The sequence below is a fragment of the Lygodium microphyllum genome, chromosome 28 (genome assembly GCF_053477565.2).
Source record: "Lygodium microphyllum isolate KBCC chromosome 28, Lygodium_microphyllum_v1.1.10, whole genome shotgun sequence".
Taxonomy (NCBI): domain Eukaryota; kingdom Viridiplantae; phylum Streptophyta; class Polypodiopsida; order Schizaeales; family Lygodiaceae; genus Lygodium; species Lygodium microphyllum.
Genome location: NC_141162.1, coordinates 109593928 through 109738106, shown reverse-complemented (window position 1 = coordinate 109738106; position 144179 = coordinate 109593928). Strand labels below are relative to the sequence as shown.

Genomic DNA, 144179 nt, shown 5'->3' with positions numbered 1-144179 from the left:
ACTGAAGGATTGGCAGTCTTCGTATTCCTCGTTAGAATCCTTTTTGTCAGACTGCTCGTCGTCTCCTAGGGCTTGGCATATCTCTTGTCGTTGGTCAAGAACTAGGGCCTAGTTATACATGAGGTTTAAGTCATGCACTCTGGTCCATTGCCACTTGGGTTCATCTAGGAGATCTTGGAGTGGTTTGAAGTTGGCAGCTGGATTGCCAGCTAGCTTATCCGTTAAGTATTCCAGTATCTCCTGGAGTTCCCTTTTGTTCGTTGGGACTTGGAAGTTGACAGGTTTAGGTTTCCCCCGAAGGGTTCCTGCCATCATGCAGACTGGTGCGGAGGGTGTGTCGTTAGACTTTCCGATTTTTTTGATGGCTTGCTCATATGCCTCGTGATCAGAGAATGGCAGATCGATTGTAGTGAGAACGTGCATCCAATCCCGCTCATCCTCTGGGCATGGGATATACTTGGTCAGGGGCCCATAAGACTTCTTAACCTGGGTGTTACCCTTAAGCATAGCAGAGATGGCATCTAAGTCGACCGGTGAGGTCTCCCAAGTGTCCATCTCTATTCTCACGGCATCCATTCTATTGCCAAGGAAGATCAAGCCATTACCCCAATCTTCGATGACTCTAGCATTGCGCATCCAGGGTCGGCTTAATAGGATATCATAGTCCACTCCCTTCATGACTATAAAGTCCACAGAGAATTGGACACCTGCGATCTTCATTGGCCAATTCTTAAGCACCTCGAATGGCTTGACTCTCATACCGTTTGCTAATGTGACATTAAACCTAGCACTTTCGACAAGCGGGTTTCCCCAAGTTTGAAGCATCGTGTGGCTAAGCACACTAACCCCAGCTCCCGTGTCCACGATTCCCTTTCTCGTTGTATCGCCTAGGGCTAAAACTGGTAAGACTGCATGCATCTCGGAACCTTCCCAGAAGGCATTGACGTGTAAGGATTTAGGCATAGAGTGCAGCGTCAAACTCGGTATTTGTGTCTCTGCATCATGGTCATGAGGGTCTGCCGTGACCTGCTGTCGTGACCCTTCAACCCACTGCTTAAGATCTTGCCATAGGGTGGGGTGCTGCCTAAGCAGATCTCCCAGGCTAAGTGTTACAAGGGTAGTTACCAACGTGGTCAGGAGATCGTTGGGTGCTCATCTCTCTCCTAACCTGGATCGTCCTGACTAGTGGCCGTGACTGAAACGCGGCCCTGTAGCATCAAGGCTTGGCATTAGCGGCACTGCTTGTGGTGCAGTTGCTTCTTCCAACTTTGGTTGAGGAGGTGAGGTTGGCGTGCTTATGCTGGAGAGGTCATCGATTTCGTCCTCTATGATGGGCTCAACGTCTTTTAGATGCTCTTGAGCCTCCTTCACCCATTCCTTCACTTTTTCTATGGCCTCTAACTGTCGCTTTGGATGCGGGTATTCCCCTACCTTAGCGCTTCCCTTTTCGGTCGTCTTAGGGGCTAAAGTTTTTGCCTCTACATCAGAGACCTTTCTAGCAGGTAGAGTGGTAGCACTCTCCATTTTTAGTGAGATTTTAGCTTCCGACCTCTTCTTCTTCCGCTTGCGACTTTTCTTCCCTATTGAAGTTGCGTCAAGATTGCTAGGTCCTAGCAGTGACATGCTAGCCTGCTTTGTCTAGGCACGTGTCATGACCCGTAACAGAATAGGTGTCGCCTCCCCATCGAGGTTCTCGACTCCAAACAACCCCAATGGGACAGATGGTATGTTGGCTGAGCTAGAAGATGGCTTTCGCTTTGGGCAATCGACGAAGAGATGAGTGATTCCGCACTTAGCACACCTTTGGTCAACCTTGTCTCTGTTTTGTTGCTCCCTTTCAGGGCAGCGTGATGAGATATGACCTGGGTGACCACAAGTCCAACAGGTGATTGGATCCTGCGTTTTCCCTCCTAGGCCTCTACCTCATCCTCTTCCTAACACCATCATCGGCACAGGGAAATAATCCATGAGGACAGCATTGCCCTCATCGTCCTACAAGATGTAAGGGCATATGTAAGCTTCTTCCTCATTTGGTTCTTCCACATAGTGGACTGGAGCATCACTCGGTGGATGGGTCACGTAAGGACCAGGTGGTCTGGGTATGGCAGTAGGGTTTATGTCCATCCTAGGAACAGCTGGCTTAATGTCGTTAGGTGTAAGAAGGGCTAATGGGGCTCCCCTTCCGAAGAATGGCTGCCGCATGTTCACTAGGTAAGGCTGGCCGTAGGGTTGCGAATACGAAAGTCTTCTTGGTAATCTACAATGCGCGATGTCATGACAGACCGAACCTACTGCAGTTAGCACAAGGTCTTGTCCTAGGGTCTTGACACTCAGCTGGTAAGTGGTTTCCACCAGAGTACACGCATTGGACGTGTGGACGCGTTGGTCATCTCAACATGTCTTGCAACCTGGCTAACTCCATCTTTACATCAGCCAAGTCTTGGTTCCGTCTCGGTGGCCTTCCCCTTATCTTGGGATGATGGGACCGATCGCTCACTAGAGGCTGACACTCTCTCTGAGCTTCGTGAGTTGGTCTCTTCTAGGTTCGCACTCTTGGAGCTCCGCTCCTTCAGCTCATCATCGACTCTAATGGCTTCCTCAAACACTCTAGCTAGCACGTCTCGCTGCAAGCTCAAATTGCCTGCCAAAGCCTTATATAACTCCTCATCTCGAATTCCGCTGATGAATACAGTCGAAACTGTTCTTTCAGTCAGTCACTCACCCATAGGGATTCTCTTGAAGAGACTCCTCACGTGGATTATGTAGTCGCAAATGCCCTCCTTCTCTTGCTGCTTGACGTTCATCAAGCGTACTAGCAGATTGTCGGAGTATCTAGGCTTGGAAAATCTCTTAATGAAGAGATCCTTGAGGCCACTGAAGTTGGTTTGTTCTGTGGCATCTATGCTTGTATACCAAGTCCTTCCCTTGTCACCTAAGCAGAGCCCGAACACTTGAGAGCGTTGAGTCAGGTCGTTGAGGCCATTGGCTTCATTGACTTATTCAAACTGCTCTACAAAGCTGTATGGATCGTCGTGGGGTTGGTATTTGTCAAGTTGCTTGGCAACGATAGGAATCTTAGACTGGCTCTTTGAGCCTTGGTTCGCTCCTAATCCTATACGCAGAGATGTTGCTAGTGCCGCAGCACTTTGCTCTGCTGTCGTGTTATCTAGCAGCCGCTTCATGAGAAGCTCACTCAATGTCAAGTCTCCTTCTAGGCCTCTCTCATGATCTATTAGGTTTCGTGCTACTAAGTTCAGTACTCGTTGTACCTCATGCAACTCCGTGCTTTGCCTTTGGCTCCTAGCCTGCTGGTCCCTATTGTATTCGACTATGCTTTGCAAAGCCTTGCGAGCTAATTTCCTCTCTTCTTCTAGGTCTGTGATGATAGCGTCTGCCGTCCTGCCGCGGTGCTCGTACTGGGCGAGTGCATTGTAGCCGTTGACCAGCTATACTGAATAGCCTCTGGGAAGACGTTTAAGTCGAGTTCCTTATTGGACCTATGGTCTGAGCCTTCTTCTGCCATAGTCGTGTTGTCGTGCTCCACCAAGCTGTCAATCAGGTTGAGTGGATTTGTCAGATCTGCGTCGTTGATGCCACCTGCTTGGTCCTACTTTGCGCATTGATGGTTTGTCTATGTCATGGGTCCTCTCCTACTGGTGGGTTCCTTGAGTGGTTTATCTGAGTGAGTTTCTTCAGTTATTGAATACAATCCTCAATTTATGGTCACTCAGCGTGCGTGTCGCTCCTAGTGCACTTGTGCTCAACCAGGCTTTCAATTTCTTTAAGTGCATTCAAGTGCGGAAATTCAAGGTGAGTGCAGCAAACAAACTCGAAGCGTCTTATGTACTCCTGCTTTGTTTCGGGCCTGATAGGCTTGCTGGCCAATTTTCTGGCCGCCTTGACAGGGTTCAGGGTCTTTCTAGTATGTTGCCTCGTTTGTTCTTGGCCAATCAAGTTTTAAGTGCTCAACGCTTTGCGTCTAGGTCTCTGGGTCTCGCTGCTGCCTACTTCAAGCTGCCAAGCGGCTGCTCCCTACGATTCTGTCTATTCCAAGTGCCAGAATTGACTTCTGAGCATCAGAAGGACTTTAGACAGCTTGCGCTGCTGAGCTCCAGTTGGTTCAGGTCAAATTTTTGAGAATTTGATAAAAATTTTCACTCGGCCCAGCTAGTCCAAATTGCAGGGTCTGAGGGGGTCACTCAGATGGGCCGAGGTGTATGGGCCGAGGGCTGAATTCGGGACTCGGACAAGGTAGACTCGAATGGGCCGAGGCGCGGACTTGGACGAAGTCACTCAGACAGGTTGGCTCGGACGGGCCGAGGGCCAAGAATGACACGTGGCTGAGGGCCAAATTGGTCGATGGTCGGAATGGTCGAGTCGGACAGGCCGAGTAGGTCTGGGCCGAGGGCCGATTAGGGTAGGTCTGGGCCGAGGGTCAATTAGGGTTTCGGGCCGAGTGGGCTAAGTGAAAAAGGGCCGAGGGCCGATTTTGGGACTCGGCCCATAAGTGACCATTCGGACAGGCCGAACGCGGTGCAACATCGACAGTAGCGAGAGTTTGATTTCGGTCGTTTCTTGCGATTTACTCAATCGTATCAAGCACAAACCTCCAGATCCTATCTAGGGGGTAGGGGAAGGGATTCATATACCTGAATAGAGTGGTAGGCTCGTCGATGGTGCGATCGGATTGAATCGGGGCGATAGCTCTCTCTCTCTCTCTCTCTCACTGAAATGGTCACAAATGAGCTCTACCTTGGCCTCTTGGCTCTTATACGCCTTTCCGGGTATGGTGTTGATGCCCCCCAATCACTCACTTGCCGATCTTAGGCATCACAAGCGAGCTTTTTGCCAAGTTTTGCATGATTTTTGCCATGTTTTGCCCTGCTTTGCAATAGTAAACCCTATCCTTTTCCGGTGCAATTTCCTAATCCTAACCTACTCTAAATGCAACAAGAATCGAAAGCAAAAAACTGAAATAATTTCTCCATGTTTCCCAATCATCAAACAAACAAAATATACCAAAATACTTATTTGTTTTGAAGATCAAAAACACCCAAACTTCCTGCCTATCTCAAGCTTCATTTCGGGGACGAATCCCTTACTTTGATGCTCGATATGAGGCGTGCAAGTGCTCAAGCTTAAATCCGTTGGTCTTGGCAAACGGAACCAAAATGTGGGAGCCTTCGCTCAACCGCCAAGACCCACCGACCACTTATTGTTTCAAGCATTCCAAGTGAGCTCTAATGGCTATCTCTCACCTAGCCGATGCGCCGTCGATCCTATGAGTGTAGTGAGCTTACCTTGATGCCGATACGAGTTGCCTCCTCTCTCACACACCCCGGTAGCTCCACGATCCTAGATGCGAGCTCAAGCATCCTCAAGCCTCCTCCATCTTCAAGCTCCATCCTCCATAGCCGCGCGTGCAAGAAAAGAGAAGAGAAGAGAAGAAGAGAAGAGGAGATGGTGAAGAGCTTCACCCTCTTGATCCCTCACTCTCACACACTCACTCCCTCACACTCTCACACTCCCTCTCTCAAGAGCACACACAAACAAGAAGAAGATGAGGAGAAGAGAAGAAGAAGAAGACTCTTGTTAGCCACACACCAAAGAATGAGCTCTCATTCACTTTTTGAACTTTATATATACAAACCCTAAAATCCCATGGACACCCATCCCTTTTTTACAAGACCGGCCCTTGTGGCAAGGTCTTTTTTCCATTTCCCTCTTCTAGCCTTATGCCTCTAGCCTACACCCATCTAGTATTTTACAATTGGCACAAGAGGGAGCCTGGCGCTCCTTTGCAAGAGTTTTTTGAGTTTTTTAAGGCGCCCTTCATTTAAAATTGCGCTTTTTGCCCCAGCTTAGTTTTGGAGGTCGCCTGCGTGTCTTTGCTCTTTTTCCTCTTTTTTTTTTGCTTTTTCCTTCCTTTTTCCGCCATCTCGACTTGGGGTTAACAGAGCAAGTAGTTCAAATTTTGGCTATAAACAATCTTTTAAATCATGTACGGCATTTACCGTAACAGCCCTGCGGTGGGCGAGAGGGACTGCTCCCCTAAACCCCTGCAAAGGAGGCTCTGCACCCTTCGCACCTCCCCCAAGTAGATTGGAGAGAAAACACGCACCGTGACAGGTCCTCCAAATTGGACCCTAGTGTGGTAATGGCTCTACACAAGCATGGATTCTCACTTGCAAAAGGGCAACCAAAAGCCCATACCCGAAGAGAGACAAGCAGAGACCCTAGAACCTCAATGGGCCAATCTAGCCAACAAGGGCAAAAAGGCCACACTACAAAAACACGTACATGTTGCATTCAGACTACATCTGGTCAAAGCGGAAAGCAACAACATCAAGCTATAATAGCGAGGATGACTAGATATAACAGTCCTAGCGATAGATGCACCTTGAATAGCATTGTACAGGCGATGCAAGACATCAGTGGAGAATCCACATCTGGTCGTGCAATTGGGGACTCAAGGTCATTTGTTAGAAGGCTTAAATTTATAAGCCAATACCCAGAAGATGAAGACATGGTACTGCCTACTTATCTTAGGGTCAAACTCACCGCGAAAAGAGAGCACACTATCAATGCTCTGATTGATGAAGGAGCATATTTTAATATCTTGACCTATGAAGCATGGACCCTACTAGGCCACACCAACTAATGCAACTCTTAGCCCTTATAGGGGACACCCACAAGCACTCATAGGGAAGTGAAAAATCCTTGCGACAATTGAAACTGAAAGCTTGCCTATCCTATTTCATGTTCCTCCAAATAGTGCTAATTGCGGGAAGGAAACCCTCCTGGGAAGACCCTTCAAAAGGATAACCAAGTGTGAGGCCGACTATGTAGCATAGAGGATACACTTGACACTACCGAGTGTGAGGATAGTCACAACCTTTAGCAAGGGTGACCTCATCGAACCTCAAGGGAAAGGCAAGGAAGGTACTGACATAACAATCAAGCCTGCTACGAGAGCAAGGACTTGTTGGAAGAGTTGATACAAGCATAGGTCCAACAACGAGAACTAGTGAGTGAGGCCATGCGTGAAAAAAGAAGGTCAGGAGACAATGCCAAGGATAGCCTTTGGACTTACAAATATTTTAGAAGACCCCAAAAGAAGCCCAAGCCTTATAGACCAAGGCATCGATGGAGGGTTAGCACAACACCGCGATGGATATCCAAAGCATTGCTATGTGCTCAAGGGTATTACACAAGTAACCGATGGATTTGGGTGCCAAAACCCCCTACTAAACCTCATCTGTTGATTGAAGGCCAGATCGTATCAAGAGCAAAGAAGCATAGGAGGAGATCTAAACGAAAGACCAAGTCTCGAGTCAAAAACATTGGAGTGACCGAGCCCCACACGGTCGAAATCAAGAAACCAAATGAGACTAATCGAAGGGTAGATCCTCAGCCTAGCGTGCTTGACAAGTAGATATCAGATGTAATCGTTGAGGATACTCAAAAGCCACTAGTGTCCAAGGAGCCTTTGATTCCTTAAGAGGATAACAAGCATCATAGGCACAACATTGCTCATGGCAAGGTTAAATGCTCAACAAAGCAAATGGTAAAATCATCTAACAGCCATTAATAATTCTTCCAGCCAATGTCGGAGCCACTTAGGAGTCCCAAGTTTTCTACACCCTCTTTCCCTAAAGGGACACAGGAAGCACAACAACAGTCATTAAGTATAGCTGCTCAATCCCAATCTCTATCTCCATCTAAACTTCCAAATGTCCAAGAGGTGGGACACAACACTATCCGTAGCTCTCGGCCCAAGGATATGCATGTGCAACCTAATGTGACTAGATCAACTCATGATCTACACAAGTGAATGCTCAAAGGGCAACAAAAGACATGACCACTTCCGATCACCCTAGGGACTTGACACTGCAATCTACTAATAGTAGTCAGCCCACTGAAAAAGCTGCTACTACTTCCAATCAGGGATCACATCAGTCACAACCCCTGGCCGTGACAACACCACTTGTGGAATGTGTCCTTAGCAGTTCACCTGTGGAGGAGGTACTGCAACCAGCATCCTTGACAACTCCAGCACTTCCAAAGTGCTTAAAGCCTAGGCTGGAGGAGTTAAACAGAGGGGAATTGGCTAAAGAGCTAGACTCTCCAAAAAGAGAGGCAATCGTACCCTCACAACCTAGCGAGGCTATTTAGTAGGCCACGGCTATGCCCCATGAGGACACATTAGAGCAAGAGAATGTTAAGGCCCAGCCAAGCACATCAACGATTGAGCTAGTTCAAGGTCCCGAGTCTTCAAGGGATACATCTCAATTGCCTAAGAAAAAGAAGAAAAAAGAAAGAAAACAACAATGGCAGTTGCAAGTGGCTGTAGACCCCAAGAAGATTGAAACCAAGAGTGCCGAAGAGCTGAGGAATAAAGCATCGAGACCATCCACCAATGAACCCATTGATGTCTCTCCTAATACCAGTGAAACCTCAGACACATCCATGTATTCTGAAAAATCAAAGCAGCCGTTACTATCAACGGTTTCTTGCAACACTCAATCCACCGACAACAGAACTCGCATTGACCAATCAAGAGTGGATACAACACTGTCACAATAGGGTGACAAATTTATACCAATCACATCTAAGGAGAATCATGACGCAATAACAAAGCCTAAGGGGAAACATGGAAACCCTGAGAGCATAAGCAACCCTAGCATTGACCAATCTTGCTCATCTAGGCCTGAGCCCCCAGCTATGCTAAAGCCTAGGGAAACTCCTAGAACCTTGCATAAGATAGCAGCAGAGCAAGACCTCGTTGAACATAGAAGTGTCACAGAATGCTTAACTAAGTTGGATGCTAAGCTCAAAGTATTCGCACGTGTCTGTGTCCTGGCAAACATGGGCTTATTCCCTAAGGAGCAACTTGAAGAATACTTGCCATTTTCCTGTCCTGGGAAGAGCAAGAACATATTGACGAGCACTATGACAAGCTCTTGCATGAAGGCATGTGACTCGCCTCTGACGAGGAAGCCGACGAACTACGCTTAACTGTAACATTCAATGATGCGCTCTGCCAACCAAATCTCTTAGGGATAGAGCAACTAAAGCAACAATCGGAGGGTTAAAGTCAATTTGAGAAACATTGGTTTGAAACCCGTGTTGCAATGGCCGAACTAGGAGTCCAAATCATGACAGTCTCAGAAGAGCGATTGGCCAAAAAGAGACCCAACCTATGTGGTGCCAACTTCCTTTCGAGTGCTAACTGCCATTCGGGATACGGACTTAGCTGGAACTAGCCAAGAGAACTCTTTGGCTGATAAGGTTCTCACTGAGGAGGAGCTACATGTTGCAAGTAGACTCAGACAAAGTACCATGATACTTGACGTTGCAAAATACCTGATGTTATTAAGAAGGCTTCCACAAGTACTGGATGCGTGTGCCACACTCCAGTACAATCATGAGTTCTACAATTGGTTTTTACCCTCGTGAAGTGACATGGATTCGCAAATATGTATATAAATAAACAATGAATTGGGTGACCCTGTATAGACAATATCAACACACACAAGCAATGATAGTCAAGCGCAGGGAGAAGAGTTGGGTTTGGCAAGCTAAGCTCCTTAGGTCCTCCTCTCACCACACATTTAGAAGTCGTGTGACCATTCCCACCTCCTAGGTGGAGGGCATGCAACCCTCATTACTGCCATAGGAAGCCCTGGCCAACATCTCTAATGGTGTAGACGGGGTACCATCCCTTTCTATACACCTTTCTCCCTTTGCGGTCTATCCTTCCGAGGATGAGCCTTGCTCCACTCCATGACAACCAGTCCACACAACTTAGCATAAGTGAAGATCTGCTAATGGATAGAGGAAAAACGAACATCATCATGGGGGCCATCCCTCTACAACAAACACTGCATGCCTCACCTCTCCCCTCCTCATCATATGTGCTTGATAACCCACTGTATAATCCCTTCCATGCGAATAGTTTTATCCTGCCTCAGGGCCTAATCCTTGGTTTACATTTTGCAGGTCCCCCTACGGTAGCAGTCATAGACCATATAGTGCAGCTGGCATGTAAGGAAGTTCTCTGCCATCGAAAAGAGCATAAGGCACTAGTGCCCCCACCAGAACGTTACGTGCCTACTCTAAAGAGGTACGCGCCAAAAAGAGGCCCCAAACGACACCGCCCAAGATGTAGGCCAAAAACCCCCAAGCCAAGAGGACAAGGGCTGAAGGGAGCACATGAGGTGTGGCAACACCAGCCATGCAGGCTCCCACCAAACACTCGGGCATTAGGTGCTCGAAAGAGGAGACGGCAGCTTGAGACAAGAAGGAATTTGATGCATTGTTTAAAAGCATTTTGGAAACAGTTGCAGCCAAGGACTACACCATCAGGGTCCCATACGACATCTTCCCCACCCAGCCTCATAGGAGCCACTCACCAGCAGAGCCTCAGTCACTCGACCACCCGGACTCGCGCCACCTCGTGTAAATAGAGTAGCCCCTATGATATATAAGAAACTTAACAAAGGCCATCCTGCCATAACTTTTTGTCTTTAAAAGGTTAAAGGGGCAGGCTCCCCACCTGTATACACTTTTCTTACCTATTGGTAATATATGCCAGGTCTTTAACAAGCACCGGAATATGCATCGCAATCAGCATCATAGGATTTTGATAAAGTAATATCTTGACATGATTGCATCTGTTCGTTGTACTTGATGCATGCGACTTACATATACTCTCATGAAGTGACAAGTGAATGCAGGACGACGCAGGTCTTCGTGCAAACATGTTCAATGCCCAAGTCACCACAAGACCACCAACCTCACAAAGAACCGTGACAAAGCCATGCTGCCAAAAGCAAAGATCACCCTTGTGAGTGCCCACGTCGCATGGCCCAAAGCATGATCTTAACCACTTCCTCTTTCTGGGTTACACTCTACGTTGGGCACTCACGGCAGCTATTACCCCAATTGTACCAACATCGCACGTTCCAAAGAGGGTGCAATATCTCAAGTGTATCTCCCCATCTCAACAACTGCTTCTCTAACAACAAGGCTAGGGCACAATCATGACTGTAATATCCATTTCCTGAACCTTCAAAGCTTGACATTTCCCAACCCATTGAAAGGCTCATAGCCTCAACATATTGCAATGGTTGTACTCGGGCAAGTCCAAAAAAAAAAGAGAAAGAAAGAAAGAAAGAAAAAAGAACAAGAAAAAGAAACGAAAAAGGAAAAAAGAAAAGAAAAGAAAAGAAAAGAACGAAAAGATACGAAGCACCCACGATCACAACACAGCACCTAGGGGTCCTCAAATTAGGTACGTGCAGTGACCTTGGTCGGCTGGCTCCGTCCCTAGCCCCCTAGCCCTTTAGCATCACCCACAATTGTTCAGGGCACATCAAGGGCAGGATATACCTAGGGAGCTTGTCTCACCTATGGTTAAACTTGTCACCCTGACCCATTCACACTATTCCCTCTTGTACTCTGCCTTAATACCATTGCAATCAATTGTGGTAAGCATCGCACGAATGGCCATGAAAAGTACATCGTCATCATCAAGCAAGTCCAATAGCTCCCAACTATTGAAAGTGCAGTGTCCCTGTGTTCAATTATGCTACGTCGTGCAGTCACAATGCAAAGGATGTCTCATACACCTTCACGTGTACTTCTTCTCAACATGGACAACTTTGCTTCATCCACACATTGTTACGAGAAACCAGCCCGTGGTCTTCTAACTACATAATATCTAAGTATGCACGAGCACTCTCATAATATCTGCACCGAAATATATACACAGTTTGGGTCCTCAAGTGCAGGACAATACTCTCATCTTGCTTAGAGTTCGACCTGTCTCCCAAACTAATTGAACCATGTCTTGTGCACGATAGAGAAGACTAGCACTACCCCTAGGGAGAGACCACCTATGAGAGGTTTTCAATTGCAGGTATTGAAGACTCCAACGAAAGTGTCATTCGCTCTTCATCGACACCCAACTCTGAATTCTTATCCTTTATCATCCTGCAAGCCCACCAAGAATCGTCATGTGCAGAATCCCCAACAAACCAACACTTGTGCTGGCCATCATTGCAATCCCCAACAAAGAACAAACCTATCACCAGCCACCTAGGCCACCAACGTGCCCCCAATGACCTTCCTCCACACAACTACCAATAGTCCTCTACGGCAACCACCAATGTCCCTTCCACCCACGTCTTCAGTGCAGGCCAAAGCCTACTATCTACGACGATGAGTGCCATGGGACTGGCACTCGTTGAGGGGGATAATGTTAACCGTTAGACAAACAAGGTGGAAAATCTGGAAAAGCTGAAGCAGAAGATAAAGGCCAAGGCAAAGTGAAATGGAAGACGAAGGCATGCCAAGAAAAATCTAGAAACACAAGAAGCGCAGAAAAGTCCTAAATAAGGGAAAAAGGCGCACAAGGAAAAGCGCAAGTCAATACTTTTGTAAAAGAGTGCAAGCGCATCATGATTTAATTTAAGGATCGACAGGCTCTCACCCGTGCAATTTGTAAATGTAGACGGGCGGTGGAAAGGAAGCTAGGAAGATAGAAGGACAATGGGAAAAAGGGCCTAGGCCACGGTCGGCCATATAAAAAAGGGGATAAGGGGATGACTGCCCAAAATGGATTTATGGTTTTGTATATAAAGTTGAAAAGTGAATGAGAAGCTCATTCTTGTGTGTGGCCAAAAGTGGGTCTTCTCTTCTTCTTCTTCTTCTTTTTCTTCTTCGTGCTTGCTTGAGCTTGTGCTTGAGAGAGGGAGTGTGAGAGTGTGAGGGAGTGAGTGTGTGAGGGTGAGGGACCGAGGAGGAGAAGCTCTCTATCTTCCCCTCTTCTCTTCTCTTCTCTTCTCTTCTCTTCTCTTCTCTTGTCTTCTCTTCTCTTGCTCACGGAAATGGAGCTTGGAGCATGGAGCTTGAGGATAGAGCTTGCTTGAAGCTTACACTTGGATCGTGGAGCTACCAGAGTGTACGGAAGAGGAGGTAACTCGATCTCCATGGAGGTAAGCTCACTACACCCATAGATATGGATAGCACGTCGGCTATGTGAGAGGCAGCCATTAGTGCTTGGCTTGGAACGCTTGAAACAATAAGCGGTCCGTGGGTCTTGGCGGTTGAGTGAAAGCTCCCACAGACGTTAAGTTAAATAAAGGGAAGTATAGCACGAGTGTAAGGCTCGGTGTCTTCTCTCATCGCAGCAATTAGGCGTTAGTGTATGGAAACATGAAAAGAATGGATTTGCACAATGCACATCATTGTTTTCCGATTGTTTGAGCACTTAATCATACACACATTTGCATAAAGCATCGTTAAATTGTATCAATTACAAGCTTTTGGATGCATAGCACTTGGTTTCTTTAGGACTTGACCTACATAGAGAGAGCGAGCAACCCAGTTGTAGGCTTAGATGGTGGATCAAAAGGGGATGGATAAGTGAGGATAAGTGCATTCCTGGAATGTTAAATATATTGGCACTAAGAGGGGAGTTTGTTTCGAATATGTCTAAGTGTGGAAGCAGTGCATCGAGGGGCCAATCCCCAAGATGTTGGAGAGCTGCAGTAGGGTTGCGGCAATCAGCCGGTGGGGTGCCCTTGTGTCTGAAATGTGTGGCATTTAATACCGATATATGTATAATCTCCCTCTGAGGAGACGGGAAAGGGAACATCTATTGGATTACAGACTATAAACACATAATAATTAGTGTTTAGGATAGTGTATCCCTCGATAGACGCTCCTGGTCCGCGAGGCCGTGAGGTGGGGTTGTCTATTGAGGGCATGAGGTCGGCTAGTGCCTTAGCCAGTGCCGGCCCATTTTAGGTCCCATCAATGAGGGTAAACACTTCAAACCCTCAAATCCTCAAAGTATGTCGCATGATTGGTATAGATGCAACAAAATAACTATCATATTTAGCTACTCCATATTATTCTTTCAAATTTCTTTCGAATGCTCACAAAAGAGCATTGATAGAATAAGTATGTCGGTCAATTTCATTGGCCATATATCTATGATGATCCTACCCCTCCTTAACCTACTAGGTGGCATTGGCATACAGTAGTTGATTGATGGTATAAACCTTGATCTTGTTAGATTTATAATTCAAGAATGGGTGGCTATTAAAGTTCCAGCATGCACCAAGATAAAGGATGCCATTTAATTTTGTGCATGATCTATATTACATATTAATTTTTCAATGGGTCTCTTACTAGCTTCAATACTACAACCAACAAAGACGCAATTTACAACCTTCTTGTCCAACTTTTTGCATTGTTATATTAGTACAGATGAATAAGCCAAGCAACCAAAAACATTCAAGTGAGTAAGAGATGGCCATTTACCATGCCCAAGCCTCATATGGAGTGATAGACTATAACATCTTATTAGGAAATATTATAAGATTCGAGATACATGCTTGACCTTCTTATATACTTAAAAGAATATATGGTGAATATTATGCTGGTGCAGAGAGAGCACATGTGAGAGAAAAGAAAGATGTAGAGAGATAGAGAGAGAGATAGAGAGATTGACAACACACTAGGGACTGGAAGATGGGCCAGTCCCCCCCTTGTGGAGTTATATTATTGACAAGGAGCAAGCTCCTCCATTACACATAAACCAGTTCTTAACTTGTAGATTTTGGGAACAAGATCACGGTTCCTTGCACGGTATACAACTGGCTAACACTTGCATAACTTGGAAGCTGGCACCTTTTGATCCTTCTTGAGTCTCTCCTTCTCTCCTACACAATGTATGTAGGGAGCTCCTCTTGGATCTTGATTTCAACAGAGCTTCCATAGCACTTGCACAACTTGAGGGTTGGCGAGCTTGAACTTACACAGATCCTTGCATGGTATACAACCGACGAGCACTTGCACAACTCGGAACTTGGCTCCTTTGATCTTCTTGATTTCTCTTCTTCTCTCCTACACAATATGTGTAGGGCTCTCTTCTTGGTGCTTGATTTCAGCAAAGCTTTCGTAGCACTTTGTGAGACTCGAACTGCCTTCTCTCCTCCTCTTGCATGCATACAAAGTGATGCTTCCTTCACCTCCTCCACACCCAAGGAGAGCCTTCCTTTTATAGGCTCCAAGAGCTTCTCTTCTTGGAGAGAGACTTGAGTGCCAAGATTGGAAAGGTTGATCTTCATGCAAGATGTAGCTGTTCTAGGACCTACTCTGTAGCACCAATTTTGAAATATCTCTCTATGCGTTGCTCGAATGGAAAAATGTCCAACACAAAAGTTGTAGATCTCGTCATTTTTGATAACGTTGCATGGGTTGTTTTAAGAGATTGGCTTTCTATCACAATATACTTTAAAATGGATTCACCATGTCTGTTTTAAGACAAGCAACTTTTTTAACTCTATTCTTAACTTATGGTCCATGCAACCACCTTGAGCCATAGATAAGGAGAGTTCATTAGATTGCCTTGGGCCTCAATCTTAAGACTGACTTCCACACAAAAGCTTGTGTCATCTTAGACCTTAGAAAGATAAAATCACTTCTCTCCTCACTTCTAGAGGATCACGTCTCTTGTCTTTCTTAGTGAGAGAATTACTTCTCTCCTTAATTCATTAAGAGAGAAAATACCTTAAACCTTGACTTGTAAGGGTGAGGATAACCCCAAATGAACGCAATGCTCATTACACACAAGTAAATGTTCCTAGGTGTCCCTGAATGCACACATAAATACATATACACAATGCTAATGCACTTCCTCTTCTTAGAACTCAATCCATATTCATTTATGTGTAACTTCTTGGTTCTTGTGTACACTCTTACACTTGGCAGACACTTCCTTTCCCCTTCATAACTTGTACTGCATGTACTAGATGTCCCCATCACAGTGCTCTGATCACCCCATTAAGTGATACACTAAGAATACTGGTCTCTAAATGGTCTCATGGCCATGCTAGATCATCATTAACACTTAAAGAAAAGTGAGTCATTAATTTATTGACATAAATTTACTAATTAGAGAATTCGTAATAAGCAATCAATTTAGTAACAGGAAACCTATTAAGTACATAAGTTGTTGAAGTATCAAAAGTCAAATTCAACTAGCACATAAACTATTTCTACATGCTAGCATGTAAACTAGTTTTCTACATGTTATAATAATGTTAAAGGTGGTGGCAGTTAGCAACCTTTAAAGCTAAGGGCCACTAGTAGCAAATTAATAAGATAATAGGTGTAGGAGTAGTAAAGACCATCTGGCAAAGTACATGGACAGAGAAAATGTCGCAATAGGTAGCATGCTATATAAGGAAGAGAGTGAGGAGATCAAGGGTTGCATAGTCCATGAGATAGAGGGATCAAGTATCGAAGGAAAATTAGGAATTGAAGGTTCAAGGGCCCCATGCTCGACTATCAGATCTTTAGGTGTCCCTCACATCAATCCTTTAACTAGCATCCAGAGTGCTATCCAATAGTAGAGGCTATCACTTATATTGTCCTCAATCACAACATCTAGCAATAGCACTGCCATTTTTCTTTTTATTCATTAGTTGTCTTGAGTTTATGAAGGTTATATGATTCCTCGTGATTTCCCTAAGCAGTGTCTCGTCAGCATATTCACCTCTACTGAGACATTTCTATTGTTTCATCTATAATATATATTCAAGATTGTTCTATTGATTTCATTTTGGTATTTGATCTCATTATTGTGACTATGTCAAGCTCTGTATTTTGGACACTAACTATAGTGTAGAATGTTGATGTCTACCTATGTTAGCTCTGAGTATGACTGCACTCCACTTTGTGGCATTTGTGCTCAAACCCCATTACATATGGTGACCACGATCATCATTCCTTCATGCACTAAACTGAATGCATATGCATTTGCATGGTTTGGCCAGATGTACCAGCTCTAGGCTAAGTGTGGTTGTCCAAGTCTAAGAACCACCAAATGATATCATCCCTTGAGGCTTCTTTGATCCTCAATGATGATGTATCTCGAGTGTAAAAATCCTCTCTCTGTAGTTTTGAAGGCACCATTTGCATTCTACTCCCTCCATTAGTTGTGAATCAGGCCTTTCCCTATTTGCTCCCACTACTCTATTAAACCTAAGAAGTCATTTCTTGGATTCTATTAATCTGGTCCTTGTCCCCTCAATATCCCAAACCCCACCCTCGCTTGACTCCAATGGCCCACAGCCAATATCTCATTTTTGAAGTTCTTTGGATCTTCCAATGGGGATCCAGATGCCTTTATCCATTAGTTTGATGTGACACACACAATCAACTTCCCTTGTCATGTCAATCAACCTTGTAAGGTGGCTCTATTAGAATCTTCAATGTAGAAAAAGGTTGTGACCTAGCTAGTGGAAAAACATGGTTGGCCAACATGGAATGATGCACTTACTACATTTTGTATTTAGTTCCAACCCGACAAAATAGGTGTGCAAAAGCTTGAAAGATTCCACCACCTTAAGCAAGAAAACTAATCAATCCAAGCGTATGCCACCAAGTTCACTATTCTCAATAGTAGAATTGAACCCAATGCTCAACCAAAAGATGAGTATTGAATACACTCTCTGTTTAAGGTCTCAATAAAACCATCCAAAAAGCATTTGCTTTTGATGATTTGTTGGGGAAACAGCATAGATTCATTCTACAAGAAATCTCTTAGATTAGAGCAATTTCTATCCAAAGAAAAGTCCAAAAAAGAAAGAAAATCTGATAAGTCAACTCCAAAGAATCATAATGATGGTAGTAGTGATTCCACTTTTGATTCTGACCTGAAGGTAGAATCTAGTAATGAAGAATCAAACTTTGAGGAAGAGAAGGAGAAAAAGCCCACCAAGAACAAAAAGAAGGACAAGGGGAAGAAAACATAAAAAAACACTAAGAAAAATGAAGTCAAAAATCTTTGGTGTACATATAGTGCAACAATCCAAGAGGAATTCCTAAAGGCTAATGCAAATTTAATGTGTTGCAGATCAGTGAACAATATATACATCCTAACAAGTATGTAGCCTAAAATCTTGAAGAAGCAAGAGGATAGATTGTTCTAGAACCCAAAACCCAGGCAGTCAGTCAAATAATAATGATGTTGATCAAATTGCTAACATTAAAACAAAATAAATCCTAAGACGAGAGCATGAGTTTGAGGTGCAAATGTAGAAAGCCATAAGGGTGAAGGAAGATGAACTAGAAATATTGTTTCTTGGTTCACTAGAAATGACCAAACAAATCAAGATTAGTGCTAGCTAGAGAAAGACTTCCGATAGTAACTCATTAGTTTGTTGATTGAATTTGAAGATGTTTTCATCTTGGAATACTCAGAGATGAAAGGACTTGATCCCTACTTCAATCAACATCAAATTCCTTTGTAACTAGATGTTGTCCCAGTCTAGATGCAATGCTACAGGATGAACCTTCACATGACCAAACAGGTCAAAGAGGAATTAGATCAACTACTGCGAGTTGGATTCATCACTCTAATAGATTGAGTGGATTGGATTTCCTTGATTATTATTGTTCCTAAAAAGGACAAGAAGTTGTCAATATGGATGGACTACCAAAAACTCAATGCAACCACAGTCTCGGATCTCTTCCCCATCCCCTATATAGATACTATCTTGGATAAAGTGGCTGGCCACAAGATGTGCTCTTTTGTTGATGGTTTCGGTGGATACAACCAGGTTCAACTAGCCCCAAAATATTAATCTAAAATAGCTTTCATCATTGCATGGGGAGTGTATATCTATACGATGATGTGATTTGACATCATTGCTGGCCTCTTTTCAAAGAGATATGTAGGAGATCTTTGGGCCTTATTTGACTGGTTTGATGGGAGTCTTTTTAAATGATTTTAGTGTCTTTGGAAAATCCATGCTCCATTTAATGCGCTTTGGCTCTGCTTTACATGCTGCCATAAGGTAAGTATAAGTCTAAATCCCCTAAAATGCGTGTTTGCTGTTAGAGGAGGCATTCTACTAGGTCATATCATTTCTCAAGATGGCATTGCTATTGACCCCACCAAGGAGGTGGCAATCATGCAACCCACGGTACCATATTTACCATCCATGCTACTCAGATTCTTGGGCCAAATTCAGTGGCATGGCCACCACTTAAGGCCAAACCTATCTACAATGGAATGAACAGGCCAACTTAGCATTTTGTCGCATCATGCTATTACTTTCCAAAGCCCTAATCATGATCCTTCTAGATTCGGTGAAAATCTTTCATGTATTTGTTAATGCCTCTAGCATGGCTATTAGTAGTGTGCTTATGCAGCAAGATACCAATAGATGGTTCCATCTTATGTTTTGTTTAAGTATAAGATTTTCCAATGAAAAAAGAAACTATTCAGTCCTCACCAAAAGAGAATGTCTTGGCATGATCTACTCAATTAAGAAGTTTCGGCATCACTTGGTCAAGCACGCTTTTGTTTTTCATATGGATCATTCAGCTTTAGTTTACTTGGTCAAGTAGTAAAACATCACTAGTAGACTTTCCAAATTGATCCTTATGCTACAAGAATTTGAATACATTGTAATATATCACCTCAAAACCCAACATGCCATAGCCAACTTTCTATCCCCTATTGATTCGGGAAAACCTCCAACTAGTGTCAAAGATGACTTCTTGGATGCACAATTATTTGCAACACAAATGGATGCACCATGGCTTGAGCCTCCAAACCCTTAGTGGTCATGGTATGAAGAAATGATGGCCTTCCTAGAGACTCTAACATCCCTCCATCCCATCTTCAAAAGGACCAATGAAAATGGTTGGCTCTCTGAAGCTAGCTTTTTGAGATTATCATGGGCCACTTGTATTGTTGGACCCTCTCTGGAGTACTACAAAGAGTTGTTCTTCTAATGGAGTATTAAGGGATTTCCAGCAGCCACTTCACTGCTAAAGTAACAATCCACAAGTTCGAGCAAGTTATCTTGTGGTAGCCGACCATGCATGGTAATCCCCACAAAAGCGGGTCCAAAACTGTGCATCATACCAAAGGTTGGGTCAACTTGGTGCCAAAAATTGCTTGCTTCTCCAACCAATCCTACCTTTGGAACCACCCTTCCAAAAATTCTCATTGCAATTTATTATTGCACAAAATGGGTAGAAGCATGGGCTCTAATAGACAACACCACCAAATCAGTCACTATATGTTTATTTCAAGATATCTTCACTAGCTATGGAACTCCAATTTGAATTGGTCACAATCCAATGGCTTAACCAAATCAACCAACAAGGTCCTATGTAAAATGTTAACCAAGTTGACAAATTATAATAGAAAAGATTGGGATACCAAGCTCCTTGCAGAATTGTGGGCCTTCTGAAACTTCTTCAAGGCAGCTACTATTAACATGACTCCATACAAATTAGCATTCGACATGTGTAGTACCAACTTTACAACTCACCATATAAGATCACCTCATCCTAGAGGAATCTCTTCCATTTTGGATGGAAGCCATTGCATAACTAGAAGAAGACTAGATCTGTAGTACCTATATTTTATTCGAAGTCTGAGCTCAGCAAAAGCACCAAGTGGATAGATTTTCCAAGAAACCACTTTTTTGGAAGTGCCAACTCATCTTGGCTTTTAAGACTCAAATAAATGGGAAAGCTTCCAAGCAAGTTCAAATTCCAATGGAGCAGTCCTTTCTAGGTCACTCCTTTTATCTGACCGATTTACAGGGTAGAAGCTTGTCAATGGATTCGGGCTATGTCACTATCATGTGGAAGGCTTCTAGTGCCCCTTCCCTACAAAAGTAGATTCATGTACCTCTCATTCACATTCACATTTCGGATTGTGTCCCCCATTGGTTGCCTATTTGTAGATCAACTAGCTACCATAAGTAACTAGTCTTGCTAATGTGGCATTCATTAATGAGTCCCGCTCATTAGTTTATACTCTTGATAGCGGCATGGTATCTCGTAAAACCCACTCTAATCATGTCTTGTTATGGCCTATTTTGCTTATGTGGTACACATGCATTGGCCACCATCCTTTCACATTAAACACACAATCATTTAAGAAAGATTCTCCTATTCAATACCCTTAATTATCGCCCAACACTTGTGCTCAAACCTATTTCAACTCTTTGAGATTTCTTTGTGTGTCTTGCTCTCCTTTCATCTTGCTACAAGGGCATCCTTCCAACTCACCACTAAGGAGTTTTTGCCCCCAAACCTTGAGACCCTTATAGATGCCCATCAACTCCTTGCAACTCACAAACTTTGTTAACCTCTAATGGAGCACTACCCCAACCCATCCTAACACCCAAACCATCTTGGAGTAGCTTCTCACAAGCTCCACGTTCCACATTTATGGCCATAAATATACCATGTGTGCAAGAAGAATGTAGGAAAAGCTATGCCTGCCTAGCCGTGGTGAAGTCAACCCACCAGTGCTCTCCACTGTGGACATCGAAGAAGTCTTTGGCCCCATCCTCAACAAGGATTATTGACTGAGCAACCTCATCGAAGCCCACAAACCTAAGCTCGATAACCTTAGGTTCTTGCACGAGGCCCTCTACTGCAACAAGTGAAGGCATTTAGCATCTCCAAGAAGGTAGTCTCTCTTTTCTTCTCCCCTCTTGATATCCCCATTGCCTAGGCCCATGTACTTCATAAGTGCCTCTTTGTTGAGGCAAAATGCTTAGTCCACATGCTATCCTCCATCAAAAACATGAAGGTGATGTGTGGACAACACTTCACGATGCTCTTCCCCCCACTTGCCAACTTTCATCAACGGTAGTGAATAATGCCCAGTCTCATCCTGAGAGCATAACCACACTTGAGCCCACCACTAACCCTTCCTAGCACCTGATGGACTAGCGTGCTATAAAGACCAAGTGCTCAAAAAAGAGGACTATCCTGACATAAACACTACCTAGGAGCCCTCCAAGCAAGACCAACCACCCCAAGAGCACCAACCTCCCAAGTCCCCTAAAAAATACACATTTGCTACCATCCTCTCTACCAAAACTAACCCTCCTCAAGTCAAAGGGCCAAAAGCAAGAGCAAGAGGACACTCGAGAAGATAATGAGACCCCCAACCTCAGTTCTATTCTCACCAGTCAAGATGGAACCTCTTCTATTGCTTCCCACCACCTAATGTGAGCAACTGGTGTTGATTCCCCCCAAGTATAACTCACAAATCATTGAGCTTACCCATTGACTAGGCAGCAACACCAATAGGATAACCTCGTTGCCTAAGTGGACCATCTCAAGCATGCCCACACTACACTCTCCGAGCAACTCTGACAAAAGGACACCGCTCTCCAAGAACGCTGACAAAAGTTAGAGGCATGCCAACAAGCGTAGCTAGCAATTGCCGATGATATCGAGAGGAGAGTCCCAACAATTTGAGAGGGAGAATGTTTTTCTCCAAGTACATGCAGATGGTGTGACCCCACTCTCCTTGCCTCCATGACCGACTCCTCCCTGCCCTCTCCCGACAAACGGGATGAGCCAAACTTCGATGCCCACCCATCCCCCATCCACCACAACAAGGCAAAAGCACTCCTACCGCCTCCGCTCCCTTTCACTCCCGCTCCGCAGAGTCAAATTCAAACTTGTCCCCCTGCTTTAGACCAGATTGCCCACACTCCAATTGGTCGCAAACCGGCCCCCGCAGCCAAGTGACTCCTGCCCCCTAGTAAAGACAAGCACGTTGTTATGAAGGAGCCCATCATGAGCGAACAGGATGCCTCTCTACAACCCCCACCTCCAAACTTCTTCCACTTCTCTCTCGACACCAATTCTGTTGATCCAAAGTGGTAGCTCATGGTGGGGAGCACTACCAACAAGCGCTAGAGTAGTAGAATATCATAGAGGAGAGGATCTAGATACTTCAATAGGTAGTGCTGGAATTGAACTAGGAATGAAAGGCAAAATCTAACCTTCTTTGGTAGTACATTCCAAAGGAACAGCATGCCAAAGTAAACTGAGATATAAAGAAGGCTAGCATTTCCCCTCCACCCACACCCTACCCCGAAGCACCGTTGAAGTGCCTACCTCCAACCCAAGGCCAGAGTCAAGAAGGAACCATGCCCAAATTAGGGAGAGGAATCCCCAAATCCTCATGACCCAAGCAAGGATTAGGGAGGCAAAGATCCCTATCCTAACTATCCACTCTCTGAAGACCCCTCTGCTCCCACCTCCAATATCATGAAGTTAGCCAATATAAATTCACCAACTCTGGGCCTACTTGGAATCCCTTTCCCTCTAGTGATAGCACCACATCTATGTCCTCTTAAGTGCTAAGTCTACGCATAAACTCAAACTTGAAGGAGTCACATCCAAATTACCTTTGAGTGTGACCAGTTGCAATATCAAATCTGGCTCAGAGTCATCTACTTGGAGAAACTTGCAGCCAAGCTTATCTACCACAACACCCCACAACCTCCCCTCTAAACTCGCAATGATATTTGGTTGCAATAGCACCATCTCTAATATAACCCACTCCCCCCACTTTGACACCAACCTCTCAACCCCAACAACACCCTACCTTCTGACTCCACCAAACCCCAACCCTCCTCACCCCTTACTGCCTCCCATCCTCCTCCGGCCCTCATAGCCCCACCTCCACCCTCGGACCAGAACAAGCAAGACAATGTGCTCAACACAAAGGATGAAGGCAATCAACAAGTAGTTTTGTGGGTTTGAGTCCACCCTATGTGCCAATGTTAAAGGCAGCAGCAATTAGCAACCTTTAAAGCTAGGGGCCACCAGTGATGCATTAATAAGCTGACAAGTGCAAGAGAGTGATGAAGACATTTGGTATGGCACATGGGTGGAGAGAATGTCACAATAGACAATAGGCTATATAAGGAAGAGAGCAGGGAGATTAAGGGTTGTGTAGTCCATGAGATAGACGGATCAAGTATCCAAGGAAAATTAGGATTTCAAGGTTCAAGGGCTCCCATGATTGACTCTTAGATCGTTAGGTATCCCTCTCACCAATCCTTTGACTAGTATCGTGAGTGTTGTCCAATAATAGAGGCTAGCACTTGTATTGTCCTCAATCGCAACATCTGGCAATAGTACTACCATTTTTCTTTGTATTCATTGGTTGTCTTGAGTTTATGAAGGTTTTGTGATCTCTCACTGATTACTCGAGCACTGTGTCATCAACATATTCGTCTCTCCTGAGACAATTGTATTTTTTTATCTAGCAATATATATACAAGATTGTTTTGTTGAGCATATTTTGGTATCTAATCTCATTGTTGTGACTATGTCAAGCTCTATATTCTGAACACTAAGTGTAGTGTGGGATGTTGGTGTCCACATGTGTTGGGGCTCTGAGTATGACCACACTCCACTCTATGCAATAGTGCTCATACCCAATAATAAATAAATAGTTCAATTTTACCTAAACTATAATAACTTTTTCTAGCAACCTCTAAATCTTACAGTTATTATTTATTTGGAAAGTTTGATCCTTGTAGATAGATTTAGGCTACTAAAACCTATGGCTATACCAAATCAAGGTGTCTAGCTTGTGCAATATTGACTATTAGAGGTCATTGAAATTTAGGAGTAACATTAGATCTCATATGTCACAACTCAATCAACTTGTGGGATCTCTCGCTCAACCGCCAAGACCCACGGACCACTTATTGCTTCAAGAATTTCAAGCCAAGTGCAATGGCTACCTCTCACATAGCCGTACACGCTCTCTCACCTACGAGTGTAGTGAGCTTACCTTCACACTCAATCAAGTTGCCTCCTCTCCCAAGCTCTCTAGTAGCTCTCCACAATCTAAGGTGTGAGCTCAAGCAAGCTCGATCCTCACGCCCCAAGCTCCATGCTCCATTGCCGCGCGTGCAAGACAAGAGAAGAGAAGAGAAGAGAGAAGAAGAGGGGAGAAGAAGGAGAATTTCTCCACCACAATCCCTCACCCTCACACACACACTCCCTCGCACTCCCTCTCTCAAGCATAAGCTCAAGCAAGCAAGAACAAGAAGAAGAAGAGAAGAAGAGAGCTAGTTTTGGACACACACAAGAATGATCCTCTTCATTCACTTTTTCCCCTTTTATACACGCCCTCTACCCCCATTGAGGCACCATCCCTTTTTACATGACCAACAGTTTTGGCCTAGGCCCTCTTTCCTTATTCCTTCCCATTTTCACCATTCCTTCACCAATGCCCGTCTACATTTACAAATTGCACAAGAGGGAGCCTTGTGCTCTTTTACAAAATGATTACAATGCACCTAACGCTTTCCTTGCTAGAATATTTGGTGCAATTGTTTTTCTCTTCGGTTTTTTTTCTTGCCTTGGGTTGTCTTCCATTTTTTCCTTTTTGGGGCTTTTCTTTTCCATCTTAGACTTCCAAAGGTGTAACACAACTCCTAGATGATATACTAAAGAATAAGAGGATATTGGAGAAGAGAGTGGGTTCAATTTAGTTTATACTTCTTTATTATCATTACCCATTTGAGTATTTCCTTGTTTGATTCTTAGTTGTAATCATTCTTCTTCTACTAATCTAGTTTTTACTCACTATATTATCTTGAGTAATCTTATATTTCTTCTTCTTGCTTGCCTACAGGTACTTCAATTAAGTTAGTTCTTTAGGTTGGAAAGATTTCCTTAAGTACATTGTTAAGCACAAGCTTAGTATTAGTTCAATTGTATCACTAGTACTAAAAGTACTATTGTCTTTGTAATAGCACCTTTTCAAAGTATTATTGTCATTATATTGATACTGTTATCACTATTTTGTTGGTTGCAATTGAGACTCGTCTCTTCCTTCCCTTAATCACTGAATTTTTACACAAGTTGCACAAAAAATAGCCTCAAGCTATGTGGGAAAAGCTTAACTTTTAATCATGCATCATCCCATCTCCATAAGAGATCTATTCTTTCTCTCAATTACACCATGCTTTTGTACTATATAAAACATTATACATTGGTGTATTGTCCCAATTTAGCTAGAGATACAATAAACTCCTTAGGCATGTCCTGCTCCTCTTAACAAGAATAGAGATGCCCACTTTACATCTAGAAAAAATTCTAGCTATGTTTACAACTTTCTTGAAGCATAAAAACACCTCGAACTTATATTTAAAAGCATATATACATGCATGCCTACAATAATCAAAAATGAAAGTCATGAAGTATAGATAATTGCCAAAAGGCAATGCTTACATTAGACTACAAACATCACTATGTGGAAGTTGTAGTTTTCAAAGAGCTCTTATTGCGCCATCTTTTGGAAAGGAAACTTGCTACATTTTACCCAATATGCAATCCTTACAAATGTGTTCTATAAAGGCCTCAATATCGTATTTTGCAAGCGTAGCAAACTAGTACAATTCAGATAACCAAAAACGTACATGCCAAGGTTTTGCATCTAAAACAACTTGTAAATCTACAATTGAACTAAGAACTAAACACAGTATACCTTCCACATATTTAACATAATCATTGAGGTTATATAGCCCATGACATAGTGAGATGGATGCAATAATTGTATCATGACTTGAGAGATCATAAATTGTGCAAATTTGATAAGCAAACCTATCTTGGCAAGTGCAAAAACTAAGAACAAATCCTTGTTGATATTTGGTATATATAAAGCACTTATAAGTGTCAGAATACTACCATTAATAGTAGTCAACACAGTTTTTCTCACTCCTTTAACAACACAAGAGGAGTTACTAGCACATATCGATAGTATTACCCTTTAGCGCAAATTCAAGAGAAGTGAACAGACTACTTTGAGAAGTAATATGATTAGTGGTACCATTGGTAAAGTTACACACATCTTATTCCATAGCAAACATGAAAGAATCATGTAAAGATGGATTATAATTGCATTGTGCACTAAATGCCTATTCTATATCTTGTATAATATTTGCATATTTTGATCTAAGAGGAGAGACGTCAACAATAGTGATACTAGACTCATCTTTCTTGGCCTCTTTTGCTGCCAATTTAGGATAGTCCCTAATAACATGAACTTTTGCTTCACAATATCTACAATAGATTTTATTCTAGTTTTTCTTCTCGTCCTTATCAACCTTCCTTCTCTAAATAACATTTGTAAACTTTTGCTTACTAGAAGAAGAGATAGCTTCCTTTGCTTTTCTAATTGGCCACAAAAGCTTGATCTAAACTATACATAATGGACCAATTTTGCCAAGATTGTTCTTCTTTTAGTAGTAGGATAAAAATCAACCCATATGACGACCATTTCTAGTAATAAGTATGTATTTTGTATGTTAACTATTAATGTTTCTCTATTTCTAGCATACTGTTGTACTCCAAATATTGGCTATACATGCAACTTGTCCTCAATAGTCAACATATAAGACACATCATTATTGCTAGAAATGGCCATTGATTATATGTGATGCAAAAGTTTCCTGTGTAGAGAAAAATATGCACAACATAAAGTAGACAGTAAGGGTTCTTACTTGCAAAATTGACTATTGTCAAAAACTCTACAAAAAATGAAAAAATAGCTTGTGAAGTAGCAAAAGTAGTGCAAATGAAGGTTGAAAGGAACCTGAATCCAAATGATGATGATGATCATCCCAAGCGGATTCCATATTATATTTGCCACCTTGCATTTACTCATCAAATCTCATCCTCCCAAATCATTGGAAATCAAGTGAAGATTTATCACTAATGCTAAAAGGTCAAAGCCCACTCTAATACCAATTGTAATTTGTTAGATTTAGGGTTGCAAGGATGCACATATAGAGCTTGGGGAAGAAGAAGATTGAGAGGCACAACATAGTGTATTGAGTGGTTTCAATAGAGAAGATTTACCTGACTAAGTATGTCCTAAAGTGAATAGGCAAATATAAAAGTCCAAGGGCAAAAAACCTCCTAGAGAGGGAAAGAAGAGCCCCAACTATCCTAAGTGTGTTTGCACATTATTTTGAAATATGGTAACAAAGTTATGGGTTCCAAATAGCCTAGTTCTCAACTTTTTTTGTCAAATGAGTAAGCTTATAGCCTAGCTTTCTTAAGAAAATGAATAGATCACTTTGAATATGAAAGTTTTTTCACTTATAACATGGTTGGGTTGGATTATTGATTATCTTATGATGACTATAACATGTTTATTATTGATATTTGGAGCTTTTTTAATATATCAAATGAAACAAGTCATTTTTATTACATTGATACTCACTTAAGTAGCTTTTGGTAATATTATACATTTTCTCAATCTTAGAATACTAGATATTGTAATCTGAATTTACTCTGACAGGAGTTTTTGATTTACACAAGTAGGCCTGATATGTTTATTAATATCTTTAAACTTCATAACTAGATGCTCAAGCATGGGCCTTAAGCACTCCCATGCTATAAAGGGATCTAACATGGTATTGATAGATGATTTGTTGGTCTTTGCTCAATTCATGATGATAAGTTGGGGAATTATTTTATGAAATGTTGCCAAGTTCTCTTGGATAAGGAGTTTTTAAGTATCAATAAATGATGAGTTCTTTTTGGTTTTATAGAAAACCAAAACCTACCTATAACTTTTATTGATGAACTTATATAAAAATTTTGTTGAATAAATCATACTCAATAATTGGACAATTTAGATTTACATATCCATTAGGTTAGGTCTTTCTTATGTCTTAGTAGGTGGAACTAGGATAACTATGATATGTGTTAATGGATAGTCATGTCCTTATGGATGTCAATAAGGACTAGTCCCTTCACTTACATATGCCTAAAAGCCCCAATGACTACTATCAAGACTAAGAACCCACTTTTTTTTCCCTACTTTGTATATTTATTTTGATTTCAATGAAATTTTGGTCAATACCTATAGAAACTAGGAAGCATTTATGCACCTTCTTTCACTTGTTTTCAATGCATTTGCATTGCCACAAGAGGTTAAAAGGATCCTATTTGTCAACCTTGCACAAATGGAAATGTCCTAAAAGAGTCATCAACTTACTAAGTCTATCTATATGGGAAACTTCAACATAACTACCCTCCAAACACACATATTAAACTTACCAAATAGTTGTTCTTCCATGTTGTTAATATTAGACTATTGCATTCACTCACATATAAAAGTTTGCATGCTTACTTCAAAACACATGTGTCTTGAGAAACTAGCCCATCTACCTTCGGGATTTGATTTTTCTCACATTCTCTAATGGGATACCTTGATGTCCCAAATATATCCCTAAACATTGACATAATTTGGGTTAATCAATCTAGTTCCTATGATGTTAGGAAGCATTAATAATCAATTACTATAATCAATCGAGGTCTTATGATGTTAAGAAGTAATGATGATCAATTATATATCAACACACCCAATTAGTTCCTTATGGTCCCAAAAGTTTTCCCAACATTTGATTCTCTTTTGAAAAGTATGATTGGAGAATTTAGGATTTTTATTAACAATAAACATATCATCCTTGAAGGAGGCCAAAACAAGTAACAATGTAGACAATTCAAGTGATGAACTAGTCCTAACCAATGCTAAGTATTTCAAGCTATGGCTATTGATATTCATGTTTTCCATATATAAGATATGCTTCAAGGAGGAGCTTTCACAATGGGTCAAATACAAAATTGTTAGTAAGGGTTTTGCTCATGATCTATTGGATTTAGAAGGAGTTGTTGATCCATTATCTTCCCTAGTTAGTGAGCTTCACTCTTGCAAACTAGTTAGTGAGCTTCACTCTTGCAAAAAGAGAGTGTGTGCATTTACAATATCACAAGATCATGCACTTAGTTAGTAAGCTACCAAGAATGTTACAAAATTATATTTATCATGAAATTTTACCAGAATTTACTATGAAAAAAAGATAATTATTGTGGATTTTATTATTGTGGATCTGTGACTTATTGCATAAATGCATGCATGTGATGCTAGTCACATTATGCCTGATGGATAGATGGAAGGATACTTATGTCTTTTGTATTGTGGTGAGTAAATTATAAGATGGAGATATGTGAAATTATTATTTTGGAGTACACATTTTAGTGCATAAAAATTATATGCTTCATAGCATGGAAATATTATTGGAAAGTTGTATACTATTTAGCATGGAATCATTATATTTTCGTAGATGCTCATAAGCATAAGGAATTTGTGTGTACACATGCCCAATAGATTTACTTTTGATGTATTTATTAGAAAGGTTTAATTTTAATTTTTTGGATGTAAAGATGTAGGGTATGTTAGATTTATTTGCACAAAACTAAGTCCTACAAGAAAAAGAAAAGCAACACAAAAACATGCCTTCAATGTATCTTGAGTGTAAAAGCTTAATTCAATATTATGAATACGTACTTGGGGGAGATGCTCACCCATGCATGAGGGGAGGTTGCACCAATCTTGTGTCATGCAAGTTTTGTGGACTTATCTTCTCTCTTGCAGTTTGTTTTCTTTATATTTTCTCTCAATTTTGGATATTGTATGTTGAAGGCTAGCAACATTGGTATCAGAGCACAATGATTGATGGACATATCAACATCAAATAGAAGACATACAACCATCCTTTATGGTTGTATCAACACCATCATCAAGGCATGCTCTAAGATCCAGTGGTGGTCAAAGGCTTTATGCAATGGATTTGGCTACAAGGCTTGGAGTTGGTAAGGGGGGATGGTCCTTTCTCTTAACTTTTGACTAAAAGTGATTTTTTAAAACTCTCTATCTCCCCACCAAAACCATGATGATAGGATAAAACTTCTTTTTTAGTGGTTTTAGAAGCAAAGGTGCTTTGAGTTAGAGGGTGGTATATCTAAATCGAATGCCATAGATATGGTCGTGTTGGAGTTCTATCTCTTAATTTGCCCTTCGTACTACCAAACTCTACCATTGTAGTCATGCCCACAAATAGACAAACAGTTGATGTTGTGCTACTACGCACACATCATGTAAAAAAAATCTAGAGTGTGGCTTCCTTTTAGATTTAGAGAGCCAATGCCATTTTAGGCATTAGTGTTAGTGTCCATGGTTCAAAATATTAGAATTTTTCGGATAAGTTTTTAGTCAATTTTCGATATTCTAGATATTATCTCTTGTAAAAATCCATAAAACTATAGAAAACTTCTAGATTAGGATGATATGTAAAAGAAAGCATGTAGCTTTCAGTCAATTTGAGAGGATTTTATGTAAAAAGAGAGATTGATGAAATCGCGTGATGCGCGATCGCTGTTTTCAGGCAGTGAACAGCACTCCAAAGGGGGAGATGGAGTGATCTGGCAGAATTTTGGACAAGTGTGCTAGTATTTTACCCCCCTTTTGGAGTCAATGGAAGCATCAGATTGGTGATCTGAGCAGCATAGAGGAAGGTATTATTTTATACACGTTTTTGACTATTAGAGTTATATCTTCTCATAATGCTGAAAGAAACTAACTGGCTTCATCTCTGTTAGTATTATTCTACATTTTCTAATTATTTTTTTGATTATTCTTCTATGTCTTCAATTTCTTCGAAACCCTTCTCTTTTGTCTACTCCTCTCCCTAAATCTACCTTCACCCTACTGTCTCTTATCTTCAAGAACTTGGCTTGAAACCTTCAACCCTTCTCTTATCTCTACCATCTCCGGAGTCTAAGCTCTTGAACCCCCATACATTCTTCTCTTGCCAAACCCCTGTGGTGACCTTCAACCCTACGCAATGCGACATTGGTGAACCTGACGTGAAGGTCAGTGTAAGAGAACTCCAAGATGGGGGATTCTTCAGGAGATACTCTACAACAATTGGTGTGCATACTATAGCAGACTCAGCAACAACAAATCCAAATGTTACAACAACAACAACAAAGGCAAGACAAAGAAGAGATTGATTCCATAGCTATCAAGGCCCTAGAGGAAGTTGGGCGGAAATTAAAACAATTTAATGGTCAAAATGTCTCTGTTTTTATTCGCTTGTATGTTGAAAAAATGCTCTTCTTTGGTGTATCACAACATGCATGGAGTCGCTATTTTGCCAGGCTAGCCAAGCATGGTCTTCAAGAGAGAATCCATGGTCTTTTTCAGCAAGATGTGGATTGGATTGCATTCAAAAAAGCCCTACGCGAAGAATTCTTCTTAGAAGACTCTGGCCTAATGATGAAGAAAAGTTTCACTGATTGGGTTGAGAAACCCAACAAAGGTTTAACTATAACAGCTTTATACCATGAATTTGAAAGTAAATTTTGACAACTTGATGCTAAAGACCAACAAAGTATGGAAGGTCAGAAGATTAAATTATTCCTTAAGGCTACAGATTCCATTCTGCAAGAGAAGCTTACTGATCGCCTAGAAGATGCTACCTTCGAATCAGGAGTCAAGACTGCATGGACAAATGTTACTGATGCAGTTAACATGATTGCTCAAAGAGAGCGGATGCGACTAAGATTGGGCTCTACTTCAACTTCAACAACTCCATTGATGGAGCTTGTTCCACCTTCAAAATCCCCTATTCCTTTGACTAATCAACCAACTCTTTCTTCTTCTGGTCCTTCTAAAAATGATGTCATGAATGAACTCATTAAAAGCATGCATGATCTTCATCTAAATCTTACAGAAATTAGTTCCAAGGTGGAGAAGCTGGATGTCAAAGTTAAAGAACGAGGACGATCATCAACTCAAAGACCCATGAGAGAAGGCTTTAAGAGGCATTGTATTTGGTGCGACAGCCAACAACATGACAAAAGGGAGTGTTTTGCCTTCCGTGAGGCTGAAGCACAGAAGCTCGTCTTTTGGAAAGACGAAAAAATTCATGCAACTAAAATTGGTCTTCCACTAGAGCCAAATTTTGGCAATGGTGGAATGAAGAAAAGTTTAGAAGATTTAGCTGTAAAGAATACCTATGCAGCAATTGATTCAGCTACCTGTGGGCTGCAAATTGAGCCAATTAAATCAAGTTTGAAAGCATGTAAAGCTAATCTACAATCTAAAGTATGGATGCAGGAACTAGATCAAATGGAATGTGGTAAAGCAGCCTAAGAAGATTTGGCTAACGCCAGTCAGTGGATTCGAGGAATAATTGGTTGGAAAGAACTGGTAGATTCTTTTTCCACCTTTGCACATTTGGCTGACGTCAATCATAAAGAAGTCTTGATTGAAGAAAAGAGAAGAAGAGAAGATGAATCCCAGATCAAGAGATGGAAGATGCGCCACAAACAAAGAAGACCGAATGAAAGAAGAAAGGCAAGCAGCCATGCTACAAATTATAGTCTGACATAGAATCTACAACCTATCTCAAACGAGTCCTAGAAGAATGAATTCTGGGAAGCAAAATTGAATTCACCTTAGGCGAAATTCTTTGGATTGCCAAACGTGAATTCCATGATGTAATTATTAATGTAATCAAAAGGAAAAGACAGTATGTTGGTGATGAAGCTGAAGAAACAGTGCATGCTTTTTTGCAAGTTCTTCGAGTTTTTGTGCAAGATGAAGAGAAGTTGACTTCACAAGGAATTCATCTTGAAGCAGTTAAAGAATTAATTGCAGCAATTGAAGTTGAAGATAAAGAAAGCATGAATGCAAAAATTAAAGAAGTTAAAGCTAAAAATGTAATGGTCGGCTCGTGCAAACCAGTTGGGTAGCCCACCTCTCAAAAAGAAGGCCATCTACAGCACATGCATGAGGAGGAAGAGGCTCGGTTCATTTCAAGCAGCCATTACTCCCGTACGCATTGGGCAAGAGCAACAATGGAGACAATCGTCAAAATTGGAGAAAAAGAAACACCATGTATTGCACTCTTAGACCATGGCTCGGAGATAAATGTCATGGCAAGGAGTCTTCATGAAAGTGGCAGATGGCCCATAGATGTTGATCCAGGTTGGCGAATGAGAGCTGCAAACAACTCTTCTAGAGAGTTATATACTGCATGTCCTAATGTGTAGGTAACTATTGGAGACATAAAAGACAATTTTCACTTTTTTGTTCAAGACTCTTGTAGTTACCCTATCATTCTTGGGCAACCTTACATTTCTGAAGTCGCTTGGAAACAAAATCTCTTGATGATGGTTCTTCCTATACTCGAATCCGAAGCAAGGATAACGAACGACCTATCCAATTTCTTACTATGTGTGTTAACCATCATCGAAACAAAGATCAACTACGTGATTATTCTGTACCTCCTAATGCCCGAGAATTCAAGGGTTTTCGGGCTGCACTGCTATAAAAGGAGGCTATGGCAGTGCGTCATGTAAAAAGATTGAACCTCCTTATGCTACAAAAACTGTGTCTCTAGCAAATTCGTATGTATGTACAACCAATAGTATGGGTTGTTATAAGTCTCTTCTAGCCATGACTAAAGCTGAAAGAAAATATTTATGTCATGTAAAACAGGAGCTGAAAACTTATCACATGATGGCTCAAAATGAAGATATTTCGAGCATTTTTTTTGGACTGCTTACTATTGACACATTGGTTGAAATATATGCAGCTACTCATACTAAAAATCACGCTGAAAATCAATCCGTAGAAGTATGTACATTGGATTTTTATCAAACAATTCAAGAATTTGTTGAGCAGGAAGACATTGGTTTACTCAACAACGCTGAAGTGCAACAAGTGGAGACAAAATACAAGACGGTGGATAAGAAAGTCAAGCTTGTGGCAGTCCCACTACCTCCTAAAAGTGAAGGGCTGGCTGATAGGGCAACAGATCACTCAATTCTTCATGATCCTTCCAACATTCACAAGTTCACATCTGAAAGTATAAAAGACCTCAAAATAGGTGAAAATTATTTCCTTTCACTGGCTGAAAAACACTCTTTTATGCAAATGCTAATGAAACATGAAAAATCTTTTGCATTTCAGCCAAGTGAAATAGGTTGTGGGAATCCAAATGTTGTGGCTCCTATGGTCATTTTTACAGTCCCACATGGAACCTCAAGCCTATTCCTGTTCCAAGGGCACATTTGCTTAAATTATTGGAACTTCTAAATGAGAAGATCGAAATGAAGATTTTAGAACCTCCTTCAGCACCTTACTCAAACCAATGGTTTACCGTGCCCAAGAAAAATGGATATTTACGATTCATTCAAGATCTACAGCCTTTTAATCGTGTCACAATCCGAAATGTTGGTTCGGGTCCAATTGTTGACGAATTTGCTGAAGCTTTTGCAGGTAGAGCAAGTTATTCTATGGGCGACCTATATTCAGGATATGGCCAATTTCAGCTTTCATTAGAAAGCCGAGATATTACCACAATGAAGACACCTCTTGGATTGGTCCGCATGTGCACTCTACCACAAGGTGCAACAAACTGCATAGCCCATATGATGTATGCCATGCACAAAGTCTTAAGGAATTTTATTCCACAACTTACTCTTCCATTTCTTGATTATGTACCTATCAAGGGATGTGAAGTCAATGAAAAGAATGAGGAGCTTGACAACGATGGTTGCATGACATTTGTAGTTAACTATATTCATGATTGTGACAAGATTTTAACAAGGCTAGAAGAGGTACATCTTACCCTTTCTGGAGCTAAGTCGATTTTTGGAGTAGAAGAAGTCCTAGTGGTCGGGGTCATCTATGTGGCCCCTATGGATGCAAACTTCGCCAATCAAGATAGATGCCATCAGCAAAATGCAAGAAAAATGCACAAATGTTACATAAGTAAAAATATTTCTTGGCGCATGCGTATTCTATTTTGCTCATGTAGCCGAAAATCTTTATTAATTATTAAGAAAAGGCCAAAGATTCTCTTGGGGTAATGAGCATACTCTCACTATGTGTAAATTAAAGAAGTTGTTAATTTCAGCCCCCACTCTTAAAAGGACTGATTATTCAAATGGTCAACCCATCATCCTTACTATGGATACAAGTCCCATTGGGATAGGATGGGCTGTTGGCTAAGAGGATCTTGAAGGTAACAGGTATACAATTCGTTTTGGAGCAAAATTTCTCAATGAATTTCAAAGAAGGTATGCACAAGTAAAAAGGGAATTGTGAGGAGTTGTAACAACATTAAAGTGTGATCGTGAATACTTTTTATAGGTGCTTCTGTAGTGGTAGAAACTGATTGTCTTCCACTCTTGGGCATGATTGCCAACTGCTCTACACCCGACATTGCTATGCTAAGATGGATTGCATATATTAAATCTCTCAACCCCAAATTAAAGCATATTGCAGGAAAGGCGAATCCAGTTGCTGACATGCTATCATGTGCAAGTTATGACAATGAAGAAGAGTTGATGGAAGAAGATGAAGCTGAAGAATCTATACTTGCTGAATTTCATTCATGGCTGCTAAAAATTCCTTTTCAATTACTGCATATACTAGTCCAAAGCTGAAAACAACAAGGTGATCAACTAGAAGCCAGTATGCTCATTGCATTGCTCAAGTTCTAGTTCATTTCCTTGAAGAAGATTGGCTAAAGATCGCGGCCAATATTTGAGCACAATGAAGGAGAAGGAAACTTGGACTGATGAGGAGTTCAAGCATATCAAGAGGAAAGCTTATGACTTTTTTCTTAAAGAAGGGCATCTATGGAAGCACGCAAAGAAGAAGAAAGGAGCGCATGTTCGAGTTTTAGGTGGCAAAATATTGCAACAATAGGTAATGAAGGAATTTCATGAAAGCATGTGGGCTACACATAGAGGCATATGGGGAACCTTTAGTAAAGTTAAAGAAAAATATTGGTGCCAAAACATGTATGGGACATAGAGCATTTTCTTGAAACCTATTATGTGTGTCAGATGTATTCTATGGTCAAGCATCGAGATGGGTTACAACCAACTTATCCCTTGTCTATACATTATAGATGGGTTATTGATCTTGTAACCATGCCTACAGGAATATGGAATATGCGGTATTTAGTGTTTACAAGAGAGGATCTAACCAATCAAGTTGAAGGCAAAACTTTAACAACCAAGACCACTCAAGTTGTTTGTCGTTTTTTGCTTGAAGATGTGTTTTGCAGATATGGTTGTGTGGGTAAAGTAACTACAGATAGAGGAGAATTGGATGTTGATGAGGCACGCAACCTCTTTACTCAATTGGGTATCAAGTTGGCTTTGACATCAACCTACAATCCTGAAGGCAATGAAAAGATTGAGAGAGGTCATCAACCTATTCTCAAAGCTCTAGCAAAGTCTTGTAGGGGAAAGATCAAAGAATGGCCTAAAATGCTACCTTTTGCATTATGGACTGTTGACCGGAGTACTCACAGTTCAGTGACTGGCTATATGCCAACTGAACTTATGCATGGACAACAACCAATTATGCCAATTGAAGATACTATTCTCACATGGAGTCTTCTACCTCTTGGGAGGAAGGCATCAGTAGAGAAGAGTTATTGCCTTTGCATATATGGCAGCTAGAAAGAAGGCTTGAAGATGTTCAAGTAGCTATTGAGAAGCTAAAGACAGCAAGACTAAAGAACAAAAGAAGATTTGATAAGCGACATCGACTTCGACCAAGAGCAATTCAAGAAAATGACTAGGTGCTTGTCTATGGCAGCAACCTAGACAATCAATATAGTGCTTCTAGGAAGATGGTAAGGCATGGTTTGGCCCGTATATTTACAAGGTCATTCGTGACAATGCCACATATTCATTGGCTTAATTGGATGGGACCAGCATAAAGATACCCGTAGCTGGAAAAAGAATCAAGCTCTTCAAATGAAGAGAAAGTTCAACATATGAGTTAGAAGACTTGAATATAATTCAAGAGCATGAAGACATAGAGGAAGAAGAAGAAGCAGAAGATGAAGACATTGACATGGCAAAAGATACTTCTTCTGACACTGCAAATCCGTAAGACTTTGGCACATGCCAGAGAATGTGCAGGTTAGGAGGGGGTGGATGTCGTGTCACTACGCGCACACCGTGTAAAAAAAAATCTAGAATGTGGCTTCCTTTTAGATTTAGAGAGCCAATGCCACTTTAGGCATTAGTATTAGTGTCCATGGTTCAAAATATTAAAACTTTTTGGACAAGTTTTTAGCCAATTTTTTATCTTTTAGATATTATCTCTTGTAAAAATTCATAAATCTATAGATAACTTCTAGATTAGGATGACATGTAAAAGAAAGCATGTAGCTTTCAGCCAATTTGAGAGGATTTTATGTAAAAAGAGAGATTGACGAAATCGCCTAATGCGCGATCGCTATTTTCAAGCAATGAACAACACTCCGAAGGGGGAGATGGAGAAGGAATGATCTGGGAGAATTTTGGCCAAGTGTGCTGATATCCCCCCCTCCCCCTTTCGGAGCCAATGGAAGCATCAGATTAGCAATCTGAGCAGCATAGAGGAAGGTATTATTTTATACACGCTTTTGTCTATTAGAGTTATATCTTCTCATAATAATGAAAGAAACTGATAGGCTTCATCTCTATTAGTATGCTTCTACATTTTCTTTTCTTTTTTTTTTTAGTATTCTTCTATGTCTTCAATTTCTTCAAACCCCTTCTCTTCCGTCTAATCCTCTCCCTAAATCTACCTTCACCCTACTGTCTCTTATCTTCAAGAACTTGGCTTGAAACATTCAACCCTTCTCTTATCTCTACCATCTCCGGAGTCTAAGCTCTTGAACCCCCATACATTCTTCTCTTGCCAAACCCCTATGGTGACCTTCAACCCTATGTGCTGCGACACCATCATCCATCGATGCTTATTGTTGTTTCGGGCTCATTACAAGCCAATGCCTAATAACCCAACTTCAATGGTCTAAGCCAATAGGATTTAGGAAAATTTAAAAAAAAGGCCCCCCTTCACATAGTAGCCACTTGATAGGTCCAAAGGGGGGTATTGAATGCCCCCCTACCCTATTTCAACCATCCATAGGGTGGGTGAGCTCCCCCATCCTCTTCCATCCATGGGGCTATGAATCAATCAACCTGAGATGGCAGGTCCCTCCATCTCCCTCCCATTTTGAAGAATTTGTTGCGCAGTGTATATATGATCCATGCATCACGTTTCTCCTTGCTACTCCCTACAGTACATTTTTGATGCACATTATCAAACCTAATCTCTAAGAAGAAGAAGCAAGCTAATCTCTGGGTCCATACTCTAAAGAACTCCACAGAGAAGAAGAAACCTTGCAAATGTGAGTTTCAATGCCTCTCTTTTGTATTGCATAGTGCCTACTTTCCATGCCTCTCTTTTGTATTGCATAGTGCCTACTTTCCATGCCTCTCTTCTGTGAGATGCTAATGTTCTTTGTATGGCTTCAACAGGTATACACTAGCATTCAATTGAAAATCCAATCACATCTACTTGCTGCCACCAATGTGTGCTCTTCCTCCCTCTCTCCGAATAGCTTGATTATGCATTAATAGATTATTCATGTTGTTTGAGGTGCTAATGCATGGCTTGATATTTGTGTGTGTTTGCAAGTGCTTGAAGGTTTATTTAGGTCTGTCACACAGGTATTCTCTCTCTCTCTCTCTCTCTCTCTCTCTCTCTCTCTCTCTCTCTCTCTCTCTCTCTCTCTCTCTCTCTCTCTCTCTCTCTATGCTAATATTTATAGTTATCTTGCATAAACTAGTCTTTGCACAAATTGATTTATGCATGCTTGATTATGCATAAAGTTATTTGCATGGAATGACATAATTGATTATACATAGAATTTTTTATGTATGCATGTTTATTCGTGTAAACATCAGGCTTAATTGATCAATGCTCAATCTGTAAATTGAATTCTATCAAATTGGTTATGCATACACTAATCATGCATATATCGATATTGTATGAATTGGTTGTGCATCATTTGATTATGTATAGACTAATCGTGCATGATTTGATTTTTCATATTCACTTTTGCAAGAATTGATTAGGTATAGATCGATCTTGCATGTTTAAACTAGTTATGCATTGATTGACTATGCATAAATTTATTATGTATACAATGAGTATACATAAACTGATTACGTATAAACTAGGTATGCATTAATTATTTATCCATCATTTGATTATGTATATGATTTTTATATGGATTGAAAATCTAGTGTGCCAATTCTCTCATTTACATGCATAATGGATGATTAGGTTATGTGTAAACTATGCATTGATAAACTGTGCATAAACATAAACAATACATAACCTGATAATGGACGGAGGACTATGCATAAATTGATTATGAATAGAGTATGGATAGACTATGCATAAACAATTATACATATTTTAATTATATATACATAAATTATATTGTGTTGAAAATCTAGTGCACCAATTCTTTCATTTGCATGCATAATTGATGAATAGGTTATGTGTAAACTATGCATGGATAGACTGTGTATAAACATAAACAATATTTAAACTGATAATGGATAGAGTATGGATTGACTATGCATAAATTGATTATGGATAGACTATACATAGATCGATTATGCATGTATAGACCATGCATGGATTGATGGAATATAAATGATTATGTGTAATTTGATTATGCATGAATTGTTTTAGTGTAAACCCATCATATACAAATGAGTCATGTATAAACTGTTGATTGTGCATAAATTTATTATGTTTGAACTAATTATGCATCATTTGATCATGTTTAAAAATATTTGTGAGGATTCTTTCTACGATGAAATTTATTATGTTTAAATTGGTTATGCATGAATTGACTATGCATAAATTTATAATGTATACATTGATTATACACAAACTGGTTGTGTATTGATCATTTATGCATCATTTGACTATGTATAGAATTTTTATATTGGGTTGAAAATCTAGTGTGCCAATTCTCTCATTTGCATGCATAATGTATGAATATGTGTAAACTATGCAGGATAGACTATGCATAAACATAAACAATCCATAAACTAATAATGGATAGACTATGAATAGACTATGAATAAACTGATAATGGATAGAGTACGAATAGACATGATTATGCATGTATAGACTATGCATGGATTGTTTATGCATAAATGATTGTGTGCAATTTGTGTGGATCTTTTTCCATGTTGAAATTCATTATGTTTGAACTCATTATGCATTAGCTTGACTATGCTTAGATTGATTATGCATTGATTCCCAATTCTCTCATTTACATTTTAAGTTTGTTTAATTATGCATAGATTGAGCCATTGGATTTTACATAGACTAGTGTATAGATTGGTGTATAATATATGCATAAAATGATGTGTAGACATTGCTTAAAGTGACTTGCGCATTTATGCATTCTTTGATGTGAACATAATGCTTAAAGCAAAGTTTGCATTCACGCATCAATCTAAGTCAAAGAAACTTTAGTATAAACCCATCATGTACAAATAGATCGTGCATAAATTGTTGATTATGCATAAATTTATTATGTTTGAATTGATTATGCATAATTTGATCATGTTTAAACTTGTTTGTGTGGATCTTTTTCCATGAAAATCTAGTTGTCACATAGACTTGACGTATGCAATGTTTATAAAGTTGAAAACCTACATGGAAGACTTTAATAATAAATCAACCATGTAAACTTTAATAAACCTCTTAGTCCATCCACATATTGTAATTAACTATATTAATCGAAGACAAGTGAATGCATGGAACATAGTCGAGCATGACAACTTACAAGACAATTAGGTGTAGAGGGACCTACAAGAATACACAATAATGCAGTACCTCACTCAACTCCACATAGTCTTCAACATGGCCCCTCAACATCACCTCAACAAGGACCGTGAGAAATAAGTTCTTGTGATGCAATCCAAGACATATATGGTGAGGTTGATGTGGTTCAAACCCAAGTATCAATAGTGCCACAATCCAAAAATGCCAACAAGTATTGTCCACAGTGAAATTCATCAGTGTTTGATACACCAAAACCTCCTAAACTAAAGAGGGTGTGAAAAGGAAAGAATTAAGAAAATGCACCCGAGATACAAGATCATGCAACAACTATAAAAAAACAATTTGCTCCATGGAAGGATGCATGGATAGTATAGCTCATTCACATTCGAGGATCCATGAGTACAAAGTTCTCAAAGCCACCAAAGCAAGGAGTGGACATTTGATCCAATGTAGCCACAGAGCTAGCATCATTATTTTCAAAGTTTGAAAAAGATGGTGAGGCATGCAAAAAACATTGGGGACATATCTATGAGTCATATAGAATGGATAAGCCCACAATGCCATATCATGTAATGATTGCAAGATCACTTGCCAATTATATGATCTTGTGAATGAATATATGCAAAATCGTGCCAATGTTGCCAATGATGCACATGCATCATCTGTTATTGGGTTTTCTTCTTTTGAAGACAATACTACAACTATCTCCAATGATCTAGGTGAACACACTCAGGAAGACATTGGCTCTAATGAGCCTCCAAAGACCAGGACAGCTCAGGCGACCACCCAAGGAGCATGCCAAAAGAAGGATGAAAATATAGAGGAGTCTCTCAGTGATATGGCTAGTACCGCTCGATTAATGTTAGCCAACCAAAAATCAAACTCAAACGAAAAGAAAGTATTTGAAGAGATAGGCTCATTATCATGGATACACTTGCCTGTTATATGTATCTAGTCTGTTAGATGTAATCAAAAGTCTTAAAAAAGAACGGTCGAAGAAATACTTGATGAATGTGGAGGTTTTTTTTTAAATTTGTTTTTAAGTCTACTTATACATCTCTCTTCAATGGTCTCATAAAGTTTTTTTGTATCTTATCTTAAGCGAATGGACAACGAAAGTCTTTTGATAATATGTGTCATCGGTGTTGTAATTGCTCTCATGGCAATGTTTCAGCTACTATTAAGTGATTTGGATGATAAGGATAATGATAGTATGCAATTGATTGTTTTGATGGAGTGCATGGCTCAAGGTTACATTGAACCTACCCATCCAATGTTATAAAACCAAAAAAATATTACATGATGTTTTTCAATGTTCAGATCTAGGAAAAAGATGTGCAAACAGAGCTTTGGGTCAGTACTTTCTACTAGGCAATTGTGCTTATCTTGCATGCTTTTGGATGCTACCTCCTTTCAAGGGTAATAAGGATAAACTATCTTCGAAATGTTATTATTGGAACCACATACAATCAAGCAATTGCATGCCAGTTGAAAGAGCATTTAGAATCCTTAAAGTGCAATTTTATACATTATTAAAGAGATGTGACATGATTTTCCAAAATGTTCCAAAGATGGTGGTAGCATGCCTTGTTCTACACAATATATGCATTGTGCATGGAGATACTTTTGATGATGTATGGATACATGAAGCAATAGAATAATTTGAGAGAGAAAGTAACGCACCTCATCAAGACATGGACCAACAAAACAGTTTGAGGAATGGATTAGCAAAGGTTGCTACGCTAACAAACATAGGTACCACACAAGAAATTCAAATAGCTCAATCAGTAGAGCTAGCACTAGGGTCTAATCAACCAGGAGGAGCATCTCAAAGAGACAATGTTACTTGAACCATGTTTTGAGAGAGTGAGAATGCACAATGTATGAACAATTTTTAGTGATTCTAACTCTACAGAGAAGATCAATGATGAAGACAATGATGAGCAAACTTCTATAGCATCTACATTGTACGTGGGAAGGTGAAAAGAGAGGTGGTGTGCCAACAAATTTTCCCTCTTTCCACCTTCTCGATAGTTGGGTAGAGCCATGCCTCAATAACATGGTGAAGGGGTTCAACTCATCTACTCTCTATTTCGATACTAATTATTATGCCTACAATTATCAATGTGGATTGTTATATCACTAATTTGTATTAGTTTTATTAGTCGCATATTTTTTTGGTTTTATAACATTAATCTATAATATTTATAGTCAATGGTAGCGTTGACCATGAATTTTAACATTAATTATTTTACCAATAACAATTAGCATGGATTATTATGTTTGTAATATGTGCTAATTTTGTGAATTTTTTCATATTTGTGTCAATAACATGAACTTGTGCTATCTATCATCAATGATTGTGTTAATCAAGTATTAAAATATTAATTATTATGCCAATAATGATCAACAATGATTATTATGTCACTAATACAAGATTGATTAATGCACATCCATAGTGTTCTGTGAGGAGCCTCTTCAAGAGAATACCCATGGGTGAATGACCTACCGAAAGAGCAATGTCCACCGTGTTTATCAGTGGAATATGGAGTGAGGAGCTATATAAGGCCTTGGCAGGCAACTCGAGCTTGCAGCGAGACTTGCTAGCTAGGGCGTTTGAAGAGGCCATTCGAGTAGACAACCAGCTGAAAGAGTAGAGCTCCAAGAGCTCAAATTCAAAAGAGACCGACTCGTGGAGTTTAGAGAGAGCGTCAGCCTCTAGTGAACGATCAAGTCCAACAACCCAGGACAAAGGGAAAGCCATTGAGACAAACCAAGACTTGGCTAAGGTAAAAATGGAGATAGCCAAACTGTAGGATATGTTGAGACAACCAACACGCCCACATGTCCAATGCGTGTACTGTGGCGGAAACCACTTGCCAGTCGAGTGTCAAGACCCTAGGTCACGACCTTGCACCAATTGCGATAGATTCGGTCACGACGTCGTGCATTGCAAATTACCGAGAAGACTTCCGTACTCACAACCATATGGCCAGCCATATCTAGTGAGCAGACCCCAACAATTCTTCAGAAGGGGAGCCCCATTAGCCCTTCCTGCACCTAACGATGTTAAACCGGTTGTTCCTAGAATGGACATAAACCCTACAGGTATACCTAGATCACCTGGTCCCTACATGACCCATCCATCGAGTGACGCTCCAGTCCACTATGTGGAGGAGCCAAATGAGGAAGAGACTTACGTATACCCATAAGTCTCGCACAATGACGAGGGCAACGCAATCCTTATGGACTATCGACCAGTACTGATGATGGCGTTAGGAAGAGGCCGAGGTAGAGGCCTAGGAGGGCAGACACAGGATCCAATCATATGTTGGACTTGCGGTCATCCAGGGCACGTCTCATCACGTTGTCCTAAAAGGGAGCAACCAAAAAGAGACAAGGCAAACCTAAGGTGCCCTGAGTGCAGAATCACTCATCTCTTCATTGACTATCCCAAGTGAAAACCATCCTCAAGTTCAGCCAATGTGCCATCTGTTCCATTGGGGTTGTTCGGCGTCGAGAACCTTAATGGGGAGGCCACACCTATCCCATTGCATGTCATGACCCGAGCACAGACAAAGCAGGCCAGCATATCATTATCAAGTCCTAGCAACCTCAATGCAGCCTCGATCAGGAAGAAGAGCCGTAGACGGAGAAAGAAAAAACCCAAAGCTAAGATCACGCTGGAAACTGAGAGTGTCATGACTCTATCTGCTAGAAAGAAGGTCATTGACACAGAGATAGAAACCTCAGCTCCTAAGACGGCCGAAAAGGGAAGTGCTAAGATAGGGGAATACCCGCATTCGAAGCGCCAACTAGAGGCTATCGAGAAAGTGAAGGAATGGGTAAAAGAGGCCCAAGAGCACCTAAAAGATGCTGAGCCTATCCTAGAGGACGAGATCAAAGATCTCTCTAGCATAAGCACACCAGTCTCACCCCTCAAAACCAAAATAGAGAGATGCGACTGCACCGCAAGCTGTACCGCTTAGGCAAAGCCTTGATGCTACATGCCAGCAAATCAGCCATGGCCATTGGCCTAGGACAATCCGGAATAGGAGAAAGACAAGCAGTCAATGACCTCCTTACCACGCTAGTGACAACCTCTATGACATTGAGCCTGGGAGACTTACTTAGGCAGCATTCCACCCTATGGCAAGACCTAAAGCAGTGGGTTGAAGGATCTAGAGAGCAAGTTGCTACAGACCTGCACGACCACGAGGCAGAGACACAAATACCGAGTCTGACGCTGCACTCTGTGCCTAAGTCCTTGCACGTTAATGCTTTCTAGAGAGGCACCGAGATGCATGCGGTCTTACCTATCTTAGCCCTAGGCAACACAACGAGAAAGGGGATTGTAGACACAGAAGTAAGGGTTAGTGTATTGAGCCACACAGTGCTTCAAACTTGGGAAACCTGCTTGTCGAGACCGCCAGGCTCAATGTCACACTAGCAAACGGTATGAGAGGGAAACCATTCAGGGTACTTAAAAACTAGCCGATGAAAATTGCAGGTGTCCAGTTCTCGGTTGACTTTATAGTCATGAAGGGAGTGGACTACGATATCCTATTAGGCCGACCCTAGATGCGCAATGCTAGAGTCATCAAAGATTGGGGAACAGCTTAATCTTCCTTGGCAATAGAACGAAAACTGTGAGGGTAGAGATGGACACTTGGAAGACCTCATCAATCGACTTGGATGCCATCTCCGCAATGCTTAAAGGTAACGCTCAAGTCAAGAAGTCCTATGGGTCCTTGACCAAGTATATCCCATGCCCGGAGGATGAGAAAGACTTGATGCATGTTCTTGCTACGATCGACTTTCCATTCCCAGATCATGAGGCATACAAGCAAGCCATCAAGACAGTTGGCAAGTCAAAAGACACACCCTCCATACCAAACTGCATGATGGCTGGAACCCTTTGTGGGCGACCTAAACCTGTCACATTCCAAGTGTCAAATAATAAGAGGGAACTCCAAGAGATTCTAGATTATTTGACTAGCAAGCTTGCTGGAAATCCAACAACAAACTTCAAGCCACTCCAAGATCTGTTAAACGAACCAAGGTGGCAATGGACCAGGGTATATGACTTAAACCTCATGTACAATTGGGCCCTAGTCCCCGATCAGAGACAAGAGATATACCAAAACCTAGGAGACGATGAGTAGTCAGACGAAGATGACTCCAATTATGAGTACGAAGACTGTCGTTCTTTCAGTGAGACGAAAGTGAGGATGAGATAGACACGGTGGAATATGACACTGAGGGATAAGAAATAGAACAGATACAAGTGGACTCCAAGCCACAGAAAAAGAGTATCTTTAAGAAAGAGTGAGGGGTCATACGCATGGATTGTGACCGTGCTTGGTTGGAACACATAGGAGCCATAGATTTCAAACAAGCAGGCATAACCCAACCAGGTACGACACCAGTGCTTAGAACAGAGTCACCCTCTGAGTTGCAATGACTGCCAGGAGAAACCACCTTTTCTAGTGAAAACGGCTAGTTCGATTCTGAGTCAAAAGTAAGCTCAAATAGTGACCCAGAAATACCTAGGCCATCCAAGACCAGACGCACTAAGGGGGACCTACCCGTCCACCTGAGGCATAGACGGTTGAAGGAAGAAAGGGCAAAATAGCATAGGGACATGCAAATGGAAGAGAAAAGAAAGCCACAGGATCTCCCGAAGAGATTTACGAAATTCAAGGGTGATAGGGTAATAATCCTGTTGGGTGCCAAATGCCGAGGGCAAACGAGTGAACCCATCGAGCCAAGGGGAGACACCCCAATCGGTCTTTATTGTCGATGCCTTGACCGAGGAAGAGGAGACAAGTCTTGTTGCTTTCTTGCAAGAGTATATAGACGTGTTCGCTTGGCCCTTAGAAGAGCTTAAGGGGGTAGATTCAAGCATAGTGACTCATAACATACCCATGACGCCAAACGCAATGCCGGTCAAGCAACGACTGTACCCGATGAATCCAAAACACGCTCATGCAGTCAAAGAGGAGATTGACAAGCTGATGAGAGTAGTTTTACCAAATTGAGCACACATACTGGGTGTTGCCCATAGTCATAGTGATGAAGAAAAACGAAAAGATTAGAGTGTGTGTCAATTATAAGAAGGTGAACGCTGCCACTAAGAGAGACAACTACCCATTGCCATACACCAAGCACATCCTCAGTGACAAGCAAAGAGGCCTACAGCTTTCTGGACGACTTCTTTGGTTACAATCAGGTGTAAGTGCATCCTGCCTGACAGGCATAAGATTGCCTTCGCCACTGAGTGGGGCGTCTTTGCTTACATAATCATGCCCTTCAGGTTGACTAATGCCCCAGCCACCTTTTAATGCCTCATGTGCACCATATTTAAAGACATGAGAATTGGAAGTCTTCGTGGATGACTTGTGTGTTCACTCGACCTTGAGAGAACACTTAGACAAACTCCGAGCAGTCTTTGAACCCCTTAAAGTGCCAGTTCTGGGTGAAACATGGATGCATCCTAGGGCATGTGGTGTCGAAGAACGGCATTGCCACTGACTTCTCGAAAGTCAGGGTTATTGTTGATCTTCTGCCCCCAATCAACTGTAAGGGAGTTCAATGCTTCTTAGGCCATACGGGATACTATCAATGGTTTGTGCTAAACTATGCATTGATTGCCAGACCTTTGTACAAGCTATTAATAATCTTTGAGTGGATTGAAGCATGCCAATGAGCGTATGAGGAATTGAAAAAGGCTCTGACTACTGCACCGATTCTACGAGCCCCAGATTGGACCATTACCTTCCACGTGCATATTGATGCTTTGAAATTCGCCATGGGGGTAGTGTTGTGCCAACTTGGCAAACACAACCTTGACTATCAAGTGAGCTTTGCTAGCAGACAACTCACTAAGACTGAAATGAATTATTCGATGACTAAGAGAGAGGGTTTAGCCATGGTATTTGCGTAAAGAAGTTTCGGTATTATCTGTTGGCTACGCCTTTTACTTTCTTTGTGGACCATCAAGCCTTGCTATATCTAGTAAACAAACCCTGTGCTACAGGACACATAGCTCGATGGCTACTTTTGCTTTTAGAATTTGACTTCTCCATGGTTGTACGGAAGGGAATAAAGCACTACATGACTGACCACATGTCATGCATCCCCACAGGAAAGGCCGCTGGACAAGGCATTGCCAATGAATTGCCAGACGCCCATCTGTTCAACCTTTCCAACGAGAGAGATTTATTCAAGGCTGATCTAACGCCATATTGGGCAGATGACACCGTCCAAGTGCTGCAATACGGACTACCTGAGCGACCGATAAAAAAAGTCCGACTTAGGCAACTTATCCTCAAAATCCAACCCTATCAACTGATAGCATGCCAATTATATAGGCTAGGACAAGACGGGTTGTTGCATAGATGCGTATGTGAGCATGAGATGCACGATGCGCTCGCAGAGGCGCACAACAAAATTGTTGGAGAGCACTTTAGCGGAGACATGACAGCCCGCAAGGTGCTGCAATCTCAACTATGGTGGCCCACACTTTTTCGCGACGCAGCACAATTCGTCAAGCATTGTAACGAGTGTTAGCGGACAAAGGTACCGATTCGCAAGAATCAAATGGAGTTGACCCCAATCATTGCATGACAACCCTTTGAAAAATGGGAGATCAACTTCATAGGACCCATTAGTCCTGTGGCACAGTATTCGCATGCCAAATATATCATTGTGGCCACAGACTACCTAACGAAATGGGCAGAAGTGAGAGCAACACAAAAGAATGACGCTCGAACGGCTGCCAAGTTCTTATGGGAGTAGGTGATCTCAAGATTCGGCTGCCCCATCGAACTAGTCAGTGACCAAGGCATGCACTTCATTAATGAAGTGATAGCACATATTCTATCCACCTTTCTAATTATCCATCAAAAATCCTCTCCATACTACCCTCAAGCAAACAGGCAGGTAGAATCCACAAATAAGATCCTTGTAAACGTCCTGACCAAAGTAGTCTCTACTTCGCATAGCGACTGGGATAACAAGCTAATGGCAGCCTTGTGGGCTTACCATATAGCTTATAAAATGGCTATCAACCAGTCCCTTTAGGTTGACCTATGGGACTGACGCAATTCTACCTGTAGAGTTCTTCGTTCCTAGCCTGAGAATAGCAATTCAAGCACGATGGGAAGGGAAGGAGGCATGGACGCAACGCCTGGTTGAACTTGAATGCCTCTCAAAAACTTGCCTTCTATCCACTCATGCGCTCATATGTGAGAAAGCATGACACAAGAGCTAGTCTGACAAGCATGTCAAGCAGCGCGACTTTGAATAGGGCGACTTAGTGCTCCTTTACTCAGTTAAAGGACACAAGCAGAAAATGAAGTTTAGAGGTCTTGGGCCTTTCAAAGTTCGTGCAATTAGTCGAACTGGCAATGTTGAGCTCGAGACTCTAGACGGCGAGGGCATAGGCATCTTCAATGGCAGTTTCATTAAGAAGTACTACCCTCCCATGCATCCGTTGCATGAGCCACCAATGTTAGAACCCCTATCCAAGTACGAGTCGCCACAATCACGAAAATTGATGATGAGAATGAGGAAGCCATAGAACACGCGTACCTCCACATCATGGTCATTGCCAAGCAAACATGCACTTTCAATGCCTTGATCGACGAGGGAGCAGACTTCAATGTCTCACGATCATTGGACCCAACTTGGTAAACCACCACTACAACCCACTAATGCCAAATTAAGCCCATATGGGGGCCGCTCAGATGCACTTCTCATCAAGTGCAAGGTCATTGTTGCTATCGAGTCTGAGACTGTACCAATGATCTTTTATGTGTTTCCAAACACTAAAAATGCAAGCACGGAGTTCTTGCTAGGGCGAACCTTCAAGAAGCAAACTCACTCTGCAATGTCGATTATGAGTCGCAGTGCATCCACCTCGCCATAGGCAATGTTTGCATTGTTACAGCCTTCAACAAGGGTTGCGCAACCTCATCAAAGTCCACAAGGCCACCAGTAGAAATACTCGCAGCAAACTCTACGAAGGGGGGTAATGCTCGACCACCATTCACTGAATCTCACGAGCCGCCGCTCACTGCAGCAAAAGCTAAGGCCTAATAGCCTAAGTTTCAATGGAGACCTAAGCAACCGCAACTGCTGCCTAGGAGTAGACGCTCACGTCCTCATAACACAAGAAACTCAAAACCTAGGAGGCCAAGACGCAATTACAAAAATCAAAGCATGATCAAGACAAGATGGGTTCCTAAAGACCTCTTGCATGCACAAGGCTACTATGAGAGAAATGCTTGGATATGGATCCCTAAGGCCCGAATGGCCCAAGGCACTACTCACACGCCACCCTCAAGCTTGATCACCTCGAGCCCCATAGAACCTCAAAACCAGAAGCCATAGCGCTTCTAGGACTCACCTCCTACAAGCTCGCCCAGACATAAGCCCAATAGAGTTTATTGGCCCAAACCACAAATGCTTTTACACACTTCAACCCTTGCTAGTGCCGATAAGACTTGCCAAACCCAATCCGAGTGTAGCAGCCCATCTGTAGAGCAGCTACTACTCCGATGCTCATCCATGAGGCTCAACCACCACTTTATGGGCAACTGCCATCATCTACCACCAAGCCTTCTAGTCCCGATCAAACCCCAGCTACCTGCAACACTCAACAGAAAGCCTTCTTGAATATACTAATGGATACCACCCACTCAGAGGAAGTGGAGTCCCTCGAGGTGGCAAAGAAGAAACTAAGCATAGCCTACATGGCCCTGCAAGCAAGACTCCACATGCCACCCCAACCCGATATCGTGGGGCTGAGCCTTGATGATCAATGGAAGTACTTATTGATGGCCAGCCTAACCCCCCAGGAGGTCGATACACTAGGCTTTGAAGAGGAAACACAGCAAGCAGATCAACAGAGGGATGAAGCCGAACTCCAACTTGATATGGGTAGATTTAAAGAAGAGGTGATCCCACAACCCTCCTCGCCACATTCCCAAGAGCAGTCGTCAATTGACAAATCTGCGGAAAGACAAGCCACCCTCAGGGAAAGGAGAAAGAAACTGGTGGAAGAAACTAGGAAACAAATGAGAGCCAAGCTGGTCATGTAACCATCCGCACCCCTACCACCATGCCCAGATGACCTCCCAGCAGGTTTCCACGCTGAATTAATAGTTTGGGAGCGACAAGAAAGGGACAAAAAACCCTTCTCCTTTAGCTTCCTTCTATCCAAAAGCTTGAGGAGAGTCATGCCACTTAAAGTAGTAGAGGAAGTGATTGTGATTGGAAGCCAACTAGCCCAGCAATGGCTGGAAGAGAGAGAAAAGAATCCCACTCTTTGGGGGACCAAAGAGGCAAACTTTTGGCAGAATAAGGTCTTTGAAATGCCACATTCTATACAAGGCTATAACTGCCAACCCATGTGGAGGAGATGGGTGTGCAACATCGGCATGCTCGCCTAAATAGCCTTTTGGTACACCTTACCCTACGAGAGGAACAACCCTACAATTATTGCATACCCTCGTAGGGTAGGAGTGGATTTTGACGCTACCCTCCATGGACGCTATGACTTTTCGATTATCTATAATCCTAACTATGCCTCTTTTGAACAAGCTCTCACCTTCACCTTTGAAAGCCTAGACGTTTCTATGACCTGCTTCCTCGATGACTTTTCCTCTTGCCCCGATCTAGCCTTCATAACCACCTGTAACTACCTTAGGCTTCTTAAACTCTTACTTAAGCAGGACCCTACCCCACAAGAACATGGCCTCCCACCCCTCTTTTTTTATCCTAACGCCATCGATTATTGTCCCATGACATTCTTGATGATGAAAGCTAGCCTTCTACCTTCTTTTTGCCTAGCTCTTCTTGAAGATATGAACGAGAGCCAGTTCACCCGATGTAATCACCCCTTCCTCTCCACCACTTCACTCCATGTTCGCATGAATCTCAAGGGATACATGCAGAGCTGGCAATTTTTGAGCAAATCTATCCGGCCCCCTTCTCCACCTCACTCTGACTATGAAAATTAAAAATTGGTTATCATCCTCGATTTTTTTTTAAAGAAAAATAAAAGAAAGAAAGGAATGCAAGAAAACACATCACAAAATAAAAAGACATGGAAAGAAAGACTCACATGAAGACACAACTAGGACCACATAGGACACGATCATTGCACCTAGGGGTACTCAAGTTAGGCGTGTCCGATGGCTTTGATCGGTCAGCTCCACTCCTAACCCCCTAGCCCCTTTTTAACCCCCCACTTCATGCTTAAGGCACATCAAGGGTAGGACGTATCTAGGGAGGTAACACTTGCCTATGGTTATACCTGTCACCCTATGCTATACACACACCGCACCTCCCTACCGCACCAATGGGGTCCTCAAGTGTGGACATCACCCAGGCCTGCCTGTGGTTAGACCCAGCTCCCCGTCCCACCAACAAAAGCACAATGCACCACACAGTAAGGTAGACACTCCCCTTAGGTAGAGCAATGCACCTTCTCCTTTTAGATACTACAAAATGTGGCAAACCACCAACTTCGGAGGCCCCATCATCCACTTGACATCTGATTGGCTTCTCCGTCAACCATTATTGCCAAAGCTTCCAAAGCATATGAGTCCACATGTGGCCCTACTATCACTTGACCAACAACTTGCCAACCGCCTACCCTTTCCCAACAAACAGCTAGAAGTGCCATGGAACTGGCACCCATCTCGGAGGGGGGTAATGTTAATCTCAATTCGAGATGATAGAAAAATGAAGGAAAAAGTGAAAAAATGATAGAAAAAGAGCAAAGGCGTAAAGGCAGCCCCTAAAGCTAAGTTGAGGCAAAAAGCGCAATTTTAAATGAAATGTGCCTTTAAAAACTCTAAAAACTCTTGTAAAAGAGCGCCAAGCTCCCTCTTGTGCCATTTGTAAAAGAATAGACGAGTATAGGCTTAGGGCATGAAGCAAGAAGAGGGAATTAGAAAAAGGGATCTTGCCACAATGGCCGGTCATGTAAAAAGGGATGGGTACCCATGGGATTTTAGGGCTTGTATATAAAGTTCAAAAAGTAAATGGAAGCTCATTCTTTGGTGTGTGGCTAACAAGAGTCCTCTCTTCTTCTCTTCTTCTCTTCACCTTGCTTGTGTGTGTGCTCTTGAGAGAGGGAGTGTGAGGGAGTGAGTGAGTGCGTGGGAGTGAGGGATCAAGAGGGTGAAGCTCTTCACCATCTCCTCTTCTCTCTTCTTCTCTCTTCTCTTCTCTACTCTTTTCTCGCATGCGCGGCTATGGTGGATGGAGCTTGGAGATGGAGGAGGCTTGAGGATGCTTGAGCTAGCATCTAGGATTGTGGAGCTATCGGCGTGTGCGAGAGAGGAGGCAACTCATTTCGGCATCAAGATAAGCTCACTACATCCCGAGAGGATGGATGGTGCGTCGGCTAGGTGAGAGATAGCCATGAGAGCTTGCTTGAAATGCTTGAAACAATAAGCGGTCTGTGAGTCTTGGCGGTTGAGCATGAGCTCCCACTACACCTAGTGACATGCCCTCAGTACTAGTTTGCATGATGGCAAGGAGCTTGCATAGACAACCCAACCCTATCAAGGTATGAGTGGCCATTATCACGGAAATCAAAGATGAAGATGAGGAAGCTGTAGCTTTGGCCTGCCTATGCATGGCTGTCACTGCCCAGAAAACACATAAATTTGATGCGTTGATCGATGAGGGAGCTGACTTTAATCTCTTGACTCACGATTATGGATCCAAATTGGCAAACTACAATTGCAGCCCACTAATGTCAAACTCAGCCCATTTGGGGGTCAATCATATGCACTTCTGGAAAAGTGCAAGGCTGCGGTCTCTATCGAGTCTAAAAGCATACCAATGATCTTTTATGTGTTGCCAAATACGAAGGATGTGGGTACATAATGGATGTTGGGACATACGTTTAAAAAGCAGATAATGTGCGCAATGTCAACTACCAGTCACATCACATTCATCTAGCCATCGGCAATGTACGAATAATCACGGCTTTTAGCAAGGGCAACGCGGCTCCATTGAAGCTTGCAAAGCCACTAGTAGAGCAACCCACCACCCAGGCTAAGAAGGGGGGTCATGACTTGTCACAACCCGCCAAACCTCAAAGTCAGCAAACCGTTGAAATCAAAGCTAAGGCCCATGCACCATAGTTCAAATGGATGCCTAAACAACAAGGGCTGCCACCTAAAAGTGCACAATCACGACCTCGCAAGGCTAGAAACTCGTATTCAAAACTTAGGAGGTAGAGAAGGAACTATAGGCATCAACGAACGGTCAAGCAGTGATGGATCCCCAAGATCTTATTGCAAGTGCAAGGCTATTATGAGGGTCATGCCTGGATATGGGTACCTAAAGCCAAGATATCCAAGGACACCACTCAAACACAACCCTCAAACCTAACCACGACAAGCCATGTGATAGAAAACACCCCAATGCCACAAATGACTCAAGCTGAGAAGCCCATAGAACCTCAAATGCATAAGCCAGCAAAGATTAAACAAGTCTATTGACTAACACCGTAGCCTGCTACTCACACACTGCCTCAACCTAGTCCTACTAGTGTCCCTCCTTACCAGCATCTAGTAACTCGACACCCGCAACTCCAACCAAGCCCATCGCACAAGAAGCCCAACCACACTCTTAGGAGCAACTAAAGCTACAACCATCAGCTACCAAATTATCTAGTTCTCAATCAAACCCCAACCACCTTCTCTGCGGGCCTTAGACCCTCTTACAAATGAAGATCAATTCTCACTTTGGTTGCAGACTTCACTGAAAATACAGGGGATGACTTAGTTGCATGCCTTCGATGATTGGACGCCATATTTACCACACTTGCTAAAAGTTACGATTGACTAGACCTAGGTCTTTTGGGCAAGCCTTTAGCAATGGAGGTACACACGCTTCCTTCCCATGGGAGGAATTCAAATTTGTATTTGTTCAAGGTTCCCAAGCAACCAAGGAATTAATTGCCACAAAGATATCCCGAGAACACGCATGAAAACAATGCCTCATTATGTCTTATGACAAGAGCACAGTCCTTGCCATCGACCAAGAAATTAAGGAGTTGCAGTAGCTTGCTGACAATGACTCCTCTTTCTTGAGGAAAATGGTATGCTCTCCGACTCCATTGGGAACAAGAAGGCTACCAAATCATGACCAATGCTGAGTAGTGATGCGCCATTAAGATCTCTGAGTATGATCCCACCTATTTAGCTCCAACTTCCTATAGGGTATTGACTACCATGAGTAACCAACCCCTAAAAGAGCACCTCCTGAGCCACCTGTATTTAGATTGAATTCTAACTAAGGAGGAGTTACACATTGCCAGTCGAATACTCCGGTGACTTCCTCACGGATGTTCTCACCTATATCACTCAAGTATGCATCCGTCCTTTTGACATGGACCACTATGCTAATCTAGAATACAATCCAAACTTCTATGCTTGGCTCATGTGAAAGTAAAACACCGCAAGAACGCGTTGAATGCTCTTGACCTCTCAAACTTTAATCCTAGGAAGGATTCTTCTCAATTCCAAAAGGAAGGGGCTAAGACGGAATAGAAAAAGGGAACATGACTTGAACTTCAAAACTTCAAACTGAATGCCAAAAGCAGGTGTGAATGGTATGAAACATCATGGAACATAAAAGCAAACCATAAAGCCTCAATCAATGTCCAAAAGCAGAAAAAAACGGATGAAAATTAAATTGTGATTGAAGAAAAGTGTCATAAATTTTTTGAAATGAATGGACTGCTTGAAGGAAAAATTCTATTTTTGTACTTAAGCATTTTATTCTTTCCATAAAAGCATAATCAATTCCTGCTTACCTTTCAACAAGTAATTATCTTAAGGACACTAATAGTGAACTATGGTATCATGGCAGGAACTCAAAATGGCAGCACAATAGGATCAAGCCCATCGGCTTCCATTCACGAAAGAAGAAAGGGCAAAGTATCGCATCTCCCTCAATAACCATGCCTACAACCAGCTAAAGTTTAGAACTATCCACAACATTGAAGAAGTCATGGGGCCAAGGAGAAGACTACCAAAAGAGTTGTGGAACAGTGCAATCTTGCTAAATATATTGAGAAATTTGGGCAGGAGACCGACCACACTAAGTGCGTAGAGTTCTTGAGAACCTACGATCCCGACAGAGAATGTGGCATTGTGATAGTTGGAAGAGGAGAAGGGGGCAAGCAGGTATAGGTCCAGCTCAGTAAGGCCTTGGTGGAGAAGGCATTAGGACTGGAACCCAAGGTGGAAAGGAGACCAAAAAGGGATGTCTATGCCATGTCGAACATGAAAAAGGACCAGGTTCTGACCAATGATGGCATCAACATCCAAGACATCCCGGATCCAAAAGTGAGGCTTGAGGCAAAAAGTCATCCACTCCATGTTCTCTAGCCAAAGGTATAATTCATTCATGCACAGAATCGGCGTGCCCACGTTGGAGAGCCTAGCAGCCCATTGGATGAGATTGATTGGAATGGGTATGTGAGAAAGACAATCAACCAATCAGCCAAGGCACTAGTCCTAGGGAGCAAACTAGCTACCGAGGAATCCCCTACATGAAGGGCAGGAGCTGAAAGAAAGAAACCATCATCGAAAGCCTCGTTCATCGGATATGCTAGTGTGTTGATTGCTCTTATCCAAGAGGCAGTGAAAGAGGCACAGAATGAAGAAGGACAAGGAGTCCACAGGTCGCCTCCCCACCATGAACGAGAGCAATCTAGTGAAAGAACAGTAAGTGATGAAGAGGAGGAAAAGGAAACACAATCTAGTCGTGGAAGGGCTAAGAAAGCAAAGAAAAAGACTGCACAAGCAAAGCAAGAAGAAGAAAGCAAGAAAAAGGAGAAGGCCGACTTAGAAAAGGCTAAGAAAGAATCTAAGAAAGTGGAGGAAGAAAGAAAAAAGAAGGAAAAGGAGAAGTCAAAGAGGTTAAAAGAAGAATCAAAGAGAACCGAATAGGAGAGAAGGAGAAAGGTAGTTGAAAGAGAGGAAGAATTGAGAAGAAAGGAAGAAGAGGACATCGCGCTAGCAATGTGCATGTCAATAGTATAGCAGTGCAAACAAGACGAGCTGGGTGCCATGCACCCACCAAAAGAAGGACCAAGCTCAAGTGCCCAAGTTCCAGAGATCATGCTGATTTTGGTGAAAGAAGGCAAGGGCAAGGGCCTAATGGATCCCATTGCTACTCTCCTAGTGCCCACCACCACCCCTACAACCATAGCCACCCAAGGCTCCATACCTTAAATCAATGCCAGCAACGTCTTGGCCCGGGTGCAATTCTTGGTGAATAAGGAAATGGCCCAAGGGGCAGATGAAGGAACTCCCAAGGCAGGAACTAAGAGATCGGTAGCAGCAGACGATGAGTCGAGATAGGACCCTAAGAGGCAGAGGATGGAGACCTCCACGACCTCCATTTCCACAATGGTGATGCCACTTGCAAACTATGATGAGTACATCCAAGATCTTCTCTCATAGCTAGAGAAAGTAAAGGAGGATAAGAAGATAGCAATGGCTAAGTTGGAAGCCCATAAGGACTTTGGCGGCATTCCAATTAGAGAAGACCCACCAAGTAGCTATGTGCCAAAAAGAAATACATGAGGTAAAGGTAAAGCTCGGAGCTAAGGAGGATGAAGAAGGAAAGTGGGAAGCAAGGCTGGCTGAGGAGAAACAGAACCTAGCAAGGATGCATCAACATATCAACGAGATGGCAAAGTTGTATGAAAAGCTGTAAGAGGAAATGGAGAATGTCCAATATGCCACAGAGATGCTAGAAGCAACAAGAGAGGAAAGGGCACGTAGATATCAAAAGGAGATAGAAAATTTGAAAAATGAGGAAATCTTGGGGCAGGAGGAGCAAAAGAGGTTGGAGAGAGAGATTGAAGATCAAGAGCAAAGATTGATGGTCCTGGCTCAAAAGTAAGGGGAGAGTTTCAAAGAAATGAAAAGAAGAGCAGAAGATTGGGCTAATCATAATCAAAGAAGAGTCAAGGACTTAGTGTGCCGTCTGGCCCATGTAGAAGGAGATAAAGTGTTAGCAGAGAGGAAGGCAGAGGACGCTCAAGTGAGCCTAGAGACCCAACAATGTGCCTTTCTTAACACAATCGTGGATATCACTCAAACAGAAGAAGGGGAGGCTATTGAACCATTGAAGAGGAAGGTAGGTATTGCTCATAGGGTTCTGAAAGCAGGATTGTGTTTGCTAGCACAACCAATGGTTGTCAGCCTCAACCTCAAAGAATAGAGGAGTCATCTACTAAGGGCAGGCTTGACCCCACAAGAAGTGGATGCCCTAAGGTTCACTGAGGAAGTACAACATGAGAATAAACAAGAGGAAGAGACAGGAACAAGTTTTGAGATGGGACCTCAAGAGGAAGAACTCGTCCCACTGCCCCCTTCCCCTCAACCAGAAGAGCAAAAGAGCAACAGCAAGTGGACACCTCTGCAAAAAGGAATGCTGCACTTAAAAGGAATAGAGAACAGATGGTAGAGCAAGCATGCAAGAGGCTGAAAGCTCAACCAACAGTAGTGCCAACAACACCTATCCCACCAAGCCAAGATGACTTTCCAGCAAGCTTTAATGTTGAACTCGTAATCTGGGAACAACAAGAGACTTCTCATAAGCCCTTCGACTTTAATTTCCGATTTCTTGCCAACTTCTGCAAAGTACTGCCAGTCAAGGTGGTGCAAGAGGTAATTAATGTCGGAAGGAGGCTAGGAGACAAATGGATATTTGAGAGGGAATAGAATCCTACCTTATGGGGGATAGAGGATGGAGATTTTTGGTAGAACAAAGTTTTTGAAGTGTCAAGAGCAGTGAAAGGCTATGAATGCCAACCAACGTGGAGAAGGCATATTTTGGATATAAACATGGATGTCTGGATGGCATTTTGTAACACCCTACCCTTCGAAAGGAATAACCTGACTTTCATGTCATATCCAAGAAGGGTAGGAGTCGATTTTAACCCAAGCATCCATGGCAAATATGACTTTCCATTGATCTATAATGCGAATGCTACTAAACCCGAAGAAGCCCCAGTCCTCACATCAAAGGACCTATATGCCTCAATAGTTCACTTCAGTGTCCAGCCATCATTGACTGCAACCCGATTAGCCTATGTTTTTAGCATATGGTGCCAAGGAACAAGTTGTTGCTATCTCTCCCACCAAGCAAATATTGCAGTATGTACGTTTTTGTTGTCTTGCAATGGATCATGCAGCATCTCTCTTGATGCTAGCATGGTAGTGACTTCTATCCTTGCTCTTCACCCGATACCACAAGAGCACCACACTCTTTTTTGATCCCAATGGCATAGACAGCTATGTTATGGCTAAGTGCTATGGCTAGATTAATGATGTGAGTTGTTCTACTCCCCTCATTTTGCCTAGCCTTCCTAGAATATATGAATGATAGCTGCTTCACCCGCTGCAATCATCCATTTCTTTCCACCACCACTCTTCAAGTACGCCTGAACCTCAAAGGGTACATGCAGAGCTATAAATTCCTTGAAAAATCTCTTAAGTCCCCAGAACCACCCTCTCACGACTTGGATGACGAAGACTAGCTTCTCGTCATATGTATGTATTTCAATTTAAAAAAAGAGCAAAATAAAAAGGAAAAGAAAACAAAAGAAAATAAGAAAATAAAGAAAAATAAATAAAAATAAAGAAAAGAAAAAGACTTAGTTCATGAAATCATTTGAGTGCCACAATCACTACACCTAGGATTTTTTATCTAGCCCCACCCCACTTCACGCTTAGGGCACCTCAAGGGTAGGACTTCCAAACCTGTCTTCCTAAGCTGTGCACTGCACCTACAATGATGCATAAACTGGGTCCTCAAGTGTGGGACAACACCGCAGGCTTCGACCCAACTCCCAGTTCCACTGGCACCTACACCATGCACTGCACTGAGAGGTAGATACGCCCCTTAAGAAGTGCACAACTTTGTCTTGTAGGTTGATATCACATCGTATCGACCTCAGAGGGCATGAGGAGGGATCCGTCCAACATCATATTTCAATTTCAAGGACCGATCCATCCATTCGTCATTCTCCAAGAAGGATCCGCCCAACACCATCTTCAATTTTAAAGGACAAATCCACCCACTGTCAATATCCGGGCCAACACCATCTTCAATTTCAAAGGGCAGATTCATCCAACACCATCCTCAGCAAGTGCTTGTATACAAACTCAAAAAGCCATTTGGCTACATCCACCCCGCTTTCCAATTACTACCCATCATTGCCATGGGACTGGCACTTAGGTAGGAGAGGGGTAATGTTAACCTCAACACAATAAAAAGTGAAAAAAGTGTAAAAGCGCAAGTCAAGAGGTGAAAGAGACGGCCCAGAAGGAAATTGGACGACCTGGAAGCGCCCAAAAGCATAGGCATGGCCATTAAGAAGTCCAAGGCATAGCTATCGAAGCCCAAAAGTGCTAAAAAAGAGAATGCACACCTTTGAATATAAAGGCGCATCCAAAATCCTTGTAAAAGAGCACCAGGCTCCCTCCTATGAAAATTGTAAGGATAGACGGACAGTAGGAAGGAAGCTAGGAAGATAGGAAGACAATAGGAAAGAGAGCCACGGTCAGCCATGTAAAAAAGGGGATGACCACCCAAAAGGGATTAGGGTTTTGTATATAAACTCAAAAAGTGAATGAGAAGCTCATTCTTTAGTGTGTGGAAAAAGTGATCTCTTCTTCTCTCTGTCTTGCTTGCTTGTGTGTGCTTGAGAGAGGGAGTGTAAGAGTGTGAGGGAGTGAGTGTATGAGGGTGAGGGATCGAGGAGAAGAAGCTCTCCATCATCTCCTCTCTTCTTCTCTTCTCTTCTCTTCTCTTGTCTCGCATGCGGCTATGGAGGATGGAGCTTGAAGGTGAAGGCTTGAGAATGCTTGAGCTCGCGTCACGAATCGTGGAGCTACGGGGTTTCTTGAGGGAGGAGACTACTCATTCGAGCATCAAGGTAAGCTCACTACACCCACATAGGATCGAAGGCGCATGCTAGGTGAGAGATAGCCATTTGTGCTTGCTTGAAACGCTTGAAAGAATAAGTAGTCAATGGGTCTTGGCGGTTGAGCGTGAGCTTCCACTACAGCAGGAAAGGGGTAGGGAGGTGGTAGATGAGTTTAGTGGGGGGCCGAGATTGCAAAGGAGGAGGGGGTGTAGGGGGCAAGGCAAAGGGTATAGGAAAAGGGGGTACAGAGAGTGGGGTGAGGTGCTAGGGCAAGGCAAGGGCTACGAAGGGTGGGGTGGGGTTCTAGTTAAGGTGGAGAGGTGCAAAGGGCAAGGTGGGGGGACAAGGGCAAGGTAGGGGGTGCAGAGGGTGAGATGGGTGTTGGGGTAGTGTAGGGCAGGACAGGGCATGGGCGGGATAGGGAATTGGGAAAGGGGATGCAGAAGACAATGCGAGGTGTTGGAGAGAGAGAGAGAGAGAGAGAGAGAGAGAGAGAGAGAGAGAGAGAGAGAGAGAGAGAGAGAGAGAGAGATGAGCATCTATGCAATCTTGCCGAGTTAAGTCTTTACAAGAAGACAATAACAAGAGTTAGAACCAATGTGAAGCTCTAATGAGAAACTTGTGTGTGTGTGTGTGTGTGTAAACACATACATACATGCGATTACTAAGTGTGAATCCACTAAGGATAGATGAGATGGCACAATGAATGTGCCATAATCAAGAATGGACTACGTAGGTATAGTCCAATTGTAGAAGCACTAGCATATTCTCCATGTTCTACCACATCAATAAGGTAGGTAGTGGATGCCATCTCATGTGGACTTTGACATCTCAATACTCCCCCTTGAGCTCATGTACTCTAAGCATGGTCTGACTAATCATGTCCACCCAACCGTAGAGTCTTAGTTGTCAAGACTGAGGTCTCCCACTTTCCTCAAGGGTTTATTTTAGTTATCTAAGTAGCAAAGCATGCTACCACATTATGAGAACATATAAAAGTATATTCTTTTTATTATCATGTCATGTAAGGTTCATTACACATAATTTAGACACAATACATAAGTAAGAAATAATGAAAGAAGTTCCCTAAAATTAGGATTCAATTACTTTATTATGATCCTTGCAAGAATCCCAACTTCCACAAAGCCATCTCAATCTTTGTAATGGCTCACAATCCCTCAAGGTCATTTATCTCTTAGCTAGTATTTGAGGTCATCTATCCCTAACAAAAAATAGGGGTCATGAAGATTTACATCTCTATCATAGACCATTGAGAGATGTGTTGGCTTAGAGCCCCTCTAAGCTTCCGTGTCTAAGGTGATGTAAGAACAACATGCTTGGTCTTTTTCACCTCTTAGCTCTCAACCTTGCATAACAAGCAACTCCCTTTTGAGCTTATCTCAATCATCTTTGGCATTCCTATTAGACCTTGGGGTGAGTCCAACTACCCATGGTTTCATTGGTTCCATGAATCCAACAAACACATATCCTTTTAAATCGTTATTGATTCATAAGCACAATCATAAAGCAACCATAGCAACACAAGGAATATAATATTTTCCAATCAATAAACAATATAAACTAAATCTCAACTAAAGTAACACTTTCAACTCAAATAAAAATAAGTAAATATACATTCAATTATTGTGACTCGATATAGTATAGTCTACATCCTCAATACCATCTTCTAAGTTATTTGTTGAAGCAACTTTCTCAAGTTGTCGACAAGTTCATTATCTAATGGCCTCCTTTCCTTCACAATATCTCTTAGGGGCCATCATTCATAATTAATTTGATAGAGCTTCCATACAATTGTGGAAAAGAGAGGAAAAGCTAGGCAGATGTTTGTAGAGTTTTGGTGTGATTATAAAGAAGAGAGAAAATCTTGGTGGACTGTTGGTAGAGTTTCCGTGTGATTGAGATGAATAGAGAAAAAGCTTAGTGGATTTTAGTAGAGCTTTCACGTATGTGTGGAGAAGAGGAGAGAAGCTCAATGGATTTTGGTAGAGTTTCTATGCAAGAAGAGGAGGAAAAAGTTAAGAGAAAGAAGCTTGGCCCATGCTTGTAGAGCGATGTCTCATCCAAGAGAGTTGTGTGTATCTATATGCTACCCTCCTCCCCCTTATTTACTAGTTGGGGGAGAGGGGAAAGGATTTGCTTTTAGGGTTTGCAACTTACATAATTGATAACAACAAGGGGATATGCTTTTTTTAAATTTAAAAAATTTTAATTTTAGTGTTTTTAATAGATTTTCTCATTGATATAAATCTTTATGATTAATTTCTTCTACGGCCTTTGTAGGTGCAACCAAGATAGCAACCAGGTTCCATAACAACGCTCCTAATGTGTATTAGAAGGCAAGCTTCTCACCTTCCTTTTTTGTATGGATCAAGTAACATCTTGACCCTTCACTTAATAAGGTTTGAAAATGCTATTGACATGGACTAACATCGATGAAATTTAATATTTTTTGAATATGTATATCTATTTTGATAACATTTTGTTGAAATAATTTCTCAAATGTTAAATTATATTTTTTCGTGCCCAAAGGATCTTTATTTGATTGTAATTTCTTATCATTTTTAATCTCATTGGATGTATTTAAATTAAGTATTCAATTTGTGACAAATAAATTTTTAAAAAATTCTATATGATTAAAAATTTTAGGAGAACTTTATAAATTTATACATTTACTAAAGTATTAACAAAGTATACAAACCCATATAGCTCCTAATCTACCTCTACGCTAACCAAGCAGTTTTGTAAAAGCTATAATTCCTTCTGTCTATGCTACTAGGGGTGTTGTTGTTATATTTATATACATAGCCCTAAATTCTAGCTCCACAATAACCAATAAATTTTTTTGGGTACTATGGTCCTCTTGATCCTTATGTTTTGAAGGGTTAGTATTTACTAATTTTTTCTCTAGATTATTGCTTTAGTCACACATTGCTTACCTCTCGTCTCATTATTTATCTATACTATTAGTTAAGGAGAGGTGGGGGGCAGGTGCCATGTGGCAGCCCCCCACCTCCCCCACAAAAAAAAAGAGAACGCGGGGGCGGGTGCCATGTGGCAGCCCCCCACCTCCCCCACAAAAACAAAGAGAACGCGGGCAGGTGCCACACGTTCAGCGCCCCCCCCCCCCCCAACAAATATCGCGCCCGCCCCGGCGCGAGGCGCCGAGGCGAGTCTAGGCGTGGAGCGCCTAGTAGAGATATTAAGAACAAGATTCTTTGGCATTTGAGAAGGCACTTTTTCTAATCTTATATCCTTTCAAATTAGCACACGATATTTTTATTATATGATACACAACATGTTGACATATCAAACATAAGGATACATAGATCTATCTACTATTGATCCACCCTTCATACACTCTTGAGGATTTTGCTTTGGGTGTTAACACATGGTGGGGCATTTATTTCTAGTGGGGGTTAGTTTTGCCCTAGGTAGGGGGTGGGCCACACACACACACAACTAAAATTGTATTTGTAGTATACATCACTTACATGACTAAAAGTGTCTTCTTTCACACACACACACACACACACACACACACACACACACGCACGCACGCACGCACGCACACCACTAATAGTATATTTGTAGTATACTTTTGGCCCTTAAGTACACAAAGCATACACCAACATATACACACATTACTATGATGTTGCTCGCACATTCAATCAAGTTCCTTTTACTTACCTTTGCTATTGAAAAGTTACAACACTCTTTGCTTAGCAATATACTTGGAAAAACCAAAGAGTCTTGGATACATGCTATATTTTCATGTTGGCACATGACCTTTCTATTTCTTTAGAAATTTTTGTGCCTACACACACACACTCTCTCTCTCTCTCTCTCTCTCTCTCTCTCTCTCTCTCTCTCTCTCTCTCTCTCTCTCTCTCTCTCTCTCTCTCTCTCTCTCTCTCTCTCTCTCTCTCTCTCTCTCTCTCTCTCTCTCTCTCTCTCTCTCTCTCTCTCTCTCTCTCTCTCTTGAGTCTTGGATACATACTATATTTTCATGTTGACACTATTTATTTATTTAGAATTTTTCATGCCCATAAAACAAACTTTTTCCTTGATAGACAACTACAATCGTTCCAAGTATTTTTGTTCTACAAGACACTACGACAAATGCTAAGTATACCTATGAAATTTAAGATGAGAACACACGCAAATTTGTTTCCAAATGTCAAGCCCCACAATCAGAATAAGAATAGGTGAAATCTTTGGAGTGAGTGTGCCGATATGCGTATTGGAATTTGCAATGAAAGATGCATTGTAAATGTAAAAAGCAATACCAAAGGTTTAATCAACATAGATTCTAACAAATGCAAAGAAAGTATACCGATGGTTTTACTAACAATTTGTAGAGGAGAAAAAATTCTAGCAAAGATTTGGCCCTACAAAGTATAGGGCCAAATCATTGCTATCTATGTCTATTATTTGGTTAGACATAGACTAGGAGCATTAGTGCATAGACCTATGTAAAACTTAGTGGATGCATACAAATATAAATGATCATAACTTTTTAAATGGAATACTAAGACCCAATTTGATTTACTTAAAAGAGAGAGTGTTATCAAGTGTCAATACATTAAGAGAAACATGTAAAGAATATGAGGACAATATAATCTATATATCCATGGATAAGAAAAAATGCACATGATGAGATCTCGTCCTCCTACAATGGCTCAATAGAGTAATCCTACAATAAGAAAGAGATATAGAATCAAGTTTAGTTCGAATAAACATCATGTGTAAGCATGTATGGAAGCACAAGTTGCTAATTTAAAGATGAGTATATCTCCTCCACACTCAAATAGCTTGCTTGTAAGACACTTCGCACCATGTCATTGCCTATACTCCCTATTTAGGCTTGTCAACAAATGACCAGTGTATGAGAACTAATAAGCAAAGCACACATAAAAATTTAGTGCATCCATATCTAAGCTTTGGAGGAACGTGAATATCTCATTGCTTGACATTTGGTTACATGCACCCTAGTTCATAGTGTTCTCTCTCTTCTCAACCTACAATCATAAAGTCATAGGTATATTTAGTTGACTTCCTCTCTACCTCTCTATCCTCTTTCCTCTCTCTTATCTTGAGTCATATGCTTAAGAAGGGTAGCTAGCTCATATGGTGCTAAGCCTATACAAGATGTCTAAGAACACTCTTATCTTGGGTTGTATGTTGTTGTGTACCTTGGACCTTGCTAGTCCAAATAGGATTGGCAAACTATCCTTAGGACCCTTCAAATTAATACATAGTTAATCTATCCTATCACATAAACTTTTAAACTTGATGCTTTTATTGTGTGACCAATGGTACAAAACTAAATAGAGTAACAAGGCAAGTAATGATAAAGATGGATGCAAGTTCCAAAAAGAGGAGTTAAAGAAACATGAGACCCCTCCTAAGAAAGGAGGAGAAGTCTCCCTTGAACTGGCAAGTCATCTTGTTGAAGATAAAATTATAAAGAAAGAGAGTTTTTAATTTCGACATAGTTTAAGTTTTGTGCTATGGATTCTCAATGGGTTTTGCATCATGGGTCCTTTTAGACACTATAAATTCTTATGATTGCATTTGAAATGGATTAAGGATCCCTTGTTTTCTCCTTTCACGTAAGAATCTGAATATGCTCATGATGATAAATGCTTCTAATAGTATTACATTTGAGCTTTGGTGCTTGGTACATTGAAAGTCTCCTAATCATTGGTAATTATATTGTGTTTTTTCATGGTACTTGATGAATATAGTGATGCTCATGCTACTTTGAGGGTCTTGTCTTATTTATACACATGGTATATTATTAATGCTTGATGGAGGGGAAATTCTTGCAAGATCCACTTAGATATTCTCTCAAACACTAGTACGTTGATCATACACTACAGCGTGTTACTCTCTAAGTTGTGGATTGCATTGATGGGATATTAATGAAATGCCTTGTGAGAATAGTTAAGTGTGTTGCTTGATCTAGTGGTTGGGTGGTGGGGGGGTCTCCTAGATTGTCTCGTCTTTTTGTACTATTGACATTTCTCTAAGGATCATGATAGTCAAAATCCACAATTATCAAGCCATACTAACAAGCCACATATCCTTATTGATGTTCCTTGGTTTGTTCTTACACAAAAGCTCTCATGGAGAGAGGTTTGATGGGCACTCACTTTGTTCTTGGGATGAAAACTTCCCTTGTTGTGTTGTACTTGAAGGTCTCTAGAGTTAGAAGCACGAGGTATCTAAGATTGAGACATATTCAGTTGATTGACAATGTTGTTGTGCAAGTCAAACATCTCAAATTCAGCACATGATATTCTTGCAAATGGAAGCCCACTTACACTCATAGTGCCTTTGAATGGCTTTGGTTGCTTGTTTGGCACCTCAACGTTGACACACATGCATGGACTTCTTCACACTACCAAGGAAATAGCCCCTAATGCGAGGTGCACCATTGCACTTCATGATATGACAAAAATTACTCTCTCAATGCATATATCCACCCAATAGGTTTTTAGCAAATTGCCGCTCTATCCCTAGTGACTTCTTTTTGTACCTAGGACCTTACTTTACATTGTGTTGGTAAGAGGAAGAAGCATCGATTATCTTTAAAAATAGGGGAATTAGTGCCCTCACATTCTGAGATACTATGATGCACATGTAGGTAACAAGTAAGTAATCAATGGTCACTGATTTATAATGTTACTAGCAACAAGTTACAACAAATGCTTGTAATAGAATAGAATAAATAAACAAATAATATATAAAATAATCCATGGAATAAAAAATAAATAAATAGACAAATGAATGATATGACCATCCATGGAATAATCAATCATTTAAAACCCTTGATCCTAAACATATAAATTATGTGCAATTAAATAAAAAATATACACTCACATTTGAATGCTATTATTATATCATTTCAACAACTATATACATACATTGCTCAATTTTGCAATCAAATACAAATTTGAAATAAATATTTGACTACTTTTAATGGACATGTAATGTATGTGACATGAAATAATTATGAAGTAAACATGTAATAATGATATAAACATTGATAGCTTTTATACCACTTAAGAAAATGCATAAACACAAGTAAAGATTCTATAATACTCTAAACATAGACATCCATGCATAGGCACATGTGTATATATTATGTACACATACTTATATTGTAATTTACATAAGTAATTAAGAAGTGATTTATGTATGTAACTTACAAGCAATAAGCTTAACATTAAAGCACATGTTTAAACTAATGATAAACAAACGATAATGAACCAAATTTGCCCAACAGCTAGGGATAACATAGTCCAAACTCACTCAAAATAGCATTAAACAAGAACCATACCATGAAGTAACATAACCCACGTTGAGATGTTAGCCTATTATACAAAGTTCACATATGTTTAATTGCTATTGTCTAACCCAATGCTTCATATTTAGAATACTTGCAGCCTATGAGAGAACCATATACCCAATATATAAAGCACTTTACGATGGCCTCAATGTTTGCTTAAAAACAAGAACCAAGACTAGCAAATAGTCAAGGATTACATCTTGTTGTGCACTAACATTATGTATATGATATCCATACATCTTTAAAAAGAGTTGTAGACATAATCTATGTGGATAAGATCAACATGTATCAAAAATAATTTTTGAATACCTCTCTTGCTAGATATGTCTTTGCAGTATGTAGAGGTAAATCTTCATATATTCAGTTTATCAATGAAAAAAGTCTAGGCAAAGACTTATGTAGCTTCGAAACACATTGGTTTGAAAATGATGAAGTGCCTTCCCTCTTGTAATCTTGCAAGGCAACATCAGCTTGACATTAGAATCTCTTTTTCTTTAATGGAGAGGCCAAGCCTAAGTTACTAATATCCATTCCTTACACCCTCACAAATGCATATCAACAATATAGACATGCATGTAAACAAATCAACAGATAGTCAAGCATGTAGACAAACCTTTCCTCCCCCCCTTCCCCCCCTCATGCCCTGATTGTGTATTAGATGTGCAAATGTGTGTAAACATTGCTCTTATACATTATGTGCTTTTCGGTCCTTATTCAAGGCATTACATACATGAAACTTGTAGTTTAGAGTTCTTTACTCTCAAATGGGAGTATTCCAATGACACAACGCTGGATACAATATAGATAGCCCCAAGCATTGTGGTTTTGTTGAATAAACTATACTAAGTTTTAGCTTATGAAGGGCTTGACATTTGCGTGTTTTCACCTTAAAATACATACATCATTACGATTTCTCAAAGATAGAATAATTCTTATGCAAAGGTTTAGCAATTGCGCCCGCGCGCGCGCACACACACACACACACGGAGAGAGAGAGAGAGAGAGAGAGAGAGAGAGAGAGAGAGAGAGAGAGAGAGAGAGAGAGAGAGAGAGAGAGAGAGAGAGAGAGAGAGAGAGAGAGAGAGAGAGAGAGAGAGAGAGAGAGAGAGAGAGAGAGAGAGAGAGAGAGAGAGAGAGAGAGCTTGCCAATGTAGACAATCTTTCATGCCTTTCTCCTTTTGTTTAATGCTACTAATTAACATGTGACACTAGCTTCATGATGTTTTTATGTGTGCAGTAAATTCACAACATGGAACTATAAAATTATTGTAGAACAAGTTAAGTTGTGTGTGTATCATTAATTTCATGAATAGATGCATGTGTATGCTTTTTTTCACAACTCTTGCCACATGAATTGGCCTACCTATCATTAACATCGGTGTGAAGCATTGACTATGCACGACCTAAGTGTATGAACTTAAGATATGAAGTACTCGAACTACTACTAACATCCATACAAAGCACTAGTAGAGTATTAGGCTTTGTGTGGCCTAGGCACATGAGGCATGTGCCATGAAATGCCCTAATTATTACTAACATTGGTGTGAAGCACTAATGAAATCTAAGTGGGGAGGGCCTAATCTATACTATTAGTTAAGGAGAGGTTGGGGGCGGGTGCCACGTGGCAGCCCCCCACCTCCCCCACAAAAAAAAAAGAGAATGCGGGGGCGGGTGCCACAAGTCCAGCACCCGCCCCCGCCCCAGTCTAGGCGCGGAGCGCCTAGTATAGAGTATAGATAAACAGAGAGATGTAGATGTATATATAGATAAATGATAATAATAATAATCACGTAATGCTAGCATGCAAACAAAAGATCGAGAGACACCAACACCCCAAGTGTGTGTATGTCGAACGTGTTCTTGCCGAAGTCGCCATCTTTCGTCTGGCCATCATCAGTATCATCATCAAGAAATCAGCAAAAGGTCTCATTGAGATCTCTGATGAAGAAGCGAGAAGAAATCCAGCGTGCGACTGAAAATTTCTGCGTCAGAAAATCAACAGGAGTAACGATCTTCCATGAAATCTAAGAACGAAGAAAGCGGCGTGGGGGTGCGGGGGCGGGGGCGGGGGCATGAGTTGCTCAGTTAACATACTGCAAACCCTGTGAGATGACAATATCTTCAGAAAATGCTCAGTCGATTGTCATGGATTCAGACGAAGAGAACCGACAAGAAAAGGCACGCTCTCAGCGGTTTCCAGTGCTGTACTTGTCCTTGCTTCTCGGCCTTGCCTGATCGATGCTCTATGGGAAAAGATCGAACAAGTTAGGGTTTCGCATTGACAGTTTTGCTCATTCTCTTGTAAATTTGCATGGTGTTGCAGCTTGATGGTAGAAGCAGCAACACAGGATGCAAATGGTTGCAGTTTTACGATCGAAGCAGTAACACAGGGTGCCATTTTGCATCAAGTGTAGTGCGTCCGATGTGTGATGCACTAAACCAGTGATGCTTCTGAGTTGAACTTTTGGATTGCAGATGCATGAGAGGTAATTGTTACGGGCCTTGAAATATTTTCTTCAAATGAGCGTATTATTCCTCTGATGCATCAGCCAAGTGTAACACATATCAAGTAAGAGATTGTGCCTCCCTTATACAGGAAATCACAGCAAGAAATGTATCACAATGGCATTTAGCTTTTGATGCATAATGGAGCCAGCCCCGGAGGATGTTGTTTTGGAGGAAGAGATTGACAAAAACTATGAGCCAACAGAGAAAGGTATTTGCTTGTGTTTCCATAGTGACATATTAAGTAGAAATATGATCATGAAGTGAAGTCCACGTGCCATCCATTTTGTGCACAATGCAGAGCTGGCTGAGTATGCAACTTGGCTTGGTATGGACCTGCTGCATCACAAGGACCTCCTCTGGATTGCAAAAGATGCACTAACAGCACCCCTACCAGATGATTGGAAGCCCTGGTGAGCTTCCTTAATCATTGGGTGGTGCTCGGATTTCTGTTTTTTTAATAGCTTTGGCATACATTTCATAGCTTTCCAACCCTTGGTCCATAATACATATGTTCACAGTAGCCTGTAAAAGTCTGAGCTTTTTTGTACTTGACACTCAGCATTTCAGAGATGGAAGAAAGCATTTTCAGTAACTAAATCACCTGTATCATTGCTGAATTGCCTGCATGCTGGGAGAGATCTTTATATTCTGCTGAATTGTACTAAGTAATCAGTATAAAATACAAGTGGTTTGACATCACCACAGATACAGATAATTTTCTTGGGGAAGTCAGTAGAGGATTATGTGTTCACTCCAATGTTGGGGTGGAAATGTTTCACACTGTGCCAGATTTATCCATTTTCATATGTTTTCAAGTTTTGTTAATAAAACTGTTAACAAGCATGTGAGACGGCTTGACACCCAATGCCTTTTTGCCAGCTTAACAGAAGAAGATGAGATTTATTACTTCAACTTTGCTACCGGGCAGAGCATCTGGGACCATCCATGTGATGAACACTACAGGTTTGTGCTGACTTCGTGTTTGCAAAATGGCTTTGATGTCAGCACTTACAACCGAGAAAAACTCTACTCCTAATTTGAATGTATTATTTGATCTTAAAATGCTTACTATGCCTTCAACTTTAAAATGTGGAATTCATTCCACTGCTTTCTTGCTTCTTTGATGACCCCCCTAGAACTAGATGACTACTCCTTTCCTAAAACAATTTGTGTGGTTAGCCCTTGTGAGTACATGACCATGCTTTTTCTTAGAGAAACTTTAGGGCCTTTGTTGCTGCCGTGGAAATCTCAGCAGAGCTTCTGGTGCTTTCATTAATTGGCATAAGTGATGGCTTTTGGGTATGTGATTCATATGGAGAGCCCATGGGGATTCCTTGTGGGACATTGGTGCGATATCTTGGATGCCATGTGGCGATTGACATTACTTCAGAGTAGCAATTGGCACCTCTTCGCTAGAGCATCATATACAAGCTCTTGTATTGGAGCTCTATATTGCTTTCTTTAGTTGGGAGAGGTACAACTGGGATTTTTCTTGTGACCATGTGGTATATGACTTCCTATTGGGCATTCTCTAGGTCATACATTGGCTAGGTGAAATGTTTTATCAAGAATTGTATTTGTTCAAGAGTAGACGGGACCCTAGCTAGTGGGTAGAGCAAAGGCTGCTTGGGATGTTATTATTCAGCCTAGATTCAAAGGAGGCTTGGGGATCTTGGAATTGGATAGCTAGAGCAAAGCTTAATTACCAATTAGTTAAGCTCATTATTAAGGCTCTTCTTATAGAGAGGAGCCTTGGAAAAAACTTTTGCCATGGAGGCTGTTGAGAAACCCTTCACCCGCAGTTTGCGTTTTTTCGCTTCTGTGTTTTGCGTTCAGGGTTTGCAGCCCCAAAAAGGGGTGCCATCCTAGACTAACTGTGCCTATTTATAGGCCACTCTCTTATTCATTCCTCACAGCTGATTCATTCAGTCCATCACCTCTTCTCTCTAGCCTCTCCACTACCCTCACACCCCTTTAGGAGGACATTGTGGTTCGTGGTTTGTGGCTGTCTTCATCATCTTCCTTGTGCTACGGCACCCTTGTTCCCTTGTATCACATTCACTCCATTAGAGTTTCTTCTCTCTTCTCTTCTCTTCTCCATGTTTGCCGAGTTCACTCTGTGTTCCTCCCCGCCAACCCTACTGTCTCGCTGGTACGCCATTTTTTGACATGGTATTAGAGCTGGATCTGCTCACCTAGCAGCGAAGATCCTCCACTTCAGTGAAGGCAAAGACTGGTAACGGGTTCGGCTTCCACTTCTCTTCTTCTTCCGCTGCATCAAAATCTCGTTTTTTGCAGATTTCAGGAGTTTCAGCTTGCTGTTCACACCCCGTTCGCGGAGAACATCTCAGTTGAAGCTGTCCATTGCTGTCTCCATCAGTTGGTGCTTGATTTCCAGCCCTCTTCACGCAGTTTGGAGCTGATTCCAGCCATGCGACTGCTGTTCCTGTGCAAACTTGCTACCGTACAGTCTGCCACATCATCGCAGTCCTGCTGCCTACGTTTTTCGTCTTTCTCTCTTGCCGGCTGTTCTTCCTGCGTTTTTAGTCTCTCTCTCTCCTGCAAGCTGTCCTGCCTGCGTTTTTAGTCCTTCTCTCACCTGCTGCCTGCGTTTTTAGTCTTTCTCTCTCCTCACCTGCGTTTTTTCTACTGGTTGCAACCTCTTACTGTTGGTCACATCCTCCCACTCGCAGCTCACTTTCAGCCCTTCCACTATTCTCCCACCCCTTGAGACGGACATTGCGGTTCATGCTTTGCATTGCCCTCACACCCCTTGAGGCGGACATTGCGGTTCATGGTTCGTGGTTGACCTCTTTCACCTCTTCCTTCTTCAACAAGGCACATTGGTATCCATGGCTTCTTTACCAATAGATGACCAATCTATTGTGTATTCCTACTGCAGCACAAACGGTCATCCCACCGAAGCTTGCTGACTTCGACTCTTGCTCCCCACCCCTCCGGAGTATATACATCTTCCACCAGGCACTCCTTGTGCCACCTCTCCTTTATGGGCCACAGAGATCGTTTTGCATCAGCTATTAGAGTACTATGCTCAAGGCAATAAGACGCATCCGATATGCACTAAGTCCTTTCGAGCACATGGAGGATCGATTGGCGCTACGACCTCCTGGAGATCGTTGCAATGCCAGTGGCAATCTTCTCCCACTTATTTTCAGGTACAGTGGCTTCCATGACCTACGGATCTACAGTTCGCTCCACTGAGAGACAGTGATTGTTTGATACTGTCTCCTCGTCAGTCCGCTCCTTCGAGAGACAGTGGCTGCTTGACTCCTTCCTCTTCTTCGGCTACCCAGTCTACTCCACTGGAGATTGTGACTGTTGCCCACCTCTGGCTCATCTTGAGCCTCCTTCCCCACCCTCTTCCACTCAGGTTTGAGAGGCCACTTCTGGGTGCTTTCTGGCTTTCTCTTCGGCACCCCAGATACCTTCTTCGGCACGACCGGTGGCACTTCCTTCGTCATCAAACATTTCGGAGTCCGTGATTCATGAGTTTTTGGATTCCCTATCTACTTCAGAGGGGGATGCTATTTCTTTGCCCTCAGAGGGGGCATCTACTTTTTCTTCGACTTCAGCAGGGTCTCCTCCACCTCCCACCTCAGAGGGGGAACCTACTCCACATGAAGTTCTTCACCCATCCTCTACTTTCTTTGGGTGGCTGTCTTCGACCAGTTATATCTTCTACTGATACCCAAGATCTTCAGGTACCACCTAGATCGGGACCTCAGAGGTTCAGCCGTGACTTGGTGACGAGGCCTTCGTATTCCTTCCAGCATGGATGCATGGAGCTAGTGGCTTCTCTCCTGAGGTTGAGTTTTGGTTTCTCCAGTTCACTCTGTCTACTGGTCTTTACTGCAGGTTCCCTTTCCGGTGGAAATCTTGGATCTTAGGGATCCTCTACATCTTCTTGCCTTGGTTACTTGGTCATCATGGAGCTACCTTCCGAGATCGAGTACGGGCATATCCTTATGGTTCTCGGCACCACACAAAGTCCGACATTCCTCCTATGCATTGCACGTTTTCATCATCTTTGTACTAGGGCGCTTGGGCAAGTGAACAATTTCCCCATGAGGGACACTGTCCAAGTGGCACTTACTGCATGAGCATTCTTCAGTATGTAGCATTGCATCTCCACCTCACTCTTCTCTTGTTCCCCTTTTTGGGTCTAAGAGGGGGTGTTGAGAAACCCTTCACCCTTCACCGGCAGTTTGCGTTTTTACGTTTCTGCGTTTTGCGTTTAGGATTTGCAGCCCCAAAAAGGGGCGCCATCCTAGATTGACTATGCCTATTTATAGGCCACTCTCTTATTCATTCCTCACGGCTGATTCATTCAGTTCATCACCTCTTCTCTCCAGCCTCTCCACTACCCTCACACCCCTTCAGGAGGACATTGCGGTTCGTGGTTCGTGGCTGTCTTCATCATTTTCCTTGTGCTACGACACCCTTGTTTCCTTGTATCACATTCACTCCATGATTCAGATCTTCATCATTCCATTCATCAGAGTTTCTTCTCTCTTATCTTCTCTTCTCTTCTCCATGTTCGCTGAGTTTACTCCGTGTTCCTCCCCGCCAACCCTACTCTCTCGTTGGTACGTCATCTTTTGATAGAGGCTACAATCTATTTTACCTTAAACTTAGAGGACCATGGCAGCCTACCATTCACTGGATTTTCCAAGAGATCAAGACTAGAGTCTTGGGGAGGAGTGAGGGTTGATTTATAGTTGCCATCATCGAAGCTTGGAGATCTATTTCACTTGGCCTTCATCAATACCATTGACCATAGTAAAGTGAAGAGGAGGCTGCCTTTTATCTTCAACCATTGCTTGAGATTAGAGTTTGGTCACAATCTTGGACAGAGGACTTATCTTTCCTAGGGAAATTTTCCATGTAGGTTGCTTTCTTGATGGAAGATGGGTTTGCTTTTTTGGAGCTATCGTAGGAGATCCAAAGGTGGAGACTATAGGGTCTCAGAGGTGGCAAAGTTATTATTGAGGCACTATCACAGGGAGTCCACCTTGAGTTGAGGATATAGAAATATGCATAGGTCTCTTTTGGAAAGAAATACTTGTCTATAGTGAAGAGTGCCAGAGGAAGCATTCAGGATACACGTGTTAATTGAGGTGTGTGCAGCATGTGTTAAGTAATATGCACTCGGGAGTAGTGTAAGGGCCTTTACACCAAACAACCTCCCACTTAAAGGTCCTAAGCGAACCTTTAACCAATTCCCACTAGTCTAATGCAATGCTCATGTTGAGCCTTTGCAAGACTTTTAGAGAGAACATCTGCAGGGTTACCCTGTGATTTGATCTTAGTGAGTGTGACTAGACCATGATCTAGAACTTGTTTGATAAAGTGATACCACAGAGCAATATGTTTGGTATGTGCATGAAACATGGCATTCTTAGCCAGGCATACAACACTCTGGCTATCACATCCAAGTACAGGTGTTTTGGTGGGCGCCCAAATTCCTTGACCAAACGACCAAGCCAAACAGCTTCTTTTGAAGCTTCAGTGGCTGAAATATATTCAGTCTCATTGGTATAAAGTGCTACTATCATCACAATTACAACACTTTCCCCTTGCATCCAATCATTGGAGTCATTTGTAAACTCTGTAGAAGCTCATGCCCGTCACGTCACAAGCTCCCCCCTCGTTACGTTTGATCGCACCCGCCAGATCGTTCACACTGCTACATCAGTTGGCTCCCCCATGTCGTGACAGCTCGCGACAGCCCGGGGCCCTGCCTTTCCCCTCTGTCCCTAACAATTCGCTCCCCCTGCCCCCAATGGATTCGGCTGCCTGCTCTGCCTACTCCACCCTCCATGCCATTCCATCCCCCTTGCTGGCCCCCGCCCGCCCTGTTGTCCCTGCCATACCCACCCTGTTGCCCCCCCATCCGCCCTGCTGTTCTCACCATACCCGCGCCCCCCCCCCCCCAAGGCCATCCTCTAATCCAGATCCCCCCCCAGCACGCTGCTTCCGTCTGTGATTGCGGTCCCGTTCGCGATATCCCCCCCTCCCCAAATGGCAAAAGACAGCAGCTTGCCCCCCCTCGCCATTGTTCCTCCCCACCCTCCAGTTGCTCCCTCTCTTGTAACAACTTTCCCCCTCAGGAAGCACCGCGACGTGATTGGTAGTTTTCTTAGAAGGGTCGCACAATGGAAACCTTTGGTTAGACGCCGACGCACTCAGCGAGTGCCCCCTAGTCAAATACCTTGCGTGTCATCCTCTCTGAGGAGCAGCTCTTAGCTATTTGAGCTAAGGAGCTGGAGCTAAAGGAAACAATGATTTATGGTCAAGTAATAGGACATTTCCCAGCCAAGGCCCAGCTTTGGGACTGGCTTCACTCCACGTTGTGCATCGGCACAGCGCAAATCGTGGAGGCGGTCCTAATGGGCCTAGGGATTTTCATGGTCAGGCTTAGTTCGGTAGATGCAGCTCGCGAGTTACTTGCCAGTTCACCATATGCGTCCACGAAGGAAGTCATATACATGGTCCCTTGGTATAGTGGCTTTACTGTGGAGGCATTTGCATTCCACAACAGGTTTCTTCGGCACCTGGTCACCCTTCTTTTCCCCGGTCTGGCGATAGAGTATCTCTAGTTGGTGGAAGACTTTGGACGGCTCTTGGTCACTGTCCTTCCCGTATCTTTCGCGGATGCAGTGACAGCACAACAGGAGTCCTAAAGGTACGGATGGCAATGAAAGAGGTCAAGAATATCCCACAGTTCCTAGAGATTGAGGCGGGCGGGCATGCCTTTAGGCAGTAGGTCATTGTGACAAGGCAGCCAGGGCAGTGCCTGCGCTGCTATGACTTTGGGCAGCAGGCAGCAGGGTGTACGTGTTTCAGAGCCAAGGCGGCTCTGCCAACAGGCCTGCAAGTGGACACTGATGGCTTCACACGGGTCCGGAGACGACAGAGAGGGAGACGGCAGGGGGGGCAACCAACTCCTTAGACCCAACCTCGACAGTAGGGAGCAGGTGGGCGAGCGACGCCCCCTCAGCAGAGCACTCCATAGCCTCCCCTGCCCACCCCTCCTAGTAGGCCAGCCCCCCCCCACACCCGCCATGCACCTCCGTCCATCCCACCATCCCTTGATCCTTCTTTCCCCCACCACCTCCCCTACCGAGCACCCCCCCTACCGAGTACCCCCCCTGATCCGCACTCGGTACAGGTGTTTCCCCCCAGACCCACCCCCCCTCCTCCCACAGGAGGTGATGAGCTACACACGCCTACATCATCCCTACACCAACAGTCTGCCCCCTCCCATACAGCCACGAGCTCATCCGCCCTTGCCGCCCGTCACACTTTCCCGAGACAGGTATAGCTGTTGTCACAGGAGTTCTTCCATAGTGGCCCATGGTCCTACCTGAGAGTTGCGAAGCGCAGAGAGTTCCCACTACCTCTAGAGGTGGGGATCTTCGTGGTCCGTAAGTCAAGGAGGGGCAAGGTCCATCTACTAGCACCATTGGATGGACCAAACTACGCCTTTTTTCTTCAGTCCTCTCACTCAGGGGAGTGGACGACTACACAGGTAGAGGAAGAGTTGAAGAGTCAGGTAGCGGACCACATCTTCCAGTGGATGGGAGAAGAAGGACTAGCACTGTTTGCACAACAGTGGCCTGGTTGCATGATGGACATTAACTGGTGGGCTGGTGTTGAGGTCCCATACTTGAGCATTATCTTTCGAGCTCCTCCATAGTGGAAAGCTTCGAGGGATGTGATCGAGTGGCCCCTGGCACAGGTGGCCCGTTTCTATTAGTGTACAGAGTCAGGACTCTCAGCATGGCTGATAGATACATTGATAGTACCACCTGGAGCATCTATCACCCCTATGGTCCCGACCGAGGGCCACCATGGGGGATTGGAAAGCTGTCCAGACCGGTGGCAAAGCGTACTTGCATACCTCATAGCTTCTCCTCCTCGTCAGCAGCCTATTCGGTCAGTCACAGGTTTCCCCATGAGCTTACACCTTGCATCCTGGAATGTGAATAGTCTCCACTACAGTGGGGCACGTGGTTCCAAGAAGTTGATTGTTCGGAAGGAGCTACAGCTTGTCCTTGCCGGATGGATCGACATCTTACTTTTATAGGAGCAGAAGCTCACCCCCACCCAGGCCTAGTGGGCTGGGAAGGTACTTCCGGGCAGCTCACACACTTATTGGGAGCATGCCATAGGTGCCCATGGCAAGAGTGGAGGCGTATGCACCTCTATTGGCCCAGTCTCACTGCCTGTGTATGAGACCACGGGACGATAGTGGCAGGGAGGATTCTATGGATCAGATTGGATATTGGAGATTTGTGCCTTGGAGTCCTCAATGTCTATGCCCCTACGGAGGTTAGGTCACGCAGTAGGTTCTGGGTGGAGATCGCGGATGGACTCCTAGAGGTGGACTCCTGGATCGTTGGAGGAGACTTCAACAACCTGGAGGCCTTGGAGGACCAGCAGGGTAGAGGCAGAAACTACCAAGGCATGGCTGGGGAGGAGCAGGAAGCATGGGAGGTTTTTCTGCTAGCAGTAAGAGCACGCGATGCCTGCAGAGACACTGCTTTCCACAGGAGGGAGAGTTCGTTGGACTTCTCTTGGGGATATAGGCGACTAGGTGGAGCTTTGCTGGAGCGGTTGGATAGGTTTTATGTGGGAGAGTGGGGAGGCTCTCATGGAGGCCAGATTGGGCAGTTGGCAGGCACCACATTGTCCCATCACTGCCCGGTTCTCCTGACACTTGATCCCCCAACATCCGCCTTAGACACACGATCCTGTCGGATCCCTGACTCAATCTATAGGAGGGAAGAGGTGATGAGACAGATAGAGCAGATTTGGACCAGAGAGTGGGACAGGAAGGACTGGGTAGCAAAGGAGGTTGCGGAGGTCCTAATCGAGTCGAGTAGAATCTGCCAAGAGGCAGCCATACAAGCTAGGCAACAGAGCTGGGAGGAGGAGAGAGCACTCCGGCGGGACCTTGCAGCCACGCAGAGATTATTACAAGAGGCACCAGGGGATCCCACCCTCCACGCACAGGAGGTGCACGCATGAGCAACCATTGCTGGCCTAGAGGACATGCGCTCGGAGTTCTCTTTCCGAACCTCAGCAGCCTTCTAGGCACGGAAGGGGGACACGATGTGCAAGGAGTTCTTCCAGGTGCACCAGCCTCGTGCTGTAGGAGAGCAGATACGCAGCCTTCGGGATCACTATGGCAGGATTCGTTCTAGCCCAGACGAGGTGATGGAGATTGCCACCGACTATTACACGCGCCTCTTCCAGCAGGAGATAGCTTCAGCTAGAGGACAAAGATGTAGACAGCAGGTCTGGGATCACATCCCCTCCCTCGTCACAGAGGAGATGGGACGCTCCCTCCTGGTCCCCCTTCACAGAGAAGGAACTAGAAAAGGCCTTCCATACACAGGATGGGCAAAAATGCCTGGGGGAGGATGGCCTATCTAGGGCCTTCTTCACCACCTACTGGGAAGTAGTAAAGGACCCTCTACTGATGGCCTTCCAGGAGATTTTCACTTCAGGACAGATGCCAGGGAGTCTTTCGGCATGCCTTATCAATCTTCTTCCCAAAGGGGGAGACCGGTTGGAGCTTTCCTAGTGGAGATTGATCACCTTATTGTCAGTGGCCTATAGGCAAAGATGATTGGCAGGCGACTACTCCCCGTGCTCCCAGACATCATCCATGACACACAGATAGGCTTTGTCCAGGATAGGAGCATCCTAGACAATGTATTTACCTTCTTTGAGGTGACAGAGTGGGCTCAGCACAGTGGGAAAGACCGGCCATACTGCTCTTGGATTGAGAAAGCTTATGACAGGGTGGACTGGGATTTCCTAGAGGGCACCATGGTGAGGTTGGGACTCCCCCAATTTTGGATTTGCGGGGTCTCCGCCCTTTACAGATCAACCACCAACAGGGTTCTCATAGGCGAAAGGCGAGGGAAGAAGTTTCGGCTGGAGAGATCTGTTCAATAGGGCTGCCCCCTAGTCCCATATTTGTTTCTACTCTTTGTAGAGGCGATGTCTCACTTTCTCAGATCATGTATGAACGGATTACGCGGCCTCCGACTTCCAGTGAGAGAGAGAGGAGATTGAGTTGTTAGACTCAGAGTATGCAGATGATACAACACTCTACATAGAGGACGATGAGTTGATGCTGAAGAGAGTGAGGCTGGCTCTTGACGTGTTTTATTCTGCAGCGGGAGCGAAAATCAACTGATGAAAGTTGGTTGGTTTCCTCATAGACCCAGACTCTAGCATGGAGTGGGGCGTCCACCTGGGATTTAGATGGGTGAGCAGAGGGCAGACTGTCCGGTACCTATGGTTCCAGGTGGGACTCGACATCACTCTTGCCTAGCAGTTTCTTCCTGTCCTTGATTCTATTGGGAGGAAATTGACCTACTGGAGCACGGCTCGCCTCTCACAAGCCGGCCGAGCCCTAGTGGTTAACTAGGTACTCCTAGCGACGGCCTGGTACATTGCCGCGTGTTGGTGCTTCTCCTCATCATGCGTAGTACAGCTCCGCCACCTAGTGTGGAATTTCCTTTGGTCGGGGTCAGATGGTTTCAGGGACTCCAGGGCCAAGGTAGCGTGGGCGACCATCATACAGCATCGGTCAGAGGGAGGGCTTGGGATCATTGATCCAAAATATCAGAGTATGGCCCTCTTGGGCAAGCTAGTTGTCCAGGGCCTCATACCAGGCGGGCAAACCTAGAAGGTCTTATTGCAGGAGGGCCTTCAGGACCGTAGACCGAGGCTTGGCAGTGAGTGGAGGCCGTCCGTAAGATGGATCTTCACGTCAGCCCAGATCCCCCCCCCCCCCCCCCCCCCCCAAAAAAAATTACCTTTCCTACGCAGCTTACTCCGCGTGTGGCAGGGCCTCCGTAAGGCCCTAATCCAGAGCCTCCCAGGTTGCCAGAAGGAGATAGACCATCAGCCGGTGATCTGGAACCCTCAGGTCAAAGATCGGGAAGAGGCACAGATCGGCGAGCGCCCCCACATCTAGTGGTTGGGAGGCCGGCCCGGCTCGTACCATTAGGACATGGCGGGAGGTGTACAGGATGGCGGGCGAGGTGCTGTAGTGAGTATCAGGTTGCCAGAGAGGAGTGGAGTTGAGGATAAGGGAGATAGACGCAGCAATACCTCTGGAGTGGCTTGCTTCCCCGATACGAGAGCCGATTGAGCACGGGGAGGTATGGGCAGCTAGATTTTCACCAGTAGGCATCCCCCTACAAGTGGCAGGTAGAGTAGGCGGCGCCCCTCAGGGGACTTTCTTTGCCGTGTAGGAGGGGGGGGTGTTTGTCCCTTAATAGAGGTGGGAGGGCAGACCACTTGATGAGCTGGAGTGGGATCCAGGAGAGTGGCTATGGCCGGCCACTGCGGTCGCCAAGAAGCCACCCACTTTCCTAGAGTACATCGCCAGGATTGGTAGACATGTATTGATGCAGGAGGATATGGATTAGGCACCGTCACGTAGCAGGCACTGGGCAGAGCACAACATCACGGAGCCTTTCTGACGGACCTTTTGGCGCCGCCTATGGGATAGCTGGAGGTCGAGGAGGGTATCGTATTTCTTATGGCTGGTGGCACATGGAGGCTTGGCGGTGGGAAGTTGGCTTGTCTAGATGCAAAAGGAGGGAGGTTGTAAGCGCTGCACACAGCAGCCTCTGGAAACCCCAAAGCACTGCCTTTGGTCATGTGAGGAGGCGCAGCTCGTGTGGAGAGAAGCATGCCGCATCCTTCGCCGTATAACACCCAGCCTTGGATGTATCTTATGGGAAGCTTTCTGTTGGCAAGTAGTTAGCTAGGGCCGTCATCTTCTGTATGAGGTTGGGATGCATGACACGATATTCATTATCAAGGCAGGGTCGTGCGCAATGGTGGGTTTGGAGGCTCTACCCATTCGCTAGGTATTGGAGCCCATAGCAGACCGCTCGGAGGAATGGGAGATCATAGGGAGTCTTACTGGATGGCATATCTGGAAGTGTAACGTGCCCACTTCTCAAATCGCAGGACATGTCTTAGCAGTTCATCGAGAGATATATCTAGAAGACGCCGCCGACACTCCCAAGGAATGCCATGTGGTTTGCCAACTAGGGTCTCTCGAGTCTGCCCCACAACGGAACTTATCCGGCTGTTCCCACTAGGATCAACCTGAAGTCCGGGTTCCTTGTAATCGGGCCTTCCTAACAGCCTTCTAGTGTCGGTCGACAGCCGCTCCACTTTGTGTAGATACAATTGGACCCAAGTAGACTCATACCGCACTTGGTTCAAGGAGAATGGAAAACAAGAGGGAGGCATCGCTCGACCTCTCTGCCCGTAGGGTATAGTTCCATTCCGGTCCCCCAAAACAGTATGAATCAGGGTTTCAACTTATAAGTTCTAAGGTCCTTGTCTAACTAACGTTCGCATCAAATAAATTCCATTGAGGAAAGCTCTCGGCTAACCGAGACCACCCTGCCGTAGGATGGACCCGACAGTCACATCCACCATGCTTCCCTCGGGGGTTGTTTTAGTTATCTAATTACCTACCATATTATGTTTAACACATAAAAACAACTTCCTTAATTAACCCGTTAATCACAGGTTCCTTTACGTAATTTAGGGTACAGACACGAAGACAAGATAAAACAAGATTAGGGTACAGACACGTAATTTAGGGTACAGACACGAAGACAAGATAAAACAAGATTAAACACTTCCTTAACTTATCTTCAGATTAATGTTTGTCTCCCGCCCTTACAGGAGAATTAAGTGTTCCTTTCTGCCTCTGCAGAAAAGTCATTCCGTCTCCCGGCAACAAACCCGAAGGTTTATCCTACCAAGATTTCGCCTTGTAACTAGTATCAAGGCCTCGAGATCCCATCTCGAGTCACGTAGAACTCTTGTGTAGGGTTCGGAGGTATTGGGATTTACGGCCAGAGCCCCCACTGGCACCCAAGTGTCCTCCTACGCTAAGTAATTTCCACGGAGAGACCTCTCGCGGCGGGTTCGGTCCACATTCCCAGCGCGGATTCATAACCCCCTTGGTTAGGGTTTGGCAGTTCGCGGGGAGGTAGCTAGCGCCATTCTTCCTTAATTATCCCTTTAGGAAATCATCCACAGCTGAAGCAACCGGCCTAATAACATTAACTAGGGAAAACATCCCTTTTGTTACAATGGCAATCAATCATCACAGACCCGGCCATGAAATCATCAACCACACCCCACTTGGGTTAACATTCAAAACCACATTAACAAACAGTTGAATGCGCAACCTCTTGCTTCAAGGCATCGCAATCCCATTGCATGCACAACCAGAATTTAACTTGGATGTATCAAAACACTTTTACAACCTTTTCAAACAACCAAGCATAACTTGGGTCAATAGTCCATCTTTAACAAGATCAATCTTCCTTAGAAACCATTTCAACAGTTCCAAGCAACATGCTTAGCATAAATCAATTACCCTGAAGTTCGCTCTCCCCCTTGGGTTAGGGCTTCGCAAGGTCGATTTAACAAGTTCCTTCTAGATCCTTTAAATGAACTAAGTGATTTCATCTTGACCTTTATTAATCCTGGCTATCTATTTAGGGTAGAAGATCAACCCAATTCCTAGAGTAGCTATCTAATATCACAGGTCACCAAGTGCTAACCCATATTGCTAGTACATCACCAAGAGTACATTAACGAGATTCCAACCTGATTAGCCATAGGTTATCCAACCAATCTTCATCTATCGGCTAGAGATTGGACAAGGATCTCTAAACGGCATTCCTTTTAGAACTACTGTTCTAACAATGTTTATCGTGCAATCCCATTGTGTGTGCAAGTTAACATATATCGACATGTGCATGATCTAACTGTTACTTTAATGTACTCTATCATCCTTGCGCATCAAAAACTGGTTTGCAATCTTAGGATGCTATTGCTTTTTTTTTTTTTTGGCTGAGGGTGTATTTTTATCTCTTTCGATGCGAGGCTCCAATCCTTCTCGTGACAATAATGCAAACTAAGGTAATCCATTCAGTGTATAATACAAAAATATCTTCTACTATTATCAGTAGAATGTTCTTCATGCAAGTGTTTGTATTTTCCTTAATCAAATTTACCTATCATTTCATTGACCATAAATATGAAATATCTTATGATTATTACAACTGTCGTAACTAGATTCATACCTAGGTTCTTTACCTATCAAACCATGCAATATGAATTTTATTATGATCCCCTATCCTCATGAGATAAGCAAGACATCGAAGCAGTACCTGATTGTGGGGAGAAATTTTAGTGTTTACCCTTGGCAGTGTGTTTGCATGGGTGGTGGCATCTTGACCCGAATCTCTGTCCATGGTTGTGGGATTCCCATTCACTTGGGAAGATCTCCGCTTCGGGGCCATCCTCAATTATGAGACTCTTTGAGTCGTGGAGAGAAAGTCCGTAAGAACCTTGGCCAAGAGACAATGTATGAATAGGGAGCGCCTATTGGGAGCCGTGTATCTCATACACGAACTTCGGTAGAGAGCTTTAATGGGATGCGTCTTCTTGTGCAGGGATTGCAGAACTCTAGCACTCAATGCCACCTGAGCATATCCTAATGATGAAGATACTCCCAAAGGCACAAAAAGGGAGCCCATACGTGAATTGGGCTTAGGGGAGGGGAAGGTTGGAAAAGTTCTAGAACCTTCTCCCTCTCCCTCTTCTTCTTCTTTTCCTCTCTCCTTCTCTTACTCTCTCTCTCCCTCTTCTTCTTCTTCTTGTCTTCTTTTTCTCCTACTCTCTCTCCCTCTTCTTCTCCTTCTTCTCCTCTCTCTCCCTCTTCCTCTCCTTCTCCTCCTCTTTTCTCTTCTTCTTCTCTCTTCTCTCCTTCTACCTCTTCTTCTCCTTCTTCTCTCCTCTCTTTTCCCTCTCCTTCTCCTTCTCTCTCTTCTCTCTCTCCCTCTTCCTCTCCTCCTCTTCTCTCTTTTTCTTCTCTCTTCTCTCCTACCTCTTCTTCTTCTTCTTCTTCTTCTTCTTTCTTCTCTCCTTCTTCTCTTCACCTCCTTCTCTTCTTCTCTTCTCTCTCCCTCTCCTTCTTCTTCTCTCCTCCTTCTCCTCTTCTTCTCCTTCTCTCTCTCCCTCTCCTTCTCTTCACGAGGCCCGCAGCTGACTGGCGAATAGGTTTGGGGGGGGGGGGGTGTTTCAGTCAGAACGAGGAGGGGGGAAAGCTGTCTATCCGAGGGAGGAGGGGTCGCTGTCATCGCGAGTAGGGGGGGTGCTGTTGCTGCTGGGGGCCGGCGGGAGGGCTTGTTGCTGTGCCCCTTATAAGGTGGGGGGAAGACGGCGCCTCCCGCCATCTGGGGGGCTGCATGCCCCCCCATTGGACACCTCACTCCCTCTCTCTCTCTCTCCCCGACATGCTGTCGGCGGGGAGAGGGAGAGGGGTAAAAAAATTTCAGAAAATTTTTAAAAAAAGTCTAAAAAAAGGGGGGGGGGGGGGAGTTCCTATTGGGGGGGGAGGCACGGGGATCACAGGGGGGGGATGTTACAGGAAGGTGCGGTGTCAGGAGGCTTTCAGCGGAGAGAGACTTTCAGTGCAGGCGACCTTAGCAGAGCTCTGGACCTCCATCATCCACTCCCTTCTCGGCCGATGGGATTAGGTCTAGGGCGAGGGCGAGTCAGGAGCTCTGTTGTCATTTCATACGCACTTGGGGTGGCCAGGACCTGTTTTTCATGATGCAGGAAGGCAGCCCCAGTTGGCGATCTATACCCCCCCCCCCCCGATCGCCTTGAGAGGCTTGTATACATGATGTATTTGTGATTTTTCATCAGCTCCAGCTAGTCTGTTGAGCATGAGCACTCCGTTGTAATCAGTTTTTTTTTAGTAATATAATTAGCCATATTTTACTCGCAAAAAAAAAAGAAAGTGCTAGTATCTTTTGCAATCTAGAGCACCAAGAAAGTGCCCCACCAATCAAGGTAAATAGGTACCCGCTAGTAGACTTGTGACTCGCAAGTATCCATTTCACCTGCCATGTTTGCATCACAATACCCCTGTAGATCTAACGTATCCTTTCCATAGCAAATACATTTTCTTTGTGTGCCCTTAAGGTACCGTAGGATGCATTTCACTGCTTCCCAATGTGCTTTGCTAGGATTTGACATAAACTTGCTCACAACTCCCACTGCATGAGCAATGTCAGGTCTAGTGGCAACCATAGCATAAATGAGTGAACCACGAGCTGAAGCATAAGGAATACCCTTCATAGAGCTGGCTACCTTATCATCTTTTGGGCAATCTGCTTTGATAAGCTTAAGGTATGGTGGTAAAGGAACATTAAGTGGCTTAGCATCTGCCATAGAGAAACAATCAAGTACTTTGCTGATGTACTTTTCTTGTGAGAGAAACAAGAGCTGCTGCTCTCTATTTCTCGTCACATGCATGCCCAAAATATGTTCATAGCCGCACCAAGGTCCATTGAAAAGGCTGAACTCAGCTGTCTTTTCAATGCATGGACCTGGCTTTTATGCTTACCAACAGTAAGTATATCATCCACATAAAGCACAAGTATTATAAGGCTTCCATTGTCAGCCTTCTTTATATATAAGCAGTGATCTACATTGCTTCTTTTAAACCCTTGTGAGAGCATGAAGGCATCAAACTTTTTGTGCTGCTGCCTAGGAGCTTGTTTCAAACCATACAAGCTTCTCTTAAGCCTACACACCAAGTGCTCCTTTCTTGGCATAACAATGCCTTTTGGCTGTTTCATGTACAACTCTTCTTCTAAATCACCATGTAGGAATGTAGTTCTAACATCCATGATCCATCCGATCAAGTTCAAGATCAATAGATGCTATGATAGCAAACAATATCCGAAGAGTGGTCATTTTGACAACAGGTGAAAAAACTTTCTGAAAGTCAATCCCCTCTTTCTGTGTATAGCCCTTAGCCACAACCCTGGCTTTGTATTTTGGTTTGCCATCCACACACTGATTTTATAGACCCATTTATTAGGAATAGCTTTCCTATCTTTGGGAAATGGGACCAAATCCCAAGTGTCATTTTGATACAATGATTTTATTTCTTCCTGTATAGCTAGCTCCCACTTTTTCTTTAACTCACATGATAATGCCTCTTTATATGTAAGAGGCTCACCTTTGTGTGTGAGCAAAATGTAGTCCAAAGAGATATCAAACCTTTGTATAGGTCTCCTAACACGTGTATACCTTCTTATCCAATGATATGTGTTATCAAGCAATCCCACATCTAAAGGAATATCAGTGACCTCATTATTTGGCTGCTGAACTACATGTTCTGGTTGTTGTAATACATTTTCAGGCTGCTGTAATTCATTTTCAGCATGCTGATTTTGTTGCCCAAACTGGTTTTTAGTATCCCTTTGCTGTCCATTTTCATCTCGGCTTAATGATGATACACTGATTATCATAACCAACATCAATTAGAACTGAATTTCAGTTGGTTGATGGTTGTTCAAGTGGTTGATCATACTAAAATTTTACTTTCTTTTTGTCCAAGTCATTAGATGTGACATTTTTCAATAGCTTTGACTCATTAAATACCACATTCCGGTTGTGTAGCACCTTTTTCATGCTTGGGACCCAAACTCTATAGCCCATTTTGCCTTCATCTCTATAATGCATGAAGATGCCTCTATGGGATCTCATGTCAAGTTTGGTTCTACTATCAACAGGTACATGTACATAGCATTCGCAGCTAAAAACCCCTAAGTGGTCATATGAAGCAGGTTTGCCAGACCAAACCTCTTCAGGGATGCCACTTTCAAGTGCATGATGTGGACTTTAGAGATCGGTTTCAAATATGCACTATGGTTTGAAGTGTCCCTTCCCAAAACGATTGTGGAAGATTAGTTGTGGACAACATGCACCGAATCTTCTCACAGAACGTGCGATTCATTTGCTGAGCCATACCATTTTATGATGGATTATAAGGAGTTGTAAGCTCCCGTTTAATCCCATTGACACCACAAAACTTATTGAATCCTTTAGATACATACTCTGTCCTGTTGTCTGTTCTTATGCATTTTAATTTTAAACCCTCTTGAGTATTCACAAATGCATAAAACTTTTTAAAGGCGTCCAACGCCTCATTTTTCTGCTTAAGCAAGTAAACCCATAGCTTTCTAGAATGGTCATTAATAAAAGACACAATAACAAGAACCACTATGAGTATTTATTGGCATGGTGCATACATCAGAATGGACTAAATCCAAGATACATGCCTTCCCAGAGGCTCCATGAGAGTATGAACTCTTTATATGTTTTCCCAAAACACAATCATCACAAAAGTCAAGCTTTGAGTTTTTTACATCAACTCTTCCAAGTGAAGAAAGTGTCTGTAAACCCTTTTGGCTCATGTATCCAAGACACTTGTGCCATAACTCCATGTGTGACTGCACTTCAACAATTGCAACAAGCTTTCCAGGAAGTGCCTTGCAGTAGAGATAATATAGAGTTCCCTTTTTACCACCTCTAGTGACTAGCGTAGACCCTTTTTGTATCTTCCACATTCCACGACCAAAGGTAGTGAAGTAACCCCTGTTGTCTAGCTGCCCAACAGAAAGCAAGCTCTTCTTAATGCCAGGTGCATACCTAACATCATGAAGGATCAACTTTTGACCATTTTCAAGAGCTAGCTGTATGGTGCCCATTCCTTCAATATCACATGCATGGTTGTTGTCTAGATAGACTTTCCTAAGGATACCTTCTGCATAAGAAGAAAAACACTCAAAAAATGGAGTTACATGAAATGAAGCACCATTGTCAACAATCCACGATTGTGACAAACCATCATGAGTTGACAGCAAAGCATCTATCACATTCCTTTTAGTGATATACATGTCCTCCACTGTCATAGCATGTGGATTTGAAGATGCAACCGGCAAATCACCGTCTTCATCTTCTTCTATTTTCTCAATAACAACATTAGATACCACATTTGCTTTTTCTGTTTCTTTAAGGGTAAAGCTGCCATCCTTTTCATTCTTTTTGCCTTTTGCATTAGCCTGCTTCTTGCGTTCTTGCTCCTTTTTATAGTACCTACAATCGGGCTTTTTATGCCCTTTGCATCCACACTGATAATAAGTGACATCTTGGTGTTTTTCCTTGCTTTTGCTGCGATTTTTGTTCTTATTTGCAGCATTTGACATTTTTTCAGTTCTTTCTCTTACATTGTAGGCTGATCCATTGTTTTCCCCACTTGCCTTACGTCTAATCTCTTCATTGAGAATCAACCAAGATATCATCTATGACAGCCATTTTAATGTAAGTAATGGCCTTTTTATTCATTTTAGCCCAATCCTCATCTAACAAAGCAATAGGCTTATGTTTTGCCAAAGCATCATCACAATCCTTCAAAAAAAGTATACCTTGCATATGATCTTTCCAAAGATCAAAGCCATTGCAATCAAATTTACTAATCTCAAAAAGGTTCTTTGTGTCAGATGTAGATGCACTGCCAGCCATCTTCAGCAACAATAAAAGACTGCAATAAAATGTTGAATACTTTCAACCAATAGCAAAGTTGCTGAATGTAACAGCAAGTACACACACTTATACTTCCAAGGTGTCCAAGACACAGATGTTTTACTGCAATTTCAGTCTCAAGTATTGATTACAGCATATACATGAATCAAATCTGATACATTTGCATAAACGACAGCTCCCACTTCAATAATACATCACCATAATGTCCAAATGCAATAACCCAAGTGCTGTATATATCACTGTTTCACTGCATAATGAGCATTCAACAATACATATACCAAGAGAAGCTGCCTTTTATTACATTTGAAACATCCCAAGTTCAAATTTCTCCCACTTAGCAGTGAATCTGCTGTAATTTCACTGTCAAAGCTCAAATTGGCTCAAAATGCATTACTGATGTGAAAAGCCTCAAAATTTTTGTAGTGAATCTGTTCCAATTGTATCAGTACATTCTCTTAGCATCAAATACGGGCAAATGTTGCAGAAATTTCACAAATTCTGTAAAACCCCCGAAATTTCAAGGTCCAAATGTGCACAAATTACAATGAAATTGGCTTAGCTGACCAAAATTTCACTTATACATGAAAAACCCCAAAATTTACAGGACATATGCACCCAATGTTTGCAATTTTTGGGTCAAATGTCACTGTTATGCATGCCCAACATCAAATTTGGGAAAAGCCCCAAATTTTCAGATGTAAATTCGCACAGATATGAACCTTGTGCTTGCGTGCGCGAACACACGGTAAAGGAAAGAGAAGAAAAATTGCAGAAAAATAAAAGGGAGGAAAATCAAGCTTGTCGTGATGTTGACCAGGCCCCGTCAGCGCCAGACTTGCATGTGTGTTGACTTGTTGGAAGCGTGACGCCCACTGCTACCCGACCTGTCTGGAACAGACCCACCAGCCTGTCGCCTGTCTTGCTAGTTGCTGAATGCACCGCTAGCTGTAGTTTGTGCCTTGCTAGCTGCTCCCAACAGCTGTCGCCTACAAAAATTGTCCCGCTTGCCTGTCACCAACGTAAATTGTCATGACTGCCAATGACTGCTAGTTACGACCGCATGCTCCAGTCCTTGAGCTCTGATACCAATTTGAAGAGTGCAAGAGGAAGCATTTAGGATATGCACGCCAATCGAGGTGTGTGCAGCTGTTGAGTGAGCAGTGAGTGAGAGTGAAGAGTCGAGGGATAGGTGTGTACCAGTGTGGTACACACAAAGAATAAAAGAATGTATTTATACTTAGGGTACAGTACACTTACACTAATATACACTTGGGAGTAGTGTAAGGGCTTTTATACCCAACATATAGATAACAAACATCCCCTCTGAAGTAGTTTTGTTATACAAAATTGGGTCATATGTGGTAGAATGGTAACCATCAATTCTATGGAACTCATCCATCCTATAGAACTAGGAATGTGGTGCTTGCTTCAGCCTATAAAGGGCTTTGTCCAAGCGAAAGACCTTATCTTTATAGTTTGAATGATAAAACCTAGGAGGCTGCTTCACATAGACTTTCCCATTCAAACAACCATTCAAAAATGCACTCTGGGGCTTTTAAGACCAAGTACCATAGTGATGACACTTTGGATAAGCACAAAGCATGGCTTGTTGCTAAGGGATTCATGCAGTGGCTAGGAGTGGATTTCTATTATACAATTGCTCCTATAGCTCGGATGGCTACCATTAGGGCCATTCTTGCATTAGCTGGCCATAGGAGATGGCTAGTTTATTAGCTTGATGTGAAGTTTGTCTTCCTTAATGGTGATTTGAAGGAGGAGATATACGTTACATAGCCTCTTGGCTTTTCCTCATCAAATGGCAAGGTTTATAGATTGAAGAAGGCCCTTTATGGCCTCAAATATGCTTCATGTGCTTGGAACAAGAAGATAGACTCGTTTCTCCAAGGGAAGTTAAGGTATTGGCGTTCCTTTGTTGATCCCGAGTTGTATGTCCACATCTCGGTTGGAGGACACATGTTTGTGCTTTATATGGACGATCTCATTCTGATAGATGACTGTGCCCAAAAGTTCAAGCAAACAAAGGAGACACTAGATGAGATGCTTGAGATGATGGATATGAACCTTGTCCACTTCTTTCTAGGTCATGAGATTTGGTAGACTTTGAGGGTGATTTCCATCTCCCAACAGCAGTATATGTAGGAGCTTTTGACCACTTTTGAAATGGAGGGGTGCAAGACTATCTATACTCCCATGGATCCAAATTGGAAGGCGAGGGCCCATGCAAATTCACCAGTAGTAGATGCTATCTGCTACAGGTAGTTGATTGGGTCGTTGATATGGCTCCTTAATACTCAAATTGATTTGTGTTTTCTTGCAGCTTTGCTTGCAAGTTTCATGAGTGAACACAAGGTGGTTCATTGGAAGGTTGCAATGAGGATTTTGCGGTTTCTCAGGTGGAATCCTGACCTAGGTATTTATTATCCAGCAGATACAAGAGATTCAGCCTTTGTTTTGTAGGGTTGGATAGATTTCGACTGGGCTGGAGATGTTGATCATAGGTGGTTAACAATAGGATATTGCTTCACTTTGGGTGTAGGTACTATCTCTTGGAGTAGTAAAAAGTAGGCTACAATTGCCCTGTCATCTACAAAGGCAGAGTATAGAGTAGCATCTTTTGCCACATATGAGACAGTGTGACTTCGGAGGTTGTTACGAGAGCTTGGTTGTTCTCAAATAGGTCCTACTACACTACATTGTGACAATGAGAGTTGCATTGCTTTGGTACAGAATCCCATATTCTATGCTAGATTAAAACACATTGAGATACAATACCATTTCATTCAAGAGAAGATCTTGGATGAGACTATTGATGTGGTGTATTGCAAGACGAGGAAAATTGGCGGATTTGTTTATGAAGGCTCTTTCTCATGCTATTCTTTGACAGCACTCCGGATTCATAAGCCTTATGCTGCGTCCAAGATCTAAGAGGGGGTGTTAGAGATTCAATCATCCCTTGGATGGGCATAGGCAGTGTATTGTTGTATAGTTAGTACTCTTGGGCATATTTATGCATTTTTCGGATTAAGTCAGACAGTTCCATGCAGTTGCCAGCTCATTTCCAGCAGTTACAGGTAGTTGCCAGCAATCTAGTAGTGCCACGTGTGATGTTGTAGATTTTTCGCAGCATTAATGACTTGGGGGCCAATACCTTGGGTCAAACAAAGGCCTAGTATGAAGATATGAGGATGGTCAAGGCCGTTACTCTTTCCTTCTTGTTGGCCAGCATTTAAGCAAGATTTCCACTCTAGATTCCTTGTAGACACATTGGATTTAGGGACACAGTCACAAATGGGAGCAAATGAGAGTTTATTACTAGTATCATTGCTTAGTACATTTGGATCACGAGGTGTAGCCATGCTATAGGTCTCCAGGATGTTGCCTTTGTGGAGACTCTTTTTAGGGTTTGGATAGAGTTCATCCATACCTTCTAGGTTTTTGAGAGGATGAGAGATGCTTTCTTGTGGGTATTGGATTCTAGCACCTTCTTCCCCTAGCCCCTCGTGGGGTCTAGCACTATAGCCCACCAAATTATTCATGCATTTATTGTATTTATGATGTTCTCAATTGCTCTTTATAAGGCATTCTTTGTACTTTGTTTTTGACCTTAGGGGAATTTCCTTGAGGTGCCATTAATAGAATTTCTTTTTTAAAAACAAAATATCGCCTTGTTTTTTCTACGTTGATTGATAAGTTGTTAAATCATCGTTATTGGCTCCCTTTAAGCTTATGTATATTGTTTGTATGTCCAATGATCCATTTTTCTTCTTAAACATGCGAATCTATGACAACTTTTTTCATATGCAGGAATATTTATAGAGAAGAGGTTGAAAAACTTAAGTCATCCTCAAAGTGGAAGCAATCTTTCTCAGGTCCAAAACCAAGGGTTAGATCACTAACACAAATTCCACATAGCTGAATGTGGCTTTGCTTAACTCATGTGGGTTCTACAATGCATTTCTTTCACATGTGACTGATTTTACTACCCACTAAAAATGGTATGATTCACATAATTTCAACTTCTCAACTTAATACAACTTTAAAAAATCATGAGATTCCTTGTGGTGTATGATTTAAAATAGGCTCAATTAATTTATTTTGTGGTCCAAAGTGTTTAAGAAGAAGGAAAACTCAATGCCCCATTCCCTTATAACATTTAGACCTCTACAAGGGCTGCCCTCTCCTTCCCCCCCCCTTGGACGCCCCCCTTACAAACAAAATCCACAACCCTCCCCCCTCCCGCCCCCCATGGAAAAAAAACACCCCTGCACTCATCCCCAAACAACAACATGGTCTCCCTTCCCTCTCATGAGGGTACACTAGGGTTTGTAGAGAAAATCTAGAGTGTACGAACAACCTCATAGCTAACAAATGAACTCAAAGAGGAGAGAAGTGAATGAATGAGAACTCCATGAACAAACAAAGTAAATGGATGTATGTGATACAAGGAACTCTCAAGGAGTGGAGGGTTGGACCTCTAAGAGAGCAGACTGGGGGATGTTGGAGGAGTGGAGGGCTGCCCAAAAGCTACTGTTTCTTAGGGAGTGGGTTGAGTGAAGGAGTGTGTCGCACTTTGATGGATCCAGAATGCAGTAAACCGCGGAAACTCAATGATGTAGGCTGTGTTGATAGCAACAATGGCAACAGAGCAGCGGTCCAGGCTGTGTGGATTCTGCTTATGCTGAAGAGAGTAGCCAATGCAGCAAAAACAGCATTTCTTTGGTGTGAGAGTAGGCTGAAACAGTAACACAGCCTCTTCGATGCATTTGACTAGAAACAAGAGTATTTAGACAGCAAAACCAGCTGTTAGGTGACTGTGTGTATGGCAGAAATCTTGAGAAGCATGTTGCCCAACCAAAAATGTAGGAGAGTTTGTCATGAGTAGGCTGATGTGTTTTGCCAGTAGCTAATGATGATGTCACCATGAGCAACAAGTCGCCAGCAAGATGATGATGATGATGCAAGGCAGGGTAGGCACTCACAAAGGCTACCAAGATGACGATATTCTCAAAAAGCCCTCTCCAGAAGAAACTTGTCATGCATGGATCTCCATCATTGATGCTGGAATTTGTTAAGCTAAGATAGGTGCATTACACATTGAGCCTTGATTAACTCATTAAAACAGCCCCAAAACTCAAACTTTAATGCTAAGAAGAGTTTTTGTCCCATAAGCAAAATTTCGGATTTTGGTTGGTTCCTCATCAATGAATAGATGGTGTGCTCAACCATTTAGTATCTTGTTCATTTCGGCTATAAGTCTACTCTAGCTGCAGGATACTTTGTACAAGAGTATTGGCTCTGATACCTTGTGAAGGTATGCTAGAGTCTACACGGAGAAAACACAGAATGTATGAACATGACTAAAACACAATAACTTAGACAAAAATGCAAAAACACAAACAAAGAGGAAAGGTAACTTTGAAGTAAATGAATGAGTGTTGTAAATAAATGAATGTGTGTACAAGATGCTCAAAGGTAGAGCTGTCCAACAACCAATGACTCTCATGGGTGTGGTGAAACATCCCCCTAGGATCCAACTTTCACATGAGATATGACACAAGTCATATCCACAAATAAAAGGGGCTAGATATCAAACTCATCTCCTAGCCATAGAGCCAAACGGGCTCACCTCTAAGCTTGGGAGCTAGCAACACTTTAGGTCATGACCACATCCCAAGGGTTGGTATTCCATACCACCATCCCACATCATCTTGGTGTACGGATGTATAACCAATGGGCTAAGAGCCCAAGAGTGGTGATCACACAATGAATGTGCACAATAAGGCCTTGAGTCCTATAAATAGGACTTAATTGCCTTAACCACAAAGTGCCCTTAGTGCATTCACACTAAGTCACTTCATGACCATTGTGACCAATGCTACTAGCACCCATCCAGATGTCCAAGGATATAACACTTTCCCCCTTATGAATGATTTCTATCCTTTGTGATATCCTTAAGGACAAAGTGAGGAAAACGACTCTTCAACAAATGTACTGATTCCTAAGTAGCCATTGCCTCCAGGCGGTCTTACCACTATGACCAATGCTACTAGCGCCCATCTAGATGTGCAAGGTTGGTGGCATGAGACGCTAACCCTTGGGATGTGATCGTGACTTGGACTGTTGCTAGCTCCTAGGCTCGGGGGTGAGCCCATTTGGCTCTATGGCTAGGAGATGAGTTTGATGTCTAGTCCCTTTTATTTATGGATATGGCTTTTGCCGTGTCTCGTATGCAGGTTGGATCCTAGAAGGATGTTTCAAGCAGGCTAAGGGAGTAGTCAGATAATGACATCTATCAAAGACGGAACACGAGGGCTGTAACCACTAGTCAAAGCTGAGATGATGCCAGAAATGGAAGGGCAAAAAAGCTAGAAACCAAAAGTGGTAGCTTAGAGGACTGGAACTAGTGAACACATCAATGTATTGTATGAAAAACAACGAGGAGAATGATGTTGGATGTTGAATACCCCTCAAAAATACAAAAAATAGGCATGATTTGATTGACTAATGTGCTGGAAGCAATCACTAGGGCTTGAGATAGGCAGGACGCTATCGCCACAAGTAGTAGAACAACAAATGCAGCAGCTCATGCACCTTTTGTGGACTAGGCAATAGTTGATAGTAGGTCGTCAAGGGTTGGAGAGGGCATGGAAGTGGAGGTTTGGTTTGTGTGAGACACATGAATGACATGTAACCACTAGGGGCTTGAGATGGTTTGGATGCTATTACTAGCAATAGAACAATAAACACAACAATTGGTACACGTATTGTATACTGGGTAGCAGTTGGTAGGAGGTTGTGAGGGGCTGAAGAGGGTGTGGAAGTGGAGGCTTGGTTTGTGTTAGATACACGATGAATAACACGTAACCAATTCACATTGGTTAAGACTCCTTCCTCTTGGGATCCTATAGTATCTTTTTAGGCTTCATTGTCACCACTAGAGTCCTTGAGAAGACATTATGGCCTCAACAAGAAGGATGATGTATCATCTTCTTCTTTAACTTCTTGGCCAGATGTAAGTCTCATGTCGAATGAGGAGTTCAGAGAATGCATGCGTATTAGATACTATCATCCACAACACTCTTGAAAACCTTGCAAATCCATTGGGACTAGTTGGTGAGGTTGCCCACCTCTCCTATTAGGAGAAAATATTGCAATTGGGTTGATGCACGATCCATCTTCATCATCATAGCAAGGCCTGGTGTAAGGTATGTAACCCCTTTGAGTCATAAAAAACAAAACCCTTTCATGTTTCTCCTTTCGGTATGTAGGACCAGGATCACGACAAGTTTGAATATGTCAATGTCAATCGAGTGGGCTCTCGAAGCAAATATACGTCTATAAGTATACTTAACATTCTATCTTCTATTTCATTTGAGCATGGAGTCGATAGCTTTCATTCTTAATTCCCTCTTGTCCCTCCCTTTTGTGGACATCATGTAGATTTTTGGGCCTTCCCTATACCCATAGCGATCACATTAACCAACAATTTTCCTTACCGTAAAAAATACAAAAAATGAATTAGAAAAAGCTATAAGTTTTCAATCTCGTGTCCTTTGAAATCTAACATTGCTCCATGCCCATTCATTTCTTTTTTGCCTCTTTTTTCTCTGCTTACGAGCACCCATTCATTTCTGCCCTCCCTCCTCTTCACTTTTTGGCCTTGCTCGATGGGCCAGAGCTGCCATTTACTATGATTGTGACATTGCCTTGCTCTATGGGCCATGGTTGCCATTCACAAAGATTAGTTACTCTCTTTGTTTCTTCTTCTCCCGTGAAGGGTAATTGTATTAGTTACAAAAACATACTCTTAAAAGTACAACATGACTAAGAGACAAAGATACAACATGACTAAAAGTACAAAGAAACTATGTAGGTGGTAGAGGAGCCAAAGAAACTATTATCCAATGTAAGTGTGGGAAAGAACGTGAGAATGATGATACTTTGAACTTAAGTAACTCGATCAATTATCACCATGAAGATTAGGAGAGAGAGAGAGAGAGAGAGAGAGAGAGAGAGAGAGAGAGAGAGAGAGAGAGAGAGAGAGTTGACACCATGGTGAGAGGGAAATTGGCCCCTTTCCCTTTATAGGAATTTATTAAAACAAACCATGAGCACCAAGTGCCCGAACCGTATACAAAAGAGCTGATTTGATGCATTTCTTTGATCATGAGCATCTGGTTTCACTTTTTGAGACTACCCATTATATGGGCTTCTAATCAATGTGACTATCTGAGTGTAAAAGTCTTAGTCATCTGAGCTTTCTAGTTAATCTGATTGCTAAACTAAACTTTTAATTTCACTTGGGCATCTTATTGATGATAATCCAAGTATAATTATAGGGCATTTTGACCATTGGCTACCCTTAAATAGAAAGATGAACATTTAATCATATTTTGAAACACTGAAATAATACAAATTGCATTTCAAAGTAAATGGATATTAAATTAATTTGAATCATTGAGCCAATATGTCTTCGTAACAATTGATATATAAAAGGTTGGTTACATTTCTCTCTCTTGAAATCTGTCTTGTTCTCAAGAGCTTGCTTGAAGTAATTTTGATTCTACAACTTCTTCATAAGCTGCAAGTATTTCTGGATAGTTTTTAAAATACTCTTTTAATGTCCATTTAGAATCCAAATGAGAGTAATTTTTAAATCGGAAGGAACTTTTTAGAAATATTTTTTTCTCATTTTTAAATAATATAAAAGACTATTTACTCTGGTTGAAGTATCTCCTACTATTCATCTACTCCAAGCAAATTCTGTATTATAAGTTTCAATAGTGGAGGCTCTTTATAAGGCTTTAAAAGATGGATATGAAAGCATTGTGAATTCTCCAATGTTGTGGAAGTTGTAACTTGTGATACTTAAAAAGTCCATAATTTCTTGTTGTGAGCTTAGTGACTTGGTATGAAGGCTTGTTAGAGTTTTTTAGATAAGCTTTGCTAAATTTTGGCCACACCCAATATCCTTCTTGTAAAATCAAGTGTCTTCGATGCTAATTCACAGCTTTCTCTTTTTTTTCTTAAGATCTTTGAATAGCTCGTCTAGCTTGGGTAAAAGTTGTATCCATATCATGCACGAACTTATTAGTATAAAATATCTCCTTTGTTTTAAGAATAGGTAGTAAGAGTGGCTTTCCATATATGATCTCAACTGATACTTTACCTATAGAAGTATGAACTGTATTGCTATAGGTATATTCTACTAAAGGTTAATACTTTTTTCATTGTTAGTTGGCTTTACGGCAATAGCATTTCAACATATCCAATATTGTGAGATTTGCTATCTCACTTTGACCATACGTTTAAGGATAATAATAAGAAGAAAAAGTAAGCTTTGTAACAAAATTTTCAAAAAGAGCTCACCAAAAGAGACTAGTGGCTCATGGATCTCTATCACCCATGATGGATTGTGGTAACCCATGATACTTAAAGATTTGTTGAATAAATATTCTAGCCATATGTTGAGACTTGTTAGTCTTCTTGACTGGAATGAAATGAGCTTGTTTGCTAAACTTGTCAATAATAGTCCATATCCCATGATATGCTGTCATTACTTTAGACTTGAAATCTTTAGTAACACATAATTTATTCTCCATCAAAAGAAATTTATCTTTAATAACATAAGAGTTTACCCTTTTACCAAGTTGTAAACTCTCCTATATGATTTTAAAATCTTTATAAGAAGTATATATATTTCTTATACTAGTGAAATTCATATGATGAATCATGGATATTGCATGAATCAGAGGTCTTTGTGATAGGGCATCAACTACCTTGTTTTGCTTCCTAGGTGTAGTATTTGAAAGTTAAATTGAGCTACATAATTGACCCATCAAGTATGCTTCTTAGAAATCTTTGGTTAATTGAGAAAATGTCTTAGACTATCACGGTCCATCTCAATAAGATTCTCCACCTAAAAGATAGTGTCTTCAATCTTTTAAAGCTTGAATGATGGCCATTAACTCCTTTTCATAGGTAGTAGCATTATTTTTTGTATTTTGCAACCTTCTGCTTGCACAAGCAATTACATGCTCTTTGTGGTTGAAGATTGTATCAATGTAGTCTTCTGAAGCATCACATTTCAAAAACAAAGGTTTTGACAAATTAGATATAATCAAAACATGTTCTTTGCTGATATAGAAGTTTAGAGCTTTAAAAGCTTCCTTTTGTAGTTTAGTCCACCAGAATGCCACTGCTTTCTTGGTTAAATCATGCAATGGTCGAGCAACTACTGCAAACCATTTAATGAATCTTCTATAATAAGAGCATAATCCCACTAAACTTTAAACTTCATTAACACTAGTCAATTCTGGCTATTCTGCAATAGCCTTGACTTTTTATGGATCTATTTGAATCCCATCTTTGGATATAATATGGCCAAGTAGTGAATCTCTTCTAGAAAAATTTCACTCTTTTTGCCATTTACATAAAGTGTCTTTACGGAGTTATTGAAACACAATTTTCAAGTATTTTTCATGTGTTTCTTTATCTTTTGAATGAACCAAAATATCATCAAAGAAAGTACTTATGAACTTCCGATGTGATCTAAAGATTCTTTCAATCATTCTATTAAAGGTTGTAGGAGCGTTGGTGAGACCAAATGGTAGCACAAGACACTCATACAAACCAAAAGTTGTCATGAATGCTGTTTTATGAATATCTTGAGGAACAATTTTTATGTGATGGTAGCAGCTCTTTAAGTCAATTTGGTTGAATACTTTGGATCCATCCAATCTATCCAAGATATGATCAATTCTTGGAATGGGAAACCTATTTCAAATAGTAATTTTATTGATGGACTAATCCACACACATGCACCAAGATCCATCTTTCTTCCACACTAAGAGGATTGGAGAGTAAAAAGGCAAGGAATTGGGTCTTATTAGACCTCTCTGCAAGAGTTCATTCACTTGCTTCATAATCTTGTCTTATTGCATTGGATTCACACGACAGGGTGGCCTATTTAAAGGTGAGCTCCTACGAATGAGATCGGTGTGATGATCTTTTAACCTTTCTAGTAGTAACTTGTCAGATAAAGTGTTTGCAAAACAATCTTCATATTCCTTCAAAAAACTCATTTGCTCTGCATTCATATTTGAGATGAACTTTTTAATTCTAGATTCTATGTTAGAATCTTTGACAAAAATCAAGTATGAGAAAATAGACTTTTTTATTGCTTTACAAATTTATACATTGGATAAGATGGGAATAGAGTTTCCTTCCACTCTCACATCAAAAGATACATTTTTACCTTTAAAAGGAAATCTAAACTTATATTGATTTTAATCAATGGCTAGATCTATTCTTCTATGCCAAGGTATTCCTAATACAATATCACAATGACCAAGATCTCCTATGGTAAAACTCTCATAATCTACATAATCTCCTATCTCAATTTGTAGTTTTCCAAGAATAGGAGTAACTTTATACTCCATTCCTTAAAAAGCATCACCTAACATTTCTGGTGTTTCAAAACTCTCCTTTGGTAGATATAGAGCTTTAACAACTTGAGGATGGATATAATGAAATATAGCCATTGTATCAAAATGAATGAGAAGAAGCTGATTAGCAATCTTACCCCAAGTCATAAAAAGCTTCATTTTCTCTAATGGAGTTTCATCTTGTTGCAAGGATTCCTTAGGTATAGCATTCACTTGAGGTCTTTTAGGGTTGGTTTTATTTCTTTGCCTTATTAGGATATTGATTAGTCATGTGTCCTTTTTCTCCATAAGAGAAACATCGCCATTCTCTTGCATATTTTACTAATTGGTGATATATTAGTTTCTTTTTGGATGACAAAGGTGATGTATCTCCATTCTTATGCTTTAGTTTTTGTTTATCTAACTTCTAGTAAATATCTTAGTCTTCTTTCTTTGTGGTTCCTTTTTTGAAGCTTTACCAAGCATCCATGGCATACACAGTTCTTCAACTTCTAAGGTCGCATCTTGGGCTACTTCCAAAGTAATGCTTTGTCATCTTGGTAGCTTGCTATACCATTGAATGTAACCCATTGATAAACTTTCTTGTCTTCATATTGGAAGGAACTTCATTTGAGAGATATACATTTAAGAGAAACACCTGCAAACCTGTTGATATATGTTTCAACATTGTCTCCATGGCTTTGGTTCAGCTCATTCCATTTTTGTTGCATATCGGCTTCAAAAAATGAAGGTAGAAACTTCTTATTGAACATCTTCTCTAACTTTTTCCAAGACTTTGGGTTTCTTTTTCTCTTGATCAACTTTGAGCCACCAACTTAAAGCGACATTCTTCAGATGCATTTTAATCATCCTAATCTTTGATTTTTCTTTATAATGTTCACCACCAAAAGCAACATAAAATTGTCTAGTAAAAGACATCTTTTTGAGAATCTCTCTTACCATAGAAAACGTCAAATTTGGCGCTCTTATCTGTAGGCTTGAAGTCTCTTCTAGTATTGTTTTTCTTTGCTAAAAGCATCTTTGGAGATTCGACTACCATGGAAATAGCCGGTTCTTTGACTTTCTCCTTGCCCTTTTTCATGGAGGGATTCTTGGGACAAGAGGAGGCAGCTTATGGCACTAATTTTGCCTATTGGAAGATGTAGGTATGGCAAGTACTGGTTCAAAAGAAGCAGGTTAAACTGCTGAAAACCAAGAGTGTAAAGCCCGAAGGCATTGATTAGGATACTTGGGATGAGTTGAATGCGCTATATAAATCCACTCTTATATTGTAATGATCGTAGCATTGTCTATAGTAAGTCTAGTGTAAAGATTGAAGACATATATATAGTCTAATATAATTCAGATGATGATTACATCTTGGCAACTTCTTCTCTTGATGCTAGTCAGTTGATTGATGCCTCGTCCACTTTTTCTTAGTATTGGTTGCTTGATTTACGGGGCTTCTTTTCATGTTACCCCACATAGGGATTAATTTCATTTCTATCATGGCATGACTTGTGATACTAAGAAATGACTTGACATTGGATATGATTGGCATTGGTAATGTTTTGATTCGTCTAATCATTGTCTTTATTGTAGACAGACACATAGTTCTCATAAGAAGTCTGACATTACGTGCATGGGTGAGCCTCTGGCTCTTGTTCATTCTAATGTATACAGTCCCATGCCTTGTTAATCACTAGATGGCTCAAAGTATTTTGTGACTTTCATTGATGATTATTTGCATAAGGTCTAGGCATATCCCATCAAGCATAAATCAGATGTATTGGCTACCTTTTAGTATTGGCTTGCTCTTGTTGAGAACCAATTTGGTTATAGGGAGAAATACCTAAGGTCAGATAATGGGGGTGAATATGTCTCTAAGGTATTTGGGCACTTTTGCGATAAGAAGTGCATTAAGCATCAGTTGACTGCTCTATATACCCCACTTCAAAATAGTATTGCAAAGCTCATGAATATGGCAATTTAGAAGAGAGTTCATATTATGCTTAGTCAGGCAAGATTACTGCAACATTTTTGAATTGAGGCAATTGCTATGATCATACATTTGATAAACAAATCCGCGTATACTGCTATTGATTGTCAGGTTGCAAAGCAAGTATGGTTTGGAAAACCTCCCTCATATGCGTATCTTAGAGTCTTTGGATGTAAGGTTTTTTGCCATCATGTATCCAAGAACAGACACAATAAGATGGATTCTAAGTCAGTGAAATACATCTTTCTTGGTTATGGAAGTACAGGTGAGATGGGCTATCACTTAGGAAATCCGTAGGCTTGGAAGGTTATCCACAACCATGATGTTTTCTATGAGGAGAAGATGCATAAGTAGCCTAAGTAGGTGGTTGAGGTACGTAGGATGATGAAACCAGACTTCCTTCCATGGATGGGTGGTAAATCTCTGATGACAACTTAATTATAGCAATAATACAATAGTCCCAATTTGCAATCAAGTACCACGGGCTCACCAATTCAAAGGATTTGGTGGTATCCTGGCAATGGAACCATGAACCAGCCTTTCTTCCATGGATGGGTGGTAAATCCATTATTACAACTTAATTACAGCAGCAAACAATAAATGCAAATCTGAAAATACAAATTTACCTACTGATCTTGGACAATGCACACTCGATTGGCCCCAAAATTGGCGCCCCTTTCGGTATTTCTTTAGCTTTATTGAAGAAGAAGTTGATTCACAATGGGATTTTCCCGATCCCCTTCACAATCCAAACTCCTCTTGCTGTCCAAAGTGACCAACAAGCCTTCAATATGATTTGCCCCTTGATTTGGGCGCTTAACTGGCCTTCACCTGCTTTGATGGAGATAGAAATACCCCAAATTCAATGGCTGGCTAGTCCTCCACCTGAATTCAGCTGAAATTCACCTTCAGCCTTGAAAAATCCAAGTCTTGGAGCTTCCAATTTCTGGCATGCTTCTCGAGGCTGCTGCTAAACTCTAATTTTTGCTACAAATTAGGATTTACAGTAGAGAAATCTACAATTTCTTAGCTTCCAAGGGTCCAAATGCTGAGATCTTCGGAGCAAGGTTGTGAAATGGATGGGAGATGAGAGAGAAAGCTGTAGAGAGAGAAAAATTAGAGTTTTGTCGAGAAGAATGGCTGAGAATCAGTCAAATGCAGCTGCTGCCTTGCCACAACAGCTTGTAGATGCACAGAGCTGGAGAAAATCAATCAGTTACTGCTGTTGCTCTATCTCAACAGCCTGTAGGTGCTGTAACCTGCTGTTGATTGGTCTTCTTCTGCCCTTAGTTGCCTCAGAAGGTTCTCCAATGGCTGCAAATCAGACCAGCAGCATCTCCTCTCACTCTTGCAGGCTGAATACACTAAAAATGCCTCTCTCGAGCCTCGAAAGACGTTTATTAATTTTCAGTCTTTAAATACTGCAAATTAATCTAATAATTATTTTGGTGTCCTGAAAAATAATTTGATTGGCCAATAATTAAATCAGCTAGACAACTTCCATCCTCGAGTATTGCACCATCTTTTACTATCAGATTGGCATAAGGTACCATTAAACGCCACTTCTCTAGTATCACCAACCGATACTTATGGCCAAATGAATAACCTAGGCCAACAATTGACACTAGATACCACCAAGTGCCTATGGGGCATAACTTAAAGCAACTTTTGCCTTTGACATCCCGTGATTTTCTCGGGTCCTGGGCTCGTAAATTTACTCTAACCCAAGTCATAGCTCACATGTGCAACATTTACTTAACCATGTGATTAAAAATTAATCCACATGTTAAGTGAGGTTTTAAAATAACATGTCCTCATGATAGCCCTCCCCCTTGAAATCCTTGCAGTCATCCTCAATTGCACTGCCAAATGTATCAAAAGCAAAGTACTACACTGGAATTTCCATAGGGCATCATAGTCAACACAACATTGTGCACTGTTGTTCAACCATTCCATATGCCCAACATATGCTGAAAATTACCAACCAACATAACATAACATAAGACTCACAAAGAATCTCAAAAACATTGTCAGATTATTATGTGACATGTCCGTTTCTCATGAGCTCAACTCATTTGGCAAAACCAAACCATAGTATTGCGAAAACCAAGCATAAACCATGGTTGAAACATCAATGGCATCATAACATATGCTGTTATCCATGGAACTAGATGTAAACCATTGAAAATTGAGCATAATCTGATTATAAACTGATCACTTGTTGGTCTGAGAACTGATCACAAACTGTTGTAAATGTGACTCTAAACTAATCATAAACTTGTTGCAAAAACTAACCAGCAATCAATGCCAAAACTGATCCAAAAAGTGACCATAAACGGTTCTCAAATTGATCAAAAACTTAGTTGAAACTGATCAGAATTTTTATCTCAAAATTGAGGCAAAATTCATGTCAAATTGATCATAAGCTGATGCAAAAGTATAGTTTTAGTGCCCGGGTGAAACTCATACTCATCGGTATATATCTCACAGTGAATAGTATACTAAGTAGTGACCTCATGGCAAACATATTGTCAGTGCAGTACCTTGGATGCATGCTGAATACATCCGAGATCCACTACATACAAGAGCTGTCCATAACTGAGGAGCGAAGGTGCTAGCTCCCTCACAAGCATCATGTAATACTCTGGATCTCTGCTTTGCTGAACTTGATTGAGCCCGAACTAAGGTCGGCTCTAATCGGAAAACATCAAGGTAAAGCTACAACAACTAAGGATGGTGTTCCATCCATTTAGCATCCATTGATGAATAATTCTGAAACTTCACCAAGTACCTTTTGGAACTCTTACCCTTGATCTTCCTCTCTGTGTGTGCCAAAATCTGCTCAGGTACCAATATTTCATTGAGCTCTTCAACCTTCGACTGAATTTCAGCAGAGACATCCTCTGGCACATCTCCATGAAAAGGTCTAAGCAAGCTCACATGAAAGGCATTGTGTATCTGCCAGTGTGGAGGCAATTTCAGCCTATAGCATGCATCACTGATCCTCTCCAACACTTGGAATGGCCCATAGCATCTCATAGGCAGCTTTGGATATTATCGCTCTGCCCTTTACCTTTTTCAGGCGTGCCTTTTCAAATCGCAACAATACATAATCGCCCTCTACAAAGTGCAAAGCACGCCTATGACGATCAACTGCTCTCTTAGTAAGTTGAAAAATGATTTTTCATTACTTTGGAAATAGCAGAAGTAGATACAATAGGGACAAATTCCCCTTTCAATTTTACATCCAAAGTATGAACTTTGCCTCTATGGAAGAGGGTCACAATCATATCATCATGAGTATCAATCACTGCATGCACACGATGACACCAAGGAGATTGTAGAAGATAGCAAGGGACAGCTGAGATGTGATGTCCTCCGTGAAAGGGGTGTGGGCAGCAAGCTGAAAACACTTAAAATCTGCAAACACGAGATTTTGATGTAGCGGAAGAGAAGAGAAGTGGATACCGAACCTGCCACCAGTCTTTGCCTTCACTGGAGTGGAGGATCTTTGCTACTGTTTAAGGAGATCCGTTTCTGATACCATGCAAAAAGATGACATAACAGTGAGATAGTAGGGTTTGAGGGGAGGAACACGGAGTGAACTCGGTAAACACTGAGAAGAGAAGAGAGAGAGAAGAAACTCTGATGAATGGAATGATGAAGATTTGAATCATGGAGTGAATGTGAGACAAGGGAATAAGGGTGCCGTAGCACAAGGAAGATGATGAGGACAGCCATGTACCACCAACTGCAATGTCCTTTTGAAGGGGTGTGAGGGTAGTGGAGAGGTTGGAGAGAAGAGGTGACAGACTGAATGAATCAACCGTGAGGAATGAATGAGTGGCCTATAAATAGGCATAGTTAGTCTAGGACGGCGCTCCTTTTCGGGGCTGCAAACCCTAAACGTAAAACGCAGAAACGCAAAAATTCAAAAACGCAAACTATGGGTAAAGCGTTTCTCAACAAAACTGCTCCATACAAAGAGACTAAGCCAGGTGTGATAGGCAATATCTCAACACCCCTTCTCAATCACAACCAGAGAAGTACAAAGTGTGTAGAGGCTTTAGTAAGCAACCACCTGCAAAGTGCGGTCACACCACAAACATGGTAAACACTAGAGGCTGTCATAGAAAAGGCTAAGTGTGGGTACCAAAGACATGGTGGACATCCAGAGGTTGTAACACGGGCCTCACAAAGTGTACAGAGGTTGTAGTACAAGGTTACATGAGGAGTTTACAAGCTTATGTCAGCAGCATTAGGGCTAGGCAATACAAGGCTAAAAAATTCTATCAGAATAGGAGTAGAAGGACTAATGAGGCTTGTCCTTCTCCTGGTGGTCTTCTTCTTCTTTTTCTTCTTCTTTTGCTCCATGGCCTTTTTCTTCTTTAACAGCAGCTAGATAGGCCTTTTGAGACCTCATCCTGGCACGACATAATTTTTCCGTGTGTCCAATCTTTTTGTAGAAGTCACATACCAGCTAATCTTTCTTGCCCTTGTACCTGTTACTGACATATAACATTTGTTCATCTTTAGAGGTGCTCGGTTTTTCTTTAGATTTTATCTTTTTTTCTTCTTCTAGCAAGGAGGCCTTAGTGTCAACTAGTTTAGAACTAGGTATGTTGATTAATGTAGTTGACACATTATTATAGTTAGGAGGTAGGATTTTTAACAACACACCAATACAAATAGCTTCATCCATCTTGAGATCAATTCCTGTAAGCTGAGTTAAGAGACTTTCCATGTAGTTTAAATGAGTTGCAAGAGATGTGTTTGATTTTATATCTAGCTTGAAAAATTCAATCAGTAATCCATACTTAGATGACTTTGATTGTGCACGAAACAAAGTATCTAATCTCTTCCATGTATCATTAGAAGTTTCACAGGTATCCACATGGTGGATGTAGCTATCATCCAATTCTAGCTTAATGATGGCATGTGCTTTGCTATCATTCTTTTGCCAAGTAGCTGCAAGATCCGCATCTCGAGGCTTCTTCTCTTTGCCATTGGTAATAGCCCAAAGACCCTTCTTCATTAGGATGAGCTTGATGCGGGTTTGCCAGGTGTGAAACCCAACCCCTTTGAACCGAACAGTTGGAGAGTCTTTGCCCACGCTAGAGCAGCAAATCAACACAAAAAAACTCTCAGATTTGAGCAACAAAATTTTTAATTGTGTCAAGAGACACAAGGAATGTAGTGTCAAATAACATTTGATAAGTATTAATAGATACTATGCTTTCAAGCACTTGATGTTGAGTTTGATGCTTGGATTTCTCCCCTCCTTGTTGATTTGATAGGAAATGCTTGCTTGAAGCTTCAATTCTCAGTCAGATCAGAGTGGTAGAAGATTGATTTGAGTGGCAGAAGAGAGAAAATGAAGTAGTTTTGAGCTTGAAGTAAGATGGCTATGGTGCCTTTCTATTAGGGTTTTCTGCAGGTTTGGTTTTTTGATGATTGAAGCTGCTACAATGGATCATATGACACAAGATTTATGTGGGAGGTAGCTCATATATGGACCTTCAATTGCCCTAAACTTGCAGGACGAATCGTGTTGCGTGGAGAGAGATCAGGCCGTACGACCAGCGTAGGCGCATTTCTAAACAACATGGCAAATTTCAGCAATTCTGAAGCCAGGGAGCAGCAATGTTGCCAATTGAGGTGCCAGAGAGGAGCTCTATGAGTCGAGGAACACTTCTCTAGAAGGAATTTCAGTGAGGTATTGACTTGGAGAGAGATCTAGATGCTGCAAGCAGATAGGGTATTACTGTCCAGCAGCCATGAAAGCTCCAGTGAAGGTGGAGTAGGGAATGAAGACTTGAGCTGATATCAAGCTAGGTAGAAGTGAAAGGGAGCTGGAGAAGCAGAGTGAGGAGCTGACCATGCTCAGCTGAGCTCTGATACCATATTAGAATGATGGATCTAGAGCATGGTAGAAGATATGGTGGATAGAAGATGAAGGCTAGATTCATGTTGACATAGACAATGAGTAGACAACTGTTACACAAGTGAATTAGGTTCCAAGATGGAAGCTTGGACTCATAAACACAATCTTGTGTAATTGACTGACAATGACACTAACTGAAAGAGAAAAGCATCATGATATTGCATTAAAAAAGAGAGAAAATACAATGCTTTACAAGAATAGACTAAGCTGTACTTTCCACCACTATGCATATGGGATTCTGCATCCTGAGCCCACACTGCACCATGCAAAGAGGCTAAGCCAGGTGTGATTTATCAGAAGTGGTGCAACAATGGAAGCATAAACATGTGCTGAAATAAACTACTGAACTCAAGACAAAAGAAAAGAAAGAGAGAACACAATACAAATGAGAACTCAGATGTATGCTCGGGAAATGGAATACATATACCAAGACATGAGACAATACAGATACAATGTGAGTCACCGGCTGTGGAGGCACTGTCACTTACTGCCTCTCCCCAGAAATTGTCAAGTGATGAATGAATGTGGAGGAGGGAGGCCGACAATAAATAGACCGAAATAAATGCCTAAAATATGACAGGTCGGCCAGCATTAAATGTTGGTCGACTAGCTGCAAATAATGTCAATCCACAATAAACAATGACAAATAAAATTCCTAAATAATCTCTGATGCAAGCCTACTGAATCATAGGTCCAGACTCAACCATGAACTGACTAATCTGCTAACACCCTCTCTCAGATCATGTGATACAATACAATATACAATGATAATGTTGTTAGAGTGCAGCGATGCGTAAGCGTAGGACAAAGACTGAGAGAGAGTGAACACAGAGAGAAGAGAGAGAGAGAGAGAAAATGAGAGAGTGTAAACGCAGAAAATCTACGGTGTAGTATGCTGTATAAGAGTGCAGAAATACACAAGGGGGCAGAGGAAATATCTGCATATGTCTCTGACTTGATGACCTCGATCTCCATCAGCCCGAGCACAGTCTGTCTCAGCCAACAAATCTCAAGATTAGAATCTGAAAAGATGAATGCTGGAGTGTCCACAAAACCGACTATAAATAGCCGAAAAAATAAGAATTCCCAGCACCAGGTCAGCTGCATTTAATGCAGCCGACTGCAGAAAGACTGGCCAATTGCATAGCCATGCTGACATGGTATCCTGCCTGTTGCCATACGTTGCTAACGTGGCATCCGTATTCCTCTGCTGTTCGACTTGCTGACTATCCACGATGACCTCCGCGGTCCATCCTGCGGTTCCCACTCCTGAGGGGACCCCCTCGATCCCTGAATCTCGGAGTGTGTCACGTGCCCAACGAGGAGGAGGACGAACCTCTTCTCGTCGCTCTCCATTTGCTGAAGACTCAGGAACATCCACCGGCGGAAGCTCCTTGGGGGTTGCCAGTGGAAGAGAAGACTCTGAATCAGAAGAAGAATCTCCATCAAGAGGCACTAGCTCCAAAGAAACTATCTTGGGAGCCCAACTTTCCCGTGGATCGCCAAGGACGGGGTGCTCCTTACCCCCCTCTGTGGCCGGAACTTCCACGAACCGCACATCTCGGCTTGTGTAGACATCCTGCTTGACGGGATCAAACAAACGATAACCTTGGGACTGGGAGCTGTAGCCAACAAAAACCTGTAGTCGAGAAGCCGCCTTGAACTTATCACCTTGCGTCTTTGGAATGTGTACATAAGCGGCACACCCAAAGATCCTGAAATAAGAGACATCAGGCTTAGTCCCGAAGTAAGCCTCAAAAGGGTATTATCTTGTCTACGGCCGAAGTGGGAGATCGATTAAGGATGTGAACTACGGTAGCCACTGCCTTGGCCCACAGAAACTGAGGTGTTTGTCGGTGCATCATCATGGTGCGTGCCATCTCGATCACACTTCGGTTCTTCCTCTCCAAAATGGCATTCTCTTAGGGAGTGTTGGTGTTAGCTAACTCCTGGTGAATGCCCCTATCTGCACAAAAACGAGCAAACTCATTAGACATAAATTCACCTCCCTTGTCTAAACGCAAGGTCTTCAGTCGCCGGCCAGAACGGTTCTCCTCAAAGAGAAGCCAAGCCTTGAAGTGATAGAAAGCCTCCGACTTCAAAGTCAAGAAATAGGCCCAAGTCATCTTGCTGTAGTCATCTACGATCAACATGAAGTACAAGCTCCCCTTTAGGGACTCGGTCCTCATCGGGCCACAAATATCTGTAGATACAAGCTCCATGGGTGAAGTAGACCGCCTAGAAGCTTTGTTGGGAATCTCATCCCGATGCAATTTCCCACGAATGCAAGAGACACATGGCTGATGACTCACCACTATGTTCGGCAATCCTTGGACAAACGACCCTCGCGACACCTTCCGAAGGTACTCGTAGTTTAAGTGGCCAAATCGAGCATGCCATAGCTCGGACTGTGTTTGAGAAGTAAGAAGAAGAGAAGTAAGAGCTGAAGAAGACTTCCGTTTGTAGACGCCATTCTCCTCATACCCTACAGAGAGAACCTTCCTTGATCCACTATCAAGGACTCAAACAGTATCATTGTCAAACTCCACCAAGAGGCCAAGAGCACAAATCTTATGGACCAAAAGCAAATGATACCCCAAACCTGGCACATGCAACACCTCAGAGGTGTGGGTACCACCACGTCCATCTGGAATAAGCTACATCTCACCCCGCGCAGCAATAGACACAGAAGAGCTGTCTCCAATGAGAATCTGCCCATGCAAAGGTCACAAATGGGCAACACCAACGGAAGAAGGAGTCATATGCCGTGAGGCACCACTATCCACAATCCACTCTCGAGCCTAGGGAGCTGTCATCGCAGCATCAGAAGTCTTCGGTGTAGAGTCCTCAATGACTACTAAGTGTAGAAAAGCAGCTGATGAGGGTGCAGCCACCGCTCCAGAGTTTTTCGTGTCCTTCTTGGTATCCTTCTTGTCTTTGTTGGGGCAATCCTTCTTCCAGTGAGACTGGTCTTTTCACAAATATGGCAAGTCGATTCCTTCTCCTTGTCCTTCTTGGATTTGTTGTCCTCCTTCTTCTTTTGGTCCTTCCTCTTCTTCTGAGAGGCTTGACCAACCAATGCCTCCGTGTTAGAAGCATTCTGTCCCTTCAATTGTTCCTCCTAGTCCAAGACCATAGGAACCAACTCTTCCCACCGAAGAGTCGACTCCCGCCCTGATGCAATAAGAGCGGAATAAAAAGTACCGAATCGTGGTGGCAACTAGGATAGTAAAGTGATCGCTATGTCTTCAGAGGAAATAGGCTTCCCTGCATTTTGAACTTGCATCTGAAGCTGCCAAAGCTTGTTGATGTGTTCCCAAAGCGAAGAAGACTTATTCACGGACAAAGTCCCCATCTGCACCTCCAAAGAAACCCTCTTTATCAGGGTCATCCGGTTGTACATCTGGTCAAGCTCCAGCCATATCTCACGAGCCACCGTCAAGTGCTCGATGTGAGCTATCATGGCTGTGGTGCAAGACAGAAACATAAAAGATCGAATCTTGGCATTCAGTTTGTCCCAATGAGACTGGGCCTTGGTCAACTCCGCACGAGCATTGGAAGAGAGTTTGAACTCATTCCTCACCGATGGCCTGTTAATCTCCTCCATCACCAGTTCCGCCAAATCATAAGACATTAAAATGGCCAACATTATCACCCGCCAGATGCGGTAATTGTCACCATCAAGCTTTTGATCTGATGGAAGAGCCGGTAGGATAGGCACCTTCCTGTCCATGATCGCCTAGAACTCCAAATCAGTCTCTGTAGACATGTTAACCTGCAATACCTGCACAAATGCAAAATCTACCCCCCTCTGCCTGTGAAAACACAGCCTTCAAGGGCTGATTCCTCTGCTGCCTAAACCTTCTTCACCCACCGGAGGTGATGAAAAGGTAAAATTTGCAATGGAAGGCCTCAAATGCAGCCTTCCTTCCCTTTGAACAGCAATAACCTGCAGCAAATTCACCGATTAGACTTCTTTCCTACACGCCCACGCTCGCTTCAGCCTTGATCCGATGCGCAGCCCTCCCGCTCGCCCTCGAATCCTAGAAACGCAGCCTTGTGTCGCCCTGAAATCTCCTCTTAAGATAGGTTCAGCCTTCAGTCAGTCCATCTTCACCGCTCTGATACCATGTCAGAGTGCAGCGATGTGGAAGCGTAGGACAAAGACTGAGAGAGAGTGAGCACAGAGAGAAGAGAGAGAGAGAGAAAAGGAGACAATGTAAATGCAGAAAATCTGCAGTGTAGTGTGTTGTATAAGAGTGCAGAAATACACAAGGGGGCAGGGGAAATATTTGTGTATGTCTCTAACTTGATGACCTCGATCTCCGTTAGCCCGAGCACAGTCTGTCTCAGCCAATAGATCTCAAGATCAGAATCTGAAAAGATGAATCCTGGAGTGTCCACAAAACCGACTATAAATAGCCAAAAAAATAGAAATTCCCAGCACCAAGTCGGCTGCATTTAATACAGCGACTGCAAAAAAACTGGCCGACTACACAACCCTATTGACGTGGCATTCTGCCTGCTGCCGTATGCTGCTGACATGGCATCTGTACTGCTTTGTTGTTCGACTGGCGGACTGTCCAGGAAGTGACAGTGGCTAACAAATGTTGCATCATAGTACACACAACAATGTCCATCATAGTAGAACCATGGATACCCAAGTAGTGGGTGTGCAAGCCACCACCAAGGTGCCTCGGAGAGAACCTGATATCGATGTTGATCATACTAGCTCTTGAAGATAGAGAAGATCATAACAGCTCTCAATGTCTATCAACAATGCCTTTGATGTAGTATACGTGACCATCCTGTCACCAATGCCGCAGTGCAGAAATGACCATGGATTTCCTGTCTTTGGCCAAACTACCAAAGTGTCCCCTTGTGTGAGCTCCAGACGAAAGCCACTCGCTCTCTGTCAAGTAACCAGCCCATCATGAACTTGGATGTCAATCCTAGCTCCAAGATTTGTACCTAGTAGACTTTCGTCGATGTGTCAAGGATGTCCCTCTTTGGATCCTGTGTATCTGTATAGAAATATAGATGAGGCGCAGTTGCCCCATCTTACCACCCTCTCATACTCCCTCTATGGCACTGGAGAGTTGTGAGGGATGACCTCATCACCACCACTAGAAAGCAGCTGAGGAAGGGGCCACTAAGCCCTTCCCACAATCCAAAGAAGAGGATCCCTTCCGCGCCTTGGACTTCGCCCTGGCCAGGGGATCGAAATCGAAATCTGAGGTGGAGGATGACTCGTTGAAGGAGTCTGCACCCTGCTTCATCTTCTGCTCCTTTTTCTTCCTGGAAGCCGCTAACTCTTTTCAGTCCTTCCTTAAATGACCCTTCTTGCCACAGTGGTAACATTGGGCCTTCGACTTCTTTATCTTCGAACCCCTCTCTGAAGCTGCAAGAGCCTCACTTGAACCTCCATAATGTGACGGAAGCCTCCCCTGTAGCTGCAAAGCAGCCTCATGCTCAAGTAGCATCGAGAACACATGAAGAAAATTGACAGGAGTGGTAGATGTCTGCGCCCGTAAAGCATTCGCCACTCCATCAAACTCCCAAGGAAGCTTATAGAGTACTGTACCAACAAGATGTGCCTCTGATAGGGCAGACTGCATAGTGCGAAGCTGGTCCTGGAGGTGGGTAACTCGAAGTAGGAATGATTGGATCGTATCCTTGGGTTCAAATGTCAGTTGCTGGAGCTGGCCATGGAGAGTAACAGCCCTCATGGTGGAAGGAGCCTCGTACATCAAGTGCAACTTCAACCATACGTTTGAAGCTGTTGTACAGGAGGTGACCGCCGGTAGGACTTCTTTGGAAATACACCGAAGTAATGCTGAATAAGCACGGGGAATCCCATGTAAGGATTGCCTCCTCATGGTTGTCTTCATCAAAATCAGATGGAACAGGAGAAGGTTGGCGAGGACGTGCCATAGCGCCACTAACCATGTAGCATAACTGCTTCTGGATAAACCAAGCCTTCATCACCGCACTCCACGTGTAATAATCAGGTCCATGGAGCTTGTCATCACTAGATGTGCATGGAGGAGCCATCGGGAGAAGAGTTAGAAAAGAAGTAGAGAAAAGAAGGGATTGGGAGAGGGAACACAGCCAAACCACGAGCACAGACTGCAAAAAAACCACGAGCATAGACTGCAAAAAAACAAGAGTTCACATACAGTATAACCCAAAATCTGAGCAAAACAAGACAAAATCTGTTGTTAGAAGTCAAAAAATCAATCAAAAACTGCCAAAAACCAGCAAAAACGGCTTGATAATGTAAGCATCCAGCCAAAAGGAGATGCAGAGACACCAAAACCTAGGCTGAAACAGATGTGCAGGCTGTACGGATGCTGACGTTAGCAAAAAACGCAGTAAAACAGGTCGCCTGGTGAGAAGTAGTCGCCTGATCAACAAGAGGGAAAACAGTCCTGAAATCAGCCGGGAAACACAGTAGAAACACAAATCCTGAAATCTGATACCATGTTAGAAATGGTGCAGCAATGGAAGCATAAACATGTGCTGAAATAAACGGCTGAACACAAGACAAAAGAAAAGAAAGAGAGAACACAATACAGATGAGAACTCAGATGTATGCTCGGGAAATGGAATCCATATACCAAGACATGAGACAGTACAGATACAATGTGAGTCACCGGCTGTGGAGGCACTGGCACTTGCTTTCTCTCCCCAGAAATTGTCAAGTGATGAATGAATGTGGAGGAGGGAGGCCGACAATAAATAGGCCAAAATAAATGCCTAAAATATGATAGGTCAGCCAACATTAAATGCTGGTCGACTGGCTGCAAATAATGCCAATCCACAATAAAAAATGGTAAATAAAATGCCTAAATAATCTCTGATGCCAGCCTACTAAATCACAGGTCTAGACTCAACCATGAACTGACTAATCTACTAACATGATTGGCAATATCTCAACACTTTTAAAGGGGGTTGGGCGGTGGGATCCTACTGATGTCATGGTATCTTAATGTGTCAGTGTGTGGCATAAGGAGAGTAAAAGATCTCCTGGTATTTAATGCAAACGCCACATGTCGCTTTGAAGGGAGGATAGTAGGAAATATCTTTAGAAATATGTGGAGATACAATCATCAATTACTATATTAATTGGGGGGGGGGGGGGGGGTAGCTTATCATAAATGGTGATTTCATTAGGGGAGGAAGAGATTCTCTCTCTCTCTCTCTCTCTCTCTCTCCCTCCTTTTCTTCTTCTTTCTCTTTTTTTTGTAGTAGATAGTTGTACCCCTAGGGAGAAGATCATCATGCTACACGAGATCTAATTGCTAGTGGAGAAGATCCTTGAGTTTGGCTATGTCCTTGGATGCCCGCGTTCTGGGTGATCCAATTGGGTCAATAGCCCTAAAATTTGAAAAAATGGAACGAGACCTTTATATGTGGCTGCATCGGGGTGGGATATTTTGCCTTGGCAAAAACCCAATCAAAAGGGTGCAATGATAGACCAACAACTGCTTGCCAAATATTTGTCAGAAGAGTCAAAATTTTCCTAGCCAAAGGGCAAGAAATAAATCTATTATGCGAAGATTTCACACTGGTTGTATAAAAAAAATAGTTGCTATTTGAGGTTCCGCATTTAGAAAGGGGGCTGAGGCAAGGGGAAGCCCATCAATGATCACTCTCCAAAGAAAGATCTTGCATTTGAACGGAGTTTCATTCAACCATCCTTTCATCACTGTCATTCTCCACCAAGCCTCAGATTTATGCATGCCCAAAATCGCATTGGCTTAAGTAATCATCCAATTGTTGTCCTTACTTAAAAGATGATACACTTGGTTAGTTGAAGCCTTTTGAAGATAATGATGGCTAGCAAGATCCCAATCTTGCCAAAGACAATCCGAGTCAAGTGCAGGAAAAGGCTACATAGGCTGCATTAACCTTTCAATTTGTCCCCACAAGTTGTGGTATCCACAAGGAATCTGGAAAAGTTTCCTTGCCATATGGAAAGACATTAAGCCCCCATGGGTCATCAAAGTGGCATGTGCATTAGAAAAACAATTCCAATTGAAAGGAATTTGTCTCCAAACGATCCTTTGCAAGATGCCAGCGGGCCTTTTGAAGAACAAGCCTCCAAGAAAAAGCCAAACGATTTACCAAAATGGAGGAGGGTATGAAAAAGTGAGTATCCGAATTTAGAACGTACCACCATGATGCCTGTATGCTTGTGTTACCATATACAATACCTCGATCTTCTAGAAAAAAGCAGACTATAAAGACCCAAGGATGGCGATTAGTACACATTGGGTCTCTACATCCAAAATCGCCTCACCACCCATGCTTTTTGGGGTGCAAACATGACTCAAAGAATTCCAAGAGATACTTACATGTAAAGTGTCATTTTTCCATAGCATAAAGCGAATGTGCCCAATAAGATTCCCCAAGGTGGAGGTAGTCCAAGGCAAAAGAGAGAGAAAATATGTGAACGTAGGAAGCATAATGGATTGTGCCACCTTAAGGCAAACATGGAAAGGAAAGGCCTGGGATTTCAGTACCAGAAACTTCGCCTCCAATTTCAGAGAAATCCGTGGCAACAATTGCTTGGGCTGAGCATCAACACGCAAGGGGCAACCCAAATGCTGCAGGACATTCCTGTGGGGGATCACCATCCCTTGCCATTGCAGAGACTGCAGATCTGATTCAGTATAGTTGATGAGAGAGGATTTGGCTGCATTAATACGAAGACTAGGGGCTTGGCCAAAAGGTCTCCATATATCATAGCCACATGGAACAGGGAATAGGAAATGGTAACGGGAACGAGAAATGTGGTTGGAATGGGGGAGGCCCATTCTAGGAACGGGGAGAATGAGAACATGATTGGAATGGAGAGGCCCCATTTTGAGAACGGAGGAAACGGGAAGTTAAAAAACAATTCTACATCAGAAAACTTCACAAGTATTCAAAGACACTCTAGAGTCTAAAAGAATACTTTAAACATCATATTGATCATTGCATTTGCCATGAATGGTGCTAGCAACTGCATGCAAGATATATTATATTATTAAGGCTAATTGACGTTACAAATTTGAAAAATTCAAATAAGACTTGAAGACATATTACAAAGACTAAAGCCTAAAGTGTAGTGTGCACACAATACATTAAAAAAATAAAATCTAACGATTAAACTTTAGAATCAAAGAGTCAAGACTTTAGAGTCAAGAGCAGCAAGCCATAATTTATAAATACTAAGCTATAAACTATCAAAAAAGTACATCACGTGTGTCACAACTCATGGTCACACTTCGAACTAGACTCTTAAGTCTGGTGACTAGTCTCTAGTACATCAAAAAGATACATCTGTCATCAATAATCATACATCATACATGTCTCTAGGTCCTAGGACCTCAAGAGTCAAGACTCGTCGGGCATATCACCAATGCTTTTCTCTACTACCTCATGTGTTGCCTCCTCAATCTCTCTTGAGTTTGGGACGTGCTTTGCTCTTTATTTCTCCTCTTACTTCATCTCCCACTCAGTAAAGGGATCAGCCTTCGCAATTACACTGTTGCAAAGCATACATAAGTTTGCAGTGATGAAGACAAGATCACTGGCCTTCTGCACACCAAGGCTGCTCCTTTTCTTGGACGCAATGTTGCTATAAGAGCTTCACAATTGCTCAAAATAAGAGGAGCTAACAACCGGGCTTAAAATTTGAATTGCTAGGTGCTAAAGCTCAGGGCCATCATAGCCATAATCCTTCTACCACAGAGGACTACCTCTAGTGAACCCGTCCACCTTTGCATCACCACAACCATATGAACCATGAAAATTCCTATAGAGTGCAAGCTGATCCTTTACTATATGCCTCGTCTCAATATCAGGAACCATGTGCTCCAAGATGCGCCTCCAGCCATTAGCAACCTCCCTGTCACTCTCTTGCCCACCACGACCTTGAAACTTTGGGTCTAACATGTATGCTATTGAATGCAAAGGAGATGCATAGGCATCCCAATGTGTCACACATAAGGTGCGGATCTCATTATACTGATCATCATTTGGCACCAACTCCTCTAGGTGCCCATCATCTTGTCCATAGGCTCGTAGACCTTGCCAATACATGGCTGCATCACATCTACGAGGCGCAATAAGTGTATACAGGCTGAACCATTGCATCAATCCTCTTCACCTCATCCCAAAATCCCATGTCCTTAGTTGTATCTATGCATGACATCCGTGTAGGAATAGAAGCCAAAGGGGAGCTCTTGAACTCATCACTAATGAATACCTTTCTCAATGCACCACTGCAGTCCCCTCAAACAACCCAATATCAAGTTGTAAGCAAAGCAAGTGTTGGAGTACTTGAGGAGAAATTTTTAGACTTATTTGAAAATTCATGGCGAACTTATTGATGGTTGAGCACAAAGGTCACAATCTCAGCAGCTTTAGTAATGGCCGGCTCAACCCATGAAAGCTTACCAATATCCTTGAGAAGATTGTTTAAACAGTGAGCCGTGCAAAAACAAATTGTAATGTGAGGATAGTAGCTCTCAACTATGGCACCAACTACTCTATTTGTTGGCTCACCATCTACCATGAATGCCACAATATTCTGTGGCCCAACCATCTCAATGTTATCTATCCACTCATGGATAAGTACATCGACACTCTTGCCTGTGCTTGAAGCATCATGAGATGAAACAAAGTACATCTCACCACGAGAATATGCTACTAGCCCATGAATGGATCTCTTGCAGCTATCACTCCATCCATCTGCGATCAGTGTCACACCATGGCATGCCCAAAGCATCTTCGTATCCTCTACAACGTGCTTAACCTTGCGTCTCTCCCACTCCAAGAGAGTACTCCTCCTTCTGCGGATCACATGAAGGCTCAAGGATACTCTGTTGTTGTGTGCGAGGTACATTAGAAGTAGATGCTCCAACCTCTAATACATTGTGACTTTGGATATGGGAGGATGAGGGTGTAGTTGTAGTCAATATTGGAGAGGGTGCAACTGATGCTGCTCATGGAATGCGTATGGTGGGATCAATAGCCACACGTCGCCTTGATCCAGCCAAGGCTTCTTGATCGGTTGCACGTGCCTTGAGCTCTCGCGTCTTCTCAGGCATTGTGTGAAAAGCACACCTTTTTTCCTTCCTCTCCCAAGAAATGAGCATGCACCTTGTGTGCCCATAAGGACATAGCTTGCACGTCCATCGACATGCTCCACCACCACGAGTAGGTCACTCAGCGTTCACTTCATCCTACCATGACCAATCTCTAGGTGCATTGCGTTGAGTTCGGCCTTGGGAGGAATCGACAACAACCATTTTTGACTATTGTGATGACTAGGCAATTGGCTAAAGCCTGAGAAGCGAGCGCATGAGAGAGAGAGAGAGAGAGAGAGAGAGAGAGGGAGAGAGGGCCGAGGCTCGAGGCTCAAGGCTCAAGCTCATTGTGTCGCAGTTTGTGCAATTTGTAGGTAGGCCCCAAGTAGTGGTAGGTAGTATGCTGCATGGCAGAAGGCAATTGGTTGTGTGACGAGGCGGGTAGGGGGTGCATGATGTAGATGGAGTGAGAGAAGCCGACGACGTAGGCAATTGGTCCAAACCGCCAAACGGGCACACTATGAGAAAGTGCCTGTTGGAACGCTCCATTCCCAACATGGAATGGCCCTGTTGGAATGTTCCAAGCAGGGAACGTTGTGACACAGCGCAGAGGGAACGTTCCAACTATAGGGAACGTGATTACCGTTCTAGTTCGTTAGGGGATGGCATTCCCGTGTTCCAAGGCTCTGTTTTTCGTATTTCATGTGGCTATGCCATACATTCAATGCCATGTGGAGGTTTGCTCATTTCTATTTGAGAATCATAAATTTGTTATCCACTAGTGATTGGCCCACAAAATGTTCACCAAAGGGAAGAGAGAGACCAACTAGCTGTCTTGTTGTCACCAAGTGAGAAAGCATAGAAAGGATCGGATGGGTTGCTAGGGCAAAGAACAAGGGACTCAATGGACAACCCTGTTTGATTGATTGTGCCAGAGTGAATGGCTCAGTAACCCCACCATTTATTATGACTTGCAAAGAGGCATCCATGCTGATTGTGTGTATTAGATGAGACATGCACGGACCAAAATCCATAACATGCGTGAGGTCTGCCACAGAAGACCAATCTAGATAATCAAAAGCCTTTTTGAGGTCCAATTGAATCAACACGACTACTTGCTTGTAGTGCTTTGCATAGTCAATGGCCAATTGAACATTCAATACATTGTGCAAGATATTCCGGCCCTTGATAAATCCACCCTGATTAGAGTGCACAAGGGGAGGGAGGTGCTTGTGGAGACAATTAGCCATGACTTTAGTGAAAATTTTATAGATAGATCCCATCAAAGAAATTTGTTGCCAATGTTTCAACATTTGAGGGTGATGTGGCTGCCAAAGGTTTGGCAAGAGTGGCAGCATAGGCTTCAAAAAACTCAAGTCAAGCCATCCCAACCTAGACTTTTATCCTTGGGTAGATGTGATGAAACATCCATGACCTCTCCCTCTAAGATATCTTTGTCCAAGTCATGATGCATATCTGGCAAGATTTAATCCTTGTCCAAGGCATAGAAAGTCGAATGGGCATGGTGTGCTAAGTATGAGGAGACAAAGTACCAAGAAGGCCAAGGAAATATTCTCGACACATACGCACAATGGATCGACATGCTGGAGGTGTATCATATTTTCTCGAGCTGGGGAGGTGTGCAAGCCTTGAGAAAATTTATGTGGTTGACATAAAGCATCTGGCAAATTCTCAGTCAAGATTTGCAACTAGGCTTATTGATAAGATCTTAGGTGGAATTGTTGGATGAGATTGTTAGCCTTATGGCTAGTGATAGTAGGAAGGGATCATCTAGGGAATCAATCAGCAAGGAATGGACCAATGCTAGCATTGCTTCAGCCACATCCCAAAGTTGTTTGCAAAGAGAAGCATGATGAATGCCATATTGCCTGGCAACCCTTTGCACATACGGAGCAATTGTTGAAAGGAGTCACTGCCCCTTGTGGAAAAATCACTTAGGGACTTGTCAATTAGTTGTTCCATATGATCCTTAAAGACCGGGTGCTTCATATAAGATGAGTTAAAATGCTATGGGAGTCTTCTCAAGAATTGCACAAAAGGGGCAACAAAGTGAGCAAGCATGTTGAACTACGAAGGAAAATGATTTGACAAAGTGTATTGTTGCAACACTTGGATATCTAGAATCTCTGGTAGGAAAGCATCATCATGCATAACACATGTATCGTCCAAGTAGGACCATGTAGCTGAGTATTGTGTTGATTGAAAAGTAAAACTTGAATCCAATGGGCGACCAAGACCAGATATCCTGCTTCAAAACAACCATCTCAAAATCATGCCATGCATGGCTCTTAGGTGCATCCATTATTGAGTGCTCGGAGGTAGACTGCGAATGATGAATGCACATCATACTCTTGGTCTACCGAGAGATAAACAATATTCCCGGTCTATTGAGAGATGAACAATCTTCTAGCTGATCCGATAGATCTCATTGAGGTAAGAGTCATTGGGTGCATAGAGGCCTACCAGCCATAGTACCTCCCCTTCGAATAGAATTTCAACAACCAAAACACGACCATGGACGTCGTACTTGACAAGGGTCAGCTGGAACTTGCCATTCACAACCATAAGCACACTTGAATACTGTCGAGTTGAGCTCCCTGCATAAAACAACTGGAAGCCATGGCAATCCATGATTTTGCCAGCTTCATTATGATTTTTATGCCCAACAGCACATAACACATCCCATTGATTGTCATGGAGGATGCACCACATATCATGCTGCTTGCTTGCGTGAACAAATGCCACATGCATTCCAAGTGGCAAGCCTTATATGTCACAACCAAAGGATTTTAGTGTCAAGGCTGATTTTGCCTTGACTGCAATTTTGTAGCTAAAATATCAAGGGTGCCCTCGCCTAGAAAATCAGTCAATACTGCAAAAGAGTTTTAAGTCCCTATGCTTTGTTGGATCATTTCCTTGTTTAGGAGAAACCCTTGGGTATCAATGATCCCAAGGAGTGATTACTTTAGCGCGAGGATCAAAAGCAAGCTGCACAGGTGGGTCTTGCGAACGATCAGTAGAGACTTGTGAGGTAGAGGACTTTCGAGGGCCCATTGAAGTTGCAGCATTAGCAGTAGATGTTGATGGTGTCTTATCTTTTCGATGCACATAAGTGTGTAAAGGGGTCTTGTGAAGTGCTCGGCATAGCTAATGTCGTACACACATCAAGCTTTTTCCCTCTTTTGGCACAGCCATCAATCTAGTCACAGTTAAGATAGTCCAAAGGCTGCACATGTTGTTTCCCTTTATCCAACACAGGGTGCATTGCGGCCTTGTTTGCTTAAGGGCCATTGACCATAGGAATATCATGGACTATGTCCACACAAAAAACAATGCCTTGTGAAAGTTCCCCACTTCAAGCAATAGTGCAACGAAGGCATTCTAGGAAAGTTCAAGCGCAACCAATTAGGCCTCTTGGGTGCGGTATCCCATAGCATGCATGGGCAGTTGCGATTGGCAACATGCAAGCTAGGGGCAATCAATATTGTGCCAATCTCTCCCATGACATCCTTAAGCAATGGCCAATAGACTATGGGACAACATTCGACTTCAACCCATACTGGGTATTCTTGCTGTAACAGCCATTGGAAGTCTGCCAAACAGTTTCTAGGCCACCACATGCGTGAGGTGTTTGTCAAAGAACAATGGAACTTTGGCAAGATCATTCCAAGCTTTTGTCAATTTCAGTAGTATCTCAAAGAAGCCTCACGCTCCAACAAAAATTTTGCTCCACACAATCACCTTGCAGAATAGAGTTTAGCCATTGGTAAATCCAGGAAAGCAGTCCAACAAAAATTTCCTCCACACAATCACCTTGCAGAATTGAGTTTAGCCATTGGCAAATCTAGGAAAGCAATGAGATCTTGCTGGTGAGAAAGAGAATGACCGCTCTTTCATAAAAGGCTGAAAAAGAGCACAGAACACTCTTGGTATCCATAGTGGCATCCAATACATCCTCTTTATCCTAGGTTGGAAAATATTTGTGGTTGTGTTGAACATGTTCACCCATTGGTAAATTCAAAGAGGTGTTCCTAGTCCAAGTCTTGGGACTCCTCAACCATGGAAGTCACCTATGCATAAGAATGAAATGATTGGGTGTTCCTCTGGGTCTCACTACATTGATTTTGAATCAAAATTACTAGGTGTTCCCTTGGGTCTCACTACATTGATTTTGAATCAAAATTTGAGTTTTCTTTCCCTTCCCTTGTTGCCCCTTTGGGGAAGAAGCAACCAGAGCCCCCTATGTACAAGATGCCCAATGAAATTGACTGAACAGCTGAGTGTAACACAATAGTTGGTACTCAAATTCATAGAACGTGGGTATAGTGGGTTGTGAGATCACTTCTTGCTACACAAAGTTGAAATACTTCCGTGGTAGTAGGGGAAGGTGGAGGAAATGATGATGATGATAACAGAAGATGACATGGTGAGGGGAGGTGGCAATGATGATGGGGGGGGGGGGTTGTGAGAAATCAGAATCAGCTATGGAGTAGAGAGAAACGAGATAGTGACAATGAGTTGGTTGAAGCAAGAGAGTAGAGTATACTTGCTGAGCTGAAAAGATAGAGTGAAGGTACAACCTAAGTTAGGTCAAGGGTTGACCTAACCAACCCTCCACCAACTAGAGTTAAGCTAACTAACTTTAGTCCCTAGTGTCACTACTTTTAAATGTGAAGGCACTAGGTACACACACACACACACACACACACTCTCTAGTGACACTAAAGTGTCCACACCACACGAATTACATGGGCACTACCCAGAATTGATAAAATTCTAACACCCCCGTGCAATGCCAATGTGATGAAGTACAAGGACGATCAATCACCAAAGGGTGATAAGTCTAAGGACTTTTCGAAAAGCCTCAAACTTCTCACGTGATAGTGCCTTGGTAAAAATCTCTGCAACATTTTCATGTGTGGATACATACATCAAGCCGATCTCTTCTGCGTAGCATCTCTTTTGCTATATGGATTCCATTTCCTAAGCATTCTTCTGAGTTCTCTACTTTGCAGTGTTCTTTTTTGTTTTTTCTCTTCTGTGCTTGTGTTCAGCAGTTTATTACAGCATCTGTTTATTCTTCCATTGCTGCATCCACTCCTGACAGTGGGACCTCTTGGAAAGAGGGTTAAGCTTTGCTTGGCAGTCCTTGGTTCCTGTTTTGGACCAGAAAGGGTTTGTTAAGCTAAAAAAGGTACATCACACATTAAACCTTCATTAGCTCATTAAACAACCCCAAAGCTCAAATGCAGTTAGTGTGCTTTTAGTGTCCTATAAGTGAACCCACACACTTTGGTTGATTCCATCGCTATTTATAGAGAATGTGGTAAGTCACTTGTATCGCTTTTCTTTTAAGTCCGCTTATCGCTCCATCTGCTGCTGTGACCATCCATCTGCTGCTGCCATCATTCCAGCCCATGCTCAACAGTCTCCAGCTGCTGCCCTCATGACCATGACCTCAAGAACAACTCCGTTTTCTGCTATGCAGGCCACCCTGCTGCTGTTTGTTGCCTGGAGGACATTTTCACTGCTGCATTTTTGTTCTAGCTTACCTGCCCTACTGCTATCCAGCACCTGGTGCTTTATCCTACTGCTTTGTTCATCTCCAGCTTCATCATTCGTCAGTCAGAGATTGTGGCCTGACTGTACAGTGTTAGGTTTATGTTCTCCAGCCTCAGAGACCTGATATGTTTTGTTTCCAGCCTGGAAATTGTTCACTGCTTTCTACATCGGTCTACTACATCGAGTGGCCCATGGCTGCTGCATTTACATCACCCTCAGTCCCAGTTTGCAGCATCCTCATCATCTTCTACCTCTACATGTTGGTTTCTCCACTCAGGATTTGTCACTGGATGATGACATTCTTCGACACTCCTCCCTTAGCCTGCTCCCATGAGAGCCATTAGTTGTTGGATTCCTTTGCCCTTGAGCATTGTGTACATTCATTCATTCATTATTCAGCACTCTATATTCATTCGATTTATCTTCATTCTTTAGTCTTGGTTCTTGCATGTGTCTTTATTCATTGTGTTTTAGTTGTGATTGTACACTGTTTTCTTTTGCAAACCCAAACGTATATCCAGATGTCCATCACTCAGAGGGTCCAGAGTCAGTTCACATGCTTGTGACGACCATAATCCAACAAAGTGTCTATTGACAAACCCCTAGCTGCCTTGAGCCATAGAAAGAGTGAAATCTTTTTGGACACAAAGCTGTCCTATTTTCTCTAGAAAGTGGAGAGCCTACCAGGCTCAAGATCTAAGGCTATACTCTGTAGGACTTGAGGCTTTTAGGCTAATGTTTTAATCGGGATTGGAAAGGTAACCACACGGTCTTTTATGTCATCAAGTTTTGTTAGTAGTGATGTGTATCATGTTTCATCTCCTACTTGTAAGCCTCAGCTTGAGTCAAACAAGGATATTTGGAGCTCTAACACTATGTTGTCTCATGGTTCGTGACCTTCGGGAGTCTAACTGTGGCCCACACAATGGACATGCATGATAACCTGAGGTAACCAGACCTGTAAGGCGAGCCACGACCTAGTGAATACTTGATTGAATGAGATAAAATATAGATATTACCAGCGAGAATGGAGGTTTACTCACCTGAGCACTCTCCCAATCCCGAAAAGTCATGCATCGTCCACATGAGAATGGCTCGAATATTGGCCGACCGCCGACCATCGCGCCTGCTCATATCTTGCACAGTGACCCCCTCCTCCCCCACAAAATCTTAAGCTCATCGACTAATGGACGAAGATACACTTCCATATTTTTTACTTTGTAGCGGCTTGGGACCAGCAAGCTAAGGATGAAATGTCATTTCTTCGTAGAAAGCCATGGAGGGATGTTGTAGTTGACAAGCACTATAGGCCACACACTGTAAGAAGTTGAGCACAGACCGAATGGGTTCACACCATCCATTGCGAGACCGAGCCGAAGATTCCTTGGCTCTCGTGCAAAGCCTGGGAAGGTAGAGTCAATGTGGCTCCATGCATGCGAATCTGCTGATATTCGTTGAACTCCATCCGTGGACCTATTCTGCACATGCCACGTTGTCAAGCTTGCCATGCCGGACGTACGAAACATGTGGTTTATGCGGGGGATGAGCGGAAAGTGTCTGAGAACTTTTTGAGGGATGGTTTTCCCTTGCAAGTCCTGTCGATATTGCACTTCATTTCTAGCACGGTGGACATGCCCATATTTTGGGCTTGTCCAGTTAGTGTGCCAATTGTGGCATAAATTTGGATATTTATAGCATTGCCCCTTAGTCCACTCATCCATTGTTCATTCATACAACCCTTCTCATTCTTGTCTCATCCCTCTGTTTCCAACTGGCATCCACATGGATGCTCCAAGCTGGGTGTCGGGGCTAACTGTTGCAGCCTTGTATCATCTAGTCTTCTGCCAATTCATTCCTTCTTTCTCCTGCATTTCTCTCAGTCTACTTCTTTATTCACTCTGTGTTTGCCTTCCTTTTTGTTGTGTACTCTCACAAGCTTATCCACTTGCACAAAGGGAGTCTATATACTTTCTTACTGTGTTGCTTTCATCTTACTTTTCAAAGTTTTATTGTTTGGAAATAGTCGAAAGGGCATTTTGCAATGAAAATGAAGTTCTTTTAATCCAATCTTAATTCATCAAAAGGTTTATTGTGTGGGCAAAATATTTGGGGATAATTCTTTGGTGGAAAATACTGGTGAAAGCACATATTGTACATTTAGAATTTACATGTGTTATCATTTGATCTTCAAATCGAAGATGAAAAATGCACTCTTTTTGAATTTATTTACATGTGTAATCCCAGAATGCTTGGAGGAGGGCCAGGAGGCACTCTAAAGCACATGCGACTTGCAATGTAGTGTTTTGCACATATCAATATGACTACTGTCTGAACTTGTTTGTGAGTTGTTTTAATGAGCCTTTTGTTTATTTATACCTAATTTCTTCCTTCTTTCTTCGTGGCTTCTCACAGATTAAGTTGTATGTGGTAGCATGTATAGTATCTTTTATAACTTGTTTTCAGTTAGACTCGGTTATTATCCTTACTCTGTTCATCTATGGATGATACATTATGATGTGCTGCATTCAGTTCATGGCCCTGGTTAGAATCTATCTGATATGATCATTACTTGCAGGTTCCAGGAAGTTCAAATCACATCTATGATGATCCTATTTTGCTTGACAGAAGGTTGATTGCTCAAGAGTCAATAGCTAGCCAAGTTAGAAACCTTGGGAACTCTTCCAAGAATGGTGTACATAGAGACACAAGAGGTAAATGGTAAAAATATGGAAGCTTATTAGCAGTATTAATGCTTTGTACATCTGTGCAGTGAGGCCATAGAGTTGCAGCATATTTCTACTCCTGAGACCCACACCCAGAGATCATTCACACCCTCAGAGTTAAATGGGAGTACATGCAATGTGATTTAGATTGTACGAGCAGGAGGCGAGAGGCCTTACATATTTTGGGGATTATCACCTTCTTCCATTTAGGGTGTCCTCACATGGTTTGGCATTACACACCATCCAATTGGCTTTTCTACCTGTATTATATTTTGGTATTCCCCCCCTAATTGGACACCTAGGGAGCATGGATTCCTTCTCTATTTTTTGTTGTATCCTCATCTCATGCAGAGGGATTTTCTAATTTGTAATTGACCTTAATGGTGATGTGTCTTCCAATAGATTTTTTCTTCTTGGAAAAAATATGTATTTGTAACTTGTTACCTCATTTTTATTTAATATTTCAAGGGGTGATTGTTGTGAATGTTGGAGCCTAAGTGTGTGAACGAGTCTTAATGTGATTGTGAAGCACTGGAAACATGTAAACTTCTACGAGGCTTAGACAAAGTGCACAATGTGTCATGAAATGGTTGGTTTATGGGTTTGGCTAGGATGTGTGATAAAGCACCCTTAACTATATAACATTGTATCTACTGCCTACCAAATCACCCAAGTCTATTCAGTGTATACTGTGCAGTTGGTACACCCAGCCACCCAGCCACCCACCCTTCTCTCTCTCTCTCTCTCTCTCTCTCTCATGCACATTCACTCAGATATTTGTTCTCTCTTACATTGCTTCATCCAGAGAGTTCCATCCACCATAGCTTCAGTTGTGCAGACGTTGTACTCTTATTCCCAACAGGTGAAAGATGCCACATCATCATCCTCAGTTGATAGCTACCTAAATGAAGCATGCTACTGCCCTTGGATCTGCCATGACATTACCTACAGCTCTGTGCACCCAAAATGCTCCTGCTGCCATGACACTCTTCTGCTGCTACAGATCATGATGCTGTTCTCGACATCCAAAACACAGCTTCTAATGTTGTGGCAACTACCTGCGATCCATGCTACTACTCCAGCCTGCCATGCAGTATCTGACTACCTAAATGCACCTGTCTGCTGGCCAAATTGCTCACTACTGTCCATGCTACAGGTTCAGCCTGCAACATGCAGCATCTCACTACCTGGACACAAATGTCTGCTGGACCAAAGACAGCTGCTGCTACCAGCCAAATGAAGAATTCCCTTCATCGTCAGCATTGAAACACAGCAGCTGCTACCAGCCAAAACTCAGAATTCATTGATCATCAGTATTATTGCCTCATCAGTCCAGCCAAACTCTTTAAAGGGGGCCAAGAGGGCACCACATTTTATCGCCTCATTGACCTTCAGTACTGTCGTCATCTTCATCACCATACCATCAGTGACTGCCTACCTAGGCCAACCTCTACTGCCTTGATAATTGTTGTTGCTGCTGCCAGATGTGGTCCTGGAAAACTATGATTTCATTATCAGCTCCGAAAATTGTTGCAGCTGTGGGCAACGCCTCCTTCTGCTGCCATGTCATCATGCTCACTGCAACTCTTGTAGCTCACTCTACATCAGATCTTGTTGAGAAGAAGACAAGATGATTCTCAAGACAATGCTCCATTATGACAATCATCCCGATGCCTGATCACTTCCTGATCACAAATTCAACCTCACAATAAACAAAATGCCTTGTCTCTTTTAAACTCTTGGACACAGTAAAAAAGTCGTAACTTATAAATGAATCAGCCAACTCGTGTTTTGTCAAATTTAATGCTCTTGTAGCTCACTCTACATCAGATCTTGTTGAGAAGAAGACAAAATGATTCTCAAGACAATGCTCCATCATGACAATCATCCCGATTCATGATCACTTCCTGATCACAAATTCAACCTCAATAAACAAAATGCCTTCTCACTTTTAAACTCTTGGACATTTTAAAAAGTCATAACTTATAAATGAATCAGCCAACTCAAATTTAATGTGGTGATTGCTGACCAGGCAAAGATCTATTGCAGCAATCTACTAACCCTTGCAATTTGTTGCCCGCCTACTATACACTCAATCAATCCACCTGCCATGCTTCCTAATTATGTCAATTCTTGGTTCCAAATTTGAACGAAAATGGTGCCACCAAAGTGGAACTTGAATCCAAGGATTTACAAATTGTCTTGCAACATCTCAGTGGCTACTAGAATTCAATGCTGAGTCACTATCATTGTTGTGACCTGACCTGATCGTTGAGCTTGTGTCTTGTTACCTCCACTAAGGACACTTGTGATGCATGTGACCCTTTTGCTTGCACTTGAAACATCTATTTCTCCTGCAGCCGCTGTGTCTCATTGCATGTAGATGCCTCCTTGGAAGAGTCTCTCCTGCAGCCTGCTACTTTTGGGCTTGCCCTTTTCTTTGGCCTCTGTAGTAGCACATTGGTGAGTTCGTCTAGTCTTCCTGCACTTCTCCCAGTTCTCACAGGACCCACCAAATTTGGGATCACCAAATACTCAAGACAATCCAACCTGTGCTCCATAGGCCTCTCCATGTTGGTGACCTCCCCTCGCAACTGAGAGATAGTCAATTGAGAAGAATTCATTTGGCTTTATAGAATAGTAAGCTCTTGGTAAAGTGACAGCACCTCCAAGTGTGCCACTGTTGTCGTTGCATGTGCTGCCTCAACTTGCATCATGAGCTCTTTGTACAAAGCCTCTATGGTGGTGGAACCCTTGTACCACTACTGTGGAAAAAAGCCACAAATTTGAAATTCTCTGACTACAAATCCCTCTCCGCCTGACTGTTGAGAGTTGGCTCGGATACCAATTGTAAGACACTACTAGGCCCTATTTGCACAACTAAAGAGAAAGATAAGAGAGCCTAGAGGCAAAAACATTTCTCAAATCTTATATTTACAGCAGCTAATATGAGGTGTGTGCAAGGTATAGGCTATGATAGCCCAAGCAATGCACTATCTAGCACACTTCTGCGCTCAATATCTGTAGAGCATGTCCTTTCCTGACCCACGAAAGCAATGCACTAGCTAGCACACTTCTTCGCTCAATATCTGTAGAGCCATGTCCTTTCCTGACCCACGAAAGTCACAATTAGTCTTTGCTTGCACAACCATAACACTCCAGTCCATGCTTCTCAGATCACTTGCTCATTCTTGCCCCTTCCTTCACTTGCAATCTTGCCAATGAGTGGTCCAAAGAAGATCTTGATCACTCCAAATTAGGTTGTGGTGAGGAGAAAAGAAGATGATGCTGATGAATCTGATCCACCATGGTCCATGAAGATCACAATTCATGATTACCACCACAATCATAAATGCAGCCACTCAATCACTAAAACAGTTCCTCACCTTTTAACTGTCCGACAAATTTACAAATTGACGAATCATAACTGAATCAGGCAACTCATGTTTCATCAAAGTTTAATGTGGTGCCACATCATCATACCGACCAGGCAAACGATCTATTGCATGCAACATGCTACCCATCGCAATCTGATGCCTATCTGCTACACATGACTCAATCTGCCTTGCAGGATGTCACCACATCATAGGTGCATTACAATGATTCACTCAGGCCTTATATTAGACTATCTCTTGTACCTGGATGTGTTGTTGAACTCCTGTGTAGGGTTTAATTTGTATTTTTAAGGTGCTTATTAAGAGATGTCTATTTTTTTTGGAAAAGAGGTTGCAGGCTAGCTCCTTTAACAAAAGCAAAGCTGATACAACCTTCCCTGCTGACAGAAAGTAGTGCAAAAATTGTTAATATGGCGATGACAACAAATGATGTTGCCAAGGATTGCTTCAATTATTGAATGTCAAGGATGGAGAGCTCATGAGCAGCAAAGATGAAGACTGATCTGGCCTGGGATCAACCAATTCAACCTGCTGATGCATTTAGTAGAAGATTCAGTTTTTGCATCATGCTTTGGCCGTTCTACTTTTCGTCAGTTCTGCAGCTTTATATGCTTTCATCTTGTTGCAAAGCTTTATATGCACAACTACTCTTCCAAAAGAAAAGCTCAAGCCTCAGATGCTGTTAGATTGCAAAACATTTGACCACAAACTAGTAATGTGCTTTTTTGGCAGTTGGAAAAATATTTGACTTCAGTGTAATTGGTTTTGGCCAGCTTCTAAACCCAGACATACCAGTTTTGTCTCATTCACCATTAAGGTTTCAGTCTGGTTTTCATAGAAAATCCTGTCTAATACGTGTGCATATGAATGAATGCACAATACATTGAGAATTCTCCCTTCAGCATGTCAATTGTTGCATGGATCAGGACCAATCGATAAAGCTGTGATTCCAGAATCCACATATTAAGGTCCAACCACTGAACACATTGTATTTAGGAACAATCACCAGTTACCAAATATTCATATCCAATCATTGAATATAGATCCCTAGTCCTTCTGTTGATTCATCTACTGCTCAGTAAGCCCTATTGATGCCTGAGTCAGACAGACTATAGAGGAGAAGCCTGACTCCATTGCTCGGGATCATGCTTGGGTCTTGATAGAGAGCCTTGCACAAACATTTGACCATAGTGAAGTGGTTCTTCAAAGTGAAGTTCCACTTAGATGGTACTTTGGAAATGTATAAGGCCTGCTAGTAGCCATAGTTGCACTAGTACCACGTACGAAAGGGTTCATGCTATACCGTACTTTAGGTATCGTACCTTATGTATTAGTACGATAAGGTACCAACTTAGTGGATACTTCTTTTCCCGTCCAAATTGCACTTTGGGATGAACTAAATGCTCCTTACACTAATATGATTCTCCCATGGGATTAGGTTATTTGAGATTCTCACAAATTCTTGACCTTATTTTGTCAAAAAGAATTAGGTTTTAAGTTGCTTTTAGGATAGAGTAATGTAATTTTATCATATTGTACCTTCAAAAGTCTTAAGGTACCATTTAGTATTGTATTTTATCGTACCGTATCGTATCGTGCTTTTTGTACTTGACAACTATGCTAGTAGCCAAGAGCTACATTCAAAGGTAGGAATTAATGTGAAAATTGCCTTCCCAAATGGCGAGATTCAGGAAGAGATATATGTGGAGCAGCCAACTGGATTCCTCGTTCCTAGTTACGAGGATCGTGTGTATCACTTGTGGATGGCCTTTTATGGTCTGATGTAGTCACCCCCTGCATGGATTGATTCATTCTTTATTCACAGGGTCTCTCCAATTAGATGTATATCAGTTGGGGACCCATAATCATAGAGGATTGGTACTTTAGCAATACAGACTTCAGGTTTAGCTGAAGACATTAGCAAAAGGTAATCTTATGGTCGATTTTGTATCTCTCTTGGTTTTGGTTTGGTTCATTGGTCTAAATGTAAGGATCATCTAAACAGGTAGTATACAGGGCATTCTATGGTGCACTTTGGAGGTTCTCTAATTAAGACAATTACTGGATGGTTTGAGTTATTCATGGGAGCAGCCTAGTATTCTTTACAGTGACGATCAAAATGCCATGGCATACGCCTGAAATGGGGTCTTCCATTTGAGGACTAGCACATCAGGGTTTATTGTAATTTGGTTATTGAGCAACAATGGGTTCCTCCCAGGTATGTCGTAGTCAAAACTATCTTCCTTTTCCTGTTTTAGTGTTTTGGGTGTCTATTTTTGGCACTCAGTTAGGTCGTCTGCCAGTTGTGTATACAGGTGACATCATTATACACACATTATTATCTCAGTACCCTGGTCCATAAGTGATTACTTTTCCTCCATTTGAGTCTTGAATTTTGCCTTGCTTATTATGAGAGTGAGGGAGTGATTGTTCCTTGCTCTTTTGAGTTTTCTCTCAGTCAGAGCCACGTTTTTCACAAAGCCAGACACATGCACCAATCTTGACCAAGGTTCATCGTGAAAAAGCCTAATTTAACTGAGATACAAAGAGTTTTGGGCAATCTCTATATGGCAAAAGAAACACACACAGGAAATGGTCACACATCTCGAATCACTGAAATCATTGTTGAGAGTTCTCTCCAGCATCATTTACTTTTGTTTCGTCTGCAGTCGTATAGGATCACGCAAATTCTTGATTTTTTGGCATTTCCTACCTTTAAAAATTACCTTTTGAAGGTTGCTATTCTCACATTTTTTCATAACAAATTTCAAAAGGCCAAGATCAGGAATCGTTTGGCATGTCAGTATGCCTTTGTCGCATTGCCTTTACTATGGAACTCCTAAAGGACATTCAAGGCTTCATTGTCTTGTCAAGAGTAACTGTTCCATTGGATCTGTGCTACAGCATGCCTAGCACTCACTGCTGTTAATACGATGCCAGTTATTTCTGAGTGATCTCTAAGACTGGCCCACAAGCAGCAGGTGAACTAATTATGCAGGTGCCATGTGTGTTGGTCCAATACGTGCAGATGGATGCATTTTTCATGTCTAGAAAATTAGCTTCTGTGTGGTATCTCTAGATGGACTGAAAAACAGGCTTCAGTACATGCTGTATGCACACTCTCTCTGGTGTGACAAGAGAGCCTCAGCCAGTATAGGCCTTTGGCATCCAGGAGAATTTGATGGTTCGGTTCCTATCTTTCTTGCCTTTTAAAAAGACAGCGAGGGAGGTTGTTGCCCAGTTCTGTAAAATCTGTGCCTACTTTGTGAATATGCAGGTTTTCAGGTAGAAGGGAACAAGTATTTCATGTCAACCTTCCCAAGGCACTTGTACACAAGTGATATTGTGACCAGGAGTTTGCCAGTCCCTCAACTGACAGGAAATCATATAGTATCACCTTACAAAGGCAGGTCATTTGACAGCATGATGCCTCTATATATGACTAATGCTCAACAGAATCAAGGCCTGCTACCGCTGGAAACCCTCAGAACACAAGGTATCTTCTTGAACATACTCATGTGTTATTACATAATGCTCAGCATAATCTGAAAAGGTTCGTAACTATCAAAGAGAGAGTGTTACTTGTTTGGATTGCTGATTCATAAGCTTAATGAGCTAGAATAACTTAAAAATTGCAGTTGACTTGGCATTGTTTATTCCTCAGAATCAGAACCAAACTCACAATTGTGGAAGGCCAGGAATACTCTTTCTTCCGTAAGCATTCCCATGGTAGAAAATGAGTTGCATGAAAGAGAAGTAAGAAGACAGGATATCGATGAACTAAGAACCTGGATGGAGGAAGAAGAAAGGAAGGCAGTTGGAAGCAGAATCTTCCAAATGAGGAAGAACATAGAAAAGAAGTTAGTCGATGAAGAACGTGTTGTGCTTCAACAAGAAAGAGTTGAAATGCTGGAAAGAGTGTGTAAGCAGGTCCAAGAAGAAGAGTCACATATACTTGGCTCATTGCGTCACGAGATATTGGAGAGAATGGAGAGGCACATACAGGAAGAAACACAAGCTCTACTTGCAAAAAGAAGACAGGAAATTGTTGAAGAGGTTGAGAAGGAGATAAAGGTGGAGAAAGAGAAGATGAGGACAGACTTTAAAGATCAAGCAAGGGATCTACAGACAGGGAAAATGGATCTTGATGCTGCAAAGCAGGATGCTAAAATACAGAACAAGACAGACACCTGTTCACAAAACCAAGGGGATGTTGCCATAGCAGCCATAGAGCCTGTAGAAATGGAAGAAAGGGTTGAAAAGACATCAGACTTGGACAGACAGGATCCCACAGAGAAACATTGGAAACGAGAGATCAACACAAAAGATGATGAGAGAATAAGGCAGCGGAACCAGAACAAGGTTTATAGTGCTCAAAGGAATCACATAAAAGTAGAGTGTGGTGGCCCATGCAAACAAGATCGAGAGGAAGAGGTTGAGACAGATTATCAAGATATAAAATATGATAAGAATATAAAGCTGGAAAATTTTAATCTGGGCATCATGCTCAAGCTAGAAATATTTTTGAAGTCAGGAACGTTTACAGATCACACATAATGAGCAATTATTTGTTGTTGTTTTGTATATTACTATCAGTCTGCACTTGTGCCCTGGAGCATTGCCGCATCTAGTCTAACGGGCAATGCTAGCAAAATTTTGTATTGCTGTGTGAGCCTTTCCTGAGAACTTCATAAACAATTTGATACTATCATTACCATATCTAGAAGACGAGTTTCAAACTTCGAACTTTCTTTTGTTGTATGTTGTGTCCTCTACAAAGATCCCGACTACGATTGGTCTTTCAAAGTTTCCAGATCATGGTTCCAGTAACAGATCACGTGGTGGGTATGTCCATATCTTTTAATTCGATACACGCTGGTGGCACAGTCTGAGTTATGGTATGAGTGCCAGGAGATACATTTCCTGCTAAGGAGTTACAGTATGAGTGCCAGGGAAAGTGCCAGAGAAGACATCTCCTGCAAGGGTAGCTGCAGAGTTTACTTAGAGACTTTGGCTGAAAGAACAGGTGCAAATCTGGTGGAATTGCAGTTGTGTCCAGAAACGGAAGGTTCTATGTAGACTGGATGGCCAGTCCATGTTGGAGACAGACAGGGTTGGAGGCCTTTGAAGTATGGGAGGAGATTGTGGAGCCAGCCATGAGCAAAGAATGGAGTTGAAGGGGAACATTTCAAAGTACTAGTGGGAAGTACGTTTTGTGTTTGGCAGCTCCTTAACATTGGAGTTAGTGGCTGAGTGGCATCAGTAGGCTGATGGTCCTCACCAGCTCTGGTCGCATAGTCGTTTCGAAAGGGCGACTAAAAAGAGCTTTGAGTGGACCAGTGCTGCATCATTCCAAAATTTGGACTCCTGCAGTGGGATACGAGTGACTTGCAGCTTCAGTCTCTCCAGTAGGAGACATAGACTGTATTCATGGCCATGTGCATTGGTCTTATAGTTTTTGATGAATGGTCTGCATAGGTTAAGTTTTTGTGGAAGGAAAAGGATGAAAAATTGCAGATTAGATTCCAGTCAGAGAAAGGAAAGCCAGGGAATGATTATAGAAGCCCACAATTTCATTGCTACAGCCAATTGGTGTATTTGTGAAACAAGCCTTCTTTGAAAGGGTGGCAAATGACCTGATTACTAATTACAACAAACATAAGATCTACATAGACTGAAATATAAATGTCACCAAGTAATCTTGGACAGTAGACTCCCAGTTGGCCCCAAAATTTGGTGCCCTTGGTGGTATTTGTTTAGCTTCTATTAAAATTGGATGAAGTACGTTGACATTTGCCTTTAATCTCCTTCACTATCCAATGTTTGTTGCTGCAAAAAGCGACCAGCAAGTCTTTAATGTGGTTTGCCACTTGAATCCCTCGAACTAGGGATTGGCCTCTTGTTGACCCTTGAATGAACTTGAAATCCAATTGGGATGACTGGTCTCTTTAAATCTTTGGCAATTCCTCGAGCCTTCAATTTCTTGGTACATTGCTTGAGATGGTTGCTAACATAGTTGCTCTTCATTAGGGCCTAAAAATGATTGGAATATACTAAGGGATTCCTTGTGGAGGAGAGAGAATTGAGAGAATCTTTTTATTTATATTGCCAAAATTGGTAGGAATAAAAGCTGCCCTTGACACGACAACCCCACATATAGTCTCTAGTCTCTATAATGGTCATTTTCCCTCCCCTTTAGTCTCTAGCAGTCCAAACTCAGTTTGCATAGGCTTTTGATAGAATGAGAAAATAAACACACACTTTGCATAGAGCTTGCCTCTTAAATAGGCACACGAGTACTCTGGATACATTGTATTAAGTCCCCTTTGACTTGCTACGTTAGATCTTGATCCATGCAACTCAACATTCTCATCTACTAAAACTAGGCTTCCTTTTTTGAGAGGTGGTAAAACTTGATCAAGTACTTAATTACTTTAATTAACAAATAAACATAAATTGAAATGCTCACCTTACCATAACATTCTTAGACAGTAGATTCCTTGTTGGCCCCAAACTAGCATCCCTTGTGCTCTTTTTAAAACTTGTATTGCTATAGGATGAAGTACAATTGAGATTTCTTGATCCCCACTGATCCAAAAAAACCATTGTCATAACCAATCAACAAGTCTTTCAAGCAATTTGTCCCTTGATCTTTACCCAAGGCTTATATAAATGGAACCCTTGATTGGTCAAATGCTGCACCAAATCAAATGGGATAGATTAGCATTTAAAATTCTTAGCAATTCCTTGATTGCAGTCACAGCTCTTAGGTGGTTGTTGCTAAATCCTAATTTCTATGGAGAATCAAGATTTACAATAGAAATAAATCTCACCACTATCCACCAAATTTGACAAAGACTCTTCAAATGGCTGAGAAATGCTAAGATACTCAAAGGACTAGAGAAGGTAAGAGAATGTTGAGGAGAGAGATTTCAAAGTTTTCAGGCAGGAAAATCTTAAAATTTGCATGTCGGATGCCTTAATTAGTATTAAATGTTGTCACATATTGCCTAAAGTCTCCATGATGCTGTCACATGTCCATAAATGATGTTGTTTAGTCTTAGATGAGCCTCAATTTGGTGTAGCCTGATCCTTAATGGCTTTTGGTTGTTATTGCTTGTTGCAACAAATGATTGTTTTCTGTTCCAAACAAGAAGCAGCACATTTTCTCTCTCTTCTACAAGTTGAACCTACTGAGTATATCTCTACATCCCCCAAACAGTCTTCTCTCCCATTGCATATGTATTTTTTCCAAGTGGAAGCCTTTTAATGTCATTTTCTAGCAATTTTTAGTCAATTAATTGGTTTCTAGAATTAATTAATTGTAGCCCTTTTAACCCTACCCAAAATTGAATGTGTCCATCCACAAATTAGTTGGCTAGGCCATTTGCAACCCCAAGTGGTTTCCAGTCTTGATTGATCCTTGAAAATGTACAAATTAATTAATAGTGCTAAGTCCCTAGTGTCGCCATTGATACTTATTGGCCAATTAACTGTCCTAGGGTCAAAATTAACACCAACTAACATTCAAAACCTAGTTGACAAAACTTGTTACAACTTTTGCCATTGACACTCGCTACTTCCTCGGGGTCCTTGGCATGTTACCATGAAATAACTCCCACGTGCATTACATGTGCCTTACAACATTGCACATTTGATTATTAAATTAATCAAATATTACTAGCAACAGCAAAGCATCTCAAAAATTTTATGTTTCCATAATAGACCTCCCCCTTGAAATCCTTGCAATCGTCCTCAATTGCATTGCAATGTGCCAAAACAAAAGTATATTGCATTGAAATTTCCATAAGGCATCACATTTAATACAACATTTGCCAATGTTGCTTAATCATGTCATATGCTCGACACTTGCTAAAAAAATTTCAGCTAGTATAAAATTGAGAAATAGTTTAGAATTGTTATCAGAAATCCATTGGGTACATCTATTTCTTATGTTTCTCAATTGTTTTGACTATGGAACCATAATAAAGCATAAATTAACTCTAAACCATGGTTGAACAGTCAATGGCATTCACTAAACATACTATTGTTAATAAAATTAGTTGAAAACCATTAACAATTGATTATAGATTGATGATATGTTGATCTGAAAATTTATTACAAATTGCTACAAATGTAATCCTAAAGTAACCACAAACTGAATGCAAAAACTAATCAAGAACTAATGCAAAACTGATCTCTAACTGCTCAAATTGAATCCACGACTGATCAAAAACTAATGCAAATGCATAGTTGTAGAGCCTTAGTAACAACCATACTCATCTACATACATCTCACAATGACCTCGTGGTAGACATTGTCATAGTGACCTCTAGTATACGGAATAGTGATGTCATGGCAAACATATTATAAACACAAAAACCTTGAATGAATGTTGAATACATCTGAGATCCACTATATACGAGAGTTGTTCATAACTAGAGAAATGGAAGCCCTTGAGCATCAGGCACTACTCTAGACCCTTGCTCTATTAAACCTAACTGAGTCTAGTCGGCTTTGATTGAAAGGCATCAAGGTAAAGCTACAACAACTGAGGATGGTCTATTAGATCATCCTCTTTCATTCACTTTGCATCGATTGATGAATAATTTTGAAACTTCACCACTACCTTTTGGAAACCTTACTTCTAACCTTTCTTTCCTTATATGTCAAAATCCGCTCAGGTACCAAAATCTCATCCAACTCCTCAACCTCATGCTGAATTTCAACAAATACATCCTCTTGCACATCACCATGAAAAGATCTCAACAAGCTCACATGAAAAGCATTGTGTATCCGCCAATGTAGATGTAATTTTAGTGGATAAGCAATATCTTCTCCAACACTTAGAAGGGCCCAGAGTATCTCATACTCAACTTCAGATACCTCTCTCTACACTTCATCTTTTTCAGCCTTGCATTTTCAAAACGCAACAATACACAATCACTCTCATCAAAGTGCAAAACACGTCTATGGCAATCAACTATTTTCTTTTGCTTTTCTTATGATCTCTAAAGTACATACTTTATCTTTGCCTAGAATGCATCCAAGCTTTTCACATTGTGATCAGCCTCAAAGACCTTATCCTTTGTATGCAAAATAGATGGTACCTTCTTGCCACCCTCAACAACCTCATATGGAACTTTGCCAGTGGAACCATGCATCATATTATTGTATGCAAACTCATCAAAGTGCAAAACACGTCTATGGCAATCAACTATCTTCTTTTGCTTTTCTTATGATCTCTAAAGTACATACTTTATCTTTGCCTAGAATGCATTCAATCTTTCCACATTGTGATCAGCCTCAAAGGCCTTATCCTTTGTATGCAAAATAGATGGTACCTTCTTGCCACCCTCAACAACCTCATATGGAACTTTGCCAGTGGAACTATGCATCATATTATTGTATGCAAACTCATCAAAGTGAAAAACACGTCTATGGCAATCAACTATCTTCTTTTGCTTTTCTTATGATCTCTAAAGTATATACTTTATCTTTGCCTAGAATGCATCCAAGCTTTCCACATTGTGATCAGCCTCAAAGACCTTATCCTTTGTATGCAAAATAGATGGTACCTTCTTGCCACCCTCAAAAACCTTATCCTTTGTATGCAAAATAGATGGTACCTTCTTGCCACCCTTAACAACCTCATATGGAACTTTGCTAGTGGAACTATGCATCATATTATTGTATGCAAACTCAACCAATGGCAAGTACTACTCCATCATGTCTTATGCTATGATACATAACACCTCAAGAGATCTAACATTGTGGAATTTGCCTCTTCAAACTGGCCATTTGTTTATAGATTGAAGAATAAGAATTTCACCATAATACCCATATTCTCAAACAACCCGTTCCAAAATAAACCGGTCATCCAAGGATCTTGATCAATGACGATTGACTTTGGCATACCATGATAATTGAATATATCCTACAAAAATAATCGTGCCATATGATCGTCCTTTATCTTTTTCCTCACCAAAATGAAATGGGTTTGTTTTTTTGAACTTGCAAATGATAGTCCATATCCCATCATTCCATGTAGATATCCTAGGAAGCTCAAATATGAAATCCATAGAAATTCTCTACTGAGGCCTCTCTAGAATAGGCAAGGGGGCTGCAACAAACGTGACATCTTTTGTCTATCATGCTTTACTTTTTGACATACAATGCATGTCCTGACAAATTGCTCTACATCATGCCTCAAATTTGTCCAATAAAAGAAATGCTCCGCTAGTTTAACTATGGTATCAATCCCTCTATGCCTTGCATAAGGAGGAGCATGATTATCAATTATTACTCTAGGCCTCAACTGCTTTGTAATACTACGTAGTCCTCTGTGCATCATCAAAAAACCATCTATAAGCACAAAGTGTTCATGCCTCTAGCCATTGCAAAGCTGATCGTAAACATTGGTAAAATTTGAACCAACAACATACTGATTCCTCATGGCATCCAACTCAATGTGATAAACCATACTGATGGTTGAAATTTTCAACTTACGTAATAATGTATCAACCACAATATTCTTTTTACTATCAATGTGTACAATCTAAAGATGAAACATAGAGAGACCTCATATGTTTCTTTGGCAACTTTGTATACATAAGAAAGTATCTCAATGTCTAATGATTTGTCTGCACTATAAAATTATCCCCAAACAAATAATGCCTTCCTTGTAGACTATGCATGAATTACATTCAAGTGCTCTTTCTCATGGACCTGCAAATTCCTCTTTGCACCATGGAGAAGATGGCTCTCATAAGCAATAACTCGACCATTCTACATTAAAATAGCCTCAATGCTATTTCCACATACATCACATTGAACCACAAATTACTTCCTTAGATTGGGCAACACAAGCACATGATCTGAAGTCATGTTTTCCTTTAACTTGTCAAATGCTAAGATTTCACTATCCATCTAAATGGTATATTCTTTTTCTGTAAAGCATGCAATGGAGATGCAATTTCAGTAAAATTACATATATACTTCTTATAATAGAAATATAGATCCAAAAAGTTGCAGATCTTATATATATTCCTCAAAGATGGCCATAAACATATTGCCCAATACAATGTGCCCCAAAAAGTGGATTTCATGCAAAAAGAATTTGCTTTTCTTGTCATTAATGACCAGCCTATGCTTATGCAACTTGTTGAACACAATGTCCAAATGCTTTCTATGCTTTATCTCGTTCTTTGAGTAGACCATCATG

At 42.2% G+C, this 144179-nt stretch overlaps 1 protein-coding gene across 1 annotated transcript; it reads left to right on the top strand.

The window, feature by feature from the left end:
- The first annotated feature begins 70825 nt into the window (after nt 1–70825).
- Nucleotides 70826–138877, top strand: LOC148011858 (uncharacterized). Its single transcript, XM_087670202.1, has 9 exons — nt 70826–70956; nt 71102–71264; nt 71375–71494; nt 71585–71696; nt 72166–72249; nt 94609–94687; nt 129413–129548; nt 136233–136451; nt 136620–138877. The coding sequence occupies exons 3-9, from the start codon at nt 71425–71427 to the stop codon at nt 137510–137512; spliced, it is 1593 nt and encodes a 530-aa protein (XP_087526328.1). The 5' UTR covers nt 70826–70956; nt 71102–71264; nt 71375–71424; the 3' UTR covers nt 137513–138877.
- The last annotated feature ends 5302 nt before the right edge of the window (nt 138878–144179 follow it).

Coding starts and splice junctions, on each gene's coding strand:
- LOC148011858 (XM_087670202.1), top strand. CDS start 71,425: ATGGAGCCAGCCCCGGAGGATGTTGTTTTGGAGGAAGAGATTGACAAA. Junction 71,495..71,584: donor CTATGAGCCAACAGAGAAAG/GTATTTGCTTGT, acceptor TGCACAATGCAG/AGCTGGCTGAGTATGCAACT. Junction 72,250..94,608: donor CCATGTGATGAACACTACAG/GTTTGTGCTGAC, acceptor TTTCATATGCAG/GAATATTTATAGAGAAGAGG.